The following is a 144,179-nucleotide window of genomic DNA, read 5'->3' as shown; positions in this document are numbered from 1 at the left end:
GAAAAAAAAAAAAAATACAGCCTTCTCCCTCTCTGATTTTATGATGTTTTCCTTAACTGTGCCATACCTTTGGCTCCTGAACCCCACAGTACGAAATCCTTCCCTGATTATTGCAACATCATACCCAGGTGGTTGGGTATTGTGCCCTTCAGAACTAATGTTGGGTCAAACAAGAGCCAAGTCAATGTATTACTTCTTGCAGTCCCTTCAGGTCTCCATTTTCAATCTTTTTATGTTCATAACTAACTTTTCAACAAGAGGCAGCTGCTGAAATGTTGTATTCTCTGACAGAAAGATGACTGCCTGGCTTGGAGGAACTTCTACAAAGACTACACACGTGTGTGTGTTGGCTGTTGTTTGTGTGTTTCGTTAGGACAAGTCTTCTCTATTTTTTTTTTTTTTTTGCACAGCTGAGGTGGAAGACGTGTGCTGCTTACAGTTGAGCCACTTGCATGAAAAAAGAACTAGGAGCTAAAAAGCAAGTTTTGCCCAAGAAGATCTTGCCCATAATGATTCACCTTGGAAGAAAATAATGTCTTGCTCTACATAATGATTTGAATTCTTCTTGTCCCAGACGAGATGTTTGTTTTGTTCCTGTTCTGCACAGAAAAGGGGGTACTAGGCAATAATTTGCAAAGCTAGCACACCTCTGTAACAGTACAGAGAGTATTTATGCTCTTAAAGTTGCACAATTAATATATTATTCATATGCTTCCATTTAAAGGGACAGTACACAAATATTCCACTGGGCATCCTCAGAGAGGAGTCGTTCCATTTGGGTAGGGAGCATTTTCTCCCCTAGAGGTGTGGGTTTGCCATGCTGATGAGTGCAAGTTCAGTGTAAATTCAGTCTTGGCTAACTTATCTTGGTATTTCTTTGTTCGAGGGATTTATTCCCCTCCTCAGGGTTATCTTACAGAGTTTAGGTAATCCCTTCTGGTTTATCTCTCTCATTTTTCCAGCCAGAGTTTGAGTAATCCTTTCTGGTTTATCTCCCTTATTTCTCCAACATTCTGAGGCACTCAAGGACCCTTTGAAAAGAGTTTTCAGTGAGGTTCCTCCCTCACTGCAAAAATCCTGCCGTATTTGGATAAAACATGTTACATTCTTCCATAATTAAAAAAAATCATGTGCATAAATGAGCAAATTATTTGGGCTTGTTCTTGAGATTCTGGGGCCACAACAGAACTTCTCGGATAGCAGCAGAAGGGAAAGAGACAGGTGATTCAAGCCAATCATGATATGCATCAGCTGCTGCCTAACTTCTCTCCACTGACTCATGACATGGTGAGTTATGGTCAGCAGACATGTCCTCCTTGTAAACAGCAAAAAGTTTTCTCCGTGGGTGATATCTGTTGCTCTAGGGCTAAGCTTTCCATCAGAATTCATAGGAGTTTAGCTTTTCTGAAAATTAGATCAGCTAGATACGAAGACAATCGTTGTTGAAAATGCTCAGTCAGAACAGAAAATTATTGAAGCTGTATTTGTAACACAGGAAAGTTCTGGTATCCGTGTCCTACATACTTGCTGGACTGATGCTTTCCCTTGCAACAGAGTTCTGCTTCAGAAGCAATAACAGTACAACATGAACTGGTTTTTGTTTTCTCAACCTGAGATTGTTGCATCCTAGTGAATGTAAATCTTTGCTGATTTATTAGATGCTTTCTTTAACAATTGTGTGACACTTTATTCTGAATACATTGACAACAGCTAGAAAAAAATCTAGTAATTATGGAATTAGAACTCCTGTCTGAGACCCCCATGAGAGAGAAGAGGTCAACCAACCCAAACCATTCTATGATCACAGAAGTATTCAAATCAATGCCAGGACTTTGAAACCCACTGTGTTTTGCCCTTCGGTGGGGATGCAAACCAAACAATCTTCAAAGTGCATCATGGCTCTCAATACAGGCTACATGGTCCCAAGACTTCCACAATTCCCCACTGCTCTGTGTGTATTGCAATTCCAAGCAGCTGAACTATTTAACTGACAGCAAATACAACTGTTTTCCTCTCTGAGTAACTGAAAATGGTATCCTACTAGAAGAGTTGAAACTGATGTCACTGCTGTGCCTTCTGGCTTATTTACCTGAGCTGGCTTTAAATGCATCCAAGGCAGCACAGGCATCACTACAGGTGCAAAAACCTGTTCAAAAAGCTGAATAAATCCTAGGGAGTTTCTTCAATTTTTTGTGTTCTATTGTTTTCCTTATTGTTGATCTACTACACATCAAGGCTGATGAAACATTTAGTTCTTTGTTTACAAAAAAAAAAAAAAACCAAAACCACCAAACAGCTAACTATGCCAAAAGCCAGCACAATTTGAAATATAGGAAGGAAAAGATGGAATTTTACCTATTTACAGATGAGAAAACATTTTGGAGGATTTTGAAATACTGAGAAAAAGAAGCTGATGGAGAATTCTACAGCAACATGATCCAATTAAAATTTGGGCTGTCTTGAGTCCATCTTTCTCCCTTATACCTGTGTTGGTGTTCATACATTTTCATACATCTCTGTCATACACAGGAGTTATGTAGAAACCTAGAAAACTAAATTCTGTATTTTCCAATGTAAACACCTTTAACACCTGAGGTAAAGGAGCATGTAGGAGTTATGGGACAGCAGATACTGATTGTCTTAGCCCCAGCCACTGAAACTCAAGATGATACTATAATCCACTAGCTAATATGCAGAAATAGGCAGAGCAAAGGCCTATGGTGATGTGCATTTCAACCAGATGTGTACTGTGCAATCTGTTCTTGCACAATATGCTCTCTGAGTAGAGATAAGAAATAATTTATTTTATTTATTCTCTTTTCAATATGAAAGGTTATCACTTTTTGGTGCCATCTTGTAGGGAGTAACTTCATATGTGATTATCAAGCTGGCTAGGTACATATAATTCATTCAAAGAATCAAAGTATAAGCAAAACACTTCATATGACTGACAATCTGTGGTCATGCCAGATAAGAAATTAAACTCTGGTGTCATCTGAACTAGTGTTAGATGTTGTCGTGGTTTAGCCCAGCTGATAGCTAAGCAACTATGCCACCACTGGCTCCCTCCTCCCCTTCAGTGGAATGGGAGGAGAAAATTGGAAGAAAAAGAGTAAAACTTGTGGGTTGGGATAAAGACAATTTAATAGAACAGTGGAAAAAAAATAAAATTTAAAAAAAAAAACCCACAAGAAAAGTGTATATGGTATCAAATCGCCCTCTAATTCGGGTCAGCTGCCCTTGTGGTGCCCCCTCCCAGTTTTCCTGTGAAAGGTTAACTGTATCCCAGCCAAACGCAGGACAGTTATCTTCTATAGAATTGTAAAGTAGGTGTAGAATAGGTGTAGATAAGCTAGATTCCTAGATTGTCATTAGCCTTTGTCACTTCAGCACCTGGAGGTCAAGGGGTAATTCTTCTGTCCACATGCTGGTGTCTAATTTAGGGTGAAATGAACTGTGCTCCCTTTTACAAAACCAGAGGGTACACTGCAGCAAAACGGAGTCAGCTGCAACACACAAAGAGTAGTTTAATGAGGCACAGGCTTTTTTCTTATTGATTTAAAAGCTCTCCAGCTGACTAGCATAACATTGACAGCCTGCTCAGAATACAGGATGCTCTCTATCTCTGATTTGAGCCAGGGGAGAACAAGGGTTAAACAGGCTTATTTTAACACCGTTTTTGTAGAAGGTGATGCTCTTACGTGGTAAGTTGTGATCTTGGTTAAGTGCAGCTGTTCCTGCCTTCCTTTTTTTTCTCCCTACTTTTCACCCCTGTCCTCAGCTAGACCACTACCAGTTTGAAATAAAGGGGATTATTGGAATTTAAGGCTAGAAACAGCCCTAAAATCATCTAGTCTGACCTTCTATATATGTTAGACACTTAGGGTTCTCCACGTATCAGGGATTTGGGTAAATATATCTAGATAGAGCTTATCTTCCAGAAAGTATTGGAGATGAAAAATTCACCGTTTCTTGAGGAAGATTGTTCCCTAGTTAGTCAATGTCACTGTTACAGAAAATATCACTTCTTGTGTTTAAAATGAACACAAATGAAGCTCCCTGTCACTGCTTCTTGTTATGTTATTCTCAGCTACTTTACAGAGCTGTTGTAAACCCAGCATTTTCTCTTTGTGAAGGTACTTACAAGATGGCACTTCTTTTTTTTTTTTTTTTTTTTATATGTACATGTACAACATGTACTTATTAAGCTTCTCGGTGTCAGGCATGTTTCTCCAACCATTGGTTCATTTTTAGGATTCCCTTTAACACGTTGTTTTTAAGCTTTTCAGATGCTTCGCCAGTTTACTCATTCATTAACAATTTGCATTCTTTCTCCTGCACAATGCTTTCACTATGCATACCAAGAGATTTCAGTGTAGTGTTTCTTACTGCTTCACATTGACCTCATGTTGATTTCTTTGTCCTCTACTACCCTGAAATGTTTTTAAGTGGCGATGATTTCCCCCCATACCCAGTCTGTTGCTATAGATTTCTTCCTTAACAGCTATAAAAATTTGGTTTCTTTGGCTGTTGAGGGATTTAAAGAATAATAAGTGCTTCTACAGATATGTCAGCCAGAAAAGGAAGGTCAAAGAAAGTGTATCCCCCCGATGAGCAAGAGTGGCAAACAGTTGAACAATGAACAAGGAGAAGGCTGAGGTACTCAATGTTTTTTGCCTCAGTCTTCACTGGCAACCTCGTTTCCCACACCTCTTGAGCGGATGGACCACAAGACAGGGACTGGGGGAGCAAAGTCCCTCTCACTGTAAGAGAAGATCAGGTTCATGACCACCTAAAGAACCTCAATATATATGTCTGTGGGACCTGATGAGAAGCAGCCCAGAGTCCTGAGGGAACTGGCTGATGTAGTTGCCAAGCTGCTCTCCATCACATTTGAGAAGTCATGGTAGTCAGGTGAAGTGCCCAGTGACTGGAAAAAGGGAAACATCACCCCTAGTTTTAAAAAGGGTAGGAAGGAGGACTCTGGGAACTACTGACCTGTCAGCTTCCCCTCTGTGCCTGGGAAGATGGTGGAACAGATCCTCCTAGAAGCTGTGCTAAGGCACAGGGAGGACAGGGAGGTGATTAGAGACAGACAGCTGGAGATACATATTACACAAGGTGTCAACACTAACAACAGGTAACTTCAGCACATTTTGTTTCTGATCAAAACACATGATCTCTTGATGTAACAGGCTAACTCCCTGTTAACCTTTCTGTTCCTCACCCTGAATATGCTATAGGGACACTAAAGTTGGCATGAAATTAATGCCAGCCACTAAAGTGGGCATGAAATTAAGCAAATCAAACTACAATCTTGCCCCTCTTTTCCTTTCCTTGTCTTGCTCCTCCAAACATAACTACATTTAATTTAGAAATTATCCATACAAAGCACTTGATTAGAATTACTGTCTTAGTAAACTCTTATGTAACAGCTGTTCTGCAAGAATGAAGATAAACATTCCGTTCCAGAACAACACAGATCTTTTTCCAGAAGAAATAAATATGGTACTTTGGAAGTGTACACTGTTTTGTAAGAAAAGGTAACATTAAATCACCAGGAGTCTTTCAAGAGTAAGTGCCAAGCAGATTATCCAGTAGTGGCTATTTTAGCCAACTTGGCTGCATGGACAAGCTGGTACTTCATCCTTTCAGCGCCTAAGGAATAAAGTAACAAGACAGATAGTATCTATTTTATTTTTTTTTTTACTATCTCGGTCATCTCTACCTCAGCAAAAATCAGAATTGCCAGCACACTATACTCAGTGTATTATTTGAAATCATGAATCTGGGGCAATGCTTTAGGGACATTCTGCTAAACCTTGACAACGTAGCCTTTGTTTCAAAATAAAAGCCAAAAGTGAACAGATTCTTTTCCAAGGTATTAACTGTGAGTGCTCTTTTATCTTCTTCAGAACTATATAGCATAGGGTATCACCAGAAATGGGACACTGGAGTAGAAAAGCCTCTAGTCAGAACTTGTATTCCCCTTTCTTCAGTTTTCTCAAAAGGTACCTGTACCATTGGGTATTGTTTGGCTCGGATACAGACTGACATGCAGTGAGCAGGAAACTTGGTGTTACAGCTCTGCATACATGTCTCATATTTGCTATGAAGACCTACTGCCTCTTTCTTGTTCAAGGGATACATGTAACATTAGAAAAGAATCAAAAAATATGAAAGCAGGTAGAGTATATATATAGAGAGGGAAAGGTTCTACCCTTCCGTAATCACATGGGTAAAATGTTCTTACAGTGTCTAAAGGGAAAAAAAAAATACATTGATAACAGCGATGAAGGAGAAAAAAAAGAAGTTAAATTGATGAGCCTTGATTTTCAAACAATTACAGAAATAAAAACAATGCTGAAACTGCTCGCTATAGTTTCACATAGACTGAAATGTCATTTGCTTTCCTGATGCACCATCAGTGTGGGTATACTTAAAAAAGTCCAGTTTCTCCATTTTCTCCTCACTTGTTTCCATTCTTCAATATTCCAGGTAGAGCTGTCTTCATACAGAAATTGAGAAAAACACGGAATCAACGCTGAAAACAAGTTAGATTCATGAGATGGCTCTCAGTGTACCTGGTACTACCAGTTAGACTGCAGTGCAAACTATTTTCATGGAATTTCTAGCCCAAACTGAGGTATGAATTTATGTATTTCGTGTTTATGTTGCTGTTTACCTCCGAGTGTCTCAAATCTTTTCATAACAAGGCTGCAGTTTTTCTATTTGTTATGCAAATTGGAGAATGCCCTGTCATACAGTGCCTTGGTGTAACCACTAGACTCTACTGTCAGATTCCAGAGAGAAAATTTGCCTCTGATTCCGAACACCACAGACACAGTCCAAGTTTAAAACCACTAAAATAATAGTTTATTATTTCAGATTTATTAGATGAAAACAGTTTTAAGGAACAATACCAAATACCCCTCAGCGACCTCATTGCTCTCTGCAGCTTCCCAAGGAGGGAAAAGAGAGAGAGAGAGAGAGAGAGGTGCTGATCACTTCTCCCTGGAATCTGGTGATGGGAAGCATGGGAATGGTTCAGAGCTGCCTCAGAGGAGGCTCAGACTCCATGTCAGGAAACATTTCTTTACCAAGTGGCTGGTCAAACACTCAAACAGGCTTTCTAGAGAGGTGGTCGATGCCCCATGCCTGTCAGTGTTGAAGAGGCATTTGGACAATGCCCTTACTGACATGTGTGAGGCACTGGAACAGGTTGCCCAGCGAAGTTGTAGATGCCCCATCCCTGGAAGTGTTCAAGGCCAGGTTGGATGAGGCTTTGAGCAACCTGGTGTAGTGGAGGGTGTCCCTGCCCATGGCAGGGGGGTTGGAACTGGATGATCTTTGAGATCCCTTCCAACTCTAACCATTCTATGATTCTATGTTTTAACTTCTGGCCAGCCCTGAAGTGATCAGGCAGTTGAACTAGATGATTGTTGTAGGTCCCTTCCAACTAGAACTATTCTATTCTAATTTACAAAGAAAATCAAACTGGATTTCAAACATGAAAAAAAACCTTCAACTATTCGCATAACCCCGTGAGACAACAGAGGAGGGAGGTGAAACTGGTCAGAAGGTCACCTGTTCTTGAACCTACTTGGACAGGCTAACTGGGGTCAATGGGGTTGGACAGTGTCACTGAGAGTAGGATTTAGCTCATAAAAATGTAACGGCTGTGGGCGGTTTGTGTTACATAATAAACCTTTAGATAAACCTGTTAGAAAAAGTCACTCTTGAAAATACGGTCGCTTATGGTAATGACTACTTTCCTAATACTCTATTAGCGGTGCCACATTCCTCAGCATGTTATCTATGTAACCATCTACAAGAATGTCCCAGACAGTTCTACATGAAATTCCAGTTTCTGCTAGGCAGTGGGGTGCTTTTTAGGTATCTGAATAAACAACATTGGTGTAACGTGAAACGTGGACACACCACTGCCAGCACTTGGCCTCACCTACATCAGGAATAGACGTATTGTTGGAAAATGTTATGAATTTTTTGATGCTATATGCATAATCTAATGATATATAATGATTTAAAATGCATAATCAAAGGATATCTAATAATTTAAAGACATAAAGATCTTTGGAAGATCAACTCGGTCCTTTTTTTAATGCAACCAAGAATTACAATATGTTACCCCTTATGATATGCCTTGAGGCACTGGCACAGGTTGCCCAGAGAACTTGTAGATACCCCATCCCTGGAAGTGTTCAAGGCCAGGTTGGATGAGGCTTTGGGCAACCTGGTGTAGTGGAGGGTTTCCCTGCCCGTGGCAGGGGGGTTGGAACTGGAGGATCTTTGAGGTCCCTTCCAACCCAAACCATTCTATGATTCTATATAGTCAAAGTTTTTCATCAACATTGACTTGCTGGGAGATACGAGTTAACCAAAAGGGAAACTCTATCCCGGAGATTGTGAGGTTCATAATGAAAAGAGGTAATACAAGTTATCCACGGCCATGCACCACAATTAAAATTCACAGTTGTAACCATTGCATTTATCAATTCTCCTTTTTATTGTGTGAAACTAGGGTGCCATAGCCTTGGCCATGCTGGGTCACACTGGCAGCTCATTAACTCACTGGCCACTCACACATATGATGCAGAAAGATGCCAGAGGTTTTTTTAAATGCCAATATCAGGATCAGATCCACTCATGAAGTATATAAGGCTGATGAGTGTACCTGTTGAGGGGCGGAGGGCATGTATCGTGTAAACTAGCTGGGAGAATCTGCAGTGCATTTAATTGTCCCTTTCCTGGCAGAGCTTCACCTTGACAATGCCATTAAACAAGTCTCTTTCATCTCTGACTGCATGCAGTAGATTTAGGCTACTAGCCATGCTATGAATATAATCTACAAACAAACAAAAAAACCCAAAAACTCTAAATTCTCTATTTTTTTAGTTGTGCTGTGCCTTTTACCTCACTATATCCTGTTCCAGAAGTAAATTACACTTTCTGTAAAAAGCACTTTTGTTTTTTCAGTTGGCAACCTCTCTTATTTCTTCCATTATATGAAAGATAACAGTCATCCTCCTCTTTCTCATTCATTATTTTAAGGAATCTTCCTGCTATGTGCACACCTTCCCACGTACTAATCTTTCTAAACCAAACCATTTCAACCCTGTCTCACATCATAGTTTCTTCAGGCTTTACATAAGTTTTTGTGCCCATTCCACATTCCCCTCATTTTTTTTTTTTTTTTGAGCTAGGATAACCAAGGCTGCATGCATGATTCCAGCAGCAAGTTGTCTCACTCCTTTACAGAATGGGACAGGAGCAGGTTGTCTGAGGGATGTTAGCTCTGTGATGGTTCACTTCTCTCATTCAGCTTGTTGCTGCTTCTAGCCCTAAGCATTAGAATGTTCTTATTGTTATTCTCTTCCCACTTTGAAATAGGCTAAAATTTGAAAAAGGAAGTCAGTAACAATGAAAATATTCTAGCATATCACACGTTTTCTGTTTTCAGACACATTCCCTTAATTCCATTGTTTGCTTTGAACAGTTCATTAATTCAGTGATAGTGAACGTTGGTAATAGAGCAGGAGGGCTTATAGGAAAGGTTTCCAGTTGCCAACCTTCTAGTTACTGTACAATTACTGGCCCTCTGGACTGCTTGGGCCAAGTTTTACTGCCTTTGTATTAATGAATTCCTCAGCTGCAAGCCATCATGAATAAGCCAAATAAACTTCAGTGTGCAAACTCTACAACTTAATAGAATACAGAACTGATCAAGCCAGTCCTGTGATTCACTCATTTGCCCGCCCACAGGGAATAATAATCCACACTGCAGTACTCATTTTCCCCAAATACCTTGCAACAGCAGAGTCCACAGCAGCTACTGTGTTAGCATTGTGAAAATTTTGTACCTTGACCAAAGTTTTTCTCTCCTGCTGCATTCTGACTGCCCAGCTATAGAGCAGCAGTTCACCTTCATCCCCTCCCTCTCCGAAATATCATTTAAGTAGCACTGATGTTATGGCCCCTACACCCCTGAAAATCAGAAACAACGATGACTGTTATATGTACCCTCCCTGCAAGTAAGGGTGAGATGCTTCCCAGAAAGCTAAAACTCAGAGGAACGAGTTTGCTACCCATTCACCAAGCACATCAGTGTTGAAGCAGGAGTCCCTTTGCCAGTCTATTTTCAGACTGTTCCCCATCACTGGACATCACTGTCAGAAGAGGAGGATGTCAAAATCATGGCAGCAGAGCAAAGTAGATCAACAGTTGGCATGTTGTGTCTTGGGTTGCAACTGCACAACCATTTTGGGAGGAGGGGGTTCAGCCCCTCTCTTGTCTCCCTCCCAGATGTGGATTCTTCTGTGCCTCCTTGTGCCAGGGTTAATTCTTGCTCAGTTCATAACACTTCAAGAACCCACCTAGCTGAAAATAAACATTTTTCTCATGTTTCTAGTCTGCAATGAGCTCACTTCTATGCTCCAGGTCACAGCACAGCCACGTTAGCAGTAGTGCTTGCACAAGGAAGGTGATAGAGCAGACGTAGGTGGTTTTGGACACAGGGAGAAGACTTTTGCTTTTAGTGGTGGCCAAAGCACATAACATCAGCTTACTGTGACCACGTTAATTCCATCTCGCTGACAAGGCTATAAAATTTCTCATTGACTGACTTTCTTCCCCTAGGACTTTGCATGTGGATGGCGGAAGATTCCTGTAACGTCTCTTTTACTCTCCTCCACAGTGACATAATTTTAAAATGCTTTAAAAATTTGTCCTTCTCCACACGGATTTCAGCAGAGAAGAGTCATATCAGAGAGGATATGTAATAAACAAGGGTGTGACACATCAAATTTGGCCAAAGATCAGAGTGTGGCTCCCTCAAGACCACAAACTATTAATGATGGCAACAGATTCCTGTGATCTCTGATGTGCTTTCCGTGACAATTTGGAGCTCCTGAAAAAACTTGAAAACTCAGTCTCCTTTGAAGACTGAGTCATCTCTTCTCTTGTAGCTTTATGATCCATATTATGAAATGGGAAACTATTCTATACTAAACAACTCTACGTGGTTAGGTTTCTTTTCTTTTCACTTTTCAGTGCCAAGACAATGGATGAAACACCACCCAGAGAAAGGTTAAATAGTGGTTAATCACTTCTGGATTTGTTTCACGCCTTTGCTTTCCTTCTAATCACTTTTTAAAAACTCTCCTGGCTTTAATGGATTTTGTTTTATTTAGCTGACATGTAGAACTAGTCCAACAGGACTCTCACCATTGCTGACTGCCTTTTTTTTTTAATGTGTGGCAGGGCTTTCCTGGTCTCAAAGGTGCAATATGCAAATAGGTGGCAAATGCAAACAGGAAAGAGGTACTTATATTCATACTGACATTTTTAAATGAAGAGAATGCTCCATGGTAACAAATAAGCAATTCCCACTTGTGTGTGTGTGAGTTTGTGTTTGATGTGATCAAGATGAATAGAAATCGACTAACTGTGTGCCACCAAAGATTCAGAAATCTTATTTTAAAAGGAAAGAAAGAGATAGAAATTAGAAATTGAAGATCAGTTGCAGATGATAGAAGAGGACTGAAACAGTAAGACTAAGGAGCTCTCTGAAAACATGGACCCTAACTAATGCAAATCATGAAGGTAAATGGGAATAAGCAGCCCATAATAATGAGCTACCTGAAATACTCAGGAGGGAAAAAAAACCAAAACAAAACAAGAACAAAGAGTGCAGTAATTCAGATACTATTATTCAAGAGAACAAAAACTACTGAGCTGTAATATTGCACTTCTCTTTACTAGATCTCATAGTGTTTTGTAAATAACGATGAATTTAATTAAAACCAGATCAGAGTGCAAGTAAAACACTCTAGTTTGGGTTTTTAAGGCAGTTATTTGGTGTTCAAGAAGGTCAAATCCACATCTTTTTTTTCAATGATTAATTGCAAAAAAGTTGAGTAGCTTCATGAGGCTGGGCTGGAAGAGCCACAGCCTGTGTGTAATGGCTGTGTATTCCAATTTTGTATATGGAAAAATAAGTTGAACCATTTTTAGACACTTAAATCCAAGAAAGTTTCGAGAGCTGCTGAGACCCCTTTGATTTGACAGTATCTGCCAAGAATATGCAGGACTGTCTGGTCATCTCTCCTCCCTTAACCATTTTTTCCCGACTCAGATGGTTTCTCAACCAAGTTTCTGTGTAGTATGAATGTGGTGGGTGGGTTTTTTTGGGTGTTTCACTGTTATGGGTTAATCTTGGCAGGCAGTTAAGCCCCTGGCAGACACAGCTGCTCGCTCACTCCCCCCTGGTGGGATGGAGGAGAGAACTGGAAAGGTAAAAGTCAGAAAACTTGTGGGCCGAGATAAAGACAACTTAATAGGAAAAGAAAAAGCAGAATGTGCAAGCAAAGCAAAATAAAGAATTCATTCACTGCTTCCCATCAGCAGGCAGGTTTGGTCATTTCCAGGAAAGCAGGGCTTCACCACGTGTGACAGTTTCATGGGAAGACAAATGTTGCTCCTTTACTCCTGCTTCCCCCAGCTTTTATTTTTGAGCACACCATCATATGGTATGGACTGTTTGGTCATTTGGGGTCAACTGTCCCAGCTGTGTCCCCTCCCAGCTTCCTGTGCACCCCCAGTCTACTTGCTGGTGGGGCAGTGTGAGAAACAGCAAAGGCCTTGATGCTGTGCAAACACTGCTCAGCAATAAGCAGGGGGGTTGGAACTAGGTGATCTTTGAGGTCCCTTCCAACCCAAACCATTCTGTGATTCTATAACTAAAACATCCCTGTGTTATCAACACTGTTTTAATCACAAATCTAAACCACAGCACCATACAAGCTATTATGAAGAAAATTAACTCTATCCCAAGCCAAACCAGTACATTCAATTAATTTTCTCTGTATATTCCTGCGCAGGGAGCCTAGAGGGCTAAATGACAGCAGAAGATACTAGTGTGGGAGAAACCCCAAAATTAGTCAGTACAATAATGATATAAGACAAAAGCCCAGACCCCAAACCTCCAAACCCAGCCCAGATGTCTAATGAAGTAATATGCAGCCCCAGGAGAATGATTTAAAGCAACTTGCATTAAGTACCCAGTTATCTAATGTGCTTCCATATCCTATTTGCATATTCTTCAAGCATGCCTACAGAAAAGAAAATCCTGTGGAAATTGCCTGAACTTCTCTGTAAATCCTATGTTACTCTGTAGTTCTCAAAATGCTTTTGAAGCTGCTATAAGCAATTACCATTAAAAATAAAGAGTCTAATAACAATGTAGAATCATTGTTATTAGATACTGTCTAATATTGGGTAATATTCTGTGATCATAGAATCACAGAATGGTTTGGGTTGGAAGGGACCTTAAAGATCATCCAGTTCCAACCCCCTGCCATGGGCAGGGACACCCTCCACTACACCAGGTTGCCCAAAGCCTCATCCAACCTGGCCTGGAACACTTCCAGGGATGGGGCAGCCACAGCTTCTCTGGGCAACCTGTGCCAGTGCCTCACCACCCTCAGAGGGAAAAATTTCTGCAGTTCCTGAGGATAAAACAGATATACTTTGTTTAAAAGGGGGAGGACTTAGGTATAATTGCCTCGCAAAAGTGATGGTATGCACAGACAGACTGTTTAATGGATTTCAGCAGTTAGGAGTCTGCAAAGATGATGATGAAAAACTGGTCAGTAAGTTGGTAAGCTGTCTCATTTCTGACCTTTGGCAAGACAAGTCCATTCTGAGGAAGGACACAGTAGCTTTTTTCACTTACTGTGGAAAATAAATGGTTATACCTTCGTTCTCATGGGCCTCATCTTTTTAGTACACTCTTATGCACGGCCAGCGCTACAACAGATGCAGTTTTGTTTCCCTTTATTTCTGTTTTTCGAATTAGATTCCTTTGCTTTTTATTGTGAGCCTGTACTGAGTGCACGAGTTTGCATACCTCTTGCAAGGGGCTCGATGCACGAGTCGAGGTACCCCACAGAAATACAATTCTAGGCTTCCTGGAATTGTGTGTTGCTCCAGAAGAAGCTTATGTCTGAAAATGAAATTGATGCCATTAAGAGGTAGACAGATTAGGAGAAGACCCGGAGGAAATGTGAGGAATGCCTCAAAAGGTTGAGATTTTTTTCTGTATTTTGGCCCCAGGATAAGATCTTCCTATAAAATCTCATTTTCTAACAGGTTATACAATTAGTTTTAGTATCAGGTTGCATGTGATATTAGAAAGATATATGTGACTTTTATTTGCCACAGAGCTGCAAAACCCTCCAAAGCAGCTTGTAAGTCTATCATGGAGTAAAACTAGGGAAAGTCTTGAACATAAATTTTCCCGTCAGAGTGGCCCCAGTGCTACTGATCATCAAAAGGCGTTTGGGATGAAAATAGAGAGTTTTAAAAGACAAGCTGGCAGACTATTCCATACTCAAAGAATTATATAGGGGAGGAGCTGCTGGAGTAGTGAACAAAGAGAAGGACAGAGGGACAGAAGCAGAAAAACACTTCTTCCTACTAAAGGAAATCCAGACATACAGGACGTTAAAATATGAAGAGAAACGCACATCTAGAGAAAGTATTTCTTAGCATAGATAATCAAAAGGGTTATCAGAACCACTCATCACCAACAACACAGACACAAGTGGTGTGAATTAAAGGATTTATTAAATTTGCTATTGGCAATATTCTCTGACCAGTCAATACTAGAGCCAGTCTCACATAGGCGGACACATTTAACTATAAAGATTTTATTACTTTAGCATTCAATCATATGCCTGAGTTGTTGGGCTTAGGTCTTTGGAAAGCATTGGTGATGTAAGGTTTTAGCCAAGATCTTCCCAAGAAAATACAGAGTTTCTGGCTATATCACTTTATCCTTTTGCTTTTAATAGTGCTGTAGTTCGAAAATGCCCACACTTTTCAGCATTCGTACATATTCAAGTTTAAATAGGTCACCTATTTTGTGTTGTGAGGAGGTAGTTCTGACACTAGATCGTTGGGTCTTTACTCATTGTTCTGCCAGTAAGAGAAGCACCATTGTGGCTGCATTTGTGCTTTCCTAAGGGAGTGCTCCCTCAGGCTCTCCTAGCACACAGTTCAACAACTACCCATACTTGAAAGTCCTCTTAAAACCACTCCAAAATCACTTCCAAAGCATTTCAAAACATCCTCTCTTTGCCCCTCACAGAGTATAGGAGGAGAACAGCCAGGCTTGTTGTGAAAAGGTGGTGGCTAAAGATCTTAGCACAACCAAATGACCTGGACTGACCACATGCCTTCTTTCAGCATGGATTCCACCAGACCATGAGTCTGATGAAACTGTTGTGCTCCAAGTCCAGCTATAACCACCGTTTGCAAGCTGGTGAGCCAGTCCTTCCATCAGCCCCTCCCTGGTGGGATTAGTATTTGTTAAAGGTCAGTTGCTTTAGAATTACGATTGACACACCAGCTACATGTCTGCAGGCTGTCCAGAGCCAGTGCCAGCTGTTTAAATGATGCCATGAAGGTGACCTTTTGCACATTGACATTTATGATCCATTCCTGCCTATTTCAAATGTGCAATATCATGTGGTCTTACCAATAGGAGTTGGTGAGGCCCATCCCAAGCGTTGAGACATAGGAGGAATAAGCACACCAGTGTTCTCAAGCATCTCAGCTACATCCCCAGTGTATCACGTAAGAGTAGGCCAGTCTCTATTGCCTCAGCAGTCCAGGGCACTCTCCCCAGGAGACTAAGCAAGCTAATAGTATCATAAGCAAAGCCTGAGTAAGGAACTAACTCTTATCCAAATCCATTAGATTCTGTTTCGTGTCTGTCATAAAGGATAAGACACTATGTACATTTATGTGCAGAAGCAGCATAGATGGAGTTCTGGGAAAATTATGAGTAATTGTGGTCTCATTGCTTTATAAAACAAAAAAAAAAGGGAAAACTTAGAATCACAGTCCAAGAATCATAGTTTAAATTCTTCTGCTTGCATCTGCCTTGTACCTCCTTAAAATCTATTCTTGTCATTTTAATATCTTTCAATTTAAATGCAAGAAAATTAATTGGAGCCCACTTAATCTTCTCATCTAGCATTTGTTGTGTAAGTCATCATCATCATCTACAGCTGAAAGCTTACAGCAGGTTTCTTCAGAAACCTAGTCTGAACTCACAGTTTTTAACCAGTTTAAACAAATAGTTGAAGAGAAAACTTTCAGCCCATAATGCACATTTCTGATTGACTTAGGGTAAAAACTGCTTTGGGAATTGGATTTCTGTGATTCTTTTCTCCTTTTCTGACAATAGCAATGCTATGAAACTCTTTTTCTAATGAGAGAGAAAAAAAAAGATTTTAAAGAGATGTGGACATTTTTTTGCAGAGGCTCTACTGTCATTTATTAAGAATGGATTTTGCCTTGGTCAGGTAACGGCACGTCAACTCAGCTTCAGCACTTCAGATGAAAAAAATAAGTTGTACAGATCTCCATCCCTTTTCATCTTCCCTGCCTCCCTCCTTCCTCTCCCCTTACCTCCTCCCCTACTTCTTTCCTCTTCCCCTCTCTCCTTCCTTCCTCCATATCACAAACACCCTGATATCTACACACTCATCTCTGTTCCTTGTTAATCCTCAAATTTTATTTGAATCTTCATTTTCTGGGAGGATGAGGATTCAAATAAAGAAGGATATTAATGTCTGAATAATAAGGGTCAATGATCAATTGTGAGTTAAGAGGTTCAAGTTGGACAGTTGCCCTTTCCCTAGTCACCTAAAGCCTGGCTCCAAATTCTTAAATATGCAGCCATTCCTCCCACACCAAAGGTGCCAGGAGGGCAAGCCTTGGCTGGTTCTCACTAGCCCTTTGCCATCTAGTGAATGCACCAGGAAAACTGGGGCTCTGGGCTCTTCTGGGAGGAAATTTGACTCATTCACCCTTCACCCTTTCTCTTAGTGGCAGCAGAGAGGAAAAAATAGCAGCAAATCTTACATTCTTTTGCATTATCAACCCAGTATAAAACAATAGCAAGACCAGAGGCTTATCATATGGCCCATCTCAGAGATGCTTGCTTACATCTTCACTAGTTTTTCGTCTTGGATTGTAGATTTCTCAAGGCAGGCCCAAAACTCTTGCCAAAGAGTTCTCTATGCACAGTTGAGAGCTTGATTAAAATACTATCATTTCAGAAACAAAAATAACCTCATTCTTAAAATCAACAGTGAATGGCTCTAAATATTACTCTAATCTTCTATGAAACAAGTATTTGTTGGATTGGTTTATTCCAATTCAGAGAGCTTTCAAAAAAATAGGCTTAAAGTGTTGTTTTAAGTTATTTCCCTCCATACAAGACAAAGATAAGAATGGTTTTGTTATTGTGTTTATTTTAAAAATAAAAGAGAAAGAGGACATTTGAAGAATGACGCATAAATGTAAAGATCATGACACTCATTACAGCACTGGCAAGAGAGGAGATGTAGGAGATGTTCGCTGTGATATTTTAATACAATCAGAAATCCACTGGATTCAGCTTTTTCATTATCAGCTTTGATTATCACAGAGTGATTTGGCTCAAAGTCTAGTGCTAGATGATAATCCTTGGTTTCCTAAAAAACAAAGTTTCTGTTACTAGTCCTGTTGGAAAGAAATGTTAAGACCATGGCTTGCTTTCGCCTTACTTCTGCTATCGGAATGAAACTCCACACCCCTGAGAATACAAAAAAACCCTGAAACAACAGTCCATTTCTCTGAACATTCATCAATTTTTCTTAAAGTGGCCCTAGGCAGGTAACAAGCTGACAGACTGGCACAGTATCATGCCTGGAAGTGAACTGTGTGGATGACTCAGGTGTTCATTTGATGGTTTTATACTTTCAGAGAGAGAGAAAGTGCACCAGTTTCTGCCTCTGCAACAGCTCTTATTCATCTATCCAACATTTCCTCTCTGTTTCTTTCGGTGCTGTATTGTAGCTCACTACCCAACCTTGATGGCTCAGAAATCAATGGTTCAGGATCCTGTTCTTCCACAGAAAAAAAACCAAAAACAAACATCTTCAGCTCACTTGGGAGATTAACAGCTCTGCTGAAATTTCACACTGCTGAAAGCCACCTAACCAAGTCATACATACTCTCCTTAGGAAAAGAAGTTCCCACTTCAGATCCTTCAGAATCTCCCAGGAATAACAATCACTCCTTTTCAAAAGCTTAAAGTGCATTCATTTGACAACAAAATAAAACAAAACCAAAAAAAAAAAAAAGAAAAAAAACAACCCACTACCAAAAAAACCCAAACAAGCAAACAGAACTACAACCAAACCAAAACCAAAACAGTCCTGCTAGGACAGTAATGCTGGAAGTGCAGCTAATAAGAGACTGCCTTTCTTCAGAGGGCAAAATCTGTCAGGTTCTGAATGCCAGCTGAGGAGTTACAGTCCTTAATCATCACAGTGTCAGCAACCACCTTCATTCCTTCATTTCTGTAGGGCATTACGAAGCATAAAAAACACCATCCCGGACCTCAGCTCAACAAGCTCATCAGCGTGGTGCAAATATCAGTGCAACAGCAGGGACACTTAAAAGTAGGAGAGAAAAGACTGCATCCATGTTTCATAGCATAGACGTCAAGAACTGTTCACCAGCAGAGTTCTTCAAGGCTGACAAATGTGCGTAGGATGCTGGAGTGTGTGTGAACAGTTGAAGACAACTGCTGTGACAAAAGAGACCCACGTTGAGGAGTGAAGAAAGAAGCTTCTTAGACATCGTAGACCTCCTCTTCCATGGAATGACCGACCTCTCCACGAAGCTGGTGGAAGGTGTTGCGCCTCAGGATCTCCCAGCCACGGTGAGAACTAGTCCTGGATGTGCTCCGTGACAGTGACAGAGCAGACAGTTCCTTCTTGTACAGGATGTTCTTATTGATTTCCAGCTTTTCCAAACATTTGTCACAATTATCTCTGTCCTGGGCCTTAAATGCTTCTGTGTACCGCATCATCTTGTGTTTGTTGGGATCAACCCTGTCTTCAACTCTGTAAGAGGATTAAAAAACTTAAACTAAACGAAGCAGAAACGTGCGAATTTATCAACAAAACCAAGCAGTCACAAGAAGCAAGGCCCTCCCAAAAATATGCCTACTGACCCAGGCATTCCAGAAAAATCTACATAGAAACAGGAAACTGATTATAGGTATGGTGCTAGCAGCTGCTAGCACACAATTATCTCCTAGACCTTCATCCCCGTCATTGATTTCAGTAGCCTTATCTGCCTGTGGGTTCCTGTCTTTTAACTCATTTCTCAGTCATCATTTGCCCTTTCTGTTTTGCCAGCTGTAAGCTCTTGGCAGACCTACCCCACCTGGCTCCAGCTCCATTGTTTATATGCATATATCCATCCATTTCCTTTGTCCTTGTCTTTCCTTCACTGATACTCCATGGTCACTAGCCTCAAGATGTCACTTAAATTAAAGTTCAGCAAGAGATAACTGCTCCACTTTCACCAATCCTTCTCTACATTACTTAAGACTTGTCTTCTGAAGCAGTGTCCCACACTACATACGATGAACGTACACGTAATTTGACACAGCTGGGTCACACCACCGCTCTTTTCTCATAGCATCCAATGAAGAATTGTTGCTGGGATATTGCTCTTGCAAAATTATGTTCTACACCTTGGATTGAAGGTGTTGCAAGTACCACTTTAGGTCTGCTTGTTCTGCCCAGCAAACCTGAAAGTCCACAAGGTTCGTTTCTCTGCTAAAACCTGCAGAAGGTCCTGTTTCATACAGCCACCACTCCCCCTTCTGGCTTTAGCAGCAAAAGATGATGCAGTTAGAAAAGACACATGCTTCAACAAAGTTTAAGCTTTTCTCACCCTGGTATAAATATTGATTAAAATCAGAAATAACGAGAAATCTAGCGTTATGTAAACTACAGATTGTTTGTTATCTCAGTGTCTAAACTGAAGTCTCGAACCTGACTTTGCCACCTGATGCACTCTTTACAAAGTATGATATAATCACTAGGTTCATACCAGAAAGAAATCTTGCCTTTAATTATTCCTGTTGTATTTTTGAATAATCTGTGGTGCAGTTCATTGCTGCTGAAAACCAGATTGATTGATTCTGCCTCTGCCATTTCCTGCATCTAATGGATAGGGATGACTAACCAAGCACAGCAGTGAAAATTTGTGATACTCGTTATAAGAAGTTTGAAAAAAAAAAAAAAAATTCAGGCTTATAACCCGTGCAATTTCTGGGGTCTGCCTCCTGTCTACCAGATAAGAAAACATCAGCTGATTTCACGTGGAATTGTAGGGAACAGTACTTGTCACAGACAGAAAACAGATTGAGGTCTTTATTCTGGAAGGAAATAATTCCAAACAATCCTCCTCAGGCCACTGGAAAAAGCTCTCTGTTAACATCCACACATTGGATTCTTCTTCTGGCATCCTTACATGCACACACTAGAAGAGAACTCACCTGAGATACCATCGGTCCCCTAGCCCGTACTCCCGCCCACAGACTCCGGAGCGAGGCCAGAGACACCGTGGCAGTTTCCGCTCCAGCATCACAGTAGTAGCAACAACCTTTGGAATTAAAAAAAAAAACAAACAAAGAATGAACTCAAATGAATTAGGAAAAAAAAAAAGACTCTTTCTCAAAATTATCAGTTTCATGAGTACTGACCCATTACTGTACTTCATTACAGCTCCATAGGAAGAAAAATCATAGAGTCAATATTTCATTTATTATAGAGCAATTCACTATTTCAGTCCTAACTGTGCTGTTTTGAGGAAGCAATGGTACTCATAAAACACTGACACATTTCTTTTATGCCTGATGGCTATGAGTAGCATCATTAATTTGCAAGCTAGAGAAGAAGGCACTATTTATATCTGCATTAACCATCATGAGAACTTAGCAATGTGGCCACACAACTACATTTAACCATTTGACTTACTGCTTGCTCACAGAAAAATACTAGGAAATGGATTTCCTGTTGAGCAGCTATATAACTGATCCGGTTGAATTTTTTGGCTTTTGAGCAAGAGTCAGGCCAACTTCTCTTCAAGGATCTAAAGATGTTACTGACCTACTTGTAATCATTACCTTGCCTTCTATCTCCCCTCTGTCGATCCCTATAATTATAATTTAACTCTTAGTTGCACAGAAATGTGATTTGTAAAATCAAATGCAGCTTTAATTCTATTTAACAAGAGATTTCCTGCATAAGGAACAAACAGCTAGGGGGACACAGGATGGACTAGAAAGGCTGGATAGGCTTCTTGCTGCTATTTGGAATAAGGTAGGAATAGCAAAGATCTACTGGAAGACAGTTTCACATGGGAAGATGCACAGAAGAGTAGTCTTGCACTTAGGCACTTCAGACTCATAGAAAGGATGAAAGAAATTTGGTGGCTGATGTACAGAAGCTGGAAAACAGAATTAAAAGGACATGGCTTATTGTGTCAGCCCCTGAGAAAAGTGAAGGCCAGGAAAAGGTTTTAAAGCACCTCCTTCAGAGCACGGATGGCAGAGGAAGTAGTTGCACTGTCTAGCATGTTTTCCCTGGACAACTTTTCCCCTTGTTTATTCAAAGCAAACCTCCTACCACCTCAACTAGATTACCTGGGCTCTCCAGAGCTCGTCCCGCTCATGGGCCACTCTCCAGTGGGTGTCACCCATCATGGCAATTAACAAGTTGAGCATGAGGAGGGTGGCAATGATGGCGAAGGCAAAGTATACCACGCTGTACATAAAGGGCAGGTCCACATCATAGTTTGCAGGGCCATCGATGATGGTGAGGAACAGTTCAAAGGTGGTGAACAAGGACATGGGATAGTTGTAGAACTGCCCGAGGTTTTCAGGGTTCTCTGTCTGGAAGATGATGTAAAAAGCTGGAGAGCAATGGGGAAAAAAAGAGATAGTTTAACAATAGGAATCATGTTCCAAGAGCAATAGCAGGGTCCTATTAGAGATGCTCATAACAGAAAGTGGTCTGAGAAGAAGCTGCCTGAGTTTCTATGCTAGTGCAGTACCCAGCATAACGAGGAAAAATCCCTGGCTAGAATCATTGGTCTCCATTATAAAATGACTCAGAATTACTGTGATTATTTATTTGTTCACAAAATAGTGATCTTTTCTTCTTCAAGGATATGATAAAGCTATGTGTGTTAATCTCATTTTCCAAAGACAAATACCATAAATGCAATATGTTTTTAAACCTTGGCTTACATATATGTGGCATTGTCTGGATTGTCCTAATTTCTATTACCCTGGAAAGAGCAAGAACTGAAAACCAGACCCATAAGAACAGAAATCAGTCCTGGAAAGTGACTATGCTCAAAGAAATAGAAGCTATACATCATCACTTGCTTTGCCAGCTAACTCAGAGGGCAACCTGAGAATAAATCAAAACCCACACACTTAATTCTGAAGAATTAAATACTAAATATACTAAATAAAATACTAAAAATACTAAAGAAACCAGCAGAGGTAACACAATGCTGTTTTCCTTTTGTAGACTCACCTGATGCAAAGCCTAGTATCACCACAGCCATGAGCCAGCAAAAGCGCATAAGATCCCCAAATATCATCTGTAGAGCAAAGACAGAGCCACCATAAGGCCCAACTGTCCCACCAAGCCACAATGCAACCTCATGTAAATCACCTTCCAGATTCTAAGACCATGAGTGGACTGAAGGAAACTTCTGCACTAAAGAGAGAACGTGAAAGTCCCAAACCCTCTGTGCAGACAAGAACTTGTCCATTTGCCATTAATGCTAGACCTGAGGGAGAAAAAGTGTTCTTTCAGTTCTCCCTATCTGCAAAGGGGTGTCAAGGATGTACGTAGCAAGCCCATATTTGTTTGTGTCTTGTACCTTCTGGATCATGATGGTAAAGGGTCCGAGCATCTGGAAGCCTCGTGCAAAGTACATGACATTGCACCATCCTAGCACCAGGGCAAAGGACATGGGCACCACCTCACCAGTTGTGCTGGTGAGACGCATCACCATGGTTACTAGAATCATGCAAGCATACGTGATGCTGAAAGAAAGAAAAGAAAGTGAAAAAAAGCTCAGTAAAGGAATTTCACCCTCCTTTTTGTTTTCTTTTCAAAAACTCCAAGACAGGCACATACAGCCACCAACCCATAGGCAGAGATCTCTCAGCACTGTCCACTCTACTCACCTGACTTCCTACACACCAGTTGAGCAACTAAGAGAAATAAATCAAGAGAAGGAGTACTCTAGAAGAATGGAGAAAGTAACTCATCTGGCAAAAGACAGCAGTGGGCAAAACGAGAGACAATGTATTTATTAGACTTAAAAAGTGGTGTACTTACACAATTATGTGGAAAGGCCCTCCTAGGATGGTTTGTCCAAAGTATTTTGCTGCTCCAACTCTAAGGATATCTGGGATCTAAGAGAGACATCCTATTTACTTTAGGACTCAGATGGATTCCATTATACTATTAAATGTTGTGGTAACCAGCAATATTCACAGGACCTTGAGGCCAGCTGCATCTGCTTTATTTGCTGGTTCACGGTTTGATTTCTATATTACTTTAAAAACAAAATGATTGAGTCAGATGGGCCCTTCTTGAGATGTGACAGAGATTGCTGGAAAATCTGAGAATGTTTGGGCAAATTGAGAGACTTTGATATGTGGCAGAGAGGTGCTGCAGCACAGAGCTGTGAGCCTGAAGTTCATATAGATTACTGAGAAGAGACCAGAAAAACAGTGGAGCCTCAGAAATGAAGACAAAAAAGACCTTCTTGAAGAATCAAAGGAGTTTGTTATGATTCTCATTGTGTTAGTTGTAGTCTGGCCCTAGAGTCCTGACCAAACACAGGAAGAAGGACCTGTCCATCTGCAACAGATATGGGCAGAGAGAAAGCTGTTTACAAGCATCATTTTATTTCAGTTCTCCCTGGCATCATCATTTGAGTTTTATCATATAAAATTTTCAGTCTTTTATTTCATATTGTAATAAAACCAAGTGGAGAATGTGTTTCTTTCAATTTAAAGAACTTTTCCTTTTTTTGAGAGAGAGTTCATAGTAAGGGAAACACCTAAGCATGACCACCTCAGAAATCTGGCTTAGCAAGGCTCCTGTTATAGGTCCATACAGTCACTGATCTCCAATTAAACATAAACTTCTCTGTGTATGCACACAAATCACTTCACCCAGCACCCCTAAACACATAAGTATTATGGATGCTGAGTGAAGAACCTCTAAGAATCTCATGCAACAGCTGGGATTCAGCTGGACCCACAAACAGTGGTAACAGGAACCGTGGCATCACCCTGCAAATAGTATCTGAGTGTGTGGCCAGTCCTTCTAACCACTTCTTCTGCACCTGGAGTCTTACTAGTGCATTGTCACATTCTCTGTGTCATAGAATCATAGAATCATAGAATCATAGAATGGTTAGGGCTGGAAGGGACCTTCAAAGGTCATCTAGTCCAACCCCCCTGCAAGGAACAGGGATATCTCCAACTAGATCAGGTTGCTCAGGGCCTTGTCCAACCTGGCCTTGAACGTCTCCAGGGATGGAGCATCCACCACCTCTCTGGGCAACCTGTTCCAGTGTTCTACCACTCTCATAGTAAAAAATTTTTTCCTAATATCCAACCTGAACCTACCTCCCTCTATTTTAAAACCATTACCCCTTGTCCTATCATAACTGGCCCTCCTGAACAGCCTCTCCCCATCTTTCCTGTAGGCCCCCTTGAGGTACTGGAAGACCGCTATAAGGTCACCCCGGAGCCTCCTCTTCTCCAGGCTGAACAGCCCCAACTCTTTCAGCCTGTCCTCATAGGAAAGGTGCTCCAGCCCTCTTATCATCTTCGTGGCCCTCCTCTGGACCCTCTCCAACTGGTCCATGTCCTTCTTATGTTGGGGACTCCAGAACTGGACGCAGTACTCCAAGTGAGGTCTCACGAGGGCAGAGTAGAGGGGGAGAATCACCTCCCTCGACCTGCTGGCCACGCTCCTCTTGATGCAGCCCAGGACGCGGTTGGCCTTCTGGGCCGCAAGAGCACATTGCCGGCTCATATCGAGCTTCTCGTCCACCAGTATCGAGCTTCTCGTCCACCATCCAGCAGATAGTGCTGACAGTGTCTGTTGCCATAGGGGGTATATTAAAGCACTTAGACTAAGCCAAATAACCCCTGCCAAGTGGTGAGAACAAACTGATGTTTGTCTAGTAAGTAAAATGTCTTGATGAAACTTGAGACTAGCTCACTGTTTCTCTTACCTCAAGGATCAAAATTACTACAGCTCCAATGACTGTGATCAGCTCCCCCACCAGCCTCAGCTCATCCTCATATGTCACATATGATTCCTGAAAAAAAAAAACCAAAACTTTTGAGTACCAGTGGGAAGTGCAAGAGAAGCATGTTAGATACTGGAATAAATTCGTTATCTGTGTAGGTCTGGGTGCCTATAAACACTTGAGATAGACCTATGATCTAGATCTAGAGTGAATAGAAATTAAAATTAAATTTTCAAGGGAGTGAAAGGAAAATAAAAAAGAGGATAGGGTAGAAGAAGGCCTACTGAGTGTAGTAAACATGACTAGGCACGACAGGAACCAGCCCAGCCTCAATGGAGAACGGGGCATATCTAATGTTCCTCACCGACAAAGGTCAGCTGGTAGAAAGAGAGAAGGAGGACAGCTGCAATAGCTGGGAACTGGGAGAGACTTGGACTTTCCAGTTAAGTAGGTTAGATTAGAATTGCCCAATGCTGCCTAGGGGGCCCTGACTCCTGTAGACACAGTACCTGCAGCATTTTCTGGACGTAGATTGTGTTGTCTCTGTTGCTTGTTTTGTTGCCTGTTCGGGGTTTCAGTGGTCGGTAGACGCAGCACATAGTGAAGCAGACCATGTAGAGTATGTAAAATAAAGCCAGGAAACAGAAATAGGGGCGACCATACATATTCCACTTCAGGTTCACCAGCTCCTTCACAGGTGTTAGGTCCAAGATCTGGCGTGCCTGACAAAGACAGAAAGAAGGAACTAATTTCCACGATGACGTTCGTTTATAAGCATCATTCCCACCGTTTCCTGGAAGAATGTTAACAAGCTATTCTCACCTACTCTATTCAGCATGAGGAAGCAGAATATATTTTGCAAAAACAGAATTCTCAAGTGGTTTGGATTCGCTCAATTTGCCAGTGAAAAGCTTTGGAAAAAAAGTATAAAATATATCCTGCAGAGAACAGCTTTTGAGTACCAGTGGGAAGTGCAAGAGAAGCATGTTAGATACCGGAATAAATTTGTTATCTGTGTAGGTCTGGGTGCCTATAAACTGTTGAGATAGACCTGTGATCTAGGTCCATGAATGAAAATATATGAGGATATGTTATAGAAAATAAAAGATGATGTTAGTATTTTATTATTATATTCATATATAGACTTATTAGGGGTGGGCTAACTTGACAGTATCAGAAAGTTTCTAAATCCCGTGAACTCTAGGAATTCGAATACACAAAAAACTACTTCAATCCATGAATTGTACTTTGCTGTAACTGGAATCAATTTTGAAGCACAGTGCTGTTAAGCAAGACAGCAGACAGGTACTCTGTGCAAAATATACATCATTATTAGAACACAGAATTGAAAATAAGATAATTTGGCTTCTATCTTCAGCTACAGAAAAAAGTTTCTATGCAACCTGGTGAAATTGACTTAGATTTTTTTTTCTCCAAATTGGAGTTCTGCATTTATACATGTAAGTTAACATTTATTTCAGTAGCTACTTTGATCAACTTCAGTAGAATTTATGGAAACCCTTAATCTCTAGAAAACATATCAAAAGGTCCTTTAGAACATTAGCTCTCTTTGAAAAACTGGCACTGACATTACCTTGATTTAGCAGGCAACTAAGAGGACTTTGGAAAGACTTCCAAAGTTCCTTTATTTTTGTCTAAATGCAGCCTGTTGATGGACTGGATTTTCAAAAGTTTTCACCAGTCAGCTATGATGATAAAAACTGCAGTACACCCACAGTGAGATATACTGTGAAAAAACCCCAGGCTCTTTCAAACTACTTCCTTTAGATTATTTATATTATATACAAAGTTTGGGTCCTTCTTTTTAGAATCTCAGTGGTGCAGCTCAGATATTTCTAGAAGACCACATATATTTCCAGGAAAAACCAGAAGCTTCAGTGACCATCTTGCATGATATGAAAAACAGTGCTGCTGCGTAAGTTGAGGTTGTGTTTCTGTCAAAGTTCTGCATATATCCATACGTACTGTGTAGTTGAGGAATTCTACACAAAAAGAAAGATTCATCAAAAAAAGTCGAGAACATAGTTTTAGAAGTGACAAAGAGCAGTGGAGTTACGAGCACTGGAGGGAAGAATCCTCTCCTATCTTACAATTCCATTGCAAAAGCTAAAAGGGAGAATCCAGAAATTTTCTCGAGTGCCCTCATGGTTGAGCTGGTTGACTTGCACACATGTTGTATATAAAGGACAAAGAAAATGCAGTGAGATGAAATGGAAAAAAAAAAAAATCAACTCATTTCCTCTATTGAACATTGCTAATCTATGTCTCTGAGTGAATCTATTGATTTGCTGCTGGGATGACAACCATAAAACTTGGAAAGATCAATGTCACTCGACTCTTTTTAACTGTTTTCCTAGGACAAGAAAATATTATGGCTTCCTACAAACTTTGCCTCATCTGTGTCCTTAGAGTATCACTACTACAAGTAATCCCATCACATAACTTTAGGCACCTAAAGGAGGCATCTTCATTAGTAATGTGGTTATCCTAAGATTTCTCCTTGTAGGCAGTAGGGTCCCACAGACTGCCATTCAGCTCACCTAAAAACTAAATTATTCTCTGGAGATATTTAGTTATTTGCGTGTCTCAATCAACTACATGTAAAATTTAGGGAATCTGTATTCCTTAATTAAACACCTTGGCGGGTGACAAGAATTTGAACAGGTTGCCCAGAGAGGTGGTGGATGCTCCATCCCTGGAGACGTTCAAGGCCAGGTTGGACGAGGCCCTGAGCAACCTGATCTCGTTGGAGATATCCCTGTTCCTTGCAGGGGGGTTGGACTAGATGACCTTTGAAGGTTCCTTCCAGCCCTAACCATTCTATGATTCTAATTAGATAGGATGAATCTAGGCCAAGTGGACTTCTTTAGCTTAATTTGTCCAATATGAACACACGATATTGTGTGCAAAGAGTAATCACTCTCAAGCCCACCTAAAACTAGACACTCTGCTTAGTAATCTAGTCTGTAAAGAAAGATTAAACCACATGGGAAAGATGTTAATTTTAGCATGTAATGCACTATTGGGATGTATTCAACACCGTAGCGACAAGAGCACTATGCTGATATGAATAAAATGGAAGAGAGAATGTTAGGCTCTTTTCATACCGAGTGTTTTTTAAAAATTTGGCCTGGGAATCCATAGTGGTCATAAACTACATAGAGTCCACTGCAAGGAATCATGTTCCACAGAAGTGACAAACGTTATTTTCAAAGTAGATGGATGATACTGACTTAGGTTATGATGGCCTCCAAGATCTGCAGTAGTTGAAGAGCTAGATGTCTACTTTGCAAGCAAATGGATCCCCTTGAAGCATTTTCAAAACAAAATTTTCTTTTTTATTCTGTTATCAGCCATATTCTGTTAAAGTGAAAGTAAAACAAAGCTATTTTTTTTATTGGCACCCGCAAGCCGAGAAAATCACCATGGAGTCTTTTTGTGGTTTTCTGTCATCTCATTATAATTGCTCAGGGTCCATTCCCAATCTCAAAAAAAAATCGATCTAGCTGAACTGAAGCTCTAGTTGCACACTCCTCCTACAGTTGAAGAGTGACCCTGTGCTCCTTCAACTGCCTTCACTACGTGGAAATGTCATTTCTATTGATGCAAGTAGTAAATACTCGAAGTCTAGAAACAGGAGTATGGCTGGTGTGTTTATGAAGGATCAAAGTTTGCTTTGTAGGACAAGGGGCTCAGTCTACTCCAGAGATAGTCAAAAGCAGTTGACTTTTGACACAGTGTTATTTCATTTGCACTTTCTCTACCTAGAAAAAAGAGAAGAATTTATTTGGCTCTTCTCACAGAACGGGTTCCTGGGCAGGGTTCATGTGAGCAATAAGCTACTTTTCCAAGAAACCTTTCTGAGATATCCAAACAAGCATTAAAATGTCAACAAGGCCTTTTCTGTAAAAGGGAAACAAAGGCATATATATAAATGATTGGAAATTACCTTCGGTTTCTGATGGCATCTTGAGGTTAAAACAGAAGACTGACAACTAAAATTTATCTGATAATTCTTTGAAATGTTTTTGGTGTGTGTGGGACCATAGAACTGAGGATTACAGAACATGCCTGTTAGTACACGTTTTGTATCAGATGATCTAGGATAAGAAAATTGGAACATGCTTCCAAATGAGAGTAGTACTTGTCTAAAGTTCCATTGGCTTATGTAAAAATATTACATTTTCAGTTTCTGCATTATTATCTGGGTGATACTTGAATCATCTATATCAAGCCTTCGGCTTCTGCTAGAAGACTGACACTTAGAACATAAGTGAGATAAACAGGATGTGCTTTACACCTTGCTTACACCTTGCTTTACACCTTTTACAGGCTGAAAGAGTTGGGGCTGTTCAGCCTGGAGAAGAGGAGGCTCCGGGGTGACCTTATAGCGGTCTTCCAGTACCTCAAGGGGGCCTACAAGAAAGATGGGGAGAGGCTGTTCAGGAGGGCCAGTTGTGATAGGACAAGGGGTAATGGTTTTAAAATAGAGGGAGGTAGATTCAGATTGGATATTAGGAAAAAATTTTTTACCATGAGAGTTGTAGAACACTGGAACAGGTTGCCCAGAGAGGTGGTGGATGCTCCATCCCTGGAGACGTTCAAGGCCAGGTTGGACGAGGCCCTGAGCAACCTGATCTAGTTGGAGATATCCCTGTTCCTTGCAGGGGGGTTGGACTAGATGACCTTTGAAGGTCCCTTCCAGCCCTAACCATTCTATGATTCTATGATTTGAACAAAACACTTTATTACATGCTTCTAGACCTACTTCCTATTGTAATCTTTAGAGGACCACCACAATAAGCAAGAAGGAGATGTAATTCAAAGTGGCACGAGTGGGTTATTTTAAAGGAAAGCTTCTTACTGAATTCTAGATGTTTTCCTTCTTTTGCTACATTGCCCAGTTTCCTCTAAGTCAGCCAAAACCAGATTGAGCAAAGTGCAAGGAATAGGTGTGTTTCAGTAAATGGACACGACTTCAACAGAACTCTTGAATGGCCTACGAAATAACCTAAAGGATCAAAAGGAAGTGGAAGAGACTGAACCTAGCTAGATAGCCTTAGGTGTTCTGTTTTGTGTAGCAGTCAGTGTTCTAGACTCTTTGCGTAGAATAGTAAATTTCATTTTCAAAAGGATGATGTAAGTCTCAAAGCTTACTATAACCTTCCTGTAGCTTAGTTTCCTTCTATTTTTGCCACTTTTAGTCCACTGAAGGGTCAGAAAATGTATTTTAGTACCAATTTGTGTATGCATCCCCCTTGATACAAGAAGAATCTGCTTCTGATTGAGGTCTAAAGATGCTGCTTTAGTCCAGTGCTAGACCGAGAGGGTGTGATATGATGGAGTGTTACATTGCGTTCTTCTGGAGGAGACAGCAAACATTTTGGACCAAACATATATCAAATAAAAAAAAAATTAATTACTATTTATGCATGCAAAAATTGCCATTACTCATATTCAAGAGCATTCTGGAAAAATAAAGAAAACGTAATATCTCATGGTATTTGGAGTCATCCTCTGAAATCAGGAATCTTGGATCTGCGTGCACTGTATGTTTTGGGAGAAGACAGAGGCACAATATTTTTTTTTTTTAGGAGTATGGTTTAGTCTTCTGGACAACTTCTAAGGCTGTTCTATTTTTTTTGACATAGACTACTTTTCCACGAATTTTCATATGTATTGCCACGCGTAGAAATTAGAGGATTTTAACTAAAAGCAAACGAGTTTCACAGACTTCCTCCACATTGTGTAAAGCTCTCCAGTAGCTGAAACTTTTGTTAGGGAATTTTAACTAAAATTTGGATAGATGGTAATAATATAGGATGAGTAGAATTGTGGTAATTAAAGTGTCTTCAGATTAATTTCCTGTCCTATTAGGATTATTTAAGGTGATTATAACTGACAGGGTAGTGTACCTTGGAAGTCTTAAGCAGATCTAAGCTTGCCATTACGTTCTGCTATTTTCATCTCAGTGATCCCTTTACAAATTTTCGAGCTTTATTCGGGGATAATTTGCTTACTTTGTTTTGAGTCGTAACCTGGACAAGCAATGTCATTAAACGAAGGGAGGAATAATAACGAGTGGTTTTCAAATGCATTCCAGTTTAGGATTTCTGAACATAGTCATGTCTCACAGGGACGTTGTGAGAGTTCATCAGTATAATTAGTATTATAGAAAGCTACTTGCTAGAGCTACTTGTTACTGACACCTTTGAGCATGGTGAGAACCCTTTACTGAATCACACAATGACATTTTTTCTAGCTTGCTTATACTAAATTCTTTCAATCACCTGCAAGTTTCACACCGCAGAAGAAAGTGTGTAAAGCATCAGATATAACCAGGTCATTAAAAACCTTCTAAATTTCATGTATTCCCTGCGGCATGTGGTACAAAGTCTATGGATAATATAAAAGAGCTTGAACCTTGAAACTCATCATTTTTCTCCTTTTATTATCACCATAGTCTGCACGTAGAAAGCAGGTGGTGCTCACAGTACCTCTCTCTTCTTGGTTGAGACGATGAGCTCAAGGAAGGACTGATCTTCAGCCCAGGAGTCAATCTCTGTGAGATCATAGAGCACAGTGATCAAGGGGCCAAAGGACCAGAGGTTGTGCTTTCGCTTCTGCATAAGGTATTGAAACATCTGAGGAGAAAAAGGGGTGGAGGATATCAGAAGCTTTCCAGTATGTAGTGTATTCATGATGAAAACACATAAAGTTGTTAAAAACTCGGAATTGCAATGTATTTTCCTTGAAGTTGGTTATTGTAGTGGTTCTCATATCTCTCAGGAACAATTATAGCAGGTTAAGAAGTGGAAGAACTTTTTCTGACTCCCATTTGATTATTAGCTCATGTTTGAGGTAAAGGTTGAGTGATTTTTTTCCTCTAAATTCTAATCAAACTGCTAAAGTTATTTGACACAGTTATACATCTTGACAATAGATTTCATATGGAATTATACATTGGTTAGAATAAAGAATTTTTTATACTCTTCTACAAGTTATCAGGAAAGAGGTAGGGGAAGGGAAATCATCCTATCCTTTGTGGATCTACACAAGAAACACTAGCCATCTTTGTCTTTTTGTTAAGGGAAGGATGAGATTTTACATTAAATATTGAGTTCTTGACTATGAATAAATGTCTGTGGATACCTGAAGAAGTTTCCTGACTGTCATATTTAGGGTAATGAAATCTAGACAACAAAGACAACAATTTCAATCAGACTTTTAAAAAAATTACTTGGAGTGGATCTTTCTGTTAATACATGTTTAACTCAAATGCTTCAAAAATTGGGTCAAAAGATCTATCCCTAAGCACTTGTTTCTTTTGTTAAAGAAATTTCTTATTCGGGTTTTCTGGTCCTACATGAGACTTCTAGCACAAAAAGAGAAGGGTTTATTATGTATCTTCTACCCACTAAGGACATGCACGGACTTGCTTGCTCTGGGTGATGAACCTAATGAAGTTCAACAAGGCCAAGTGCAAGGTCCTGCACGTGGGTCGGGGCAATCCCAAGCACAAGTACAGGCTGGGCAGGGAATGGATTGACAGCAGCCCTGAGGAGAAGGGCTTGGGGGTGCTGGGTGATGAGAAGCTCAACATGAGCTGGCACCGTGTGCTGGCAGCCCAGAAAGCCAACTGTGTCCTGGGCTGTATCAAAAGAATTGTGGCCAGCAGGTCGAGGGAAGTGATTCTGCCCCTCTGCTCTGCTCTCGTGAGACCCCACCTGGAATACTGTGTTCAGCTGTGGGGTCCCCAACACAAGAAGGACATGGAGCTACTGGAGTGAGTCCAGAGGAGGGCCACGAAGATGATCAGAGGACTGGAGCACCTCTGCTGTGAAGACAGGCTGAGAGAGTTGGGGCTGTTCAGCCCGGAGAAGAGAAGGCTCCGGGGTGATCTTATTGCAGCTTTCCAGTATCTAAAGGGGGCCTACAGGAAAGCTGGAGAGGGACTTTCTACAAGGGCGTGTAGTGATAGGACACGGGGCAATGGATTTAAACTGAAAGAGGGGAGATTTAGGTTAGATATAAGAAAGAAATTCTTTACATTGAGGGTGGTGAGGTACTGGAACAGGTTGCCCAGAGAAGTTGTAGATGCCCCATCCCTGGAGGTGTTCAAGGCCAGGTTGGATGAGGCTTTGGGCAACCTGGTGTAGTGGAGGATTTCCCTGCCCATGGCAGGGGGGTTGGAACTAGATGATCTTTGAGGTCCCTTCCAAGCCTAATCGTTCTATGATTCTATGTCATTTCAAGTTCTCCGCTTCCGAATAACCTCTTTTGTATGGAGGCAACTGTGTCGCTTAAACTCACCACAGTGTTGCCCTCAACTCCAGCCAGTTTGAATGGAGTAAGCCCCTCATTGTTAGGAATCAATTCAAGTGATCCTGGTCCCTCTTTGTTCCTGTCATAGGAAAGTATCAGGCTGTACATGTGGCAGGCAAATGTCTTATTAGGTTGGAGAACCAGGATGTGAAGAACAGTGTTACCTATGAAGGAAGCAGACCAGGTAAAATACATGGAATAGCCTAGCCCTGTGCAAAGACTGGCAGTTGACTGATGCCAGTAACAGTGGCTTTCATTCTCCTCACATCCCTCATTCCACAGCTGTTTGTAATGAAAGAAAAATATGTGCATGCACAGATGACAGAGTCTGATCTAAAGTGTCCAGATCCGCTGGATGCAATTCACTAGGTCCCACAGCACATACCCAGGTAATCTTGAGCTCTAATGTCAGCTCCATTTTCAATGAGCAACTGTACAATTTCCTCATTTCCCACACAGGCAGCAAAGGACAAAACATGCTCTCCTGCAAAGAAAGAAACAGGGAGAAATGACGTGAAGACCTCAGGAGGCAGGAGAGGTTGAAGCATGCTGAGGGAAAGCTATCCATGCTATGAAGGTTATGAAAGGAAGAGTTACTTTAGGTAATCTTTACATTTCCTGCCCTACTCCTCATCCTACTCAGAAAGGAAAAGAAGACCTGCCCCACACAACATGAAAGGAAGAAGTATCAGATTATCTTTGTAAGAAGGTTGACAAATAAATTGCAGTATATGCTGCTAGAAAGAAATTAAATTGTAATTCTTATGCAATATATATTTTTTGTATACATGCAAATATATAAAACGTGTATGATTTATATATTTATATTTATGTAGTATTTACATACTTGGATAGAGTCTTATGTTCTGCTAAAAGGCGTGTGATTGATGACACTTGGAGACAGGAGCCTCTGCTTATCCGATTTAGCTGGGGACTAAAGCAAGCCTCCCTTTTGTTCCCTCATCACTCCGCTACTGCCCTCCCATAGCAGCAAGGGAAGAAGACAAGACTGTACCAAAATAGAGAAGATTCTGGGAGCTGCGCTTGAAGAAGTGCCCAGTGGCCTGTGCTGTGCAGGCGTCAGCCCCTCTCTTGAGTAAAGCCTTCACCAACGTGATGTTCTGGTTCACTGCTGCAATGTGGAGAGCTGTCTGCCCTGTAAGACACAGAAATAAAACTTTGCCTTCCAAGAAAGCAACTTCAGGCTGAACAGCAGCCTGAAGTTCACATTTCACTCATCGTAAATCGAAGTTTTTTGGAACTGCATCCGTAGTGGCTATACGATTTAGCTTTGAAGTTATTCCTGTTGTGTGCAGGAGGTTGGACTACAGGTTTTGCAGAGGTCTCATTCTATTTAAACCTTTCATGAATTCATGAAAACTGACTTTACAACCTGCCAAAAAGGCCAACAGGATGCACTTTCTAGATTTTTTCTGGGGGAAAACACGACATGCCACACTCTTCCAGGAAGCGCACTGAAAGCTCATGTCTCTCAGAAAGGACTACGCTTTCCTTCATGGCCCACTAAGGCCAGGTCAAGACAAAGCTCCCAAAGAAGACTTGCTCTAGTCTATCAAACTAGGTAATAGAATTTTTAAAACCCCATCATTATTATTTTAGTGGTTTCAAGATTCTGCCTGGCATTTCTGCATAGTCAATCAGAACCATTCTTTGAAAATCAGGCTCAGAGTACTCAAAAGTAGTGGCCACATTTGTTTTCAGTCTCTGCTCTTTGTCAACCAAAGAGCCATGTTTTGCTCCTTTCAGAGGAGATCAGGTAGGTATTCCCTTTGTTACACATAACTATGGCAGAAAGCAAACTGTACATATCCTTGCAATCCCGTTAGAGCCAACAGGCCCACCTTTGGGACAGTGTTCATCAGTTATGCATTTGCATGCTTGCACAAGCGTGTGTACTTGGGTTTAATGTAATTCCACCTTCCACAAGTGGTCAGGAGCCATTTGCATGTTGGTTTTGCTATGTAACAGTTTAGCAATATATTGGATCAGGAACAGTAAAAGCCACTTTCCTAAATGTAGAGGTAGCACCTTCCCCACAAAGAATCCTGCCCATCCTCATTCCCTGAGATGTTACCTTCATAGAGCTCTGATGTCATCTTCTCATTGACAAGCTCGGGAGCTGCTTCCATCAGAGTCACTGCAGCCTCCACATTATCATACAAGGCAGCTACATGAAGGGCGGTCTCCCCCACCGCACCTAAAAACAGCAGGAGAAGCATGTGAGTCATCTGGACGTTCAACTGTATGGGACAAAAGCAGAAATGGATTTATTGGGGTGGAGAATTATGGGAGTGTTAGGTCCTCCCGTGAGTATTGCCAGGTGCTGCCTCATCGTATGGCGTGGGAACAGCCACATAACTACATGGTCTCTGTCTTTCATCCCGTCAAAACCTGAAAGCTGAACAGAGACTTCAGGCATTTGTAGGCGACAGCAGACTTGGCGTGAAGTGAATGAGCACACAGCCCTTTCACTGACCACCTTCCACAGCAAACCACCTCCTGCAGTCCCTCTAGAAAAAAAAGGCCCATTCAAGCTGTAAACCTCTGATCTTCACCATTCCTTCAGGGTTCGATGAGCTCTCCAAGTCAGAAAACTCTGTTGCACAGCTGCTGACGTCCAGTTGAGTAGTTTGAGTCTGCTAATGCAAATGTTTTAGCAAACTAACAAACATACTACTCTACTCGTTGTAGCAGGCTCTTGCCTTCCACGGAAAACCATTTGTCACAAATAATGGAGCTACCTCTCTGATAGATATCACATGTTCTGTCAGTGAGAAGTTTCCTGATGGCTGGGAGGTTGTTCTCTTTGGCAGCCTGGAGGAGTGGGGATTCCCAGATCCTGTAGGCAAGAAAAAGCGGCTGGTAAGAAACACAGTCAAACACATGGTGCCTCTCTCCAGAGCTAGCATGGTCTTTCCTTGAGACAGTATGTATCTTCAACATTTTCACTGACAGATCAGCAATGCTCACCTACACTCCAAGATGTTTTTTGAATGAAAAAAAACCCAGCCAAATTCAGTGCTAAAAACGCGGGTAGTTCATCATCTCTTGACTTACTGATGCTCAACCATATGGTGGCAGCACAGGGAAAGACAGGAGAAACGAGGAACCAAAATGTTTCTGGTTTACGAAGCCCACATTTTGAGGTACAGAAGATAACAAGTGATGGGTCGTTTGATACCCTTCCTGCCAGTAGACTAGTTATCCCAGGAGCAAGAAAAAGCCCGTAGTTTTTTTACATAGCTCAATAAATTAAAAAAGGGTACACATCTGATTTACTCCTGTAACGAATGGAAAAGAAAAAGTTCAAACAAGAATCCCCCCTATGTCATAGCAATGCTTCCTATGGTGTAACTAAAAGAATGAGCTCTGAAATGTAGTTCCTCATCATACAAAGTCAAAAGGAAAACTTTGGAAGCTTAGCTATACTTTTTTTTTTTTTTTTTTCCTCTGATGCTGGGAAAATTGAGGAATTGTTGAGAACTGGAATATATGCCTGTCTTGGGAAAGAGCATGCCATCAAACAAGTTCCAGGCTGAATGGTGCATTTATAGTTGAAGAATGCCCTTGGGTCTTCCATGAGGCTCTGGGTTATTTCAGTAGATCCTTGGGGGCTGATGAAGAATTTACAATTACAGTCACCAAATTTCACTACAGCAAGGTCCTTTAACACAAACAACAGGTCAAGGGAGGTGATGCTCCCCCTCTACTCAGCTCTGGTAAAGCCATACCTAGAGTCCTGTGTCCAGTTCTAGGGTTCTCAGTACAAAAGACCTATGGAGCTACTGGAGTGAGTTCAGCAAAGGGGCAAAAAGATGGGACTAGAGCATCTCTCATATGAGGAAAGGCTGAGACAGTTGTGACTGTTTAGCCTGGAGAAGAGAAGGCTCAGGTGGTGGAGATCTTATCAATGTGTTTAAGTACCTGAAAGGAGGGTGCAAAGAGTTACCTGCAATGCCTGCTTGCTCAGCATCCAAATGAGCTTTGCTAATGTTCAAAATAATGAGCTGGCCACCCAAAAATACCAGAAAATGGAACAAAATCTACTAATTTGCGGTAAATATTTCTGCTGTCCTCTAATATTTTTCAGATTTATCTTTTCATTAATAAAAAGTGGTTTGGGATGGGGTTTTTTGATTTTTGTTTTTATACAAATAAAATCTTCTAAGTTGCCCAAGTTGAGGACTTAAAGATTGAAGAGGAAGACAGACACTCAAACCCAAAGAAACAGCCTACATCTCATGAATTTTCAATATGAAATAGAAACAGATCCCTCTCGCCGAATAGGATGCTTGGGTTTAGATCTCTGTTCAGATGCAAATTTTGTGCTTTTATCTCACCTCTGCTTTCTTGTAGTACAGATGTTTAATTTGTTCTTGATTATCTAGCATGGCTTGGGTCTAGCTGTAACGTTTGATGGGGATTAAACCTAAGGAACCCAGTGGAACAATGAAAAATTCAAGCTGATATGAAGAAGAAGAACGTCAGCCTTCATCTTCCTACCAGCCCCAGTCTGTTCTTTTACTACAGTCTAACAACTGCCAGTAGACTGGGTGTTAGTCTCACACACACACGAGAAAAGCATGTGGGACAAATACAGTAGTCAAACCATAGACCTGGAGATATATTCGATGCTTTCACCTTGTGATGTCCCAGATTTATTCCTTATATTCTAGTATTATTTAGTGACAAGATTTTGGGGATACAGTTTATAAGGGAAATAGTATATAAAGCAATAGGTGTTTTGCATTAAGGGACAATGCTGATGTCAAAATACATTATCTATGAATATAACTCCATTGTAAGCCACAAGAAAAACCACGCCACAGAAAGAGAGAGAGAAAATATAAATGACCCATGGCACAAAATGTTTTCTCAGAACTTGTGCTTATTAGGCATAGGATAATTGAACAATAAAACCATAGGAAAACAGGAAACATAAGTTCTGTGTCTTACAGAAATATATATTTCTTGCTTTAAATTTTTCTTTTATGAATTTATGAAATTTTTCTCTTTATGAGTTGGGGCTGTTCAGCCTGGAGAAGAGGAGGCTCCGGGGTGACCTTATAGCGGTCTTCCAGTACCTCAAGGGAGCCTACAAGAAAGATGGGGAGAGGCTGTTCAGGAGGGCCTGTTGTGATAGGACAAGGGGTAATGGTTTTAAAATAGAGGGAGGTAGATTCAGATTGGATATTAGGAAAAAATTTTTACCATGAGAGTTGTAGAACACTGGAACAGGTTGCCCAGAGAGGTGGTGGATGCTCCATCCCTGGAGACGTTCAAGGCCTGGTTGGATGAGGCCCTGAGCAACCTGATCTAGTTGGAGATATCCCTGTTCCTTGCAGGGGGGTTGGACTAGATGACCTTTGAAGGTCCCTTCCAGCCCTAACGATTCTATGATTCTATGATTCTTACCATAGAATCTTGAAGCAAAAAAAAAAAAAAGTATTTGTTATGCCATTATCTCTAGATTTAATCCACCTGAAATCTGTGAGTTCTGCACACCTTTATAGCAGAAAGATAGTGACCCACTTGAGAGAACCTGAGGGATGAATCAAAAACAAAGAGGAGTTTCGGAACTAGATAAATAGGAATCATTTGAATAAGTGTAAATTAATGGGCATGGGTTACAAGTAATAAAAGCACAACTAAACATTATATTTATCATTCCATAAAGGGACCATTTCCTGTCACCAACAGCACCCCATTGCCTAAATCACTAGAGACTAGACTAGAAAAATGCAGAATAACAGAGGAGAAATAAAAACATTCAGGAGACAAACAGCTTTCCTGAAGAAAGCAGGGAGCCATTCCGAGGTATTTTATGTGTCCTTCAAACTCTCAGCCTTGCTGCTGGGAGAAGTGTTCCTTCTTTAGCTTACTCATGCATCAGTTATGTTAGTTGCTAATTACAAGATTATTTGATGAGAACATTGCATCTAGGATCAGACAAATAGGAACAAAATAGAGAGGCTCTCTGAGCAAAAGTCGTGAGATTAAACATCAGAGAAGCAACCTTGTCACCTGTGCCATTATTTTGGCTGAGAAAGACTCTCCCTTCCTGGAGAATGTGAGATTCAGAGGCAGGAAGTGGGGAGGAGGTGGGGTTTCAATAGTATCAACAATGCTACAATTAATATGTTGATGCTTTGCTGGCTAGGCTTTTATCCCTCAAATGACCTCAGAGAGCAGGAAGGATTGGGCAAGAGACAATGTGGGAGGACACAAACACAATACCTTTCTCACAAAATTCTCCAAAGCCCTTGCAAACAACTGATTAAATTACAAGCCTGCTAAGAGGGAGACACCTAAAAACTACTATACTCAGCTTTCAGAAATTTAGGGCAAAATTGTAAAACCTTTCTACTTGCTGTAGGAACCTCCAACTGGGGCTAAAGAACCAGAGATCCCAGGTCAAACAGCAAGCTGGTGAAGAAATCAGAAGTGTTGGTAAATGTCATGGCATACTGCCCCTGATGCCTCAAAGGTCCATGACTTACATGTTTATACCATATGCTCTTACTCTCATTTAATTTTCTGTCCCTTAATTGGGGAAATGCTTTACTCTCATTTAAAACATGTCATTATAATTATCAACTAATTTTTAATACATCACTGCAATGTGCTGAGCGTATAAATGTCAAGTACTAGATGAACCAAATTCACTAATATAAAGAGTAAACCAAAGTTCTGCATATTTAACCAATTTTTTTCCCGACCTTCCTCAAAACACAGCGTGAATTTTACATTTTACAGCTCTAGCTTCTGCATGTCAAAACAGCAGCAGGCAAAATCCGTAACTTAGTCTCTTAATAGAGCTGCCTACAATAGATGCTTAATTTCCATAAAATATCATTGTGTCACTGGATGGAGAGGGTGGCTTTCGGAGAATCATAGAATGGTTAGGGTTGGAAGGGACCTTAAAGATCATCCAGTTCCAACCCCCAATGATTGGATTCCGCAGACACCTATTTAGACACTCTCAGAAGATAAATCAGCACATCTAAGTGAAGTTCCTGCTCTAAATCATTCATCAGCTGTGGAGTTGAGGCTCACCAAGCTCCTGATTTATCCAGATGAGTTGGGTCTGCAACACTAGGCAGGACTCGTGTTGCTTTATAGGATCAGTTCAGCACAACCACATAGCTACTCAGCGGTTGGGATGGGCAGTGAAAACCACAACAGTGTCCACCTGGAAGTGCTCCTGGGTTCTTACTGAGCTGAGGAATGGAGCTGTGTTGAGCCTCGATCACACGTTACTATCGGTTTTCTTAACCCATGATTCGATGACATGCTCAGGAAGCTGTGAGTTGTTTTTCCGTCCAGGTGAGGACAAAATCAGGAACACCCGCAAATCCATTGTGAAACAAAGATAAGGCAGAATGTAGGTCGGATTCTGACTGAGGGAGTCATGTAAAATGATTTTCAACAAGGTTAAGGATTTCACAAGCACTTTTTTGCCGGTGATGCGTACCCTTTTGGATTCACAGCTTCGTAAGCACTTCTTTTGGAGTACATCCTGCTCATTACACTTAGGAAGGGATAAAGAATGAAAGGGAAAGTTCATAAGTCTTAACTCTGTTATAAAAAGAGGAATTTGGATTTATAGGGTTATTCTTTTAAAACAAGGAAATATGTCAAATATCTGAACTGCCTGGACAACCACCAATCCACAGCTTTTTCAAGACTGAGCTCATCTAAGGTGCAACAGAGCATCTCTTTCTCCTCTTTCCTTCCCTCCTCAGATTCTACTACTTGAGTCATTCATTGTACGGAATTTTCCTGTTGTTTGCTCTAGTTTAATTTGGGCTTCTGCTAGCTTCATGCTTTTTCTGAGGGTCTAAAGCAGTTCTTTCTAACTGAGCTATAAATTCATCAGCAGGATATTACTTGAGCTTTCTTTCCCTGTTGTGGTGCTCTGAATATCCACGCTCAACACTCTGTCATGAAATGGCCAAAGGAGATTAATCTTCTCACTTCCTTCTGCTAGTATATTTATGCAAATTTTTGCAAGACAAAGGAAAGACAAATTTTTGCAAGAGAGCAGAGGAGCGCTCAGAGGAAGCTAACCAGCCAGAAAGAGGATCAACGCAATCATCTAACAAGATGCTGAAGAATGAGTTAGGAAGTAATAGCACAAAGTGAGAAGGAGACAGGTAACAGGAGCTTGGACAGTCAATGCAGGGACAGCAAACTTCTTCAGCACGGACAGCAAGACTCAGCAAATTAACTGTGAGCTTTGTGCATCTGTGTCGAAGTCCCTTCAGCTGACAGTCAACAGGGTTTCTCTGGAAATAAACAGGTTACTAATTGCCAGTGCTACTAGACAAGAAACTGGATTAACAGTTCAGCAGAAGTTAGTTATTATTTATTATCATTGAGTTATGAAACAAATTTGTTATCTGAAGCATAACTTCAACCCACATGAAAACTTTCAACCCTCTTCAATAGGACTTTTCTTGCAGTTTTATTCTAGGTTGGGTTCCTCAACCTGTGTCTAATTAGTTTTCTCTAACAACTTTTTAATTTGGAGTGTCTTTTTTTTTTTTTTTCCAGAGCACAAATTTCATGTTTACTTCTTGACAAGGAAACCTATAGCCAAGTTTAAGGAGGCAAATAGCTTCCTGAATCTATGAGCCTGAGCTACCTCTTAGGCACTGAGGTCAGATGTCTGTGCGTTGTTGGGGAAATGTGAGCTCTGGAGGACCTTTACACTTGTGAAATTAAGGAGGCTTGTTTTCCATTATTAGACTCAAAACTTCCATGAAGATGAAGGTGTAACAACGTAAGAAAAGACCAGAAATGCTGCCAGTGGTGCCTTTGACTTTATTTTACACGCAAAAGCAGAGTTTCCAACAAGATGTTCTTTGCATCTTGACTTCTTGGAAGCGCTGTTATTGAAACATATGATAAATAAAGTGGTGGAACTGGGACCTGGCGTCCCTGTTTCACTGGAACCTATTAATACTGGCGGCCATTGTGGATTTCAAGTCATGCATTCATTTGTGCACTGAAAGCTCATTAATGTTGCTTAGACAAATGAATAGCAAAACTACGGTGACATCTCTCATTCACTACCAGCTGGAGAAAGATTTCTCTAGAAGCTGAAGGCTCTCTCTGTCCCCATACAACTCTTAAGCAATTAAGTTTAACAGCATTAGGCTAAGCTCCTTTTCAGTTGTGCCGTGTTTGTTTTCAGGGTAAGCAAAGCACTTAGCTAATATCTCTGTAAGGCTAAAGAGCCATAAAAAAATTTGGAAACTAAAAGGCATATAAAGTTTTTATTGGGATATGTTTGGAATGACCATAGCTCTTTGCAAGTTATGCAAATGGTTGCAAGCACCTCTAAAGCGTTACAGATTTCCGTGGTTAACTAATTTGTAAAAATGCTTTGGTTTGTTTTTTAGGTTTTTTTAAAAATGTACCGCACGAGTAAATGTTTTGTTTCTTTACAACAGTTTTTCCACAAAAGCAAAGGTTTTATAAGAGTAGTCCCCATACACAAGTCACCACAGAAGGTCTTCCCATTCCGTTTTTCTATCTGTACATAATTAAGAATATGAAAGCAAGAAAACTTATTCCAGTCATCTGCAAAATGTTCATTTTCTTTCTCCTCAAACTCCGAACATCTCTGGGGACAGGAAAGGAAAGGAAAGAGTAGAATAATAAGAGAGAAAAATGGTCCTGTCCCTCTTTAGGAAAAGAGTATCCACATATTGGCACCACGCAATATCTGACCAAATAGAAGAAGGCCAAGTTATGTTAGTTGAAAGCCATGGGAAACATATCGACCTAAAATAGAAGGAAACTTTGTCCCAATGCAACTCGTGTTTCACAGACAATCATACCCCGTGCACTACATGCGGTGTTACGCAGAGTTTTATAAAGAAACACAGAAATGTCAGTTTTGAGGGCCACTGGGGTTGCACTGTTGTGATCCAAGAGTTTGTGAAGGAGGGTTTATATGCCCAACAGTTTCTCTGTTTTCCTCTATCAGTAGCAACACACAGGATGTTCACGGGCCTGCAGCACATCACTGAGCAGGATTGCCAAGCAAAGAGAAGGTTGAATGGCAAGCTAATAGCAGCCTACGTGAAAGGGAGCCAAACCCTCCTTGGTAACAGCAGATGGTAAGACAAAGGGCTACAGTATCAAATGATAATTTTGGAGGTTCAGGTTGAACATTAGGAAAAAAATAATTCACTAGGAGGTTCCTACCACACTGTAACAGGTACCTAAAGATATGGTGGAATCTCTGTCCTAGGAGGATTTCAAGATTGAGCTGGATAAAGCCAATGCAATGTGATCTATTACTAGCAGTAGTCCAGCTTCAAGTGGGAGATTAGATAGAGACCTCTAGAGGTCCCTTCTATATCTGTATGACTTAAAAATGTGACGATAATGTTATAATTATAAAAATATTAACATATTTAGATTCTCTTTTGCACACATTCATTTGGAAATTTTTCACTCAGAGGGTGATGAGGCACTTTAACAGGTTGCCCAGTGAAGTTGTGGGTACCCCATCCCTGGAAGTGTTCCAGGCCAGGTTGGATGAGGCTTTGGGCAACCTGGTGTAGTGGAGGGTGTCCCTGCCCATGGCAGGGGGGTTGGAACTGGATGATCTTTGAGGTCCCTTCCAACCCAAACCATTCTATGATTCTATGATATTACAGAATCTGCCAACAAATTATTTTTCAGTTACCTGTGATGCTTTTCATGAACATATCAAAATATAAACACTTCAGCATTCTGTGGAGACACTATTGTTCCCACTGTCCCTTCAATTTTAAGTGAAAAAAAAGTCCCACCGCTCTGAAGTAAGTTTTGTTATTTGATCAGAAGTTAGATGATGATACACGTGCGTTCTTTCCCTAAAGGCACATATGTACATTTGTCCTTTTTAAGGTACTATCCTACTTATTTCTATGTATATATGTGTGTTTACATACATACATATGTTCAGACAGATAGAGAGGTTTTGTCCCACACAGCCACTTTTTATTCCCAGAGACGTTCAGAGTTGGGAGGAAAGAGAAAACAAAAAGTTTAAAAGGGATTGGAAGCAATTTGTTATTTGAGTACTGCAGCGTTTGCGCACGCAGAAGCAACAAGGAACCACGAAAAACAGATCCAGCTGGATTTCCACGAATACTCCTGCATTCCTGTGTGTGGAGGGAGCAATCCTGCACAGCAGTAACAAACAGCCTTGACTCAGTATTTACACGTGAAGACACAGGCAATCTTCTTGATAATATAAGGTCTAAGAGGAGTCACTGTCTATGTTGACACCCGGGCCATGGGGGTGAGAAGCAGCAGGAAGTGACTGAACACCAGAATGTGGAACACCACTAAGTCCAGTCTATCCCACAGCAAGGGCAGCTTTCAGAGAGACAGAAAACAGAATCTTTGCCAAAAAAAAATAAAAAATCCATCATTTCAGCTGACTGCAGCATATCCATCACACACGCTCTTAATAATAATTAAAAAACCCAAACAAACTCTGGTGCATTTTCTTGGGAGCTTTACCAATGAATCAGGAAAGACAAGAGTATATGTTACTGGTTGGTGACTGAAGTCCTGCACTCAGGGTAATTCAATTGCGACCCAGTAAACCCACCTGTGAAAGCAGATAAGATTGGAACTCCTGAAGCATTCCACTTTGAAAGAAGAAATCTGATAGAGAAAAGTGCCCCAGGGTTGTTTAAAGTTTATCTACTAGCAGAAAAGCCTAAGGGAAAAGAATGAGAGTCAGCTACAGGGAGAGAGCAGCCGAAGAAAGGGAAGACAAGAAGGCTGAAATGCACTGTACCTTTTCTGCTGCAGTAAGTAGATTTCATCCAGATGTTTATCCCAGGCTTTTTTGCCTTGCAACTTCTGACTTAGTCCATTCCAGATCCGGAAATAGAAGGGTTTGCTATCCCCAAATAAAGGTACCCCCATAGCTCGTCCACTTTTTTCTCTCTCTTGCCCAGCTGACTCAAAGCCAGCGATCCCCACTTTGAAAAAAGCCAGGGGAGGCTGACCACAGGTCCCTGCTCCTCCACCCCAGGTCTGTTACTTACTGAGGAGACTATCCGTCAGCTGCATCAGCTGATCAAAGTACATGTGAAAACACAAAATAAAGTCACTTATCCCTAGCAGACCATACCTTGAGCCTCATCAAGTACTTAGTTTCCAAAATAGCCCAACCCAAAGGCGTGACTGATTTAGAAGTAGCTCGCCAGCAGCCTTACCCTCCCAAAGCCCTTAAACAGCACAGAAGAACTCGTACAACATCAATGTCCCAGGCTGCTAGTGTTTAATTCCTGAAGTTTAGAATTTAGAAGTAATCGTCCTCCTTATGTCTCTTTGAATTCCTCTGGAAAGCAATATCTAAGCAATTTTGATGGCTGAACAATCAGGCAAAACACCTCTCAGGTGAGTGAACATGTGGGAACGTGCCCTAAGAGGCATTGTGCTCTGGGAATGAAGTATAGAGGAGGACACACCTCCACCCCAACTGTCTGCAAATCCCATTAAAGAAATTATCATTACAGACTCCACCTTCTCTGTGTCGAACAAAATCTCTTTACTGCACAAGTTGGAAGAACAGTTTGTGCAGATTAATGTGTAAACTTTGCATATTTTATTTTCCTTTAATGTTCTACAATCTCTCATGGTTTCTTCACATTTCTTCACGCTTCTTCCAGGAAAGCTTATTTAGTAAAGGGATGGAAATTTCTATTTAACAAAAACAAGGTTTTGGTATAGAAAAACATCATTGAGGTCATGGAGGCTGTCTGGAAAGCAGTAGACAAAATATCAAAATTAAGAGAGGAGATATACTTCTTCTTGTGAAGAAGCTGGAAGCTACATGGGAGGATAAAATAAAATAAAATAAAATAAAGTAAAAATCCTAGCTTCCAATCTTATTTCTCTAAAGACTTGTCCTAATATTCTTGCATCTTGAATCAAGAGGAATGTTCCTTCATTTTTACTCCTGCTGTAGTGGAGAAGGATTCCGTTCAGGGTGCCTGGACCTAGGAGGAATCAGTAGGTAAGGGAGAAAAGTGTGTACACCAATAGGGCTGAGTCATCTCTTTGAAAGTCCTGATTTATTTAGAGGTTATTTAGACTTACTAAACCAGGATTCCCATCCAAACTTCTGTAAACCCATGATGTATCCCATTCCATAAAAGTCTAAATTGCCACACAGAAAAAAAAATGGTTTAAGGTGAGCTTGAGGAATCATATCCTAAAATGTAAGATTCAATGAACTGCCCAGTTCTAGGAGGAAGCGTCGAGTTAGACTGTCATAATGGGAAAAATGTATTACTTGCTACATTGAGAAGGTCGAATGCAACACCAGCTAGATGTTATGAGCAAAATCTGATGGTTTTTTAACAATATCCATGAGGTATCCCTCCTAACATTCTTGAGGAGGGGCAGCAACTCCACTAAAAATTAAGAAAGATATTTAGACACTAAAGTGTTAATTGCCTATGATAGATGAACACATCCTCTATTATCCCGGGCTGTTCTCCCAAGCAGAGAATACTTTCTCCTGCCTCTCCAAGGAGTAAAAGCCCTAGAAGACTGGTATCAGCAGGAGGAGCAAGCAGTGACCCATTCCTCCCTCCTCTGGGCAGCGGTGCGACTGCCCCTCGGACAGCAGCTCCAAGGTGCAAGAAGTGAGTAACATGTCAGGCAGCAGGTCGAGGAAAGAGTCCTCAGCCTGCCATGAAGGCAAGAGCTGCAGCAGCCAGGGCCGCTGAAACAGCTGCAAACCAGTATGTCAGGTGGGCTCCCCCACACTGTTGTGGTGAGCTCATTACAGCTCTCGTTATAGCTGCAGATTGCAGTAAATCCGTCTCAATAGACACACTTTTATGGATATAAAGGCTTCGTGTTACAATAAAGTGTTTTCTTGTAGTTCATGGTAGAGGTCATTTTCAAAGGGAATAGAACACAGAGATGGAAGATGGATTAAGTATGTAAGAATATTACATGGGGCAAAGTAACACGTAGCAGATCATGGCCATACCGCTCAAGCACTGCTGGACCATCAGGTGGAGGAGGAGGAGGCTGTAAACAGTTTTCCAAAGACTGAAGACTTGATGAGACCTAGTAATCAGGGGATGGATTGTAAGTCTGTACAGTCTTGGGGTGTGTGGTTTCCCATGTACCTGATATCTGCTTTTAGCTCTTTGTATCCCTTTCCATGGCTCCCGAGTCATGCTGTCACTCTGGCTCCTAGCCCTCATTCCCAAGGCCCACCTTTAGCTCCTGACATTATTCTGGCTCTACCTGTTCCTTGTTCCAGGCTCCTGCTGCAAACAGGGTCTTTATCCTGGCTGCCTGGCTGCTATTTCCTGTTGTGTGTCTTGACTTCTCTTGTTTCTGACTGACCTGATTCCTAAAATCTCTTGACTCCAGCTTGGCCCTACCTAACAAGTATGACAGCTGACATCAAAATCTCCTTACACACAATTTTCCTCCTATGTCCATAGGCCATGAGTAGCAATGGAAGCATGAAGAAGTATAAAGCACAACCTGGCCAACTGTATTCCTCACACCACGGTGTCTAACAACACAAAATCAGGAGCAGGCTAGCGATGATAAGATGATATTGGATCTATCAATATTGCATCTGGCACAGTTGGCATGTGTTGCCCTTTGTGGAGCTATAGGAACTGTGTAAGTAAGCCAGTATGTGGAAATACTTCGGCAAGAACTAAGGAATTCCTATTTTCACGTATCTGCTGCGAATACAAGTGAACCAGAAAGCCACTTTTGCCACTGGGGATAGTGGTCTTGCCAGGGACACTATTCTAAATATTTTTATAGTGCATCACATTTCTTTCAGGTCAGCCTAAATTTAAAAATAATAAAAAAAAAAAAGCATAAATTTGAATAGCTGAGTATGAATGTATGAATGAACTGACTTTTGGTGACCCTGAAACTGAAGTTAGCCTTTTCCAGCAGCATGCCTAAAAAGGAAAAAGCTATTACAGAAAAATTATAGAAAAAGACTACAGGAAAATTTTCAACATAGTCTCCAGTTCTCTTTTCATCCCAGCCACTTCTTCAGTTCCTTCTTTCTTTCAAACACAAATCAAAATGGCCATTACCTGGCCTAGTATAAAAGTAATCTCGGTGCTAATGTAGAGACAGACATAATTTGCACAGTACATGGCATGGATTCCTTTCCTTCTGAATGGCCCTGACCCTTACATTCCATGTTCTCACAAAACTCCTGTTAACCTTCCTGGAAATTTTGAGTGCTGAAGGTATGTAGGATTGAATCCAATGCGCTTATCTGGTGACAAATCAAGATGGGAGTGCCTGTTCTTTTTTCTTTTTCTCTGTTTTAGTCTTAACAGCTTCTTTAGAGGGGGGGAAATTGCAAGAGCTGGGTGGTATTTTAAAGTTACTACAAAGATATAAGTGTAATTCTAGTCTTTCACCAAATCCATGAGAATCTGAACTGTGATTAGCAGGAAACAGAGAAGATATTGTAAAAGTAGGCATTGTAAAAGTAAGGAAGCCTGTTGAACCTAAAGGAGAAACAATAATAGCTACACATCTTCAGAGCCTCTCATTTTTATCTTCTGAAAAGATTTCGAAAGTTTCTGATCAGCACAGCAAAGTACGTAATGAATGGTATCAGGAAAACTTAAACAAAGTGGCTTTTGAAGACAAAGGAAAAAAAGGGAAGTCAACTTATTTGTCATGATGAATTGAAGTTATCTTCTACGTTTGCTTTTCAAATCTGTGTTAAGCATCTGTTGGATAAGTAAAGTAGCATAATTAGATGCTTAACACATCTTCAGAGCATTGGACAGCCATTGAGTAGCCAAGTTGTCTTGGCTAGTCTATAGCCAACCCAAGTTGTCCATGTCAGAGACAAGTACTGCCCCAACCCATCTGCTGGGACAAATTTCAGCACAAAAATTTGCCTGTTTTGCTGTCTTGGGGATAGCATGAGAGCCACATGCTGCCAGGTAATTTCAGAAGCTCTTATTCTTCCTCTGCATATTTCTCCCTGTCTTGTTTCATATATGCTTTCTGAATCATGTATCTGCTTAAGCCTTAAAAATAAAATTACATTTTCTATTTTTTGCTCCAATTCACAAAAATCTTTCACCTTACCTGTTACAAAAATTTGCCCTTAAAAAATTCCGTCTCGGAAATCACAAGAGAAATTCTGAAATGCAATGGCAAAAAAACTAAGTACATGGATTCCATTCCTAAGTTTATGTCATCATCTTCAGAGCAAGAGTGGAAGTACAGCCTACAACCAGACTTCAGTCTTTCAACATCGCCCCTCTACACATCTGGTTGTACTGCAATTCTTCTTCTGAAATCACAGCATCTAATAAAAGCTCTAAAGAGGTGAATTGTGAAAGAAAGAAAGTGAGAGAAGTAGAAGTACCTGAAAAAAAAATAATGAAAAATAACAGTTTCTGAGCACAGACGGAACGCAGAACAGAAAGTCAAGAACTCGCCAAGTCAGCAGAAAGCAGTGATGCAGTTTCTCCATGTGTCTAATGGATAATCTTCCATCTGAGAAGACTGTAATAATGACTAGCCAACAACTGCTTGATGTATTACAGATATGTTAGGGAATCCTGTTGGACTGTGATATTTCCAGTCGTTCAAGTTGTAGTATCTTACTTGTGTAGCACAGGAAAACAAAGTTGCAGGTGATCATATGTAAATGCACAGTGTTATGTACAGGTTCACATCACACACCTTGTACAGGTTCACATCACACACCTGAGTGGGGACATGGATCAAAAAACCCAAAACTAAGTAACAGAGGGAAATAACTAGATATTCCAGAAGCAGCATGCTAGTAGTGATATCTCCATCAGTCTTGAGAAACTCTTATCTTCACAAGATCTCATCTACTGTGTAAATAGGAATTACCTAACCACCAGCAAATCACAGACAGCTCAGAAATAGAAGTAACTTCACAATGAATTATAAACTATATCGGGGCTTAGATGTCCTTTGAGGATCTACTACATATTACGCAATTAATCCTGATGTGTAATTCTGTGAATCTGTCTCCTGGCTTAAAGGAGTGCAAAGGGCTGGTGGCAAACTTGTTTTAAATAAAAAATTATGCTGAATTATGTTAATTAATAGTGTGTGTTCGTTGTGTGTGAATGTGTATGTGGAATAATCCTGGTTACGAAGAGACTTAAAGAAGGTCTCTACTTCTTGACTTGGAGTAGTAGAAGCAAGGCCAACTACTCGTGGTGGAGAACGGCAGCAGAGACACAGACTCCTTTGAAAGATGCGTTCCCAAGGTCCTGGTGAGTTGGATGAGGGATCAGCAATGGTTTCCTTGGCTATTACAGAAAATCCTGGTGCAGCAGCACAAAGATCACTAGGCTTCATAAAACCGACCCCACCAACACTTGCAGCAGATTTTGTAGTGTTTCCAGGAAAAAACAGAAGAGACAGCAGCAAAAACTGAAGACCTCTGGTGAGTGCAGCTATACTGGCAACTTAAAGGAGAACTCTTAGTGAAATAGGGTCATCAAGACGCTTCCTAATTCATAAGTAACCTTGAATGAGTGGGTCAATAGGATTCAACCTCACTGGGGAAGCCTGGGCAAGTGTCCTGGATGCTTTCCCACTGTTGTGATTTGAGCTATTTGCTTCAGTCAGAAAGCTTTCTGGTGGTGAGCTGGGAAGCTTACCGTTGGTTTAGGTAAAAGACCAATCCCCCAGCCTCCTGTCGAGGGAGAGTGTCTCAATAAAAGCACTCAATAAAAGAAGGAGCGTATTTCTTTGGAAAAGATGGAATGAGTGAACGTGAAACAAATATTCTAGTCCTGCACACAGGGAACTGGCAGTGGGTTCTATTATAAAAATAGGTAATGTAGAAAAAGTAGAAAAGGGCTTGGAACTTCACCTGGACTGTAGAATAACATAAATATAACATAAATACTGCCCTCGTGAGACCTCACCTGGAGTACTGCGTCCAGTTCTGGAGTCCCCAACATAAGAAGGACATGGACCAGTTGGAGAGGGTCCAGAGGAGGGCCACGAAGATGATAAGAGGGCTGGAGCACCTTTCCTATGAAGACAGGCTGAAAGAGTTGGGGCTGTTCAGCCTGGAGAAGAGGAGGCTCCGCGATGACCTTATAGCGGTCTTCCAGTACCTCAAGGGGGCCTACAAGAAAGATGGGGAGAGGCTGTTCAGGAGGGCCTGTTGTGATAGGACAAGGGGTAATGGTTTTAAAATAGAGGGAGGTAGATTCAGATTGGATATTAGGAAAAAATTTTTTACCATGAGAGTTGTAGAACACTGGAACAGGTTGCCCAGAGAGGTGGTGGATGCTCCATCCCTGGAGACGTTCAAGGCCAGGTTGGACGAGGCCCTGAGCAACCTGATCTAGTTGGAGATATCCCTGTTCCTTGCAGGGGGGTTGGACTAGATGACCTTTGAAGGTCCCTTCCAGCCCTAACCATTCTATGATTCTATGATTCTACTGTGACGGTAGGATTTGAAGCTGTAAGATATTGAAATCAAGCCATGGATTCCATTGGGTTTCCTCCAAGGAGGTCTGGGATTTCAGGATAATCAAAGGGTGTTACTAGGAATCTCTAAACCAGCCTATAACACAGTGGGAGAAAGCATTAGCAAAAAAGAGCACCTCACTAATTAGTCTCACCTTGGTGTCAGGAGAATGGGAATACTTAAGTCTTTAACTGTAAAGTTCTGTGTGTTAGTCTTGGAATTGGTAGACCTTGCTTTTTTAGCAGAAGTTCTCCTTGCTCCTAAAGATCCACAAAAGGTGAAAGTATATATCTAGGGTGCATCCACGGGAATGTTAAACCCCAAATTTCCAGTTTCCAGCTAGCAACATTTTTGCAGTTTGGAAAAAAGAAGAAGTTAGTGTGACAGATGCTTGGTGTCCCTGCCCATGGCAGGGGGGTTGTAACTAGATGATGATTCTGTCTTTGAAGAATTGGTCTTCCAACCCAAACCATTCCATGATTCTATGCCTTACAGTGTTGAATTAAGACTGGGCATGATTTTGTTGATTTCCAATATCATAGCTGGCATCAGGCTTTAAAGATTCTCAGAAATCTTCAAAAAATGAATCCGTTCTGATTTGACTTTGAGTTTTTTGAGTCTTAGCCTGCAGTAACTGTGATAGTATGTCAGGATAGACAGGAAACCAAACTTAGATTGTGACTGGTTTATTTGTGTGACAACAGGTGATGCCACTTATTAATTGGAATACACAGCTCTGAGTTATGCTGTTGTCCAAAGCATCATTAGGGAGCTCCTGAATATATGTTTTGGTGGAAGAGGGAGAGTTTTGAATGTAACTGCTGATGGCAAGGGTTCAGCTTTGGTCCTGACTAGCATGGGAAATCTGGACCGTGTTAAATGTTTGTCTTGAAGAACATTGCTTACTGATGCCTTGTTAGAGACATTCAACTATACATCACGGAGCACAATCAAAATATTTAACTTCTTCTTATTCCCCTCTCCCACCTTGTTCAGTTCCCTGAGTGTATTAAAAGGCTTTCATGGCCCTGACCAGCCTCACCTGGAGTCTCCACCCACACACTCATCACCTCAAAGCCTGTCCAGCCTCCTGGGTTTCCTAGGGGTAGTTTGGACCCTTCCTCCTGCTCTGCCCCACCTCAAAGCTTGTCAGGGATAGAGTGAATTTCTGCTCCCCTTGCCTCTCAAGCCCACCCAGCCTTTAGGGACCTCATAGGCAGCCTAAGCTCTGCCACCCAGACCCAAGTCTCCCATGCCTTCTCTCTTTCTCAGTACCCCATCTTTGCCTCTGTGTCCCCTGAAATATTCCTGTGAAAACCCACAACAATTGAACCACTCTACAAACAGTCCTTTCTGACCTCAGATCCCTGTAAGGTGTGAGGACACGTTGCTGGGAGGGGACATTATTATCAGGTTCCCAAGTGCACTAATGGGCTATGATGGCCTCAGCCATTCTAATCCAGGGTCTTCACACACACACACATACACACGAGCCCTGCCCATGAGCATAGGAACCCCATTTAAGTCTGTATTTGGCCTTCAGTTCCTGCCTGAACTGATTTGTAGGAGCATAAATTTTCAGCTCAGCTACAGCTATGCTTGTGTTTGGCCACGGGCTCCAAAGATCTGGACCCTGACCTCTAGCTTGACTTCAAACTTTTCTTGTCAATGTGGACCTACTTAGTGATAAGTGAACCTTGGTTACTGTCACTGGACCTCATTCTGACCAATGGATTAGCTTCCTAGCTTGATCTGAGACCTGCCTCATCACCACAAAGTTGCCTGACCATCTAGGCTCTTGCCTGAACCTGGCAATCATCTCCTGGTCTGCCTACTCATCATGCTCAAGTCGTGTGAGGCTGAAGGCTATACCCTGGCTGATGAGGCCCCTGTACTGTCTGGTGTGAAGTCATGCTCAGCTTCCTATCCCTTTGGATACAGCCAGCCCTTGCTGCTTCCTAACATTTCCCTCACAATTTAAGAGGACCTATCAAAACCTCTGTGCTTACTATTCTTCCAATTGCAGTATCAAAGATTGTCCCAGTGAAGTCTTAACCTGTTCTGAAAGTTTTGGCAGTAGCAAGAGGTCATCGGAAGAGGCCAGATCTGACTCATCGTTCTGCAGAATTAACTTTGTCAAGTTCTGCAGAATTAACTTTGTCAATTAACTGTTCCTAGAAGTAGCATTAAAGTAGAAACAAATATCTCTGCTTACGTTAACTTGTTGCTTTCCACAACAGAAAATAAATAATCACTGAAAAATGGTAGAGTCCACTTACAGTATCTGAAGAGCTGCTTATAGAATTTTCCTGGTAGAGAGGTGACAAAAGAGCCAGTGGTTTCTTGCATTAACTATTGGAAGTCCTTTGATTAGGTGAGTATATCAGAGCTCGATTCCAAGCAGACAGAGGTTTAAAAGGTCTCCTCTGAAAAAAGGAGAAGCTAGAAATGTTTCTCTCAAGCAGATTACTCTGAAGGAGAATATTAATCAAAGGACCTGCCCATAGACAGAGGAAGTATTTGTCTATTAATCATCTTTGATTAGGTAATTCTGGGAAGGTTCAGGTGACTGTGTTGCTGTGTGAGTAACCCTTGTCTTTCTGTGAAGGTATGGTCCTACAATAGTTAAGAAAGATACTCAAAGGCTGTAGCATCTATTGTCCTGACCTTCTGTGAAAAGCACTGTTACTCACCTCATGGAAAATTTTAGGGTAGAAACTGAAGAGTCCTGGATGCAAAGTGGGACTGATTCAGGGAGAAGGCAGTGGACTAAACTTTAAATGAAATTTTAACAGCACTGAGAAAGGAAATGACGAATCTCTAAATTGGAACTGGTAGTTTTCTGTTTAATGCATTTATTAAAGTAACTACTAAACCCAAAATAATTTGTATATTTAGTCACTTATTAGCATTTAGTTATTTCCCCCTTTATTTCTGCAGGAAAACTTGGTGGTTGAGATTTTTTTGTTGTGTGGATTTTCGGTTTTCCTCAGATTCTGTTGTTTTCACCCCACTTAATAATGCAGAATTGTTCTTTTTTGTGCCTGCCATAACACTGTTCTGGATCAGAGAGTTTCATTTCATTATCATTCTTTTGCACTTTTTGTAATATGTTGAGGTTTTCTTCACATTCATGTTATCTGATTAGACTTCCCCAGTTAACGAATTTTGATCCTGCTATACCATGACATCCAAAGAGCTACAAGAGCTCTATTTGCATTGGTTATTTGTTCCCCCATCCCCATCAAGAAGTTCAGAAGTTGGGAGAAGTTTTACTCCATAACAGAAACAGGTTTGTCATTACAACCACATAATTAAGAACACGAGGAATGATCAATATTAACTATTATGCTCTCTTCTACCCTGAAAACCTTGAACATACCGGAAAGCTGTTCCCTAAAACAGGCCTGCAGTGATTAAAAACTGAGTACAGAACAAAAGTTATTCTGAGAAGTCAGGTCTTTGGGCATTTTTACATACTCCAGGCACTGCCTAAGCTGAGACGAAGTGATGAATCCGTCGTCTCTGGGTCACTCTTTTTTTTTTTTTTTTGCCAGGAACACTTGAATTTTTCTATTATGAAGAATCTCCTGAAGCTTATGAAGCATATTTTTACAGTGACTACTAACTAGGTTCTTGAGGGGAAAGAAGTTCCATTGACCTAAATAACTCTGAATAGGACAGACATTTAGAAAACAAGCCATTAGAGCAAGCGTTCTGTCTTTCTGAGGATTTCTGAGATTAGAACTTGAAATAAAAGGTTACCTTTTACCTTTCCCTTTGCAAATATGATTCATGGAATCTTCCAGGTTCATTTATAGCCTCCCTGAAGTCTGTTCCTGTCAATGGCCACAGACCTAACAATGAAATATGTTTAAATCTTCCTTAAACTACATCTTAACCAAGGATTTTATTCTTTCGTTGCTCAGATGATCTGAAACGACACTTCTTCCCTGAGTGAGCAACAAAAATATTACTCCTGCTGCTGAAGGGAGTGTAGGTAAAGGGACACAAAGATGACAACTTAAAAAAGCACCACAAATTTGATATCATAAAATGATATCATGACATTAGGAAATGACCCGCTAGTAATCTCACTTCTCCCTGATCAGTCCTTATGTCCCGACATGACGGTGTGGTCACTCTACATCCACTGCCTCTACTACAAACTGCGATTTTTATTTTAGTTATTCCAAACGGCCTCCATAGTGGGTGTCCTAGTTTTTAACCTACTTACCTACGAAACACAAGAGCTGGTGCAGGGGTGGTACGTGTGCTTGGCGTTCCTCTGTGCCCTGTGCGTTAATTAGCAGAGACTGAGTGCCCTCTACCGGATTGATGAAGGTTCGTTCGCCTTGTTAATGGCATCACAAATTCATTCCAAGCACAAAGGGCACCTTCGGTAAGTTTGCAGATGATACCAAAGCGTGGGGAGGGGTTGCTGTGTTGCATGGCAGGGCTGTCATTCAGAAAGTACTGGATGAAATGAAGCCGCAGGCCAATAGGAAGCTCATGGAGTTCAACAAAGACAAGTACCCAATTCTGGCATAGAAAAATGTCTACATGTCAGTACATAGAATCATAGAATCATTGAATGGTTAGAGTTGGAATAGACCTCAAAGATCATCCAGTTCCAATCCCCCTGCCATGGGCAGGGACACCCTCCACTACACCAGGTTGCCCAAAGCCTCATCCAACCTGGCCTGGAACACTTCCAGGGATGGGGCAGCCACAACTTCTCTGGGCAACCTGTGCCAGTGCCTCACCACCCTCAGAGTGAAAAATTTCTTCCTTAGATCTAATCGAAATCTGCCCTCTTTCAGTTTAAAGCCATTGCCCCTTGTCCTGTCACTACACGCCCCTGTAAAAAGCCCCTCTCCAGCTTTCCTGTAGCCCCTTTAAGTACTGGAAGGCTGCAATAAGATCACCCTGGAGCCTTCTCTTCTCCAGGCTGAACAGCCCCAACTCTCTCAGCCCGTCTCCATAGCAGAGGTGCTCCAGCCCTCGGATCATCTTTGTGGCCTCCTCTGGACCCGCTCCAGTAGCTCCATGTCCTTCTTGTGCTGAGGACTCCAGAGCAAGACTGGCTGGGGAGCATCTCTGCAGAAAAGGGCCTGCAAGTTAAACAGAAGTCAAAAGTGTGCCCTTGCAGCAATGAAGGCCAACCCCACGCCAGACTGCGTTAGCAATAGTAGGCAGTATGTCAAAAGAAAGTATGATTCCCTTCCATTTCCGAGGGGTTATCCCGCAGGAAAGATACTGGCAAACTGGAGCATGTCAAACAGAGGGCCGCTGAGATGGACAGCGCTGTCGGAGAGACTGAGGGAGCTGGGTTTGTTTATCGTGGAGCTAGCTAAGCAGGAGAGGAGGGAGGGGAAGGCACAGGTCTAATTGCAGTCTCTAATTACCTTAAACAAGGTCATCGAGAAGACAGAGCCAGAATCTTCTCAGAGGTACCAAGGACAAAACCCAACAATTTTCAAACGCTGCAGTGAGGATGGTTCAGCAGTGGAACAGGGTGTCAGAGACACTGTGAAATCTTCATTCTTTGAGTGTTTCAAAACTCAGTTGAACAAGACTGAGCAAGTTGATCTAGCTTCGATGGTGGCACTGCTTTGAGCAAGGAGAGAGTACAGCCCTTTTAAAGGCTGTGAATCTATACAAGTGCTTTTAAGGACAAAAAAATTGACACCTCTTTAAAATTTATATTTTGTTAATTAACATATGACCTTTCTGTATCTGATTATTACATGTTCATTGATGTTAGTACATGCTAGAGCTGTACTGCCATCAATATTACATCACTGTCATCTTCTTCAAGCATCAGCCAAAGCAGATACTGGAGGTGAACAACTATCCAATAAATGTGTCTCTGCTATCCTTCAGGTTTTGTGTGAACCAGCTCTATTTGTATTTTCAACGCTTGCTGAGACCGGAACGCTGCTTACAAACACACTTCAATTTGTGGTGTAGTCGTGAATTGTTACTACTAAATCAACAAATTGTACTTACAAGTAGGAAAAAACCAACATTGCATCTCTTATTTCTGCTGAAAAATAATTTTAAAGGCTGACCTTAGGAAATGAGAAAATTCAGTTTGTAGTGTTATTTTAAAAATTATTTTCTGAACTGAAATATAATAAGGTTTTGAGGATTTGAATTTTGCTGATCTCAATTTGCAAGGAAAAAAAGAAGAATTTGCCTTTCACAATGCCTGGAAAACAACTGTCTTCTCAAGATGTACCCTCTCCCATTTAATATTAACCTTGACCTATTTGGAATAGGTACACACCATGGGTACAACCACACTGGAGTTACCACAATATCTCTGTGTATTAGCTAGAGAATTTTGGGTGAGAATCTGCCACCAAGCAGCCACAGGAGTTCAGAATTTGGTGTAAATTGATACTGCTGCCCCCAAAGAAGTCAGCTTGTTTAAAGCCAGCTCGAGTATCTCACCACTATGGACTGGATGGTAAACCTGCTTCAACAAAGACCCTTTTAGCTTTCTCTGTGCACAAGAGTCCCCTATGAACCATTTTGCTTCTTAGCCTGGTGTTTCTTCATACCTGTGTGATCTTTGCATTTGTAATTACGAAGAAGCAACTTCTCATCTGCTCCTTGTGATTTCAGAGTCAAGTTGCTGGAGGTTCAAGGCCATCATTCTCAAAAAAAAAAAAAAAATGGTAGCACCACATTTTTCGGGAAGAGACCTCTTGAGATACCAGTGTAACCTCCCACTTAGAGTGGGACCTTCACAAACCCAAAATCAGATCAGCTGAAGCTCCCAAGTAGATTATTTCCTGCTAATACGGCAGAGTAACCAGCGTTAGGGCACACACAAGTCTTTGCCCATCTTCTGATTTTAACCCTGAAAGATCAGAGGTCACATCTCTAGAACTCCTGTAAGAACGCTGTATCCGGGTCACCTTCACCCAAACCCTGGGGAAAAGACCACAAAGTATTTTTCCACCCGAACATCCCCTGTGCACCCACGGCATTTTTCCATAATTTGCCCTTCAGAGTCACTAAGTTTACTGAAAAAGAAATGCTAACCAGATACACTTATTCCATTTGGCTCCTCCTGTATGTGGGATTGCCAAGGAAAATTGTTATGTATTAAAGCCTTCTCTGACTCTTAAGTTCCTTCTGAAGTCAACTATAAATAATTCCCAATCTACTCCCACGTGATGCCTTATACAAACTTTATTTGCAAACCAATTATTTCTGTTACAGACCAGATGATCAGTTTAGGGTTTCGGTTCCAGTCTTTTCAAAGTGTAATGTCACCTCTTGCTCTTTTCTTCTTGAGGCTACATAGTGTTTTTCATGTCTCCTCATTTGGAAATTTCCTTTTCCCAACAGTCTGAGACACTTTCATTTCCACCATCCAGTAGCAAAATTCTGAAACCTGCTCCTGTAATTTGAACTTGGATTTCAAAGATACTTTGAACTCAAAATACTTTGAATTTTGAAATACTTTGAAAGATACTTTGAATTCAAAAATACTGAAGCTTACACTGATAATCAATAAACTTATAAAACCTGTAGGACTTATTTTGCCAGCTCATTTCCCCAGTTCACAAAACACTGCTAATTTGCAAACTCATGAGTTCTCTGCAGCTCTTCACCTATTTCATGGACACTTTTAGCTTCATAACATTTTCAGTTAAAAGTGTGTTTGAAAAGGGTATATTATTGCCAAGGAGAAGCTGAGGACTGATTGTTATTGATTATTTTAAATGAAACCCAACAATTTGGAGCAACTGACGCTATAAATTTAAACTCTATTGCTAATCTTATCTGAACTGGTATTCCTTCAGCTACTGCAGCTTTGTCTGAAATTACCTATACTGGTTTCTTTGCCATGGTATGGTGAACACAGACTGTTAGCTGCATTTTCAGTGCACATGCTGCCATACAGTATTTCCTAAAGATATCTTGGGGATGACTCCACGGATTAGGGCAATCATTCAGCTACTGTTGCTTTTTTACCATTACCAGTGGGAGATATATATTTTTAATAATAAATAGAGAAATGATAAACTGATAATAAATTATAAGATAATTTGACACTAGAGAATTTAAATGGTCAGAGTTTTTCTACAGCTGTCTACCCTAGGGGAGTGATAGGCGTTGAAACCTTACTCAAATGAACAAATTACTTGAAAAAACAGGAGTAACTTACTATAGGGCTAATAAAAGATCATTTTGCAATTTTAAGAATACTTCTCACTGCCTGGAAGTAAATATAATTTCTACCATTTTATCTTTTGTGTCAGCCCTTTAATATTGCCTACGCTCTGTGTACTATTATTCTTTCCTATGAAATGATGTAAAATATTTTTTATATTAAAAGCATGTTGACTATGTTATGTGGAAACAGCAAACATTCCAAGTCATAACTAGGAAGTCATAGGGACAAAATCCTAAGAATATACCTTTTAACTATGTCGTTTCACATGAAAAGAAAGTCAGAAGACAGTCACAAAATTTACTAAGCATAAGGCATTTGAACTTCCCCACCTTTGGGGATCATCTTCACGAAAACACTTGTGAATTTGCTATCTTTGAAAAGAAGGAGCAACAACAACAACAAAAAAATCTTCAAAACCACTTCTGCTATTTGTTTCCCAGGGCTAGATGACCAGACACACACCGAGGACCTCAGTATGTGGCCGAGCTCGGGTGCTGCGGCGGCGGGCACGGGTCACGTTGCAAAACATACAGGTCAGATTACAGCTTGGGCATCCCATTATCGAGACTATTATGGGAAGAATGTACATTCTGGCAGCTTCTGCCCTGTGTTGCAATCCTGAGAAAGCATGACAGCCTTATGGTACTAGGGAGTACTTCTGCTCTGCCACAACTACACTTTGAGAACACATTGACTTGCCTTATTAACAGGGAAGGTCATTTGTTGGCAGTATCAATGTATTCCCATTTTGGAAGGAATATTTGTAACAGAGAGGGCCCCAGCTTCAAAAGAGCTTTATCCAAGAGATAAAGAGAAGGTCAAACACATTACAGGTGTAATGCAAAGCATCTAAGATCATATCTTTGAAGCTGCAGCCATTGAGTGTCTGGTCGGTCCTGCAACACAGCCTTCTCCATCTTTAAATGCTTCACAGCAGGACACAAATAGTTCTCTCTCCAGACAACTCTGTTTACACCATTCAAATAACTTACCAAGAAATAATATCAAAACGTTCAATTTTGGGTTGCCTGGTTTTGTTTCAGCAAAGAAAAAAAGCAAAAAGCACTCTAAAACTTCTAGAGTACAACGTTGTGTAACTACGTACGTCAACCCCCTTGAAGACTATTTGTGAAACTCCCACTTAGCTAGTACACGTGTAGATACTGCTTCAGCAAAATCTTGACTCCAAAATTGCTATTTTGCAATTGATTCTGATCAAAATCAGAATACAGTTATATTTAAAGGGGCAGTGCCTATACATCTGCCTGTTCTGTTACAGCAAGCCGGTGTTGCAAACCCAGGCTTAAGGAAGGAACAGTGAGTAAAAGAGTAAAACTTCTTTGAACAGAGAGAAACTGGAATGATACCTATCCCATGGGAAATTTTTGGAAGTTAAAGTCACTGAGGTCAACGTACAGTGTTCTATGGCTGTTCAGAAAACACGATTAGAATAATAAGAATGGAATAAGAAGTGTTTTCTTAATAAACATATTGAATTGTTTAAACACAGAATTATTTATTTAGTTCTTTTAATACTAAATATTCTTCCTTGCTAGGAAGAGTGACCGAAATACATTGCTTGACACGGACTGTGCAGCTTCAGGGGCAGTTCACGGTAACACCTCTGACAGCAGTGAACTATCACAGTCCTTCCTACAAACTACTTAATTACCTTGGATCTCCACCTTATCATTGTACTGCCCTCATTTACCCCAAACCAAATTACAGCCTAGAAGGAGACTGCAGCAGTGATTTATGTACCTTATCTAATGAACAGTAACATCATGTGGTCAACTCCGGAACGGGTTCAAGAGAAATTAAGACAGAACCTTTTATAATTGCCCATTCATAAAGAAAGCACGCAGAACGACGTCACTGATGTTTTTTTGCCTGGGGAGAAAGGAATTCAAGGCCTTGACAATGCACCTGGTGACTTTTGCATTCACATGGTGGCTACACCAATCCTTTTCTCCGTGCTTTCAATAAGCACATGGGAGAGTTGCCTCACGTTGTCATTTGCAAGAACCCTGGATATATGTAACCTGCACCCATTTGGAGGCCTCCTTCTATTTCCATAATGATATATATTCATTTATTAAACAATGATGACTAATTACATGTATTAATTTAATTAAATAATCGTGAAACTGTATCGTTTTCTGCATAGGCCTTAAATCACTTCACAAATGCAGAAGAACATTCATACCTACATCACAAAAGCTGAATAAAACCCAGAAGGATTGATATATGCAGATTCCATGGGAAATGAACATAACTTGCATTGTACAAGCACTACAATGCCTTCTGCAGAAAGACTTTTGAAATCTACGGTGTATATTGGACTGAGTCCCTGAATTTTGCCAGCTTTTTATAAAGTGACTCATTAGATTTCATTACTAAAAAAAAAGAACCCTGAAAATACTAAGCAAGCATATTCAGAGTGCAGAAAGCAAATAAAATTTCCCATACTGTGCTTCTTATAATCTTAAAGACACGTTACTAATTTTCTTAAGAACTTGCTTAACAACTGTGACTTTCTGAAATACTAAGTTGAGGTTGAAACTCTTTTGAAATCATTGATGTTTTATCTTATGTGTAAATTTGGCCGGGGAAGTCTGAAGTAAATTAGAGAAAAAAAGTAAGAATGCTTTTTTTCTCTAATTTAACTTAAACTTAAACTTAAAAAAACTTAACGAGACTGTTGGAAAGGAGATTTCAACACATATTGAATGCACAGGTTGATCATTGATGATTGCCATGAAGATATTTGTATAAATTCTATGAGGCTTGACAGGCCAGACAGAAAGATGCTTCAACAGGTAAAGCTTCTCCCTAGGCTGTGATGACTCTGCTGCTGCTGCTGAAGGCATCAGGTCCTCCATGCACTAAAAAGAAGGGGCTGGAGTAGTCTGATGTAGAAGCTCCCAGCTGTGACCTTTCTCTTTTATCTGAACTCACTTCCCTCAAAATTACAAGCAGGGGTGCTTATCTCACTTAAATATAGATATTTAAAAATTAGTTAAGCCTTAGTTAGTGTAAAAAAGGAATTTATCCTTTCCTAGAAGAGCTTTTTGAGCTGGTTGGGAAGGATTGCCTCCTGGAGATGACTCTCTTGCTATTAAAGAAGACTAGGTTTAACACAGATTTGATTCACACCATGCATCTTGTGTACGCTTCCACTGTCATTATTTTAAACAATTAATAGCAATCAAGGCAAGAACAGATAAACCAGAAATGACACAAGGAGAGAATGAGAAGAGAAAGTGGCAATACAGCTCATGCTTCAGTGGAATTCCAATTCCAACTGTTTTTTTAAATAAACATCAGCCGTTGTCACCATCACTTCCAGCTCAAGAGCTTTTCATTTCTTATTATGTGTCATGGTGAGACAGATGAAACCTCTGGGGTAAGGACACTATCTCCATCTCTTGCGTGCAATAATACTGCCTGACTGATGGTATCTGCTGTTAGAAGCAGCAATATTAGTGGTGAAAAATGGCCACATTTGAAACCACAGGCAGGTTTTTGCCCTTTTTCACCCCTCTTTCTAAGTTTTCTATGTACTCATGACCTTAGAAGCTGTGAATTCTGCATGAGAAAACGAAGAGGGAGAGTGTGTGTCTTCCTGTGCAATGTAGCCATGAAAAAGAGATTCCAGCAGACCGTTCTGATAATAAGCATGACAAAAATAAAAATCACTGTCTGCCAGAGGGGAACTAGTTTCTTAGAGTTTCTCAGTGCACTTTTTGACTCTCTGTAACGCCAGATCAGTAGCCATAGTATAGAACTGTCTGCAGTCACTTCCACTCACGACTGTCTGACCTGAGCTGCAGCAGTTCACTCATCTCAAACCCAGAACTTCCATCATCCATCATTCCTGTCTTGCAGCTGCCCGGTCATTCCCACCCCATGGTCCCAAAAAACCTCTGCCCATTCCCCCTCTGGTGCCCTGCATCTCTCCACTTATTTCTCTTTTGGCATTTTCACACAGTTCTGCTTGTGCTATTCTGCCCTACCCTATTCCCTGGCTTTTGTAGTTCTGGGCACTCCCAAGGGGAAGGGGATCTGTTCTCAGTCATGTTCTGGAGTCCCCCGTTAGGCACTGGAGCATCCCCAAGTTCTCCATCTCTATCAGCTTTCTGATCATGGCATCAAAATCAGCCAGTGGGTGTGTGCCTTTAGTTGCCTGGCACTATCCTGTTCTCTGAGGAATACAGCCTTGGGGTAGGATGCAGAAATTCACTGATTATGATCTTTCGGTCCATTTCCTTTCTTCCCTCCATTGGCTCCTTTTTGCCCCAAGGCCCTCACTGCTCCATCTTGGGAATGACTTTACAGCCTCCTCCACCTCCTCATTACAAATCCAATGGGGTTTTGACCTCACGAAGGGGAGTCATCTGATGCAGACAGTGATAACCTTCCCAGTGCTGCCAATTGTCCTGTGCTTCACTGGACCGGAGAGCAGCTTTACTGGATTTCATGCACCAGCTCCTTCAACCTGAGGAGGTAGAAAGCATACATTAACCAGTTTGTCTTATCCCCCTCCCCCAGCCCAACTGGAGACCAGTGGCTGATGTGCTGTACTGGCTGTTTCGGTTGTCTTGGCACCTCACACTGGGTCATGTTGCAGAACCAGCTAAGGGAGGAAAATATGAAATGTTGGGTCAAAATCCCTAGGAAGAGAAATTATTGGTATGACTCTGGTTTATCCAATTGGTTCAAGGTCTTCATCTCTCTTGTAGGCTGCTCGTTCCCCACCACTCTGGGTCCACTGTATGGACAGAGGAATCCATATGCATGGTTCTTTTCTACCTTGGAGCCTCTACTTCAGAGGATTCCGAGGGCAGCCCTTTGGACTACACTAAGAATCCTCTCCACTGGCTACAGAAATGTACCTGTATCTCTTGGTCTGGTTTGAAAAGCACAGCCTTAGGCAGGAATGTGCTGTTGTCCGGTGTAGGCAGTGTGACAATGAGCAGAAACCACCATGAGAATTCCAGAAAAGGACAAGGCCAAGTGGAGTGAGATTTTTGAACTGAAGTCAATCCTCTTCAGAAGCAGGAAGCAGAAGGCCAGGGGAGCCCAAATACAGTTCAAAATACATCCAATATCCAACAACATTTAGGACAAATCAGTTTAATTAATCTTGAAGATAGAATGTAGAGTAATGTTTGTCCCCATATAGGGTGGAAATGCTGACAATGTATGATTTAATTCTGGGAAGAGAGATAAAGTGGGAAAAAAAAAGTCAATATTACTTTAATTCTTTCAAACATTTTTTGCTCTTCCTTGTGCTTCATGTATACAAATTGGAAGTTTCACACATAGCCATGCCCACATATGCAAAACCCAGTAACAGGGAACATCCAGAGAAATATGCATACAAGGTCCAAGATGGACAGCTGAATTTCCTAGTACTGTCAGCCACACTGAGTAAAAATCCGTTTGCCAGACAGCCTGGTACTGTTCTCCATCTTTTTTTTCTTTTTTTTAAGAAAGAATTTTGTATTCTGATTGTATGAACTCTTCAGCTATGGAGCTGTGTTGGAGGAGCACTGCTATTAGCTTAAATCTTTCTTGTTTCACATTTCATCTTAGTACATCTTGCTTTCATTCCACATATTCTTTGCTGGTGAACATATATAACCACAAACGAAGGAAAAGAAGAGTCAGAACTCTCTGAACTCAGGCAAGGGTTGTGTAGTCACTTTCTCTCTTTTTAAGGTCATGGCTTCTGTTGAATTAGAAGTAAGAGAATATAAAGAATATAATTTGAATTCTACTGAATTCAAGTAGCATCCAGCACTCAGTAAAGGGCAGTCTAGCCTTCCTCTGTCCTGCCCCAATCATTTGTTTCTGCTGCCTAGCCTCAGACTAGCATCTGTGTGACTGCACAGTCAACTGGATTCAAACTTCACCCATTAGAAAAGTGACCCAATAAAATCTGTATTTAACATGGTTTTGTCACCTAATATGCCTCATTAACAAAGCCACACCAACACTGGTGTCTGCACAGGAAAAGGTGTCAGAGCAAGCATCCCGTGGCAGGATTCCTTGCTGAGGCAGGAGCCTGGACTTATGCCAGAATGACTATGTCACCATGACCTCAGGAGTAGTATGACTTACCACATCTGGCATCTATTTACTTACCTACTTCAGTTAAATAAAGAATTTCAGAGGTGAGGGTCAGCACTTGAAAGTATTCCACACTTCCTGTGAGGAATGCAGAATACCTTTAACAACACAATCTTGCACTAAATTGAGTGCAGATTCCTTTAGATCCAGAGATCTCTGTAGGGAACATGCCCCTTGAAGTTGCTTTACTAATCGTGCTGCAGGACTGAAAATTCCAAGTTTCCCTCTTACTCTGTCCGATGTGCTCTGTCTTCAGATCTGTTGAAACTTCTATTCTTCTCCTGTGATAGAATATACAGCTACTGATACCTGGTCAGTTCATCTCCCTCCTTATTACATACCATTCAGTAGGAGACAGTATATAAGAAACTTCTACAGCCATGTAATCTTCAATCATTCAACTTAATGAATATTTCTGAAAAATTGATCTTCTAAGTTCCTGAAGTCCTAATCAGGACTTTCTGGGCTGAGTGTGAAATCTTTTGAAGGCTGGCTGGAAAAGAATCCTTTCATGTTTTGGAGAGCAAGCTGAAAATGACTCAAGACCACCACCTGGTGTATAAATCTCAGTGTCTATAAATCAGAATGTATAAACCCTTGCATGTGCTTACTTCTGTAGTGACTTTCATAGGCCTGGGATAATTACTATCTTGATTTGACAAGCTAAAGTCCTGACCTGCCTAAATTCCAGACAAGTTTTTGGGCATCTTGGAAAAAAACTGAAGATCTTGAATAAAAAGACCATCATTAATAGTAGAAAAGGAAAAAAATAACCCACAATGAAACAAACACAAACAAAAACCCAACAACAACAAAAGAAAAGAGAAAGCCAATGGTAACATACAGCTGTTATGGGATTATTATTTAATTCAGGAAACGTGGAAGATATTCGGTACAGCAAATGATAGTTGGGGTCAAATGTGAGTTTGAAAATAATTAGAAAATTGTCTCCCAGACTACAGAATGGAAAGTCATCATCAGAGTCCTAACATGTGGTGTGGACAGAGACTCAACTACGGTGGACAATTTGGTCTGGCAAAGTGACTGGCAAGGGATTTTTTTTTTTTTCCCCTGTGGAATAGGTGAGCTGTCTCTGCACTGCTGTTGTAAGAACACCCTCTAGAGGACATTTAAAAACACATATTTGTCATTCTAATGTTCGGGTTTTTTTTAAATTTATTTCTATTCACAGCGGCTGTGTGAGCCAAACAACACAAAATACTAATAATTGGTTAAGCACTGAAGTGGGAAAGTCTTTACATTTTCCTTTCCCCTCCACTTGCACTAGTCTTATGAAATATTTTTTTGTCTAGTTTCAGTCAGTTATTTGTGAGCACTACTCCTAAGTGGGAGCTACAGAGGATTTCAGGATTAAGTGTGATTTTTCACATCAGGGGTGTCCTACCCACCCTTTTCATTCTATTTTTTTGAAGTCCACAGTGTTTCTGCCTAATAGTGTATGACATCTTTGCATGTCAGACAAGCCCACTGATGTCACAATGTGCCCTGAGTAAGACTGTGGTGCTAGGGAGGTTCTGACTCCATTAGCTGAAAAGGAGTGAGGAGCAGAAGTGTCTTGAACAGGAGAATTGGATAGGGGATAATCCAAGCCTGATGGTTTCCCTGAGATTTGCTGTCTATCTGGTGGCTGTGTTCCTGGCCACTTACTGCCCAGTGTCCTCTAATGCCTTCGTACCACTGAAAAGCCAGACTGTGATTCACACAGCAAAGAATGGACAGGAAGAAGGAAACAGTCCATCAGCAGGTGAGGGGATGGGTTGAAGTGAGAGGATGAGAAAGAGGAGGCTTGGAGAGCAAATAAAGGCAGAAAATGAGATGGAATATGGGCACAGAAGCTTGGTTTTGCAAAGACAAAAGCAGAAGAGGAATGAATTGCCCAATTGGCTTTGGGCAACCTGGTGTAGTGGAGGGTGTCCCTGCCCATGGCAGGGGGGTTGGAACTGGATGGTCTTTGAGGTCCCTTCCAACCCAAACCATTCTGTGATTCTATGATTCTATGAAAAGATACATGTCAAGGGGCAGTGGAGGTCAGATGGTCCCTGAGGAATAGAAAGCCAGCAACTGGTGTGATAACGAGACCAGCAGGGAAGGGGCCTCACCTGCCCCTGGCTGCAGCCTCCCCTCTCAGCAGGTCCCACTCACACCTTACGGAGATCTGGGTTCAGAATGGTCATGCTGTAGAGGGATTTAATTGCTATGGGATGTCACAGGGTAATTTCCAAAGGAAAAGAGACAGGAAAGGGATAAGAAACTGCAAAACAGGCATGACATATGGGGGGCTTAAAGCTGGGGGAAGGGGGGCAGAGTGTGGATCAGGTTGCCGGTGAGGAGCTTTGAAGGCTCAAGTGGCCTTGAACAGAAAGGTCCAGGTCACCCCCGGGGAGCACCCAGGCTGGTCCCTTGGAAGGGATCACAGTCCCCGCTCAGTGGTGGGCCCAGCTCCATGGTGTTCACCTCACTGCTCAAGGAAGCCCCCCTTAACTTTCAGGGAGCAGTGAGTTCCAGCTGCTTCCTAAGGGACATGGAGCCAACAGCCAAGCGTATGCTCAGCAAGGCTGCCAGGGCAGGGACCTCACCATCCAGGGCTCAGTCCCCACAGCCCCTAAGCAAGGCAGGCAAGGCAGACCTGGAGATGGTAGTTAGGTAGTTATAGGTAGGTACAGGTAGTTATTCTGTCAAGAATACAGATCATCAGGTAAGTCCATAATCATGAGGCAGGATCAAAGCCAAGCTGGGAATAAAAGTCAGCAAGCTAGGGTCAGGATCAGATCCAAAGAAAGAAACCAGGGTCAGACACAGTTCCATGACTGCCAGGCAAGTCCATAGTGATAAGCCATCCTCAACATCAAACCAGGAAGTCAATTTGTAGGTTAAGATCCAGAATAACCGGTCCATGGCCAGTCACAGCTGTGATGGAGCTGGAGCTAGAGCTAATTATACTTGCAACAGATCACAAATGGAGACTGGAGACCCAGGCCTGGGCTTAAATGAAGCTCCTGGATCCATGAGCAGAGGATGGGTGTGAAAGCACCAGCTGAGGCTGATAAGGGCCATTAAGGCCTATTATTGCAGTCATGGCCCTGAAAAGATAAAAGAATTAATCTGGGATGACTCTTACAATGGAAAAGTACAGGAAAGGTGAAAAGGAAGAAGATGCTAAAGAAGGAGAGTGAGGAGAAAGTGCTGTTCAGCCTAGAGAAGAGAAGGCTCCAGGGAGATCTTATTGCAGCCTTCCAGTACTTAAAAGGGGGCCTACAGGAAAGCTGGAGAGGGACTTTTTACAAGGGCATGTGGTGATAGGACAAGGGGCAATGGCTTTAAACTGAAAGAGGGGAGATTTCGATTAGATCTAAGGAAGAAATTTTTTCTTCTGAGGGTGGTGAGGCACTGGAACAGGTCGCCCAGAGAAGTTGTGGCTGCCCCATCCCTGGAAGTGTTCCAGGCCAGGCTGGATGAGGCTTTGGGCAACCTGGTATAGTGGAGGGTGTCCCTGCCCATGGCAGGGGGGTTGGAACTAGATGATCTTTGAGGTCCCTTCCAACCCTAACCATTCTATGATTTCTGAAATAAAAGATTTCAAAGGCCTTTTTCAGGCAAGAACTCTTATTCATATAAGTAATGTGCTCATATGAATATTTCATTGCGCTCTGCACTTGTCTTGTCCAGCGTTCTGATACTCGTTTTGGGAGACAGTCACATTTGCCATTGTAGTTACAGTCTTTCTCCTGCCACCTCTCCTACTGGTACTCGATGGGATGTAGTCCCATAGTAAAGTTCTTTGCCCAGAGACTGGTGGTTTCTCAAAACAAAGTCATAAGGAAGCAGACACTTTGTTCCAAACCAAGCTTCCTCAGAGTGTGGTGGAACCAGGAAGCCAGAAGTCCTGTGAGAATCTTAGAGGCAAGAGTTAAAACTTTCTAAGGGGACGATAAATTCTTAGAAGATCCTACCTGCAATAAGAAGCAATGTTCCTAACACCCAGGTCCCTCTAAAAAATCAGGCTACTGCTTGAGAGAGCAATATCTAAACCAACTTAAATTGCCTTGTGGCAAGTCAGTAAACGCTGCCCCTAATTCCTGAAAAAAAACCTGACCGAGTGTGCACTGGAAAAGGCAATGGCTTCTGACCCTGGTTTGCTCTCTTTGGAGATCTGGCACCTTCTCTGAGGTTATCAGTTCCTCTCAACATGACAATAGGTCTCTTTTAAAACAAAAATTAGAGGTTGTGACATGCTGGCCATTCAAGTACTGTTTCCTGGGTAGTGTCTGAGCCATGCTTCTCTTTCCTCTTCCCTCCTTCTGTGTCTTTACTCTACTGGACCCTTTTCTCCTGTCTGTCATGCAGCAATGAAATTGAGGAAGAAAAAGGAGGCATTGTCACTGCACATAGCATACCCAGGAAACGATCAAAGTGCAGCATTTCAGGGAGAACAACTCTTAGAAGCAGAGCCAGCATGGGAAGACAGAAAGCAAGACAGGCAATAGTCAATACAGTGGAGAAATATGTGGGGAAATTTGCCAAATGTATGAGTACTAAAATTAGGGAAGAGAATATCAATGGAAAAAAGACACACTTGTAACAAAAAGATGAGCAAGATGGTGTTAAGGAAAGAAGGGGAAAGAAAAAATCCTGCAAGCGTCAAACCACAGGAGTCCAGATTCCAGTCCCCAGTTCTTCCAGTGCCTTGCTTCTCTGTACTGCATTTCTTCCTGTAAAATAGAGTTAATGATGGTCTCCCCTTCCAGGACGACCACTTACCACCTCGCTGCAATTGCGTGCACTTAGCAAGGCAAAGGGAGAGAAGTTCAGGCCAGGTTTGAGCGTTCACATTCACATACATCAAGGAATCACACCCGGTAATGATGAAGATGCTATGGGGAGGGTGAGCATAGAGGAATATATGCTGAGTGAGGAAGAATGGAAACAAGAAAAGGACAAGGGAAGCAGAGAGTGAGAAGGAGTATGAATAGAAAACTGCTTAGTATGAAGGAGAAAATGGACACACAGCATGGCTGAAATGGAGTTGAAAGCTTTGAAGCAGGGAGAGAAAAAAATGGAGGGAAGCAGAGGTGAAAAGGATCCAAGTATGGCAGAAGACAACAAGAAGCAAGCTCATGTTGTTCCCACACACCCCGTTACAGGCTGGGAGCAGATGGAGGAAACGTTCGTGGCCTCGTCGACAGGGGAAGGAACGGAAGTGATCAGCATGGTGCAGCACGAGGACTCACAGAGGCTGAGGAATTCAGCGGTGAAGGATCTGCTGTTGGATCTGGCTCTTTTCCTGAGCACTGGCAGCGTTGTGTTCTTTATTTTATGCGTGACATAAAGCATCAGATAATTTCTGTGGTCATGGATGATAACAATTTGAACATCTCCCTGTGTTTCATGATCACCTACTAGGCAGCATGGCTTCTCTTCACCAACCATATCCCAGGGAACTTGCAACACTGAGGACCAGGGCAGGAATTTTGAGCACGTATTGAACGTGTTTCCTTGAGAAACACCATAACTTCTCAGTCCCAGACTCATGCACTTTTCTTCTAAGCCAGACCTCCCTTCTTGCACTTTCCATATGTTCTTTGTGTGAAAACATCATAGTAACAAACGAGAATTGATTCAACTCACCAACTTCAAGGGTGACCCTGTCTTTTAAAAAACCAGAATATTCATAAATTCATCATACATTGTTAAGAATAAGAAAAAATTGCATATTCCAGGGAACCGTCCCCCCCATAGACTTAACAAGATAGATACAAGAAAAGATAAAGATTCCTCAAAATGTAGACTGTCAATAGCTTTTGCCTTTTCTGTACATTATAAACAAAGAAGCCAAGTAGTCTCAGTACACTGAAATAATTTCTATATTACACACAAGGTCTGGTTCAATGTCAATCCCTATTAGCATCTGAAAGAAAGACAGTCTGGAAAAGGCTGCTGGGACAAAATTGATTAAACAACTGGAGGAAGAGTGTACAGTAAATGGTAAAGATAAGCACAAGCCCAGTTTTGTTATTTTTTTACGATGAATAAAGAAATCAATTTTTTTTCCATTATTATTTATTACTCATGAAGTTCAGCTAAGAACTCCAGTCGTGCTGGGCACAGTGCAAATACAGGACAAAGAAAGAGGCCTGATCACAAAAAGTCTGCAAAGTAATTTTTTTTTCTCTGAAGCAAACACTTTATTAATATTTTAGTTAATCAATGAAAACAAAATCTCTGAACAGTCTGTTCTCGGGAAATATTTTGCTGCGTTGGTTAGTTCTTGGAAAGGATTAACAGAGTCATTAGGATTTTCACAATTTTTACAATGCTTACGTTGATAAGAGATGTTTCCACTTGTCATCGTCTATTTCACAACCAATCCCCAGGCAGCCAATATAATAAGTAAAATAAAAATACTCCCATAATCAAGAACAGTTTGAAGATTATGCAAAAGGTAGGAGTATTTTGCATACTTATTAACTTTGGTAAATTTTAGAACATTGGTATAAATTTTCTAGTTATCAGAACCTGAAACTGATGTAATTATTAGATTGCTTTTGAGAATGTGCTTTAAGCTCTTCTGCTGCTACCCTAAAATATATTATTTCTTACTCTTTTTTTCCTCTAAAGTAAATTAATATCTAAAATTCGATTTCAAGTAGAAAGTAAAATCCTACAGCAGCTCTACTCCTCTCTATGGATGGTAAATATTTACAAATGTAGGGATGAAACAACCAAGTTCAGGATCCAGAGAAGTTCTTGACATTCTAATTGTTCAGTCTTCAGAGACTTCTGGAAACCCTTGTGACTGTCCCATATTCCACCCTCAACCATAACCTCAACCCTAAATGGAGACTAAAAAAAAAAAGAGAATCTTGTTGAAAACGAAAGAAAGAAGATAATGTGTTCTCAGCTCCCAAACCCCCTCCCACCCATGGGGATGCTTTCCTCTTTCGTCTTTTGTCTCTTAGGAGTTTTGTTGACGAAACAAAAACAGAACAGGGAAGGCCTCCAGTAACCTTCATTACTAAGTGACTTCTCTTTCAGCCTAGACGCTGGGGCTACTGAGTCCTTCCTACTATCCATCTCCATTTGTTGGCAGAAGAAGAGGATTCTTGCCTCTCTGGTAACTTATGTGTGTGGTTTGAACAGTAACCCATAGTCTTAGAGCTCCAGCTTATTGCCCTGTCCATTCAACACGACCACAAGGCTGCTGGAGCACGCAGGGAAATGCACTGAACAGGACTAAGAATGTAAGTCCTGTTTGCAAGTCCTCAGAAGTTGTTGCCTACTAGAGACTGGCTACTCATCTTGCTACCTTGAGACTTGCTAAACTCTAGAGTTATTGCATCTGGGATAGTGTGCTGAGAGCAGTAGGAGACTCTCTTCCCCTAAGAGCTCCATTTAAGAATTTTGCTACCATCAACTGCTGAGGAAAAGATAAGAAGAAAAGGAAGTTAGAGAGTGGATAAGAGCACCACGTCACCCTAGGGGCCCTGAGAAGATGGCCATACTTTCATAGGTCTTCCTCTCCCTGGGGTCATCTCTCTCTTCCTCCTTTTCCATGCAGATTACCAGATGTGGCACTTGTTGTCGGGGTTCATTGGGGATCCTCTGGAACAGTGGAAGTGCTTCGCAAAGTCCTGGCTGTTGCTGACAGGCCCACAGACACGAAGTGGCAAAGGACTGTGCGGATCTGTGTTCATGGAAGACTGTAGTTTCTCAGGATCCTGGTGTCCACACATTGCCTGAAAGGAAGCAAAATAGGAAAGTCCATTTGGCTGGAAGTCCTAATGTGAACAAGACTTGAGGTTCCTCATACCTCTGCTGCTGGAATAAACAAGGAAACACACTTACATAGGTGCCAACAATGTTCAGATCTTTCCCTTTTTTACCACAATTTCTGACTCTTTTCCCTTTCCCTAAACTTCTTTGTCCCAGTTTCACCATCTGCTCTTTTTCTATGCTGTGTAGTCCAGAACACAGGGAATTTAGACCACCTTGGAGTTTAGGCTCATCAACCTTGGACTCCATCTAAAATAACAGTATAGATGTGGTCTCAGTGTCTAGATTCAGCTTCTTGAGCAAAAGCAGTGAATGCTCATCAAGAAAGGAGAGGACTTACACAACATCCAGTTACTGCTCAAGACATTGGAGGGAAGATTACATGACTTTAATGGTGTTAAACGGGAAATCCAAGTCTTCACTCTCGTGATTTCAGTCTCTATTCATTGACAAATGATGCAGTAGCTGCTACATAGCCTCTGAAAGGCAAATCTTGCCACCAAGACCCAACAATCTGTGATTTCAGAAAGGCTTTTCTACACGCTGCTCTGACCTAATCCAATACATGCACAAAACTTTTCCCTTTGCACGATTACAGCGACTTATAAGCATGAGACTTCTCCAAGCACAAAAATCTAACGATCTGTCACGAGGAACTCAACAGCACAACTTTGCACAAATCCTTAGGCCAGGTTCCCACAGCAATCTTGAACCATATGTGCATGTTCTTCTAGTTCTTCATCTCTAAATAACATTCTAAACTTTTTTTTCACTATCGATCACTCAGAATGACATGACATCCAGTTATTCACTGTGATAGGAAGGAGGGGATGGAGAGATAAGTGACTTTTCCAGTACAATTCCACTTTCCAAAAAAAAAAGTACTCAGAAGCTGGCAATGAAGCGTGCTTTCCCTGACACAACTTGTCTGCTACAACTTCATTTTGGCAGATTTCAGAGCTTTTTAAAAGATGCATTTACAGGCAGGCCTTTTGTTAGCTTTGAGATCTATAACAGGTTGAAGGCCCTATATGTGAATTTTAGCTTTCTAAATAAGATTCCGGATCTCCCAGAAACATCGGTCACTCCCAGTTGTGTGAAAAGAGGAAGAAGTGATTGAAAATTGAGGAAGACAAACTCTAATAATGTGGAAGACAACGGAAAGTGAGAGAGACACGTGACTAGCCTAGAATTCATTACATGAGCAAAACTGAGGTAGAAAAGCTGGTCCTGCGAAAGTCCAATCTTAGGTAAGTCCTTCTCTTCTTTGTGCTTTTTCAGCCAATTCTTGTAGGCCTGTAGGAAAGAGAAAATTTATAATAAAAAAACGTCCTTCAGGTAGTGTCCCAAAACCATGTCTTCTATCAATGAAATGCATTGATCTAATATATATATAATAAATTCTCAAGTTTTTCACTCTCTCTCCTCACTATGAGGATCCCTGCTGCTGGCCATGCACTTTGTAACTCTAAGATGAGAGAAGAACAACGCAACTCCTTTGCTCCCCATTTCAGACACAACCACACACACTTGTCGTAAGAGATGTGGTGACTGCACTATGAAAGAATGAAAATTGCTTTCAAAGAAAGTCACAAATATTCGAACAAAAATTCAAAGACTTTCTACCTCCCAGCATTCTTCGTGCAAGAATGTGACAAGTGCCATCTGAGACCTAGAGACCTCAGAGCACTCTGAACTCAGTAGTTAATTAAACTGCTGAAATACTGCATGAGTTAAAAAAAAATCATATAACACGCTTTTGTATGCGTGACATAAATGGGGAAGTAAAGAAATGCCCACCCCAGATCTGGTGAAGGGAAGAAGTGGTCTTACATGGACTTAGTGAGATTTGTGAGGAACCTATGTCTGGAATAGCAGAGGACATGCAGGACACATGCTGCACTGGCACAGGGGTGCAAGAAATCTGCATCCGGAGTGGCACGTAGGAGAGGGATGGAGCAGAGAAATCTTGTGACGTGGCAGTTGAGTTGTGTGATGAGAGTATGAGATCAGAGAAGAAAGTAGACTATGATACCTGGTAAGCGATGGCAAGCCCTCCAGTGTCAGCTGTATTCTCCAGCAGTGTGGAAGTACCATTGACATTAAAGCCATAGCTTTCATACTGTTCAACCAAGCAGTCTATAGATTTCTGTAGTGCGTTCTTGTTGCATGTAGGACATCCCCCAGGCAGCACTGTGAGGAAAAAAATCCTAGAAAGTAAAGGCATTTCTGGCATTCACCTGTATTCCTCACATCAATTACTGAGTCTTCTTAGTAGTCAGCATGGCATGGAACAGGTTTTCCTTAGCTTCATCTACCTTAATAATATATTTATACATTGATATAGGGACCAGGATTTAAGATCTCCTGAAAGAAAGTTCAACTGGGGACCTAGAAGAGTAACCAAAGACGCCACAGCTGGTACCCACCATAACCATAGAATGCATGAAGAAGTTCATGCGCCATGAAGACCCCGATGGCTCCAAAGTTCACAGCACTGGAAAATAAACATGAAAAGAAAGCTTTTGAAAAGAAAAAGAGGCCAGGTGAACATTCTGAGCACAACTGCGGGCTGCCCAGGAACATTCTACTCTGAGAGAAGAACACAGAAGCTTTTTATGGATTGTCTCTCAGATCTGGTACTTTGTAAAAATGCAAATACAAGTGTAAATTACTCAACCAATGCTTAAAATTGTCCTATGGGCTTGCATTAAAGTATTTGTAGCTAATAAGCCATCATAATAATGAAGTCTGTGAATGAGATCCTGCCTTCATTAACTCTAATGACATGTATTGTTGTTGAGATATGGCTTTAGAAAAAGCTGGTTTTCCCTACTTCACTGTGTCTTTCTGGGATGCAATAAGAAAAAGAGGACAAAGACAGACCCATTAAGATTCTTCCTGGAAACATGGTGCAGCCAAGGGACTACATTAAGCTTCCAAATATGCAGCCACATCATACCTGGGAAACTCCATGTGGAAAAAAGGGCTGCGGAACATGCCAGCAGGAAAGACCACCATGTGGTGCCTTATGGAGTAGTATGAATGCACAGCCCAGGGGGATACGTGCCAGCTAGAAGCAGAAAAAGAGAAATGAGAGAATGTATTAACTTCCTATCTCATACCTTGCTTCTCTCCTCCACTGAGCTTGCAAAAACAGTCTGCTCAGTAGAACTGTTCATACGACAGCAGCAAATGATGATTTCTTTCACCTTATCTCGAGTTAGAGGTGTTTGAAATAAAGCTGCACTGGTTTACCAGTCAGAGCTAGTAGCTTAGCTTTCATACACATTAAGGGATTCATCCTCACAACTCCCCTGTCAGACAAGTCATGATTAGCGACCTCCCATGAAGTCCTGCATGGAATATTCTTCAGGTGGTGCAAGGTCTCAAGCATGCCTGTCAATGCTGCCTGCCACCCTGTGTCCTGCTTTTGAGGTGACCCTGCCAGCATCCGTGTCATCACAGCGCTTTGCTGTTTGCTTTGCTGCTAAGTCCAGGAGAACCACCTATCCCTCTTACTCAGGGGTGCGTGGGCAAAAAAGGTTCTTTTTTCAGGGGTCTGGGGCTCCTTCCACAACGGTGGGGTTTTTTGGCAGCATGAGCTCAGCTTGAATACAAGACAGGCTGCCAGATTCAAGGCTTTTTTAAGCAGGATGCAGCAATGTAGCCTTGCAATTGAAGAAGGACAACAGCATCTTGTCTTGCTTTAGAAGTATTGCTGGCAGGTCAAGAGAGGTGATTATGACCCTCTGTTGAGGACTACTGAGACCACATCTGGAAGGAATGTGTCCAGCTCTGTTTTCCCCCATCCCCACCTGCCCTCTCCATCCTTCCCCAGTAAAAGAGAGGTGTAGGCATAAAATTGTACACAGTCCTGAGTGACCTGCTCCAGCTGATCCTGCTTTGAGCAGGAGAGTTGGACTAGGTGATCTCCACAGGTCCCTTCCAACCTCAGCCAGTCCATGAGTGTGTGATTCTGTTGCATTTTTCAGATCAATATCTGACACTTACTTATCCTGTGGGTGATGCTGAAGGAGTTTCAAGTAGGAATTTTCCCTCAGTACTTTCAAGCAAGCCACCACGTTGAGGAAAAAAGTGTCTTCATTTATCTCCAACTGAGGGAAGAGACAGGTAATATGACTGTCATAAGGCATAAGCAAGGAACGAATTGGACACTATGAGAAAAAGAAAAGTCCCATGATTCAAAAACGGGTTCATCAAAAGACAAACCAATGGAATACTTGTGGATTTTTCTCTCCCAGTTCTAAAGACCTTCGGTTTAAGATATGATGGGAATGTCACCTGCAAGCTGAACAGAACATACAAGCAGGTCACAACCAATCTCTATCAGGCCTGCCACTCTAAAAAGGAGACAGCATAGGCAACAATCTAGAAGCCATAGAGAAAGGTTCTCTGGGCCTGTACATTCTCAGAAAATGAACAGTAGGAAATGTTCATTGCTCAAGAGGTCATTGCCTCTTTTAGAAGCAGACAAGACAGCGGTTGATACAGGAAAACTGCCAATAATGAGGCAGGCATGTTTACATTATATAGCTCACATTCTGGTATTCCAGGTTCACTTTGGCAGTCTGGAGTATGTGAGCTGGATAGCCAATCTCCACTTGTAGTTTGGAAACCTAAAATCATAATAAACAAACAAACGAACAAAAAGAAACACGACCAGTAAGAGGCTTTACCTTCTAGAAGCCCTTTTAAAACTCTGTTTCTAAACAACCTAAACATGATCTGTGAATCAGCCCTTCAAAATGACAGCTACTCTGCTTGAACAAGACATCTTCTCCTGCTACTCTGCTTTCTTAACTCAAAAACCTGAGGCCTGATGTTGTTCCACTCTTCTTTTTCTTTATAGCATTGGTTTCTGGTATTCAGCTTTCGAGTTTTTAATCTCTCTAGGTGTATAAAATTGAACTGTGCCTCAAACCAACTAATTCAGAGTATTCATGCACAAACTGAGCCTCTCTATGCCTACACATCAAGGTACCATCATACATGCATGGTGGCACTCGTAAAACCACCTGCAATTTTCAGTGTCTATAAGGCATCTATTTAAGATCGTGTGCCTGTAGAAGCAGGTAAGAATACGTGAAGGTGCAGGCCCCTTCTGTTCCTTCTCCAAAGCCTTCAGGGAAAGGAAGGCCTCTGTAACTTTTAGCACGCACCAAGACTTTAGCCTCTTGGCGAGTCTGTTCATCCATCCACTCTAACTGATCCAGTTGGCCATAGAGGGCATCTTGGATCTCAGAGAACATCTGCTCAACCTGCAATAGAGAAGAGGCAGCACAGTCAGAAGTGCAGAAAAACCTTGTTCAGGTTAAGCTACCATCTTCCCATTTTCCAACATTTCAACCACAGAAAAATTGGGGAAAAATTCCTCTTCTTGTAATAAAAGAGGAATCAGTTTCTACAATGATTTGGGCTTAAGTTGTTTGGCATCCAGTGGTTCCTCACAGAGCTCACCATTCTCTCTCACACTTCTTTTCATCTTGCCTCTCAAGGTAACTAGGAGGGAAACATAATCCTTTTTCATTCAGTCGGAATGGACCAAATGATTGCCTCACTTCTTGAGTGAAATGAAAATTCCGTATCGACAAATATTTTGTGCTGGAACTCTCTTTCCGAAGTTATGACAATCTGAGTCTCTCCTTCACAAAATTGTGAACACATGATTTTGCTGCCTTGATGTGGTCTTAAGTTGATATGTCAAAAAGGAAAGAGATGAAGCTGAGCTCTACTTGGGGGTTAAGAAGATGAATACCTACAAGTTTCTTGGTCTGCTGAGGAAAAATTTCTTGCACAATCATCTGCCCCAGAACTGGCTCAAAGAAAGAGCTGGTATCAGTCAAGCACTTCCTCCAGCGCTCAGCTGGGATCTGTAAGAAGAGAAAAGAAATAGAGACACGTGAGAGTGAGGACAAGGAGATAAGAAGACAGATATGCTAGCTAAGAAAGGTGATCATCTATTGTTCCCTATCCCATGATACACTGCACTTAGCTCTCAAAAGTTTTGTGTGCCATGTCTACTCCTACATTTATCTGAGAAAAAGGAAGCATTTAATGGTCTATAGAGAGTAGTTTTCCTCCCCAAATCTAAGAAACTCCATCCAGACAAGGTATCAAGGGAACATCCAGAAGATGTGTCCTAGGCTATTCAGCTGCTGGGGAGGCTGAAGAAGATGGTTAAAGGCTAACTCACCATTTCAGATCCTGTTTTTCCATAAAGAATCTTAGATAGCTCCAGGCGTGCATCTTGGAATTGACTGTCAAGGGCTGGGGACAGATTCCCAACCAGACAAACAATCATATAAATGTGAAGGACCCTGTAGGAAAACGACACTTAAAAATACTGAAGATTGAAGGCTGGTCACTATAAACACCAACAGGTGGCAAGTGTCAGAGGAATAATTTGAGGCAGGGGAACTCCAGTGACCTGAGCAATGACAACAAAGTACTCGGAATGGACTACACCTGGGGCTATCAAAGGAGGATGACTTGACATGAGTCAACCAAAGAAACTCTCTCCCCAGAACACCGTGAAGGCTCAAGGGGTAGTTGCCTGCTGGGGCACAGAACTTCCTTTACAGGAAGAAGGAGAAAGAGCATTTTCAGGACTGGGTGAAATTTATTATAGAATATTCTGAGGGATCTGTGGGATTCTGCAAGACTTATTGTGGGATGTTTATGGGAAGGACCAAAGGCAGGGAAAGGGAAGGGTTGTGGAGAATTGAGGGGAAACACGCGTGGGAAAATGGAGAAGAAAAGAGGTAAGAGGGAATGGTTGAGTGTAAACTTGTGGCTTGCCAGGATGTCTGTCTGATTGAGCCCTGCACATGGTCTCTAGAATCTGTCCTATCTTGTTAAATGCTCTTCTTAAATAACAATCTGCTGTCTGTGTGTGGGGATGGGACTGGGCAGTGGAAAGGCAAGGAGTCTGAGAGCTGGCTATTGGAGAGACTGGCAGTTTGGGCCAGCTACTGGAGACATCTGCTTGTATACACATATTGGTAACAGGAAGAGACCAGAGTTCCAACAACCAAAGTAGGGCTGCAAGACTCAGAGGCTCATATATCCAGGTGCCAGCAGCTGGGGACACCAGGGGATCTGAGGCCAGCTTCTGGACAGACTAGATATCTAAGACCAGCTACTGGAATGATCCATTATTGTGTGTGTACATAGATATATTTCACTAGTATAGACCAACTCCAATCAGCTGGAGAAGAGGAACAGGATTAGGCTGTCCGAGCTGTTCGTGTTTGAGTGCTGTGGGTGGGTGGGTGCCAGTAAAGGCACTGTGTTCCATCTCTGTTGATCTGTGTGACATATATATAGACATATATATATAGATATAATTATATGTACGTACATACATGGTGAGTTCATGTGCAAGCCTACTGGGAATATACGCTGAGCCTTAGTACTGGCTAAACCTGTGGATATAGAGCCACAGCAGCCTGGCAATTGTTGGGCTACTGGGTTCAGCAGCCTCTAACACTGACCTCTTGAATTCATGGTATCTGAAGTTAATATTTCTTGAGGCATGAACAGCCACAACCATAGATACTGACTCCTACCTTTGCTTGTGCCATTGTTCGATGAGTTGTGACATGTTTTTCAAGTAATCCATGTCATGCACTGCAATTGGCTGAGAGAGGTTCATTGGCATAGGATGGAAGACAGCCTGGAGACATGACAGCCAGTCAATAGCAGGTGCCTTTTCCTACAAGGAAAACAATGCTGAACTCTAAATCTAAATTGGCTGATGAGAAATAATAGGGAAACTGGGATACTGTCTCTAATACTGTTAAAGGATACTTTCAACAAGTTAGACTCTTTTTATGATGTGAGTATTGATTATAGTAGAAAAGAAGAATTGACTTTTTAAAAATTGCATTAGCACTGGGGAGGGGAGAGTTGTGGGCCTGACTGCTGTCAATAAAAGACCATAAATTAACAGGTTATTTAAATCTCAACAGACTCCAAGTGTAAGCTGCAAGGGAATGGCATGAGTGTCTCATGCCTCTTTGGATCCGGATCTTCAGAAAGTGAATGTCACCTGTAGTTGTGTTGCTAAGGCACAGATACCTGCAGCTCCCCAATGGTAGTGCGAAAGAACAGCATCCCCCTCTGCCGTCTTTCCTGCAGCGGGGTGACAGCTCGCTGGAGGTTAGAGATGAAGGACAAGGTAAGGGAAAAGGAATCAGGTGGACCATCCTGTGGCCCTCCAAGTAGGCTCCCCAGTTTCTTCAAATATGAGAGATACACGCGGAGAACCTGCAATACCGAGCATATGATGAGTGGGAGAAACACGAGTGAAAATTAGTTGCCCCATCCATTCATCTATCCATCCAGCCAGCCAGCCATCCATCTTGAACATATAAGCTTCAATCTTTTGAAACCATTCATTCATTCATAGATTTCTAGGTTGGAAAAGACCTTAGAGATCATCGAGTCCAACCATCCCTAATCCCCATTAAACCATATCCTCAAGTAGATCATCCACCACTGCAGCCCTGTCCCTAAAACTCTCTTCTTCACTGCAACATCCTTTTGCAATTCTTCATGTGGAATACAGTTTGCCAACTACAGCTCCCCACTCAGTGAAGAACACTGAATTCCCAAAATGTTATTTTTGTCCCAGCTTACAATTATATTAAATATCAGGATCATTTTAGAGATGTAGGCCTGCTATCTCTAGAGCCAAAGCAGAGAGATGTAGTGATATAATGAGCCACTGTTCTTGCTGGAGAGAAAATGCCAGCTTCTTGCTTCTGTGTTCATGAGGCATCGAACTAATGCTTGTGATGGGTAGACAGGCTTATTTTTTGGAGGACTTTTCTGAAAGAGTCGGATTGAGAAACTGAAATCAACTCAGTTTTTGTAAAGCTCAGAGAAATGACAGAGCTGTGATGAAATTAACTTTGTTGCAATAACTCCCAAGGTTAAAGAGCTTGTTTCTCCAGCTTAGGTTAAAACTACCCCAATATACACATTTTAAGTCATAAAGCCTTACTTTGGACAAGAACACTTCTTTCAAACACTCACTCAAGCTGAAACCTAGAGGGAAGTCGAGTTCATATAACTCAGCAAACAGAAATTGAAACCGTAACATTCTGTTTCTACACTAGAAGCTTTAAATCTGGCATCTAAAAATGGGTTATATTTTACAGACTATCTTTTCGGAAAAGTAGAGATTTTTGTAAATAATTCCTTCTGGAGACATTTTCAGAGGTCACTGACCGTAACCCATGGAAACAGACCACTCTGAACCAGGAGGCAATTCAATGAGATCCCTACACCAAATCGCTATTTTCTACCTTCCTTCAGCCTCTGATATGTTACCTCAGGATATTTTTTCTCTTTGAATGTACTCTCAGGTGGCATCTCAAACTCAGGATGGTCAATCTGCAAAAAGGAGTAAAGGAAAAACATCTCGCTATTTCCAGAAACACTGGAAATGTGAGGATATGCTCAACAGCTTTGTTAATTTCTATGTCACAGAATTTGAAATGTTAATTTACTTTTGGAAATGCTTGCCAAGTAGTTTTTGTCATCTATCATATTCTGCAGCTCAATTACAAGCTCATTGCAAATCTGTGGTGACTGATATACAAATATAAACCATATTGTTAAATATTTCTGCACGGTGTGCTGGTTTTGACTGGGATAGAGTCAAATCTCTTCATAGTAGCTGACATGGGACTATGTTTTGGATTTGTCAGGAAAACAGTGTTGACAACAAAAGGATGTTTTAGCTATTGCTGAGCAGTGTTTACACAGCTTCAAGACCTCTTCTGCTCCTCATACCACCCACCAGCGAGTAGGCTGCAGGTGCACAAGAAGTTGGGAGGGGACACAGCTTGGACAGTTGACCCCAACGACCAAAGGGATATTTCATACCATATGACATCATACTCAACAATAAAAGTGGGAGTGAAGGAGGCTGGTAAGGGCTGTCATTGCTTGGGATCTGGCTGGGCAGTAGTCAACTGATGGTAAGCAATTGGGGTCTTTTTGCATCACTTATTTTTTTCTTTAAAAAAAAAAATTAAACTGTCCATTGTTGTACTAGCCATATCCTGTGAACATAAGAACCAGACTCTTCCACGATGAAGTACAGTCTACACTGTCAAGCAGAAATGACCAAGTAAGCAATTTATTCTTCCTCGTCTGCTCAATTTCCAGAAATAAGTGCTTTTTATGTAATAAATCAGTAAGCTTACTGAAATTTAGGAAAACTTTCTTCAGAGAAGAACAGAGGTTTAAGTTGAGCAAGCCTGGGTCTCACAGACCATGTATCTGACTCTTTATTCCCAGTGCTTCCTGAGAATGTTCTTTCTTTAGTCCACTCACCTGAATAATATTGGTCTTGACGTCAGAAGGAGTAGGTCCCACATAGACTCTGAAAAAGGGAAAGGTGCTGTATCTGCCCATGAGAGTCTGAAGAGTTTCATTAAAATCTTTTGCTTTCCCCACACCTGTGATATTCCATCCACCGACCTAGACAGGGAGAGAGACAGCATGACAGCAGGTGAGGAAAACACTTGTTTGATCCATGTTTACAAAATCTTTGTTTCACTCCTATCAGCTCAGTCATTAGGACAACTGAGAAGCGCCAAAGCAAATAGCAACAGGGAAACCCATGAAGATTTCTACGTATCCTGTTGGCTTTAAAATGACCTCTCCCTTTCTCTTAAGCAAAGCCATGAACTGGAAAATGACACAGAGAAAAGGAATGATAATTATCAACAGCACAAGGTGTATGGAAAAAAGCAGGAGAAGGAAAGAGGTCTCATTTTTCTAAAGCCATCCAGAAGAACAACCAGGGATCAGGGATTACAAGTCCCACCTCCCTGACAAGCAGATTCATGGGTGGGTCTGAAGCCACTGTTCCTTTTGCTGGAAGATTCTGCATTGTCCTTGGAGACAGGGCATAAATGCCCCTTGCTGGCAGAAAGATGTACAACCCTCCCTGGCACTCAGAGGAGTCTCCCAAAATGGGAAGAGAAGCATTTTCCCCTTTAAACAGGCTCTGCTGAAGCCTGGAGCAGTGGATGGCCATCAGATGTTAGACACAAAAATTTCACCCATTCTGCCAAGATGCTCCCTGATCTTTAAGTTGGATCCTATTGAACTGAGCTTCTGAGATTAAAAGTGATCTCTTTTTCAGTCTTGGTTGTAGTAATATGTAAGGTCATGAGGCAAGATTCAGGTACCTGATGTTAGAAAATCAAATCTTGAAACGACATTTAAAGCTAGATTTATCACTTAGAAGTTGTGCTGTGAACTAGGAGCTTATTTCAGGGCCACATGTTAGCAAAATTCCATCATGTAGCACTATATGACCCTAAATTCACACTTTCCTTTTCCCTGCAGGAATTATCTTCTGGAGGGAGAGGAAATTGCACAAACATTCACCTGATTTAGGAGGTCCTCCAATGGTTGACTTCCTTGGGATTCTATCTGTTGGGTATTCATGCAGGAGCGATAGAACTGGATTGCTTTCTCCTTAGCTGAGCCTCTTATCCCAAACTGTGAGCCCTCTGAGGAAAAAAAAAAAAAAAAGATGAAAAACTATAAAAGTGGGGGAAAAAAAATGTTGGGGCAGTATTACAGCAGAGAAAGGTTGTAATAAAATATTACACTGCACTTTGGTTCAGCACTGTTTAGTAAATACATCCACACTTCCCACAGTCACTCAAAGCAAGAGACCTTCTAGTGCCACGACTCTTCCTGAGGCCAAATATGTGAGTTTCTTGGCATGGAAACAGGAGCACAACAGGAAGGTGGTGCATATCTAGGCTTCAGTCCCACATGGGGTCAGGATACATGACCAGAGTGCACATTCAGACAAGCACAACTAAAATGGTCTCCTTTCACCAGGCAACAGGAAAATGGTTTGGGTTGCTGTCAGAATTTTCAAGTGTGACTTTCACCTGTTACACTTGTCAAGGGGAACTAAAATGTTTTAAATGCTGCTATTGTAATATGACATCCTCAAGAATAAATCTGTACCTGTAATGACAGAAGAACAAAGAGACTGGACCCAGTTCCTGTTAGGAATGATTGTGCTCTCAGTTATCAGTATTCTCAGCTCTGACTAAGGAAGATGTTGAAAGTAACACACCAATCATCTGTCCCTACCTAAAAGCCTTTTCAGGATCAACTGGTTTTCTTCCAACAACACATCAAATACATTTAGTGATTCTTCTGTGGTTCTGCTTGAGTGTTTGCCTTCCCATCTGCCACAGGCATATTTGTAGAAATCCTCACAGGGGTCTACAGTGTCATTCCTAGAATTCAGGAGTCTGGCCAACAGTGTAAGACCCAGCTCGGCATCACAGGATCCTGGGCAGGAAGTAAATAGGAGAGAACTGAGCAGTGACAGTGGAGAGCGAGAAAAACTCCAGACAAAAAAAAAAAAAAAAAAAAAAAAAAAAAAAAGTATGGGTTATCTGTGGGACATTTCCCCTGAAATATTTATTTCTGGTACAACCTCCTTTGCATGCAGAGTGTTGAATTCCTTCTAAGTTTTTTGCTCAATATGGAACAAAGTGTGTTTTGTCTTTCACTTCCCAGGAAGATTGCCTTTGCACTTTAAAAGGGAGATTCTTTAAATAAAGAACAGGTAATCAGTCCAGAGGTAGTGTCCTGGACATACTAGTTCATACTATCTAGGCAGTCACAGGTTAGATTATTCTGCCTTCTCAGTGTATTTTCTCTAAATCAGCCAAACTCAGCCAAATGATAAACAAGAAGCAACTGATGGTGTCAACATATGAAGTGAAAGAAAGATACTGCACAGAAAAATGAAGGAGATAAGTTTAAAATGTGGAGGGAGATGTTCAAGGATGAGAAAATTTCTCAGCAATGACATTTGTTAAAACAGGACAAAGACTTTCTAGTACATCTTGCTTTGATCTAAAACTCGCTTTATCTAGCTGCTGCGAATCACTGGGCAAGTATTCTCGTTTTGGTTCAGTGTCTTGTATTGACACCAGATCAGACCAATTAGTTACTGAAATAAGCCACTTGTAAAACAAAGCAAGACTTTCCATACTATGGTTTCAACAGTTGGCATGGGAGGAGGTAGGCAGAGTGGAAACAAACAAGATCTAAACTCACAGTTTTCCCTTGGTCTCTATAGTGAATGGTCTCCCAACACGTAACAGGAGTGAAAGAGAAATGCTAGATGAAGAGTTAATAATGTTTATTTTGGAGCAGGGAACATCTGCATCCACCAATATAAACACACCTTCAGTACTAAGCATTCTATACGCATAAACATTTACATGGACCATTCTGGAGATAATTTAGCAAATTTGAAAGGCAAATTAGCATTTCTGGTCTACGCTCACAGCTTCCCCATTAGCAAGAGACTATGACTTTTCTTTCTACACTTTGACTGCACTGGTCTGTGCTAGAAAACTAGGACTAGACATATTAAGTCAGAAATGGAAAGACGGAGAAGGAGCTCCAAATCTCAGATTCAGTCCCGTTTCCTGGAGGCGACTACAGTCAGAGCACGACACGATAATGAGATGCAATCTCACATAATAATGCTCTCCCTCAAAACTGGGCCCAGAGATATTAAATGGCAGGCAGAGGAGGAGGACAGGTGCAGGGATCTCTCTACCTTTTTTACAACTGGTGTTAACGGTTCTTTGAGATTCTGAAAGTCTGAGTCTTAACACAGATGCTAAGCCTAATATACAATGGAGGCAGACAGGAGAGAAAGGGGTCTTACAAATGGGGTGGATGAGGAAGCAGGGAAAAGGATATCCCATGTTATACCTAGACCACAAGTCATGATGAAGTAGGCGATAAGCAGCGTAAAGCCAAGGAGAGTACTGAGAAGTGTACACAGGAGTAGGCTCTTCCGCTGAAGGCATCGTTCGTTCTTTGCACCTGTTCTCAGCTCCTGGTCACAGGTCTGAAGAGAGAAAAAGGAGACAAACAGAAAAAATGAAGAAAGAAAAATTCACATTGAAGTTACCACTGGTCATAAACTCTGTCTTCCACCTGATCTACTAGAAAATCACTCACAGGACTAGTGCCAGAACACCAACAATCATCCAAGTCATCTAGGTGATTGTACTCCCAGGGGCTGTCTCACCTCCTTTGTTTCCCTGCCTTTTCCAACTACAGCTGTTGCACAGTGTTATGAATTATGCATCAAAAAGCCAGCTTGCTATGAGGAGGCCTGTCCCTGCATAGTTCCTTCTGTTTTGTGGAATCACCTTGCATATACCTCCTGAAGAAAGCTAGTGAGAGAATGGCTAGGACTGGGGGGCCTGATTCTGCTACAGTCTGGCAACCTGACCACTAATTTCAGATCTCTCCTCAACAAACAGTTTCTGCATCACAGAATCACAGACTCACAGAATCACAGAATGGTTTGGGTTGGAAGGGACCTCAAAGACCATCCAGTTCCAACCCCCCTGCCATGGGCAGGGACACCCTCCACTACACCAGGTTGCTCAAAGCCTCATCCAACCTGGCCTGGAACACTTCCAGGGATGGGGCAGACACAGCTTCTCTGGGCAGCCTGTTCCACTGCCTCACCACCCTCAACGTAAAAAATTTCTTCCTTAGATCTAATCGAAATCTCCCCTCTTTCATCCTAATCCCTCTAGTCCAGTTCAAGCGGGAGAAAGATTTGCCCTATTCTAAAAACTGCAGTAAGCTGTAAGTCACAGAGAAGATCTTACATACAGAGAGGTTTTCTCTCACTTAAATCTAGTTGTGTTCATGAGCTAAGTGTTTCTTTTTAGCCAGTGGAGAAGGCTAGGCACCTTACAAGTAAAGCTTCTATTTCAGACATCTGTCTTAGGATGAGCTGAAGCATCATCCAGAGTTATTTTTTTCTCCATTGACTCCAAAGGAAGCTGGATGACTATGTTAGGATACTGGATGACTATGTTAGGTTAGACTCCTAGTGTCCACCTGGATAAAGTTAGTTAAAATTACATTTACTCTGTGCGTCCACTGCTTCTATCTACTTTGATGTACATAAGACTGGTGAACAGCAGATAACAAGAGCACAGACATGGGAATGAATGCTGATAATATAAGAAAAAGGAAAGAACTGAAAAAATGAACAGTAGAATAACTGAATAATACAGAGTGAGAAAAAGGAGGCAAAAGCAAAAAAAAACCAACCCAACCCAACCCAACCCAACCCAACCCAACCCAAACCAAACCAGAAGATAATGGAAAACCTGGGAGGAAGAGGGATAGAGAAGAAATAGTTGAGTGAGCAAGGAGTAAACTTCATAGGTGTGAAAGCTGATGGAAATGCTACTTGGAGTTTTACATGCCAATGTCAGGGCCTGACCTGCACTGTCCCCACAGCCTCAAGTTAAGCTCCCTGTGCTCAAGCCTGGTTGTCTGATAAAAATAAAATATTTGAGAAAACTTGACAGGCCCTGGGGCCTTGAGAAAAAGTTAGAAGCAGCCTCAGTGGAGGTGCCTGCTTCTTCACTTGGGAGCTGCTTTTTGCAGCTCTCGTGCCTGGTCTCCATCTAAGCTACGCTGCAGCAGCAGCCATGCCTATGGCTGGCCATGTGCCCTGTTGAGCTGGATCCTGACCTTCACCTACAGACTTGATTCTGCAGGTTTGACCTGGGACCTGCCTTGTTGCCATGGACTTGCCTGGCAATCTACACTCTGGGTTGACCCTGGCTACTCTCATCAGACCTGCCTTACTCCCCTCATTCCCACACCATGGGGGTGCACCCCTTGTTGGTAAAGTCATTACTTCTTGCTTGCCTTGTCATGACCCTCAGGTCATCGATTGTCTGCCCTTGCTGCTCCCTTCCGTGCAGCAGCTAAACTGTATTTGTCACCAAGCTCAGTACCTGCCTTCTTCACCACTAAACCAGAAAACATAGATCTTTATAAAAATCACAAGAAGAAATGAAGCAAAATCCTACAAGAATGAAGCCCTTCACAGCATAAACTCCTTCACCTGAGGGAAGGCTAAGGAAATGAATGAGCCTCCTGTTAATCATCTTGCCTGATATACTACGTACAATTCCTGTATGAAAACATCAACAGAACAGGAAACACAGAAAGCTACAGAAAAACAGACCTCATAATTTGATATCTTTCAAATGCGCATTTTGTTCAGTCATTAACAGAAGCCTCTCCAAAGCAAGTGTCAGCTTACTTGACTCATGGAAACTGCTTACAAGGGTTAAATACCTAACTGCTTTCTCACCTTAAAATCCTATTCTCCTGGCTTATTTAGGCAGGATACAGAATAACTAAGCAGAGAGCAAGTACATACAAGTGAATCCTGGCATTAGAAGGTGCTGGATACAGAACATGACCGTACTGGCAAAGTACAGTGTAGGAAATATAAAGGAGGAAATCCAAATTCCTTTCATATGCCTCTGTAGTAAACCACTTTTAACTTTTACTCCTCGAGTAGAGAGTAAGTGCCACAACCTAGCAGTATGAGGTGAGCAAAAAGAACATTTGCTTGGCTGAAAAGGATGAAGAAAAAGTAGTCTTCAACGTGCAAGTCCTCATCTCTCACCACTTAAGAGAGAGTGAATGATTTACATTTACAATGCTCCTGATTTCTCTGTTGCAATAGACCTCTCGTTTTTCACATTGAAAATCTGATCTATTCCTACTCTGAGATATCCATAATTTTGCAATTCTTTGGTCTCGTGTTATCAGAGGACATCTGTTTCTCTCTTTTGAGTATTAAATGGCATGGCTGTGGAGACACTAACAAGAAATTGGTATTTCAAGACTCATTGCAATTTCTACCAAACTTCTGGTTAACAATAGGTCTATATTGAGCCTATACATGATATTCCTTTTGAAATGGAAAATGCACTAAATAATAGATTTTTATTAATCTGTAAAGAACTAGACTATCCCCCTCAAGACTCAAATGTGAAACAACTAGAGAAGTACCTGACTGAGAACAGCATACCCCAAAAAACCAGCACACCCAAAAAGAAGAGACAGGAGAGTGGAAATCGGTTGTGTACCTCTACTTAGAAACTGGATTAAGGTCTGTGTTATGTGAGCCATAAGGATAAAAAGTGTTCTTCAAACACTTCACCTTCCATAAGGAATGTCTTTCTAATCTTGCCTCTGTTACTGGGGCTGGATTTGAGAGGACTTGTGGACCTACATAAACAGAGAAAAAAGAGGAGGGCAATCACACTTAGTTGTCCCTTATATCTTTTTTATGACAACAGCTTAGAGAAATCTAGACAGCCAAATACCTGCTCTGCCAGTACTCTCATAAAGATACTGAACGGAGCAATATCCCTGTGAGATTATCTAGCACGAACTTCACTTTTATGCCACAAACAGACCAAGTGGTTCACAGAACCCAGGCACTGAAATACAGAGCCCTTCCCAATTCAGTGATCCTTGGTCAAGGAAGCGTGGATTTAACTAGATGGAACTGGAGGTGGAATATAAAAACTTCCAGGCCACAGGATGCAGGAATGACGTGGCTTGCAGGAAGCAGAAGCACTTTACTGTGGTAGGTTTTGGGGCTTGGTTGCCTCCTCCAGCATGCTTCATATAAAGAGACATGTGAGTAGGTCGGACAAGCCGGTGGAAAAGGATGAAGAGCCTTTAATCTCTGATGGAGCTTTTCCATATGGGCCTCACTTATCAGTGAGACACAGAATCATAGAATCATAGAATCATAGAATGATTAGGGCTGGAAGGGACCTTCAAAGGTCATCTAGTCCAACCTCCCTGCAAGGAACAGGGATATCTCCAACTAGATCAGGTTGCTCAGGGCCTCGGCCAACCTGGCCTTGAATGTCTCCAGGGATGGAGCATCCACCACCTCTCTGGGCAACCTGTTCCACTGTTCTACAACTCTCATGGTAAAAAATTTTTTCCTAATATCCAATCTGAATCTACCTCCCTCTATTTTAAAACCATTACCCCTTGTCCTATCACAACAGGCCCTCCTGAACAGCCTCTCCCCATCTTTCTTGTGACAAATGAGTATTTGCATGAAGCTGTAGATGAATGTAATTTCCAGTACAGTTTCAGTTCTTTCATGCTCTGCTTTTAAGAACGTTCAAGTCCTCAAATTTAAATGGCTTCACTGTAGCTAAGTGAGATCAAACGCATGCAAAATCCCTAAAAGCTGGCTTCTGATTGTCCTCGATTATAAACTGAATAATTTTGAATTTATGTACCACATGAATCATCCAATTCAAATGCAAGTACGACTTAAGTTGACAGAATCTTGACAGGTACTGTTATCACTAAAAGCAAGAACTGTTTGATGCAACTGAATCAGTCAAAAAAATTAGTTTTCCTTCAGCATTTCCCTCTTTCTGTTTGTGAGCCATCCCTGAATTCTGCAGGGAGATTGAAGCTCCTCTGCCTAATTTTTCCTCATCTTGCATTTTCCCAGTGCTCAGTGCTGTTGCAGAAAAAGAAGTTTCTAACTTTTATGAAAATAAGGTAAATTAAGATAAAGAGATCAAAGGCATGGAGAATTGGAATTATTTTTCATAACTATTTACTAGACAGTTTAGAGGTACTATTTTTCAGCCAGTAGATTATTCAGGAATTACTGACTTGAGCTATTACCCAAATTGTGTTTATCACGTTAGTCATGTGGATGACACGTTTTCAGACTGATGTCCCAAAACTCACAAACTTCAACGTTTTCTTAAATTTATCTTTTGTCAGCAAATCACATAAGCGCATAAATTGAGTGCATTAAACACTATTTGAGAAATAGTATTTTAACCCGTGTTCGAAATAAAGTACCTGCTAACAAGAGGAACTAAACAGAAAGTTTGCTGAATAATATTCTGCACTACTAAAAGTTTGAAGCATAACCATGGCAAATAACTGTATAAAATTACGATTGTTGGCTGATCTTTATCACAAAGTAACATGAGAATGGACAAACAAACCAAACATTTCTGCAAATTCTTCAGCCAGAGAAATGCAGACAAAATGAAGTGACCGTTTGCATCACAGCCACAGCTCTGGCAACACTGAACAGCTCTCGACGTACACGTTTCTTTTTTAATAGTATTTAGTTACATAGAAAACTTTACTTATCTCTATTTTCCTTGAATGTTTTGTACATTTTAGCAACCCTGAGAGAACAGTTCAGTGCAATTTGTCTGTAAATATGCAATTAGCACTCTACTAGTTATTTATGTAAGGCACCAAATCAGGATAAGGACAACACACTACATGACTATCATGTTATTCTCACATTCAGAAAACTATGCCACATTTACCCACAAGTATTTGTGGGGAAAAAAAATTTGCATGTTTCTGCATAAGCACCTTCTTGAAATAATTTGTTGAAAAAATGGAGATATAATAAAAAATGCAAATAACCTTATTATTACTGCTACTTATTGGTCAGTGCATCAAAGGTATCTGAATTATATAGACTCAGAATGGCCATTAGGATGACTAACAGGAAAGGCAAGAACCCCTAAATCCTCACAGCACATCCCACATCATTAATTCTAAGACCTAGATGAACCCCTTCTGGGTACAAACTGTCAAAAACTCAACTGCTCTGGTTTCCTAGGGCAATAAGCAATGTAGCTGTGACGGGAAGAAAAAGAGGGAGGTGCAAGGAAGGTACCTCAGCAGACTGCAAGACAGACCCATTTCCTTACCTCTGGAAGAGTCCTCATCTTCGTCACTCAGCAGGTTTTGCTCCTGTGGTTTCCACAGTTGTCAACTCTGTTTACTTGTTTACTACCAATCTGCTACTAAATTCAGAGAAATTTCTTCTTCCCAGTTTGGTTGATTGCTGTGGAGAGGAGAAAAGAGAGGAACAGCTCTGAAAAAAAAAAAAAAAATCTTAAAGTGGGAGGGAGGGAAATGGATATATTTCTGTAACTCTCCACCCACCTAACACCCCTACTTCTCATAAAACTGTACTTTTTGTTCCCTTCTGCCTCCCTCTGCGACCCATGCGTCTTTCTGTCTCTCGAAGCGCACTGAAATCTTTTCCAACAGAAGTATGTGATTCCCTATCTCTCCCAGCCTCTTCTCAACTATTTGCTGCTTCTTTTCTCTCCAACAGCCTTCCTATCCTGCCCACCCAACGAGCCTGTTTTGGTCTGATATTCTCACTGCTAGTAGCGTGTTTCGACCTGCTGCTCTGGGGCTGGAGTCCTTTGCCTACTGCAAGATAGTGTGGGTTATGGATCCTGGTGCTCCTCCTCCTGCAAAACAAAGGCCAATATGCTGACTTTTTTTGCTCTCTCTCATCTGTAACCAAAAGCCCATTCAAGGGGTGAACACAAATCCACTTCTGATTCTTTTTCTTTTGCATTAAGAGGCGTAAAATAAATAATTCATTACTGATTCTGTTTACAATTGGTTGTTGCATCTCAGGTGATGGCCAGCCTGTGTGTCTTTGCTTCCTAAAGGATGCATATTGGAGAGATTTGGGAGGGAAGGTTCTCTGAGGACTGAAAACCAGGATCACTTCATTGAGACATTAAAAACTGAGTAGTGGACGTTGGGAGTTGAGACCTTCTCAAGTGAAAGCTGGGAGGTGAGAGAGATGGTGAGGACCAGTCTGGTGTCAGCTTCTAAAACAACCAAAACAACCAGAATACCAGGACAGAACTGTTCACCTCCCCACCTTGCTAGCCTCTCAGGAGAGTATGATGTCTTGGTTCACTAATCTGAAGATAATTAGGTATCTGGTCGGTGGTTCAGAGCTTCCAAAATCTTCGATCTCTCTTCTAAAGTCCAAATCTACCTCCCACACAATATAATTTAAATTAAAGCAAGTAGTAAAACCTTGGCTTAAGTATTCAATTCTAAAATGAAACTTGAGAAGACAAAAAAAGCCTTCTGGTCCATATGCCTATGGATTGGAGTTAACACAGTTTCATGAGCCACTATCTTTTAAGCAGATCCTCTGCCTCCTTTTGGTTAAATGTAATTTTACCACATAATTTGACAAAATGTTACATTGACATTGCCACACCATATGGATCATCCCACACACAGACCTTGTGAACTAATCAGGACACAAGTTGGGAAGTATCACAACCTCATTACTAAGTGTTCATAAGATGTTTCTGGAGATGAAAGGCTCATCACTTTCTCAGTGAAGATCATAGGTCTTTGAATCGGTACGTGTTTCAGTGGTGCTGTGATGCTGAGAAAGCTGTCTTGCAAGATCTGGCATGGAAGTAATGTTCCCTCCTCTAAGTCATTGCAGACCATAATAACATCATATACTGGATCTGACAGACACTGCTGCTGGTTTCCATTGGAAGAGTATGCTCCTGAGGAGCATTCTGCTGCAACAGAGTTTGTTAAATAATTCAGTAGGAAAGTTGAACTGTTATGGAGAGAATCAAGTTATTAAAACTTTTATTTATGCCAAAATTCATGTCTCCCTTTAGAGAATTTATTTCACATAGGTGTTTACTCTGTGCTTGTGCTCTGAGATATCCAGGTATGAGACATATTTCATCCAAAATTATACGACCCATGCTTCAAAAAAATCTGTTTGACTGTGGCCATTAGCTGAAGCTGAGTAATTCAGACACTGTAGTTACGTAACTTTTAAAGCAGAGTTTCTTGCATCTGTCACAGTAAGGACAGAGCACGTTTGCACCTGGCAGCAGCAAACTGGGGAAGCACATCTTACATTTTCCACACTTCCAATTGGATATGGAAGTCTTCTTCGGTCTGCCACAGGACAGTGCAACGTCTGTATACGCATTTAAGTCTTGAAAAAGGTCTGCCTTGGAGGGGATTGCATGATGGCAGTGTGCAGTTGGACGTTTTTGTTGAACAGACAGCCTGTAGAGCTTTGGAGATCTTAGCTGGATACGTGAAGTACGTACACAAGACCGTGGTGCTGTGTACGTGCAGCTGTTTTTTCCTGTTAGCACCTAAGTTTCTTTGAAGACGCCTTTATCAACTACCGAAAGCAAAGACAAAAAGTTTCCCTGTAAATTTTTCTAACTTAGAGATGCAAGAAGAGGAGCTGGAGGAGGGTGGGGGTGGGGAGGTGGGGCCAGACGTCATAAGTAATCCTTATCAGCTGATTCTCTTATCTTTAAGGCACAGATGACAGCTCTGCTCTCTTGAGTCCACGAATTAGTGAGAGGACTGCTGGCTTTTTTCTTGGTGGCACACTCCTTTTCTCTATACAGCTTTTCCAAATGTAACACTGATCATCAGCACATGGAAAAGAATGCGTTGGATATGTCTTCCAGCTGTCACACACAAAAATGTTTAATGGCAATTATCTTTTACGTATGTCTTAGATTTAAATGGATATATGATTCAAAGAAATGTGGAATTATTAAGTGCCTTGATCGGTGTTTGACAGATGTTGTTGCAAGCATTTCTTACACATTCAAGATGGTTAGGAGTCTAGGCAGATTCCAGAAAATTATTTTCTTAATATCTGTCCTGAATTGGGACTTTGATCTTCTGTATTGTGTGAATAGTAAATTCCCTGCAACTGTTTGGTAAGGTGAAGTTTTCCTTTGTCAATTGATATTCCAGCTACGACCTTCCAAAAACATGTATGTATCATAGATGGCACAAAAAATTGCCAGCTTTATGTTATTAAATGAAAAGAAAGAGCATTAGAAAAACATGATGCAGCAATGTTAATGTCACTGCTCATCTTGAAAATTCCTATGGAAAGGTTATCACTTACAAAGAGACTATACTTAGTTTTAAAAATAAACTTGTCTAACTCAAGTTTTTCTACCTCAAATGGTCACTGATGGTACCACCAGCGACCAGTGTGATTTGTGGATTAAAGTAACAAGAAGTAAATCTCACTTCTATAATCTGCCTGCCAAAGACTGGTAAGAGTTTTGGTAACCAGCAAAACGTGAATTTGTTTTGAAAAGATCAGAACACTGTAGCACTGTGAGAGCTTGTGGCTTCACTAGAAAAGGTCAGAAAACTGGAGGCAGAGCGACTTGAGACCATGATGTTTTCCATTGTGGATGGGAGGACCAACAGCAAGATACATTCATTTGATACAACCCAACATTGGAGCTGCTAGTCAGGGATCTAGCAGAGTGTTCTAACTGCCCCGTGGGTGATATAGAGAGATCCCCTCTGGGCCAAAAATGCTCTCAGAGACTCTTAGTCACATACACAGATGGGAACTTTCACTGCTTTTTTTTCCACCAAATACTTGCTCTCTCATCTACTGTCAGTCCATCAGGTACATAGAATCATAGAGTCACAGAATGGTTGAGGCTGGAAGGGACCTTTTAAAGCTCATCTAGTCTAACCTGCCTGCCATGGTCAGGAATGTCTTTCAGTAGATCAGATTGCTTAAAGCCTCATCCAACCTGACCTTAAACACTTGCAGTGGTGGGGCATCCACAACTTCTCTGGGCAACCTGTTCTTCCAACTTCTCTGGGCCACTCATTCAACATCTTTATTCAGGAAAAAGGACAGAAAAGTCACTGATACTTCTTAACCACTAACATCAGTCAAAAGCCTTTAGGTTCAGAGGAGGCAGCAAGAAGGGGAAAGACCAAAGGTTGTAATCACGGACTAGCTCAATGTGTGGTAGTTCAGTTACGTGCTTGAATCTGTTAAAGATGATGAGAAAAAAAAGTGGGATAGCACAACCTGTGTGGGTCCTTCAAACTGAAGATTCATTAGTCCATTCAAAAGGAAGAGTATATTCAGACCTGGAAACCAAGCAGGTAGGATGTATGCAAGGTACGTGAATCGGGAAGTGGACAGGAAGGGTAGCCCTGATCATAGAAAAGGGGTTGGTTTCAGGTATAGAGAAGGGAAGTGAGAATGAAGACAGGAGGGTAGAGAATATTAAGCAAGAAAGCCAGAAGAATGGGAAAAAATTGAAAGTAAGAATGGCAGAAAAACACATTGAAGCTGAAACTACAAAACACCCATCCTTCTTGAGTTTCCCTGGGTATGATCCTGCCCACAGGAATGTCTTATATTATCTTCTGTGTTACTTTAATATCTTATTTTATTGCTTCACTAGGCAAAACCTCTAAAAATAAAAAGGATTAATCGTAACAGGTTGCCCAGAGAAGCTGTGGCTGCTCCATCCCTGGCAGTGTTCCAGGCCAGGTTGGATGAGGCTTTGGGCAACCTGGTGTAGTGGAGGGTGTCCCTGCCCATGGCAGGGGGGTTGGAACTAGATGATTTTTGAGGTCCCTTCCAACTCTAACCATTCTATGATTCTATAATATCACTTCAGGCTATTGTTAATGATTTTGTAGTTTGTTGCAGTTACTGTACTAGTGAGAACAAATTTTTTTCTATGCAACAGGGCAAAAATTTATATTAAAAAACAAGATTTTTTGTAGTTGTGTATCTTTTTACACATTCAGACGTCAACTGTGAAACCATCCCCTGAGGCCTTGTTTTCCATTCAGAAAAGGAAACCGTAGCCTCTGAAACTTTTATTTAAAATGAAGGAGAGCAAGAAATAATAAACACATAATCCCTGAATAAGCAGATACACTTAGCATGCCTCCTCAATAGCAGGCTGCTCTAAGGACAAAATAGATACTTGCCCCTATAAAGTTGCTGGAAAGTTAAAAATGCAGTAGATAAAAATAAAAAATATTGTGGTTCGAGCTACAGACAGAGAAACTAAATGAAGAAATAGACAAATGAAAGGTCTGAGCCCAGCAGGCTGCCAGAGAATCTTTATTAGAAGTGAGTGTGTACCAACTCTCTTCTTTCTTCTTCACAGTGTGCCACCTTCCAAAATACATCCTAGAAAACCATTTTCCATAGTTCTCTAAAGTACTGGCGAACTACTTTGGCTTTTACAATTGCTTGCAGGCTGATTTACAAGGATATTTGCTCTAAAATTCTGACGAATCAGTAGAACAAAAAATCCCCTTTCACATTCAACATGATCAAAAGTGGTGAATTTGATGCAACAAAAGCTCCATGTCCTGTGTCTTCCATTAGCCCTGCAGACCCAACCGAGATGAGAAGACAGCCTTGCACGAGATGTGGAGTTGCTCCTGGTATCTACTTATGGCAAACTGGGAGTAAGTTCTGTGCTTGGCAACAGTAAAATAGAACCAAGCCCGATAACCTCAACCATGGGTGGTAATGGGTGAGGTGAAAAGGGCTTTGAATTTCAGAGATCGGGGGGCTGACAAACAGGATCAATCATATTTCACACGCAGTGTGATAGCTCGATGTGGGGGGGTGTTCTGGTGGCAGGGGAGGGGATTTGCTCCCTGTGCCACCAGATCTGAGTCCCATCCCCCCGGGGGGTTGCGCCAAATCGGCGCCTCTGCGAATTGCCCTATTTAAGTTGGGACAAAGGGGCGGGAAAAGGGCTTTTGCCCAGGAGCGAGAAGAGGGGCGGGGGGCGCTGCTCGGGCCCGGGCCGGCGCCATGTGCTCAAGATGGCGCCGGGGAACTGCATGGGGGGCTTGGGAAGTGCCTCGCTCCCGGGGTGCCCGCCGGGCCGAGCTTCCCCTGAGAGGATTAATATCTAAGAGAAAACAGCCACAGCGACCAGGTCAGTCAGGATGGAGCAGGAGGAGGTGTGCTGGAGCTGAGGTTTCCCTTGCAATCGGTGTGAAGATGGCGGGCGGCCCCCCTGCAGCCAGGGTGTGCTCAGCGGAGCAGAGACCCACTCGTGGCCCGTGGAGAAACCCACGTCGGGAAGGAGATGCCTGAGCCCAGGAGAGGCCGTGGAGCAGGGGATGCACGACAAGGTACTGTTAATAATGGGGCATGGAATGCACGACGAGGTTGTGGAGGCATCTGGAGACCGTGGGACGACCCACGCCGACGCGAGTGGCAGCAGCTCCCTAAGAGGCCGAGACTGGTAAAGCCCGAACTGGTACAATCCATGGGGAAGGATTGCAATCCTGCGGGCAGGGCTTACGTTGGAAAAGTTTGGGGATTTTTTCCTCGTGAGTAGGGGATCCACTGAATCAAGGGAAAAATGGTGTAAGGACTCCTCCTCCGTTAAGAAAGGAGCGGCAGTGAACAACATGGATGAACTGACCTGCACTCCCCATTCCCTGTCCCCCTGCGCCGCCGGGGGGGAGGTAGAGCCGGGAACGAAAGGAAACAGGGTGGGGAGGTGTTGTTTTAAGATCTGGCCTTGTTTTTCTTTCTCCTCTCAAGCAACCGTTTTCGCTCCCTTGTGTCTCCTGTTAAGTAACTGTTAATAAATTCTTTTGTTTTAAGAAGAAAGCCGGAGTCATGTTTTGCCCGGGACCATGGTTGGTGAGTGCTCCCTCTCGGTTCTTGTCTCGACCCTCAGTCCAAAAACCACGACACGCAGCTTGTGTTCTTCTGATGCAGAATCACTTGAGTCGTGACTGTTAAAATGAATAGTCACCAATAGTGAACAGTCAACAATGCTTATGAAATGCAAAAGGGATTGACATATTTTTTTTTAAAAAAGTGATCTCTCCTGAGCAGAACCCTCAATTTCTTTGATCTCCATTTCTATTAAATTTTCATTTTATATCTTCTCAGCCTTTTCATCCTGCTCAACATCTCCAGCCGTTGCACTGTTTCAGTAGTTAAGGCCGAAACTCAGAATTCTGGAGATTTCAGGTTCCACTCCTGTCTTTGATGTAATTTATGGGTTTGAGTCATCTGCTGATTTACCAGTGCATCTGTAACATGGAGTTGTTGTGTCTGCCCAGCAATGGGGTATATTTTGAAATTAATTAAATAATTTTCTGTGTGACTATGAGGTATTATGAAGTGCCAAAGACATAAAGTCAAAAAACAAACTCCATAAAGTACATGGAGAAAAGTTTATTCCTGTATCTTCAACGTTATATTTTGCATGTGCCAGCCCTTTTGCAGATTTCTTCTCTCTAAACCAAACAAGGCTGGTGCTTCCAATTTTTGCAATTTTTTAGAATTTTCACAGTTCTGCAACACAACCTTAGTAGAGCTACACAGAACAGTACAACAAACAAAAATTGCTGTTTGTATATCCCAGCATGCTATTTGTCTGTTTTACAGTTGTCTTCACAACAAAATACGGGGGTTATATTGATCACGTGTGACATCTGTGTGTACCTAGGATCCTACAAGCAGTTTGCCTCTATGTTCTTCTTACCTAAACCTACTTACAGACTTGTCAGCACTACCACTCCTGATGTGATGACCGTGGTTGCAACCCTTAGATATCGTTGCGCTTTGGGGTGGAGGCTGACAGGCACTTCACTTAGCAGGCATCCCTGCGGAGATGATGATGATGGAGTGTGTCTCAACCCATATAGAATCATAGAATCACAGAATGGTTTGGGTTGGAAGGGACCTCAAAGACCATCCAGTTCCAACCCCCCTGCCATGGGCAGGGACACCCTCCATTACACCAGGTTGCCCAAAACCTCATCCAGCCTGGCCTTGAACACTTCCAGGGATGGGGCAGCCACAACTTCTCTGGGCAACCTGTGCCAGTGCCTCACCACCTTTAGAGTGAAAAGTTTCTTCTTTATATCCAATCTAAATCTGCCCTTTTTCAGTTTAAAGCCATTGCCCCTTGTCCTATCACTACACACACTTGTAAAAATTCCCTCTCCAGCTTTCCTGTAGCCCCTTTAAGTACTGGAAAGCTGCAATAAGGTCACCCTATGCAGGCATCTACCTTTCCTCCTTCCACGCAGGGCCTGTATGTGGCAGGAAGAGTGACACTCATCCTTGGTCTCTACCTGAGCTATGCTGCAGCCGTGCCTGTGCCTTTACACATGCTTAGCTGATCTGGATACTGATCCTGACCTGCAGACTTGAATTCCTGGCTTGATTTTGGACGTGCTTTATCACTATGGACTTGTCTGCCGATCACCGGGCTGCTGGCTGACCCTAGTTACCATCACAGAGCTTATCTGCTATCCCTGCTCATATGCTGTGGGGCTGCGTGCCTAACAGCGCTCTTACTGTTCCTGCCTGCCTTGTGGTGATGCTACCTCCTCACTCACTTTCCCTTATAGAACAGCTCCTCCTGCTGCTCCTTGACACGCATGGCCATTGTAATCTATACTTCATATATCCCTCTGGGTTTGCAGCATGTTGAGTAGCTTTTGAAATCGATGTACTGATAGCAGCTTCTCTATAAACAGCATATGGGGATATGTACTTTGTTAATTGTCTCTGTGAAGATGTGGAGTTCAGGCTCAGCTAACACCCATCTGACCTCTGTGATGTTGTTTTTGGCTGCTGGGTAAACAGTCTGGAAGATAACTTGGGAGATCTCCATCTTCATCTTCACTAAAGACTCCAAAATGACTGTCTTGAAATCAACGTCAATATGGTAAGGCTGCACAACGCAATGGAGGACGTTCTTCATAGGTGTTGGCACTCAAAATGTGATACAGTGACAGGCACTAGGTCACAGGAGCTCACTTTGCCCCTTCCTGGAGAAAACGATTGGTCCAGTACCTTCTAGATAATTCCTGAGCATGAAAATACATGAGAATTAATTGAGAATACAGCAGCAGTAGGATCAAAACCAGTGGTCAGAATGGCAGCAATATCAGTCAGGTTGTCAGTTAGTTGCCAGACAGTGTAGACTTGGCCTGACTTTTGAGATGTGCAACAAGTATCTCCATGTGAGTCGCTCCAGGTCTCTTAGCAATGGGAACAAAGATCATTCCCTGGAATGGGTTGCCAGAACAATACAAAGTTGCATGAAACAACTGCAAATCTGCAGTTTAATTGTTACACATGGGATGAATATTAACATACTAATAGTCTACCAAAACTAAATTAAGAGTAATTTTTGTAAGCAATTTGCTGACCTGATCTGTGTCCAATTGTATAATTGTAAAACCAGCTTGTGCCATTAGGACAGTACTGCGTTACGTCAGTAGCTACTAACAGATGTTAGTACATTGCTGCATAATTTCATTGTTACAGAATTGTAAGATCACCCCGGAGCCTTCTCTTCTCCAGGCTGAACAGCCCCAACTCTCCCAGCCTGTCTCCAGAGCAGAGGTGCTCCAGCCCTCGGATCATCTTCATGGCCTCCTCTGGCCCCGCTCCAACAGCTCCATGTCCTTCTTGTGTTGGGGACCCCAGAGCTGAACGCAGCACTGCAGGGGGGTCTCAGGAGAGCAGAGCAGAGGGGCAGAATCCCCTCCCTCGCCCTGCTGCCTACGCTGCTCTTCGTGCAGCCCAGGACACGGTTGGCTTTCTGGGCTGCCAGCGCATGGTGCTGGCTCATGTTGAGCTTCTCATCAACCAACATGCTCAAGACCTTCTTCTCAGGGCTGTCCATGTGCAGGACCTTGCGCTTGGCCTTATCGAACTTCATGGCTCACACAGGCCCACCTCTCCAGCCTGTCAAGGTCCCTCTGGATGGCATCCCTTCCCTCAGGCATGTTGACCACACCACACAGCTTGGTGTTGTCAGCAAAACCAACTGAGGGTGCACTCAACCCTACTGTCCATGTTTGTCACCAATGAAGATGTTAAACAGCACCAGTGCCAATAACAGTCCCTGAGGAACACCACTCGTCACTGTTCTCCACTTGGACATCGAGCCGTTGACCACAACTCTTTGAGTGTGACCATCCAACCAATTCCTTATCCACTGAGTTGTCCATCCATCAAATCCATGTCTCTCCAATTTAGAGACAAGGATGTCATGTGGGACAGTGTCAAATGGTTTGGACAAGTCCGGATAGACGATGGTCAGCAAGAGCAAAAGGAAGGAGCTGCCAATCAGTGTAAACCACACCTTTCTCTTCAGTTGGCTTTGGTGGGATTGATTCTTAAAGGTTTAGTTAAGCTACTGGTTACAGAACTTTAATGCTTAGGGGCTAGGGCTTCTCACTGGTCAATACATAAAAAATCCACCATAGATTCAGGAAAAGAAAAAAAAAAAAGACTGTAAAAAAAGTGTACTAAAGCATCCAGTTCCCTGATGGTTGGGATGCTCTCCGCAGACAACACTAGCTATTCCATTATAAGTCCACAAGTGGAGTTAAACCAAGGTCTGAATCCTTTGTTTCGCTAGGAAAAATCAAGCGTATGGCAGCCAAGCTGTGAATGTCTTTTCTGGAAACCCAGGAGCCACAGTGGGAACGCTTGCCAAACAGTTGCAGGAATGAGGGAAGAGGAAGAATGTTAACTGCATCATGGCCAGGGGTGGAAATCAGATCAGGCTCCTTTAGGCATTTGTGTACAGAATTTAGTTCATTGTGTATTTTCTGAAAATGTCATGTATTTCTCGCGCTTTCTGATATTGAGATTATCTTTCCCCGCACATAAGGGTATGGGGCCCAATCCTAGCATGAGAGAGGACACACACATTTGGAACTCTTCTCCATCTTTGCATACATAAACTCAAGACTGGACTACAAAACATTTTTTAAAAATGCATCTGAGCCCTTTAAATGCAAATCCTTTCTTTGAATGGAAAAGATTGTAATTGAATCTTTCCCCAATTTGCATGCTTAGAGAAAGCAGCTGAGCTATTAATCATCAAAAAATGTAAAATATCCTAAATATTAAATGACTTATTTTGATACTTCTTTCCTCTGAGGTAAGCAGGTGAGCATGTGCTGCTAAGAGCTAGTTGGGATTGGCACTGCCCTGCAAATCTAAGGCTTTCAGGAGCCCATGGAAAGCTGAGTAGACATTGTGAGTTCTTGAGTTGCTATGTTCACGTTATTTTCTCTCTTTTTTGTAACAATTGCTATAATCGAATCCATGGCAGGACTTCTAGGAAATGGAACTATCCTGGCTGTCAGTTCAACGAGCTGCATCAGGAGGAAAATATTTTCTTCGTATGATATGATTATGATCTTTCTGAGTTTATCCAGATTCTTTTTGCAGTCCTGGATGATGCTGGATTTGTTTGTAAATCTACTTTGTGAAACTTCCTACTATGAAGAAAATTTGTTCGCAATTTTCAAGGCAGTTTTTATGTTTTTGAACAACTCCAGCCTCTGGTTTGCTGCCTGGCTTAGTGTCTTCTATTGTACCAAGGTTGCTAGTTTTTCTCAGTCTTTCTTCATCTGGCTGAAGCAAAGAATTTCCAGTCTCGTGCCCTGGATGCTGCTAACGTCATCCTTTTTCTCCTTTGCAACCTCTCTTCCTTTCGCCTGGGATGTCTACAACGTGCACAAGAACTTCACTGCTCCTTCAAGCGTGACAAACTCTTCAGAAAAAAGAGTCACAATGAAAGCTAGCTGGTTTTTATTTATTCTTCTCTGTAATGCTGGTGTGACTTTGCCTTTAATAGTGTTTGTTGTTTCAAGTATCTTGCTGATTAGGTCTCTGTGGATACACACCAGGCAGATGCAAAACAATGCAACTGGCTTTAAGGATCCCAGCCTAGTGGCCCATACTGATGCCATCAAGTCACTCTTCTCCTTCTTTATCCTCTATGTTACCTATTTTATTTGTTTGATTCTCAATTTATGCGACATTTTTTCACCTTTAAGCGTTGAGGAAGCCATATGTGTAACTGTAATGGCTGCTTGTCCTGCAGGACACTCTATCATCTTAATCTGGAGCAACCCCAAATTTCGGGAGCTGCCAGCTAGGATTTTGCACCAACTGTCATGTCAGAACTAGATCCATGTAATAGATGCTCAGCTAGCCTGGGCTTTGTAGTTTAGATCCGAATTAATTAAATTGAAGTCACCAGAGGTATAAAATAATAGAATGGGTAGATTAGATGATAATAATAGAATGAATGAGTAGATTATGGCCCTGATCTGGAATCATGATCATGGAATCCTAGTGATAGGACAAGGGGCAATGGCTTTAAACTGAAAGAGAGGAGATTTAGATTGGATCTAAGGAAGAAATTTTTCACTCTGAGGCTGGTGAGGCACTGGCACAGGTTGCCCAGAGAAGTTGTGTCTGCCCCATCCCTGGAAGTGTTCCAGGCCAGGTTGGATGAGGCTTTGGGCAACCTGGTGTAGTGGAGGGTGTCCCTGCCCATGGCAGGGGGGTTGGAACTGGATGATCTTTGAGGTCCCTTCCGACCCAAACCATTCTGTGATTCTATGATTATGGCCCTGATCTGGAATCATGAAGAAGCTGGGAATTTGCTTTACTTGAATGTGATTCTTGTAATGAAGAATTCTGTAAGTTCTCTCCTATTTCAAAATATGATTGCCTGCAGATTATAAGTACTGTACTTGCTGTACTTTCTTTGGAAATCACCACTGTTTCCCTAAGACTGCAGAAAAGCAAGGCCAAGACCCAGACAATAATGTAACCACTTGAAATTATTTAAGTTACAAATCAGACTCTCATGATACTGACAGAACAGACCTGCTTAAGCATAGGCATGCTCAAATTTTGTATGTGAATATGAAGCTTGACAGCTGTTCCGGGTTAGTACAAGCACAGTGAGGATGCTAAGGAATTCCCAAGAATTTGAGAATTTCTTACTGATTATTTTTGACTGCTTGTTGATTCTGTAAGTAAAAGAATATTTGTTGACTCTAAAAGCATCTGTAAGATTTCAATATGATTCAATAAAGAATGACAAAGCCTTTTGAGCTTCCTGCTGTTGCTGAACTAGTAATCAATGTCTGTATTCCTAACAAAAAGATGCAATGGAAGACTCTCCAAAATCCTATGATTAGAGCTAATAGGAAAAAGAATTTTCTTAATATCGGATTTTTCTGAAGAATAAATTGAAAGATTAGAATTTCAAGTTTTGTTATGGACAATAGATTCCTCAAATCAGGTATTGTCAAATGTAATTAAATTACTAAAATATTAAAATTAATTAAGTAGTATTATTGAGAAAATTGTTCACCAATATTTAAATATATGGCTTGAAATTCTCTTCAAAAGTTTCTAGAAATTGCACATCTCTGTGAAGTGTCTCAATTTTGACAAGTTGTGTCCTGTGATTTTTTTTCTACACAGGAATTCCTTCAACTTTAGAAATAATTTACAATGTCCTGGACAAATCACACATTTTGGCAGAGCCCAAAGCTCAGCACATTACTCTTACATCAGGACTGGAACTTTATGACCCTTTTCAGTTGCAGTAGGAGTTCACTTTCTTTTAAAATGATCACCACTGAAATATAAATGGCTTGAGCCTTGTGTCGAGTAAGAACATTCTGATTTAAAATATCTGATTTTGATGGTGTCACAGTCAATCTATTTGAAGCAATGTGTCTGTATTTAAACTAAGTTTGTGCCAACATTGCGTTTTTAACAAGATTTAAAAATCTTTAAAATCCCAACTATTTGCTCTTAGAGGTACTGGCAGCTGTATTTAAAATCCAGTATGGTAAATTAAATCAGGGCACAGCAAAATTCAAAGCTCATCCTGTTCTAACACTAGCAGAATGAGATGATACCAATCATGTTGTCTTGTAGCTCTTCTCATTAAGGATCTAGAAAGAAAATTACAAGATTTTCTAGGAAACTGCTCAAATGCAGCATAAAACAAAGATGCCAACATTTGAAACAAAGCTCTTTTCCACTAAAGAGACTTTTCTGGTTTAATCAGAAGCCTTTCTTTTTGCCTGAGGAGGAAATTCCTTGTAAACTATTATGTTTAATTTCTATTCTCTGAAGGAGAAGCGTTATAAACCTGCAACATTGTGACTGTATTTTAACAAGGCATATGGCCTTTAGATTCCTTGTGATGGACAAACAGAAAATTAATTCTGTTATGGGACTGCCTGGGACCGTGGACTGATGAAGCCATACACAGAAAAGGCCCTGAACAAAATGGTTAAGGAAAGGGGTCACAGTCAGAACTTCAGGTTTGTGATAAATCAATATATTGTATTAAAGTAGCCCGTAGATGACTGATAAATCATGAAATCCTTCATCACGATAAAAAATCATCGATCGGGTACTTCAGAGAAAAAAGGACAGGAGCCCTCATTTGTTTTCTACATCACAACCTGGCCTCTTTTCCAAGTAACGAGTCAGTAATTCGACTCTAGTCGTTAGCTCAAGGCAAGAAATGCAAAGATGCACCATGTAATTGCCAGGTGACTACAGGACCCTTCTCCGATTTGCATACTCGCAAGCACAGCTGCAATTTTTACAACTGAAATTTTGAAAAACCTGCGACGGACTCTTTATTTTCAATGCCTGTCGATTGAAAACACGATTTTAAGAAACGGGAAAATCTATCAATAGTCCATAGATACAGCTCATTCCTCACGCACCTTCCCGAAATGAGCACTGTGTGGGCACACCAAGGCACACAGTTGGCAACCAGGAATCTCGGATGCTCGTTCTTTGTACCTCTGCATGTGCTTATAAAAATGAAAGGCAGGATTTTTTCAACATTAAACTGGATGGCTACTTTAACCAAAATATACATCTTTCGAAAGGGCACGTTTTCTTCATTACATTTCATTTTCTTTCGTCTTCGTGTGGGTTAATTTGTGGAGATATGGAAATGCAACTGTTACTTGTGTCTGAAACAGCATATCTGATATGGCAGATTGCAAGAATCATAGAATCATAGAATCATAGAATGGTTAGGGCTGGAAGGGACCTTCAAAGGCCATCTAGTCCAACCCCCCTGCAAGGAACAGGGATATCTCCAACTAGATCAGGTTGCTCAGGGCCTTGTCCAACCTGGCCTTGAACGTCTCCAGGGATGGAGCATCCACCACCTCTCTGGGCAACCTGTTCCAGTGTTCTACAACTCTCATGGTAAAAAATTTTTTCCTAATATCCAATCTGAATCTACCTCCCTCTATTTTAAAACCGTTACCCCTTGTCCTATCACAACAGGCCCTCCTGAACAGCCTCTCCCCATCTTTCTTGTAGGCCCATTGAGGTACTGGAAGACCGCTAGAAGGTCACCCCGGAGCCTCCTCTTCTCACGGCTGAACAGCCCCAACACTTTCAGCCTGTCCTCATAGGAAAGGTGCTCCAGCCCTTTTATCATCTTCATGGCCCTCCTCTGGACCCTTTCCAACTGGTCCATGTCCTTCTCATGTTGGGGGCTCCCACAAGCCCAATTTTGCTGTTTATTTAGGCCAATTCACCGAGCTCTCTTTGCATCCACGTTCTTACTTTTTACTTAAGTAGTGAAACCCCTTAGAACAGTATCTTTGTTGCATGATTGGGCTTTTACAATCCAAGATTTCTCTCCTGAGCTAAGAGAAATGGAAAATCCTGTTGCATCTTTGAGGTTTTCCTTAGAGATCCACAACTTTATCTCTATCTGGGAAGGTATTTTAAGAGCAGTGCTAGCATCCTGATTTTAGTTTGATTAATGCCTGTACACAGATGGTACCTGTGAAAGGTGATAAATAATTTAAAGATAGCATCTTGAAAATACGACTAATATGTGCTGTGTATAATATAAAAATACATAAACCACAAAAGATTAGTCAAAAGAGATGGATCACACTTGAAGCCCAAATTTTCAATGCTGAAATTATATCCTTTAAAAGACATAAGCATTCTTCTGTTCTCCAAACTTCAAAATTTAAGGATTCAATCAGACATACACAATAGGTGCATTTAAAACTCTCAAATAGAATTTCTCCTTCTGTATAGTGATACATGTGACATTAGGGTTATTGCAAATTCCACGTTCCTTGACAGAAGATTATGCCATGGAGAAACCCAGAACACAAACAGTATTTACTTTAATGTCTTTTATTAATTGTTTTTCTATTTTATTAGAATATATTTTTCTTTAATAGATAGCTAGTCATACAATGCTTACATTTACCTCCTTATACAGTTCCCTCTCTCCCTCTCACACAGAACAATTTTATGGTGTAGTAATGTTATTTTTTTGCAAGGTCTTGTGCTAGAACAGTAAGCATGAAGGGATGCTCAGATCTTTTTTGTAATCTTCCTTCCCAGTCCTTTGACTTCCTTTAAATGCATTTTCTTTCCTACAGTACCAGATATAATTGTGGGTTTTTTCCCTATTTCTCCTGCACGAGTAAGATGCACTCACACACTCTTGATGTAATAACAAAAGGAATACAGAATTAAAGTGTTAGCAATAATCAATCACTAGCACTGGAGGAAGAACATATGCAAACACTGTGAGCAGCAGTAGAAACCTGATTATTGACTGATTTGCATCCCTGGGATCACCGTCTGAAATAATTTTATTCAGCTAGAACTGAGTTATTTTCATTCTCACTCTTTCTGAATTTTTCATTGATACCTAGGGGAAAAAAAAAATCCTGAAGAATAGATGTATATTCATGCTCTAGTAAAATTCCAGCTGGAACCCCAGCCTTTGGAGTTTATCTGTGAAAGGGCTTCCTCCAGTTTCTGAAATTCCCTTCAAAATTGCTTCTGCAGAGTAACTTCCTGTTTTCCCTAACACATCCTGAATGTTTACTTCAAATTAGTAAGTACAAATCTGTTAAGGATATCTGGCTAAGGGCTATACAAATACCCAGAAAACAATGAATCAGAAGAGCAGCACAAACCAAGAACTCGACCAGCAGACCCCTCTGAATCAACTACTCCTAAACCCATTGACGATGACTGGTTTAGTCATTGCCCCTGTTGTAAAACACTCTGGTGATTCGATTCTCTCCAGAAGGCAGGAGAAATGAAGGCAGACTACTGCATAAAAAAACGTACAGAAGTTAAAACGGGGAGCTGGGGGGAAGAGGAGAATTTTGAGAATGTAGAGGATGAATTACGGGATGTTTACAGGGAACGGGAAGGATCATGTTATGGAGGAAAATGGAGAAATTGGGGAAGGGGAATATAAGAGATGCCATTACACACGAGCAGTAAACTTGTCTGGCCAGTCCCTGCACCTTATCACTACAGGCTGTCCTTCTTATGAAATTCTAAGTCTTCTTATGAAATTCTAAGTCTTCTTATGAAATTCTAACTGCTTCCATGTGAGGATGCTCTCTTGTTTCTTCTGTGCGTGTGGTCTGCCAGCAAACTTCAAGCTGGACTCACTGGTGAGTAGAGTAAGAAGTTTAGGAGCCAGGTACTGGAGAACCTGAGGGTCCGGAGGCCAGCTGCCAGAGAGACCTGATCCACTGTTTTTAATCTGCACCTTCAAATTCAGGGATGAAAAGTTAAAAAATTTAGAGAAAAAGCTTACAAACCTTATCTCACGGCGAGGGACAAACACAGGTATGTTCACATCAGCTCCGTCCTGTTGAAACTCGAAAGAATCATTTTGATCTTCAGAATTGAGATCCTGGCATTTAATTACAAACTACAGGTGACCTCACAATTCTCTGAAACTTTTCAGAAGTCATTGAATCAGTTGTTCTGTCCTTAATTGATTGCATGCTCACCATGAAATCCTGGACAGTTACCTCAAGTTAATTTTGCCATACATGGCTTCAATAAATAGTGATTTCATTGCCACTTGGAATTAATAAAAACTGGAGGGGGGAAAATTAACAAAAAATCATAATAAAGGTTTTTATACATTTTTTTTTATTTTAAGGAAAAATGGTACAGAAAGAAATAACAGTGGCAAAAAGAAACCACCAAAGTTTCCATGTATAAATTAAAATGCCTCAGAGAAAGTGCACTGAAAAGAGCTGCCTTAGACCACAGTTCAAAGAAGTCACTAAAAATTACTTTCAATTTGTTAACTCTTGGAGACAGAGACACTCAATGAATTGTAAGATCAAAATACAGTTTATTCTGGAACTGAATGACATTGTAACTTTTCTTACAATATAAATCATATTGGCTTGCACTTGAGCCCTTCCTGAAAACAAATTTTGACAAAAATATATATATATATGTCTTTAAAATATGCTTTCCTCAAGCCATACTTTTATTGGAAAATAAAAATCTTTTTGAAGGTTTTGAAAAATATCTTCAGAAATATTCAGAAAAGTAAATACCACTCCAGCTGACTTCATTTCAGATGTTTGTTTAAACCATTGTCAGTTTGAGATACAGAGATTAGTCCTTCACAAAGATCAGGTTTAACTTAACCACAGGATACATCTCATTTCTCTGAAACTCAAAATCCCAGTTAGCCCAGTAAGGAAGTGGTTTCCTTCCTAACTGCTTGTTTTCCTTCAGACACCCTGATCTTTACCTTAGCACTGAGCGTGTTAGCTCCATCTCTTAGCTCCATCTCTCTTTTCTTTCAAGATAACAGCAGTTCAAAGACACATATACTTATAAAGCCCCAAGACAAGCTTTGAAGCCTGTGTTAACTTTGAAGGACAAGATGTCTTTGTGTGTGTTTATCTTCCTGACCCACTTTCGTAGACGTATGGGACTGAAGGTCTTAAGACCTGGAGGAGGCTTTTAGAAACGTGTACAACCTTCTGTACAAAAGACTTCTTATCCTGATTTAAATTCATTTAATGGCACTGTAGGAAAACATCTAAGAATTTGGTTTTACCTGTAAGCCTGGTAGTTTGAAAGGTTACTAGAAGCCCTTACTGATGTCAGTCTCTGTAGTTCCAACTCTAGTACATCCTTTTGGTTACATGTGACCAGTTTGGTCACAGTTTACTGGAGAAAATACTCTGTGGAGTGATCTTAATACCTCTGTCTGTACTGTAAATTCTCGACTGATACAGCCCAGAATTGCATTGCCCTTTTTTAACAGCGACATGGTTCCTGTTCATTGATTACAGAATGACAAGATCTAGGCATTTTTCTTCCTTTTCTGTAGTAATGTATTTCATCCAGTCACCTTACCCTCATCCTTAAGTTACCTCCTTCCTCCTTGGTACTGTTGATGCATCCTAACTTTGCATCATCAGCCCTGATCACTCTTTCCACTGTCTTAAAAGAACACCATGCATGTTTCAGTAGACTATCTTGACCATTGTATTGTCAAAAAAGTACTTTTCTTCTGTATGGAATGGTAACAGCTCTGCTTTTAAAAATATTTCTCCAGAAGGACAATCTGAGAGATTATACAAAGAGCTGTTGGTATCGCAAGGATGTCTTCCTCATGCGAAGAAGAAACAAAAAACCCAACCTCATAACTGAAAAGATTTTGAGTTAAACTCAAAAAACCAAGTCCTAAAATCTATAGTGGAACAGAATTTTGATAGCATTAATGTTGCAGCAGAACTGGGGCATGACATGATCCAGAAAACAGAGGTAAAACCTGAAATTAGGAATGGATAAAAAAAAATAATGCAGATAATTGCGGGAGGGGGGGTGGGGAAGGAAAGGAGATTTAAGAGAAAAGGAAAAATACAGCTCATTGTAGAAGAGGAACTACTAAAGCTTCAAAGAGTTCTCTCTAACACAGAGAACAGAGAGCTTCTTGAATATTTAAAGTATGCCTTCCATCTCTGCTACACATACAAGCAGAAATAAATCATCATACTAAATCCAGCGTAGCTTTCTGTGTCCCCGATTCACATGAACCAAATTTTTTGAGCAGCCAAAACCAGGACAGTTTGCTTGCTTACTGTGAAGTGCAGGGTCCCTCCTCTCTCTCCAGCAGCTGAAGAGCTCCCTCATCTTCTTGACACCTACCAGGACTCATCCCCATGGCAGCATGGGCAATCCCTCCCCATACACACGAATATGAGATATCTAGAGTAGGAAGTCAGCAAGAAAAGTCCTTCCTTGCAGTCTGCCAAAAATTTTCTTTCTAAAAGAGTTTTCAAGACCTGGCAGTACAGAGCTGTCTAGTGGGACATCTCTTAGGAAGCAGTTGTAGGGGAGATGGCTAAGACGACCCATGAGCAAGCTCTGTGCTGGGTCACCTGGACTACACGGGTGCCTTTGCAGGATTCCAGGCATGCATATTGATGCAGAGTAAGCAATAAAGGAGGCAGTACAGCGCTTTTTAGAGGATGTGAAAGGAAACATGGAAAACGTGTTAGAGACCATCTTCTGAGAAACAGAGGCGAAGCAGAGAAAGTCATAGTTAGAGGGTTGGGAGAGAACAGGAATGGGTATCACAGCTGTATTGGCACAGACTGTGGTACTACTGCCCAGCAGGTGGACACAAGGAATCTATGGGGACAGGAGACCCAGGACATCAGCAAATCTGCAGGCCACAAAAACCTTGGTGTCTCCATCTTCACTGCTGGCAGGTTTGACCTCTTCATACCAAGAAGCCCTCCTGTCACAAACTGCTTTAAGCTCTACCTCAGGGATTTTCAGGAAAGCTAAAACAGGGATGTTGATGTACGTCATTTCTGAAGCTCCTGCTGCCACAATCTTTGGTAGTTAGTGAACAACAGAGATGCCATTCTTCCAGTACCTCAAGGGGGCCTACAAGAAAGATGGGGAGAGGCTGTTCAGGAGGGCCAGTTGTGATAGGACAAGGGGTAATGGTTTTAAAATAGAGGGAGGTAGATTCAGGTTGGATATTAGGAAAAAATTTTTTACTATGAGAGTTGTAGAACACTGGAACAGGTTACCCAGAGAGGTGGTGGATGCTCCATCCCTGGAGACGTTCAAGGCCTGGTTGGATGAGGCCCTGAGCAACCTGATCTAGTTGGAGATATCCCTGTTCCTTGCAGGGGGGTTGGACTAGATGACCTTTGAAGGTCCCTTCCAGCCCTAACGATTCTATGATTCTATGATTCTATGATCTTCTGCAGCCCTAGGCACATCAGTACTAGACCCTGCCGAACATTTCACACAGAAGATCCAGTGGCAGCCTCAGCAGAAGTTCAGAAGAGGTTGCTTCTCTCAAAAGCACAGGTGAGCTGTTAGACCTGCCATTTTCAGTTTCCTAACTGTTGCTGCAGAGGAGCACGTAGGTCTTGCCAGCCTTGCCATAGCCAGAGGGACAGCCGGAGGGTGGCTCAGGGCACGGGGATGGCAGCATGTGGTGACAAGGGGGCACAGACAGGTGTCATCTCCCTGGGAATTGCCTGGTCTCTCGTGCAGCACCTGGAATCATGTTGGCTGCCTTACTGTGATCGACACATTTGATGGATTGCAATGGCATGAGAGGAAAGCTGCTCCTCCAGGCAGTGGCTTAGGCCAACAGTATCTAGAAAAAAAATATATATATGTATTATATATATATATATAAGCGGGGAGATGATGAATAAAAGGCAGAGTTGCCATCTTTTTTTGCCTGCACCAACCTGCAGCCTCATCAGAACCAATCTGATGTCCACTGAAGAAAATGATAAGTGAAACCAGCTCAGGGATCAAAGGATTGATGGAAAGGTCCGATGCAATCACCAAGGCTGACAGGAGGAGTGGCATGGCAGCACTGCAGAGATAGGACAGTATGAAAGACAGATGCACACTGATTTCCTTGGAGGTCTTACCCACTGCTGCAACGCAGCAAAAGAAGCCTCTTCTCATATATCTGTGAAGGTTGCCAAAGCAGGTTAGGACACTACCTGTATGAATGCATGCACATCTTCTTGCATGTAAAATGATGTTGTGTTTTGTGGAACAGACCATCTTGAGTGCCATCATGTGGCATGTACAGGACAACTAGATGATCAGGCCTGGTCAGCTTGGATATATGAAAGGCAGGTCCTGCTTGATTAACCTGATCTCCTTCTATGACAAGATGACCCGCTTAGTGGAAGAGGGAAAGGCTGTGGATGTTGTTCTTCTGGACTTTAGTAAAGCCTTTGACACCGTTTTCCACAGCATTCTCATGGAGAATTGGCTGCCCATGACTTGGACACGTTTACTCTTTGCCGGGTAAAAAACTGGCTGGATGGCTGGGCCCGAAGAGTTGTGGTGAATGGAGGTAAATCCAGTTGGTGGCCAGCCACAAGTGGTGCTCCTCAGGGCTCAGTATTGGAGCCAGTGCTGTTTAATATCTTTATCAATGATCTTGATGAGGGGATCAAGTGCACCCTCAGTAAGTTTGCAGATGGCACCAAGTTAGGTGGGAGTGTTGATCTGCTTCAGGGTAGAAAGGGTCTTCGAAGGGATCTGGACAGGTTGGATCGATGGGCCATGGCAAACTGTCTGAGATTCAACAAGGCCAAGTGCTGGGTTCTGCACTTGAGTCATAACAGCCCCATGCAATGCTATAAGCTTGGGGAAGAGTGGCTGGAAAGCTTCCTAGCAGAAAAGGACCTGGGGGTGTTGGTCAACAGCCAGCTGAATACGAGCCAGCACTGTGCCCAGGTGGCCAAGAAGGACAGACAAGAAAGACATGGAGGTGCTGGAGCGTGTCCAAAGAAGAGCAACAAAGCGAAAAATGAGCAGCCTCTGGCCAGACTTCTCTCTGCCCTTGGTCTTGCAGCTCTTTCCACAGCAGTCTGGCCCAAGGTTACACTGCTGCAAGGTTCTACAGACCTTGGACAGGCAGACAAAGCCCAGTGAGAAGGGGAAGAGGTTGCAGAGCTTGCTGGTGTCATAAGGACCTCACAGCTTGGATGGCACTGAACTTTGGATTCTGGCTAAACACCAGATAGATGCCATCAGACAAAAAGAGCGTGTGTGTCAGTGTCATAAAGAGGATTATGTGTTTAGACTGGTATAAACAGAGCTCTGCAACTTCTTCCAGTTGCCAAGAATGAGCCAAGGAGCCACAGTTTGATTGACAGCAGCTTTTATTTCCCTAAATTCGTCATTCTAGAGTGAGTGAGAGAGTGGGTAGAACTCCCAGCAATGGTCATACATAACCTGAAAGAAAAAGAAACTCAGCAGAGGAAACAGGAAGTCCTGTCATTCACATCCTAAGGAAGATGGTCTTTCAAGACCTTCTGCCCATACAGTTTTCAAGTTTTGACCGAATAAGGAAACCCTGAGCAGCACCACTTCTATCGATTTTATAGTGAGAGTCCAATTTCTCCCAAGGAGATGGACGAGCTACAGATCTAGGGATTTTCTTTGCCTTTTCTCTTCCAAAGTGATAAAATGACTTACGTTCTGCACTTTCCCGTTGCTTTGTCAGGTGAGAAACAACCATTTTGCGCACTGCTCTGCCTGGACCGCTGATGTTGGTCCTGTAGAAAACAACGCTGATGATGACATCAGAAGCGCAATCATCCTTCATATAAGGTCACGGGCACAATTTTTCATTTTTATTGGAGGTTTTGGTTCTTTCAGATTCGAGATGAAACTGTTGATAATGTCTAAAAAGGTGAACCATGTTTCTATTGGTTCCTTCACGTGGTTCATGCTAGCATGTGAATCTATATATTTCCTCCTTTGTTCTCACTTGTGAGACACAGAGAAAGCCATGCAGAGCTTGGTCTAGGCAGAGCTTAACAGAATGAACAGTCTGTGAGCAGGATGGCAACAGAAGAACATCTTTCTGCTCCAGTGCTGTGGCTGCTTCTCCTCTCTATCCAGGTCTCCCTGGGTAAGTACATACTTTATTTCGCACATTCCATCAACCTGTAAGGCAAAGTGTCCAGAAGGTGTTTAAATACGTTTCTATCTTTGATTCAATTTGCGTTGTGATCCTGAGAGAAGGAAGAGTAAGCCATTTGCAACAGCTTTGGATTTTACTCAGCCATCAGTGACTGGCCATTCTCATAGGAATTTGAGTCCAAGTTTAGTAAAAAATCCAGCTCTAATGGAAACCAGCTGCGTGTTCTTACCACTGTCTTGTCTCTGCTGTTGAGCTCTGTGTAGACAGAATGAATAACTCCAGGTCTTTATGCAACACCAGTTAACATGATGCTGCTGTTCTCTGTGTGTCCAGTGGAGTTTGGCCAGGTACCATACTGTCCCCTCAGTTGCTCCTGTGTATCCGAAGCTTATCGCCATTTGTCTCTCTGCTCTTCTAGAGCTGTGTGTGCATCTATGAAACCGATGACGAGAGGCAGATTTTTGAATCCTTGTTTTTTCCCCCATACACATGGAGGTGGCACTATGGCGTTGTGGTTGTCACATCCCCATCTGATGAAAACAAGACTTCAAGGTTCGTGCTTTGATGTAGCACAACCCTAGTCTTCAAGGTTCTCACCAGTTGTGTGAACATAGTCGCAGTTCAAGTGGATGGGAAGAGGAGGCACAGGCCCTTCTGTGCAAAGGAGCATGAAGAACAATATTAAACTAAATACAAATTAAAATATTTGTATTTAGACATTTTTGTAGCAATGTTCGAGTGTCAGCTGAGCAGGACCGTAGAAATGAGAGTGAGTATTCTGCCAACTTCTTTTTAATAACAGGGAATAGTAACAGAGTGACTGACTTGTCCTATGAGGAGCGGCTGAGGGAGCTGGGACTGGTCAATCTGGAGAAGAGGAGGCTCAGGGGGGACCTTATCACTCTCTACAATTACCTGAAAGGAAGTTGTAGGGAGATGGGGGTTGGTCTCTTCTCCCACGTTAGGAATGACAGGACGAGAGGGAATGGCCTCAAGTTACACCAGGGGAAATTTAGGTTGGATATCAGGAAAAATTTCTTTCCAGAGAGGGTTGTGAAGTATTGGAACAGGCTGCCCAGGGAGGCGGTGGAGTCCCCATCCCTGGAGGTGTTTAAAACCCTGTGGATTTGGTGCTGAGGAACATGGTTTAGGGACCCTGACAGTGCAGGGTGAATGGTTGGACTCGATGATCTTGAAGGTCTCTTCCAACCAGACGATTCTATGGTGATTCTATGATTCTGTGACTAGGAGTAGCTTTACCTTGATACCATCACCAGCACCTACAACCCACATCTCTTCTCTGGCACTTCTCACACGCTCCGGGCTGCCGCTGCCACAGTATCCCACTGTTCCCCAGGGAGGGTGCAGTGCAGGAGGTACGGCCCCAAGGAAGTGAGGGGGTCAACATGCCACTGAGGCAGCACGCACATGCTGAAAACCTCCACTTGGGATCAGGGATGCACAGCTCATTCTCATCCCTGGCCTATGAGGGGAACCAGGTCTTCAGCCGGAGCAAGCTAAAACCTGATGCCTCCTTATCCAGGCAGAACCCCACTCTTGTGACTAGTACTACTGAATTGAATGAAGGCACTTGTGGGACATGCTATGGAGAGTGGAGAAATACAAAAGAGTCAGTTTGTAGGTAGATAAAAATTCATCTAAGATTGATTACAGCAAATGATAGTTTTGATTAGGGAATATTTAAATCTGTTGATTGGATTATGCCTACCTCTGCGTACAGCCTTGCATGCTGTCACGTGTTGAAAACATCAGATGTTGGATTATTTAAAAATTTAAGTGCAGAGAGGGCAATCAGCCAGGTACAGAGCTGTTTGGTTTACTCCTGGATATGACTAATGGAAATAGGTTATCTGGTTCCTTTAATAATGTATTATGATTTGCTCCATCCCTGGAGACGTTCAAGGCCAGGTTGGCCGAGGCCCTGAGCAACCTGATCTAGTTGGAGATATCCCTGTTCCTTGCAGGGGGGTTGGACTAGATGACCTTTGAAGGTCCCTTCCAGCCCTAACCATTCTATGATTCTATAATTCTATGTGCACAGCTGCACTGTTTCCTGTTCACATCACTGCCCAGTGCTGGGTCATAATGAGCACTGCAAGTTTCTCTTGGTACCTGGTCAGGTTCTGACACCTTTCTTGCTTCCAGTGCAGTCTTACTCACTAAGAACTGTGGCTGTCTTAGCTGACTGTGTCACCTTTGGAGTGGTGGCTCCTATGAGCCATGACCTATAGAGTTGGTATAAGGGTACAGCAAGGGCCAGCTGCTCCAGCTGCTGGGTGGGTGCCTCACCAGCCAGGATCTGGCCTCGCAGAGCCCAAGAGAAGCAAGCAGGGCAGACTTAGGAGTTGCTAAAGGAGAGGCTGCAGCCAGAGCATTCACACACCAGTCAGGGAGTCGCACTCACACCACCTGAGAGACTGTAGGACCAAAGCCCCTTCACAGCAGGTGACTCCAGAAGGCTGACAAGTGCCCCTTTGACTCCTCGCTCGTACACACTCACTTTCAGTCACTTCCTCTTCCTTCAGGCTTGATCCTAGGTTTCCTGTAGCAGAGTCTCAGGTTTCAAATCTTAAAAAAAAATTGATTTATTCAGTTGGTACAGCCAGAAAAACAGCTTGAGCTGGGTGCCTCCAGAGAGGGACCCCGGACAAAGAAATCCCTGGACAATTGTACTCTTACAACCTATTCACTTGCCCTTCATGCATTCTTCACACACCCTTTTGGTCCAAGGGAGATTTCTGGTCTGGGATCTTCTAATATGTTACTGGATTCTTTGTCTGCAGGCACGCAGGCCGTTAGCTGTTCTTATCTTGCCAAGTCGCAGCTAGAGCTGACGGTTGTAGCCTCCTTATCTTCTGGTTTGCGCTTCTTGCGCACCTGCTCACCAGTAGAACATGGGAAACTGAAAAAGTCCTAGACTTAGGATAAATGCCACTTAGCAACAGCCAAAACACCAGTATGTTATCAACATTATTCCCATACTAAATCCAAAACACAGCACCGTACCAGCTACTAAGAAGAAAATGAACTCTATCCCAGCCAAAAGCAGATCTAGGAGAAAGTTCCCAGCTTGCAGCCTAAGGCTTCAGCAAGTCTTGCTACTGATGCTAAGCAATGGATTGCACATGAGCTAGAAAATGACTACTATGACAGGTGGTAGTTGAGTTCAACTCTTGTTGCCAACTTGCAACATTGGGCAAGTTCATGGCGATGAGGCAGGTCCGAGGTCAAGCTGAGAAGTCAGTCTCTGGCTCAGGGTGCAGATCAAGAGGTCCCATGGCCAGGCACAGCTGTGCCCAAGTTGAACACAGATGCACCTACAGTGTAGCTCAGACAGGGACAGAAGGTCCAGGCATGTGGTTAAATGGCGGCCTGGGCCCATGGGCAGAGTGTATGGGTGGCGACCACAGGTGGGGAAGATCAAGGCTATCAGTGCACTCAGGGCAATGACAATTGGGTTAAACCTGACCTATAGATGTTTGCTTTAGTTTCCAATTGTGTGTCAGGTTTTGAAATAGTATTAATTTGGGACCAAAGTTACTAGGCTTCTCACATGACTGTCCTGTAAACCTTCTCCAGCTATGTGGTCAGTCTGAATGATCCTCCAAGCCCCAAAGGAGGTTGTCAGTCGTCTTCAGGGATTTATCTGTTCCGCAACATGCTGAAATTCAAATCTGATCAAATTGAAGACAAGTCTCAGATGTGGTGACGAAGCTCTTCCTGATGCTTGTATGCACTGAGCTTGTAGTAAATGCCTGATTACTGCTTGATAAATTCCTCCTTAGAAACCTTCTCGTGCTGGGTTTGCTAAAACTGGTAGCATGATTGGAGACAAGGTAGTCACAGCTTGATTTCCTGAAGTCCAACCCGTAGCAAGGCTAACTCGTAGTCCCAACAGGCACACACATATGTAGCACACATCTACTGATACACAGATTTGCACATGCATGTACACCTGTACACGGCTGGCCACACGGGCAGAAGCACGCAACAGTGGCACAAACACAAACACCACCAACGGGCCACCGATGTCATCTGTCTTAACCTCCGTAAGGCCTTTGACAAGGCAAAATCTTGTCATTAAGTTGGAGATACATGGGTTTGATGGATGGACTATTCAATGGATAAGGAATCGGGGAAGGGAATTGCTCTGGAGCTGGCCCGACCCGCTACGGAGCAGCAAATCCTGGCGCATAAGGGCTTTTCCTGAAGCAAGGAAACAACAGGGGAGCGAAGAGAGCCCCCTGGAGCTGGCAGCTCTCAGAGGAGACGCTGTGGTGGCCCAGGCATTGCCAGAGCAATGGCAGCCACCTCCACCCCTACGAAAAGCAGCCCGGGGAGTGCTTGGTGTGCCAGCCAGCGTGTGGCACAGCAGTTTACGTGGCACTCCATGAGAAAGGGTGCACGGGAAGGGTGCTTTCACCTTGTCAGCTCGAGAGGTGAGTGTAGTTGATGACCATCACCCTCTAAGAAAGTGCTCAGCTATGGTATCCGCCCAGTAGAAGGCTGAGTCCTCTGCACTGGGCAGGGGGATGTGGCAGTGCTGACAGAGCTCCCACAAAACCACGTGGCTGTCCGAGTCTTGGGCTGCGGGGAGTGCCAGGGCTTTTCCCTGGTGAGGGACAGCAGTGGTGAGAACAGCTGTGTGAGGTGCGACCAGGTGGATGATCTGCTCAGCATGGTGGCAGAGCTGTGAGATGAAGTAGAAAGGTTGAGGAGCATCAGGGAGTCTGAGAGAGAGACTGGGGGTATCGTGCTCTGCCCAATCTGAGACAGAAACAGGAACAGCCACAAAAAAAAACGAACAACAAAACCAAGATGAAAAGGATTCTGTATCCTCACCCCACCCAGCAGAAGGCAGCAGCTTAAAGGAAAGGAGTGAACGGAAGCAAGTCCGTGCTCGGGGCGGCAGGCGAACCCCCTCCTTGCCCCATTTCGGGGCACCTGTCCCACCTACCTGATGCTCTCTCTTTGACCTAATGGCACTGCTCCTAGCACACATCAGGCTTTAGAAAGAACAGTGTTGGCCAAAATCTGAGAATTTGAGTGAACAGTCACAGGTGGGGGAGAAAATCGGAAGGGTAAAACTGAGAGAAACTCGTGAGTTGAGATGAACACAGTTTAACAGATAAAGTAAAATCTGCGCGTGCAAGGAAAGTAAAATATGGAATTTATTCACTACTTCCCATCAGCAGGCAGATGTTCAGCCATCTCCAGGACAGCAAGGCTCTGCATAACATAACGGTTACTTGCGAAGACAAATGTCCTAACTCTAAACGTCCTCCCTTCGTCCTTCTTCCCCCAGCTTTTGTTGCTGAGCATGACATCATATGGTATGGAATGTCCCTTTGGTCAGCTGGGGTCAGCTGTCCCGGCTGTGTCCCCTCCCAACTTCTTGTGCACTCCCAGCCTACTTGCTGGCATGGTAGTGTGAGGAGCAGAAAAGGCCTTGACTCTGTGCAAGCACTGCTCTACATCAACTGAAACATCTCTGTATTATCAACACTGTTTTCAGCACGAATCCAAAACACAGCCTGAGAAGAAATTATGAAGAAATTTATTCTTTCTATTATGAAGAAATTTAATTCTGTCCCAGCCAAAACCAGTACAGCACCCAAGACACGTGCTTCTATGACCTGCGGTCCAGCTCCGGTTGCTGGCACTTAGACCTCCGCACACACACATGCGCACCGCATAGAGTGACTTCACCCAGGAAAACAGTAAACCAGGAAAACAGAAATTGCAATAAGAAGACACAACGGGCAGAGTTGATTAGGTGCAGGGCATATACTGGCCAGCAGCCTGCTTACCCACCTCTAGCCACTTTGCACAGAATCACGGAATGGTTGAGGTTGGAAAGGACCTCTGGAGGCCATCTGGTCCAACCTCCCTGCTCAAGCAGGGCCACCTAGAGCCAGCTGTCAGGGCCATGTCTGGATGGCTTTTGAATGTCTCCAAGGAAGCCAACTCCACAATCTCCCTGGATAATCTGTTCCAGGGTTCAGTCATCCTCATGGTCAAAAGTGTTTCCTGGTGTTCGGATGAAAACTCCTATGTTTCCGTTTGTGCCCATTGACTCTGGTCTTTTTGTACACTCACCCTTCGATTTTCCAAGGTTTACCGTGTTTCTATAAGATGCAGACTCAGACCTGTTCCCCTGCGTTTCTTGGGTCTTTGTGCAGCTTGGCTTCCTAAGAACTGCTTCTGTGTCCCACCATAATTCCTACATTTGTATGTAACAAAATTCTCCCTGTTCTTTCTCCTAACTTTTAAGACCCTGTGCTAAGCTACTGTATAATATTTGAAGCATCTATAGCAGCAGTCCAACACTGCAAAGCAAGAAAACAACACGTGCATCTTCCCTCTTCTGTAAGGCTCTTTATCAAGTTCTCTGTGATGACTGCAATGCCATTTGTGAGTCCACAGGTAAAAGGATGGAAACGTGTATCCATATCAGAGGAAAGAGGCAGACCTGGGAGCAGAGCAGGAAAAAAGGATTCTTTGGTCATGAGCCCGAGATAGCTTGCCACCCGTCAGGAGTAATTCTCTTCTCTCATAGGGTACCCCTGACTAGGGGACCCCATGGCTAAAACAAGAGAGGAGGAAAAGAAGAAAGAGCATTGGGACACTGAGTTGCAAGTAACAGTTTGTCTGAGAGGAAGAATTTGAGGTAGACAAGGGAAATATTTGCTTCTTCGCACTATACTGAACGTGGGAATGAAGAAACTGGTGCCCAGTGAACATTTTCAGCTGGATATCATCACGGCAGAACGACAAAGAGAAAGGAGGAGTTTCTGTTAAAACCTTTATCAATCACACAGCAGGGACATTACTCTGCATTTCCCAGCGCTGATAGGTCAGAAGAAGACCTAGGTCAGGTGAAGCTCACCTGTCATTAGAAATAACTTATATTTTAGCAGTTCAGTCAGCTCAAAGTTGTAAAAACAGACACAACTCCCTGCAAAAAGCCCTTTATGTTGGACTATTTGGAAAGGTGAACCCAGTAAGTATGATTTAAGTGTAAATTAAGAGTAATAATAATCTCATTAACCATCTGTAAGAGATAATGATGAGTAGGCACTGTCCTTTCCATAACCTTGCTCTGTCTCTGTGTATGAAGGTGCTGATGAATTGAGGCTGTCAAACGGAACTGGCCCCTGCTCTGGGAGAGTGGAAGTAAAACACGAGGAGCAGTGGGGAACTGTGTGCGATGGTGACTGGACCATCAAAGATGCTGAGGTTGTTTGTAAGCAAGTACGATGTGGCTCTGCTGTTCGGGCCCTTAATCGAGCGCCTTTTGGAGAAGGATCTGGACCAACGTGGTTGTATCGAGTTGGTTGCCATGGTAACGAATCCACCCTCTGGAACTGCTCACATACAGGATGGGGTGCTTTCACCTGCCCTCATTACTTTGATACTGGAGTGATCTGCTCAGGTAAGAAGTCATCCAACCTTGTATAATAAAAACATTGTAAAACAGAAAAACGCTACAAGGCTGAGACCAAACTTTGTCCTAGATGGATAAAGTCAAGTACTGCAGAGAGGTAACACTTTCTCCAGGGCCTCTGCTTAGTCAAAGCAAGTTGCACCACCATTAAGTCTTCTGCTGATTACAAGCTTATGTCTCCCTTGCCTGGGCACAGCAATGATGTAGAATGGAAGTAGACATGGTAAGTGACATAGATCAGAAAAAGAATCACTCTTTGTTTCTACCACAGCTCTCCCAGGCAACAAGAGAGCAGTACTAAACTTGTCTTTGACTAGAAATGGGGGGTTAAAAAAGCAGGTGTAGATGGAGAAGCAAGAAAATGCTGTGTTATGCCATATAACTGCCCTTCTTCTCCAGATCTTTGTGTAAGCTAAGGCAGGACAGTCTTCAACAGCAAAAAAATCCAATATCTGACTGCTTGTTGCAAGATGTGCTTGGTTTTGCTCTTTGGATAAAGTACCATGGCAAGAGGTTTTTCCTTCCCAGCTTTAAGTCTTTACATTTATCCTTTTTTATTTTGATAAGGTTCCTGTCAGCCCATCGATCCAGCCTGTCTAGGAACCTCTGAATGGCAGCTCTGCCCTTGGGGTTATCTCCCCCCACTCCCCAAAATTTGAGTGCATTCCACCATCTGCTCCAGGTTGTTGGTAAAGATGCTGAAGAGAAGAGGGCACAGGAAAGAGTCGACAAGGGATATCCCACTTGTTCCCAGCCTCCTGGTAGAACGCAACCCCTCACGATTCTCTGAGCCCGAACATCCAACCAGCTTTTTAACCATGTAGTTGTGTACCCATCCAGACTGTGACATCCTAGTTTGGACACAAGAATATTGTGCAAGACAGTGTGAAAGGCCTTGCTAAATGTGAGGTAAATGACACGTGCTGGTCTCCCCTCATCCACAAATCCAGTTGCTTTTATCAGAGAAAGTAATAAGGTCCCATAGGCATGATTAACCCTTGGTAAATCTACACTGGCTGTTCCCATTCACCTTCTGGGCCCAGAAATACGTTCCAGGAGAACTCACTCCGTGTTTTTCCCAGGTACCAAAGTGAGGCTGACCAGCTTGTAGATCTCCAGACAGTCTTTTTAGCCTTTTCTGAAGATGAGTGCAACATTTCCTATTTCCTCTTTCTGGGACACTTCAGCATCCTCTTCATTTGAATAACGATGTCTCGAGGATGTGCACTAGTAAACGGCCATTTATTTACTTGAGGATTGGTACTTCTCAGGTATTTGGCAAATGTTCAAAACTTCCCTCCTTCCGTAGCTTCCCAAGGATTTAGTATTCTCACATACTAAGAAATAAGCATTTCCACACACCATTTTCTCTCTTGTCAGTGGCATATGGGAATTGCCACAATGGTTATTTAAAAGCGTCCGTGGTCCTCAGAGAAGTGACACGTGTCTTGTCCGTGAAGGTCTGAGAGTTACTAAATTAGGTCAGTACAACCTGCCCTTGATGCTGAATTTCTTGGGGCTTTTTTCCAGGTTTCTCTGGGCTGCGTCTGACTGGAGGGGACACTGCCTGCTCAGGACACCTGAAAGTAAAGCAAGAAGAAACTTGGGCTACTGTCTGTTTTTCACACATTGATTTCAAAACTGCCTCTGTTCTATGTAACGAGTTAAAGTGTGGCCAGGCTGTGGATATCTTGAGAGGAACTCACTCTGGAGACAGACAAGAACTGATCTGGCAAGAAGAGTTTCACTGTGTAGGGAATGAGACTCACCTTTCACATTGTCCCAGGATGCTGCACCGTAGTAAGAAGTGCTCTCATGACGCCACTGTTGTATGTTCAGGTGAGACTTTGGACTGATGGACGTAATTTGCATGTGTCCTATATGTCTTTTTCCTGTCAACCCACAGTTCAGAGCCTCTGCATATTTCTGTGGTCCACAGGGTTCCTGGGTGCTTCCCTTATCACGCCTTGGGCCATCCAGGAAAGTTCAGGAGGTAACAGAGAGCAGCCCCACAATCTCTCGTTCACTCTACTGAGAGTCTGCATTTAACATGGGCTGTTCTAACCACTTAACTTCTGCCCCAGGGATGCAGATCTCAAAAGGGATATAAATTCTTTTATGCTCCTAGAGGTATGCACCCGATAGTGCTGAGAATTCCTTCCATGTCTTTCTCGTACACATAAAAGGAGGGATGGCCTGAGCAGACAAGCAGAAACATGGAGAAATGCTTTTATTTTCTGCGCTGCCAGTGTGTATGATAATCCCTGGCACTTCAGTTAATTATAAAACTGGGAGAGGCACCATACCTCCAAACAGTCAAAGGAGACACAAGTTATGAATTTTAAAAAAGTTATTTTTTTTAAAAACAATTAAAAAGTTGTCAGAGGCCTGGATGACTTTAGCTGTGACTGCTAGGGAACATTATTTCAGAACTCTCTGCAGCCATAGCTGCTGGGGGCTCTAAATACAGCTAACTTATTGCCACCCACTACGAAAGAGATGATTAGACCTAGCAAACACAACGGTTTTCCTGAGGCCACAAACCTAAAGGGGTAAACAGAACATGGCACAGAGCTGCTGTCAACACCCTGTCATAGAATCACAGAATGGTTTGGGTTGGAAGGGACCTCAAAGATCATCCAGTTCCAACCCCCCTGCCATGGGCAGGGACACCCTCCACTACACCAGGTTGCCCAAAGCCTCATCCAACCTGGCCTGGAACACTTCCAGGGATGGGACAGCCACAGCTCCTCTGGGTAACCTGTTCCAGTGCTGTCTCTGGGCAACTTGTTCCAGTCCTGTCACCAAACGAGCCTGGAAAGGACTGCAGTTCACGTCCATTTCCCAGTCAAAGCACTGCAGTCCATTTCAAGACTGCCTTGGACACTGTCCCACTGGCCATGGGGACCTGGAGCACTGGCTGGGGGAGCTGTGGCAGCCAAATAACCCAGTTTAAACACCAGGAAGTGCCAGGTCTTTGCTCCTCCCTCCGTCTTGCAAGGTTCACAGCTCAGAGCAGAAATCCAGGTCTCATAAGGGGCAGTACGACGCAAGGACCAGGCAAGGGTAAGAAGTAGCAGTGTCAGAAGACAGAGGGACTGCATGGGGACAGTCCAGACACCGTAGTCCTACCCATGCCACGCTTAAATTGTTGTGATGTGGCACAGATGAAAGTTGAGAATTGCACGCTGCAGTTGCTGCTTACTGGGTAATGCGAGACGACCAACTACTGGCAGGGAGAGGGCTACTGGTAGCTCCTACTCCGAGTTTCTCACATGCTCCAAGTGCAAGGGAATTCTGGAACCGTCTCTGCAAGAAAAGATGATGTAAGGTAGCAGCAGTATTGGGGGGGGAGGATAGAACAGAGCAGAGGAACAGAGACTGAACTAGAAGAGTCAAAAGACTGTAAGTCGTCTAGTGCAGACTACAACATGGACAATAAAGATTTTTTTTCAGAGCTGGTTTGTGAGCATCCCAATCTAACAGTAGCCTGAGACACAGCAAGTGCTAGTTCCTTGCAGCTAGATCTCTCTTACAATTTTCAGTGCAATAGCACAAAAAAAACCAAAAAAAAACCAACAAAAAGTAACTGCTAAGTTCTTTTATTCTTCCTGCAGGCTATGGTGGGTACAGGCTCACAAATGGCAGCACCACGTGTTCAGGGAGAGTAGAGCTTCTTCACGGAGGCACGTGGGGAACCCTGTGTGACTACCTGTGGGATTTACCAGCTGCCAACACCCTCTGCCAGCAACTGGACTGTGGAGTTGCCCTACTGATACCGGGTGGACAGGCCTTCGGAAAAGGAAATGGATCTGTCTGGAACGGCACCTTCAGCTGCGAGAAGAATGGCTCACGCCTGAGAGACTGTCCCATGAGTGTGCTGAGCCACGATGAATGCCCTGCTGGAAAAGATGCTCGTGTGATATGTTCAGGTGAGCAGCGGAAAGGTCTAAGAACTGAAAAACTCCTTCCTTGAGGAAAAATATGGACCCAAAAATCTTGATTTCTAGTCATCCTTCTCAGTAAAATAAGGTGGACCGAGGTCTAGTTCTGAGTGTGGAAGTTCAAGTGGCTCAGTGGAGTCATTTTTACTACTGAATGCTAAGGAAAACTCATTCCTGTTTCCCAGTCGCTTTCAGGTCATGCCCATGAGCAGTTACCAACATGACATCTCAGCACTCACTTTCTCTTATACTCAGGGTGCCCAGGGGGCAGGTTGGTGAATGGCACCACGTGCTCTGGCAGAGTGGAGATCCGCCACGGAGACACGTGGGGAAGACTCTGCCGCTCCCGCTGGAATTTGCAAGCTGCCAGTGTCCTCTGCCACCAGCTGAACTGTGGCTACGCGAAGTCCATAGAGACAGGAGAGCGTTTTGTGGACAGCCATGGGCCTGTGTGGAGGGATGCTTTCCACTGCGAAGGGACGGAGTCCTGCCTGTGGGACTGTGCTCAAGTGACTTTGGGCAATCCAAGCTGTTCAGCTGGAGAAGCAGCCACTGTTATCTGCTCAGGTAAGTCAGGAGTGACCTTTTGCAGGTAGTACAACTTCAGAGCAAAGCAGCGTTGGTGATCTCCCTTTGCCAAGCAACTCCAGTATGTCAGCCTGTCTTTAATGCCCTCCCACCCCTCCAACCTTTGTTTCTGTATAGAAACTTCATTTAGTAGAGGGATTCATGTTGTTTAGATGTGCCTGACTCCTCACAGCATCTAGTCTTTGAGCTGGAGAAGCCTTTCTTGCTTCCCAATGCAGACCCTCATGTGCATGGAAGCAAACGAAGCCTTAACAGAGCCTGTCTTCTGAACCAGCGGCGAGAATTAACTTTTTACCCACGTAGAAATTTATCTTCCATCTCTCTCCTGCATGTTATTTGTACTGCAGCAAGAGCAGCAGATGTTACTCAATACATTTTCCAACTCTCTTGAGCCCAGGTCTTGCTGAATCACTCAGACTCTCAGGTGGCGAGAGCCGCTGTGATGGGCGAGTTGAGATCTCACTCCATGGCACGTGGAGCAGAGTCCTGGATGATGACTGGGACATTAAGGATGCTCATGTGGTGTGCAGACAGCTCCAGTGTGGAACTGCCAAGAAGGCCTATTACCTTCCAAGGTCTGAGCGAGGTGTGGGTCTTGTTGGCTTAAGAAGCGTCCAGTGTGCTGGAAGTGAGACTCAGCTGATGCTCTGCAAGACCTCTCATGCTCAGACAGGGTCCATGGGAGTTGCTGAAGACGTCGGTGTGGTTTGCTCAGGTGAGTTACTGTGCAAAAGGCACAGAATGCTCCCGGGGGCTGCCTCTAGCCCACTTTGTTCTGTGGTCTCACCAGGTCTTGAATAGACATGGATCTGAGCTTGTGATACACACCTGCTTGCATGCTCTAAGGGACAAATGATAGTTAAGGAAGCACGTGTAATTTATGTAACGCTTTCTTCATCTGAATTTCTTAAATAATTCATCTTGCAGAAAAAAAAAAAGTAATAGAATACAGAAGCCCTAAGAACACTAATTAGGCCCTGATTGCCACATGTGCTGTCACTTGGGAATTAAGCAGGGTTTATTTTTTGACATTTTGATATTTATAGACACTTGCAGCCTTTCTAAAGTAAATTAGAACTGTTTCTACTCTCCTCTTATTTTGTAACCCATCTCTAACAGAAACTGTGGCTGTCTCTGTCTAACTAACTCAGTTTAGATAGAAAACTGGTTCTCCAGCTTTCCAAGCTACGGGGATCTTAGCTAGGTTTTCCCTTTCCCTTTCCTTTCCCTTCCTTTCCTTTCCTTTCCCTTCCTTTCCTTTCCTTTCCCTTCCTTTCCCTTCCCTTCCCTTCCCTTCCCTTCCCTTCCCTTCCCTTCCCTTCCCTTCCCTTCCCTTCCCTTCCCTTCCCTTCCCTTCCCTTCCCTTCCCTTCCCTTCCCTTCCCTTCCCTTCCCTTCCCTTCCCTTCCCTTCCCTTCCCTTCCCTTCCCTTCCCTTCCCTTCCCTTCCCTTCCCTTCCCTTCCCTTCCCTTCCCTTCCCTTCCCTTCCCTTCCCTTCCCTTCCCTTCCCTTCCCTTCCCTTCCCTTCCCTTCCCTTCCCTTCCCTTCCTGCAGGTAGCAGACAGATCAGGCTGGTGAACGGAACAAACCGCTGTGCTGGGAGAGTAGAGCTCTATCACGATGGCATCTGGGGCACCATCTGTGACGATAACTGGGATCTGTCGGATGCTAACGTTGTTTGCCAACAGCTGGGATGTGGACATGCCATCGAGGCGTTTGTCTCAGCTCATTATGGAGAAGGCTCCGGACAGATCTGGCTGGATGATGTGAACTGCACTGGGGCTGAATCTGATCTCTGGGCATGTCCCTCTAGGGCATGGGGCCAGCATAACTGCCAACACAAAGAGGATGCTGGAGTCCTGTGCTCAGGTGCGTTTGGAAAATTCTTTTCTGAGTCTGTGGGTTAGAGGGGGGAGGTTACATGAATGGGAAGCAGAGAATAGTGGAGACTTGCTTGGACAACCTCTTGCTCTCTTGACTACAGGGATAGTTGGTCAGCACATCCCCTGAGTCCCACCAAGACTCAAAGAGTCTACAGAAGTCTTTATTTTGTGTTAACATACATAAAAAAAGCATGTGGTGGGGTGGGATATTTGGGGTGTAAGTTGGAGGGTTTCCATAAAGATTTCCACAGCAAGGGCCTGTGAGTGTTCCTTATAGAGCAGGAGGTCATCAACTGGTTACAGCTGGCTCTGAAACCGATGGAAACAACCCACTGTGCACCGAAGTATCATATGGTGGCTCTGCTCATGCATATTTAAGACAGAGTGGCAGCTGCAAGACAGAGGAGATACGAAGGAGAAGTGGAAAAAGGCACTGCTGGGGACATTGCTGGAGACATGGTTTCCATGCCAGAGGAAGTGTGCCTCTGAGAGGGCTGTGGTCTACGGACAAGCCATACTGGAACAGATACACTCCTGAAGGGACTGCAGCCTAGAAGACCCACACTGGAGCAGGTACAACCCCTGAAGGAACTGCAGCCTGTGGACAGCAGTTGGTCAGCCATGCTGGACCAAGTATAGACCCTGCAGGGACTGCAGCCTTTGGAAAGCTCACAATGGAGCAAATACAGCCCCTAGATGGACTGCAAGCTGTGGAGCATCCATGCTGGAACAGGGGAAAATGAATAAGAAGCAAGGAGCAGCAGAAAAACCCACAACCTTCCTCACTGCCACCCTCACTGAAAGAATTGGCAAGGAAAACAAAAGTTAGGACTAACGGAATGGATCAAAACTGTTTCCCTAAGTGTTTGTTTAATTGCTAATGTTTTCTTTTTTGCCTCGTTACCCAAAACAATAATTACGTTAAATGCAAACAAATAAAATTAAGTTAAATTTTCCAAGTGGAAACTGTTTTGCCCCTATAAGCAGACAGTAAATGTAGGAGACACTGTGGCAACACCAGTACCTGGCATGCCCTGGGGCTGGAATAATGGTAGTGACTTTGAAGGTCCAGAGAGGTCTTGATTTTGATATTGGTAATTTGTCTTTGGTGTGGTGTGGTGTAAATGGTACTCTCATCGTCAGGGGGGGAGCGCGTGGCAGCGGGCAGCACAGGGAAAGGTACAAACACTATGTCAACAGGTGGGAAATGGAGAGTATGGAGAGCGTGACAGACCTCATCGGAGAGGAAGGTGATTGGGAAGAACTCCAGCGGCCTGGAGCCTGGATATGTTTGTGTCCAAGAATATCAGCCCAGGAAAGGGGTTATGCTGCCTATGAAACACCGAGAGAATGGTGTGTTGCTTTGCTGTGGGATACACCAGAGCCTACTGTGTGCTCACAGCAGGGTTTCAAGAGGCACTGGGACAGCTTAGCAGAGCTGGGGAGTCTGGTTGATGGTCTCTGTCAAAGTAATGGACCAGTAAAGTGGTGTTAACCAGCGCTCAGCACAAAAGAGAGGATGCTGGTCAGCAGTTAGCAGCTAGTAGCACCGAAGTGGTCAAATTGCAAGTTTCAGGCTGCTTGTGGGAGCACCTACGGCTCAGATTGACTCACCTGCAGAGGGACCCTGACACCTTGGAAGGGGAAACTAGAGACTCATGACGAATTGAAAAATGAACGTCTCAGGCAGCCCCAGTTACCGTAATTAAGGAGCACTATGGAATAGGGTATGCTGCTCCCCAGACTGTGACCACTCAATAGGTCTTTGCTCTGAGTGTAAATGAATGGAGAAATGTGGAGACACTTACAGTTGCTGCTCCAGGGAGAGCCTTCTGCAGTGGCTATGGCATTGCTAGGACACCAGAGCACAAGAGGTAGAGATGAAAGGTTGAAACAGCAGGACTTTGGGGAGTTTGGGGCATAAGCTACTTGTAAAGACAGTACTGCACAATGCAGGAGGGCTTCGGGATCGGTTTATGGAGAGAGATGTTGAGCAGTGCCTAATCGTGCTGATCCTACAAACAAAATATCCCTTTGAAAGGGCTGGGAAGAAGGGGATAACCAACTGCAGTTTCCTGGACTGCTGGAGTGTGGCAGTGCCTGTAAGCAAAGTGAGAGAGACTCTGAAAAGCATATGATCATTAATGTTAGGACTGGAAATCTCCAACGGCGAGGCACAGTTACTAACGTCCCTCTGGTACCCATCTGATGGGATACCCTGTTGATCAGAGAGTGACCTAGATATACCATTCTGGAGTGAGGATGCCAGAAGAAGGAAAACTATTTTCAGATAGACATCTAGGAAACTGCTGAGCATGCTGCAAGGGATCGAGGACAGGGAAGGCTGCTTAGGCTTGTCTTGGGAAGACACAATGCAAGCAATTAGGTGGTGTGATGCCTGTGGAATAACACAATACACGGCATGAATGATGGAACAGTATGCACAGTGAGGGAAATGAATGTTTGGAGACATCTGGCAAGTGGATTATATAGACCAACCCCTTCCACCCCAGCAACGCTGGCAGATGCTGTGTTCTCATATGAGGTGTTCTCATAGTGGTAGAGCATCACAGGGGTGGCAAGAAGCTTGCCCTACTCAGACAGCAAATGCAAGTAGCACCCTAGAAGGAATAAACATATCTGTTGGCACCATGGAATGCCACTTAGGCAGAAAAGCTGGAGAGGGAGTTTTTACAAGGACATGTAGCGATAGGACAAGGAGCAATGGCTTTAAACTGAAAGAGGGGAGATTTAGATTGGATATAAGGAAGAAATTTTCCCCTCTGAGGGTGGTGAGGCACTGGCACAGGTTGCCCAGAGAAGTTGTGGCTGCCCCATCCCTGGAAGTGTTCCAGGCCAGGTTGGATGAGGCTTTGAGCAACCTGGTGTAGTGGAGGGTGTCCCTGCCCATGGCAGGGGGGTTGGAACTAGATCGTCTTTGAGGTCCCTTCCAACCAAACCATTCTATGATTCTATGATTCTATGAAATCAGACAACGTAAGTCATTACAAAATTACAACCAATCAGGAATGAGTAGAGTGGGTACATTGCCAGGCAGCTGGAAAAGTAGAGCTATGTGATGGTTTACTTAAGCCCATGAAGCCCAAAAGAAAACCTGAGCTCATTTGGGTGATAAAGTACCAGCCAGCCCTGAGGATGCTTGGATTGGGAAGTGTGGTCTCTAGTGTTCGAAGAGCAGGGTTTACTTACTGGTTAGTCTTTGGAAAAAGAACAATGAAATGTGTGCCTTTACGTAAAGTAAAGAGAAGAGAGTAATCTTTGCCTCACAAACTACATTCTTGTTCATGTGTTTTGCAGGGACAAATAATAAAATAAAAATCTGTCGAGGTTGGTATGATGTTAACTCTTTGATGTGGTTATCAGAATGAGAGGTAGTGTCTTATTGACCGTACGTGCACATCGTTAACGATGTCAACATCTGTTGTCTGAGACTAATGGTAGAGTTTATAGTGCATATATTTTATGATTGTGATGATGGTAAAGTAGAGTTTATAATGGATGTATGTTCAAAGGCCTCTTAGATTGGTGTTTCACAGAGGTGAGGGGTGAAATGTCTTGGCTACAACCAGCAGGGTTTCAGTCACCAGAGACTGCAGGGTGCCCCGTGCTTCTGCAGGAGAGCCATTCCAGCTGGCTTGGAAATTATTGTAAACAAGTCATTGCACACCAAAATCTCAACAGATCAGAGAAGCACGTGGCACCTATGCTTCAACATACCAAAGAAATATCCTTACAACTGTGGGCGGTGGCCATCACTCATGTGTGTTGATGTGGATGCTGGTGAATGCTGGCTAACCAGAGAGGATCGCTGCACGACTTTGGGTTTTAAGTGTTGGTCATTTTTAGAGTGGTTTCCTCTGGCACTTCCTCATTCAGAATGATGAACGGGATGGTTAGTAGACTCCAGATTTCACTCATCACAGCCAAGCTCCTAGCAGAACCATCTTTAATTCCATCTTTATGTCTTCATTTCTAGAGTTCCTGGCTCTGAGGCTGGTGAATGGCAATGACTGTGCTGGACGCCTAGAAGTTTTCTACAACGGGACATGGGGGAGTGTTTGCTCCAACCATATGTCTCAACTCACTGCCATAACTGTGTGCAAACACCTGAACTGCGGAGAAGGTGGGGAAATCGCAACAGACTTCAAGTACGGCAGAGGCTCTGGGCCCACGTGGCTGGACCACATCGAGTGCACTGAGCAACACAGCTTGCTCTGGCAGTGCCAGTCAGACCCCTGGGATCCTCAGTCATGTGATAACCGAGCAGAAGAGACCCATATTTCTTGCACTGGTAATGAGAAATGCATCTGCACAGGGATGCCCAGGCATAAACCTATGTATGCCCATAGAATCATAGAATCATAGAATGGTTAGGGCTGGAAGGGACCTTCAAAGGTCATCTAGTCCAACCCCCCTGCAAGGAACAGGGATATCTCCAACTAGATCAGGTTGCTCAGGGCCTCGTCCAACCTGGCCTTGAACGTCTCCAGGGATGGAGCATCCACCACCTCTCTGGGCAACCATATGGACATTGTAGTAACTACCTCGTGTTCGTTTGGTATCTGGCATACATCATTTCTAGTTTCCTGCAAATGGCACCAACATTTTTTCTTTGTTTATATCCCTGATGTAAATGAGCGACTTAAAATTACCTGTGTGTCACCAAATGTAGTTATCCAGTGGAAATTGCAGGGAAGCCCCTGACAGGATGGTCAAATGGCATATTTTCAAAGCAAAAATCTATGCTACACAGTCAGCCTGTGAGATCTGAACTAGGACCAGACTTCTCAACAAGTCTAGAGACATGTATGTGAAGAGGACATGTATGTCCATGGACAAGAGCATGACTTCTTCAGTTCTGAAAGCCCATTTCTAATGCCTGCTCTCGTAACAGTATTTCATGCTTGTGGGTTCCCACTGTAATAGAAATGAATTCTAGATGGCATTCAGATCTCATGGAAGGCATGGTAGCTGCTTCATGCAAGAAAGCAAGCACAGTCATCAGGAAGATCATTTAATTCACAGCAATAGCCAAACAATGATCCACCAAGTACTAAAGGGGTAATGGTTTTAAAATAGAGGGAGGTAGATTCAGATTGGATATTAGGAAAAAGTTTTTTACCATGAGAGTGGTAGAACACTGGAACAGGTTGCCCAGAGAGGTGGTGGATGCTCCATCCCTGGAGACATTCAAGGCCAGGTTGGACGAGGCCCTGAGCAACCTGATCTAGTTGGAGATATCCCTGTTTGTTGCAGGGGGGTTGGACTAGATGACCTTTGAAGGTCTCTTCCAGCCCTAACCATTCTATGGTTCTATGATTCTAAACAGGCCGTGTATGTATTATAGGAAAAAATTAACTTGATTAATTTTCAGGCATTTTATACTCCCTCACTCTTTTCAGAGAATAATGAGATTATTTACTTCAGTATTTAAATTCTGCAGGACGAAAAGAGGCAACATCTCCAGCCACATTTGCTGAGTGTCCAAACTCTACAAGTTGTACAGGTACCTTCACCTCTTGGTTTCTCCTTATTGGTCCCCATGGACCTTCCTGCTGTTTCAGCAATGCAGAAAGTTTCTGTGTTTTGCAGACAGGGAGAAGTTACGAGTCATAGGAGGAGAGGATGAGTGTTCTGGCAGAGTGGAGATTTGGCACCAAGGCTCTTGGGGAACAGTCTGTGACGATTCCTGGGACGTGGCAGATGCTGATGTTGTATGCAGGCAGCTGGGTTGTGGATCTGCTGTGTCTGCTCTGAGTGAAGCTGCCTTTGGGGAAGGGGCTGGGCCCATCTGGTTGGAGAAGGTGCACTGTAAAGGAACAGAGCTGTCTCTTTGGGACTGTCCTGCCAAGCCCTTGTTCGGCAAAAACTGTGATCATAAGGAAGATGCTGCTGTGAATTGCTCCGGTTAGTGACTGGTCCTTTGCTTCGTTACACAGATCTGGGAAGGAGGTGGATAGAGGAACATTATGTCACCTGTACATCCCAGTGACGAGCCCCTTCATAACTTGGACTGCAGGAACCTCACGAAAGATGTGAAGGTGTCCTCCCTATTTTTCACACTTGCCTTTTTCTTAATCTGGACTCGCCTTACTTTTGCAGGTGTGACAGAAGCAACAGCATCACCCACACGAGCAGGTAAAACATCCCTTCTTCCCCCTTCTTTCTCCCACCAAACGAAGACCTAATACCCCTGATACTGCAGAGCAGGTCAATCAGCAGTCTGTTTCAGCTCATAAGCAAGCATCTCCTGCAGCCTTTTGTAAAAGAGACCCAAGTGGCACTGTCTCCAGCTGCTGAATTCTAGCTGCTTGAGCAGGACCCACAGCCGGGCAGCGGGTGACCCGCCTCACTCCGCTAGCACGGGCACACCAGGTGGCTACAGAGAAGCAGCCCTTTGGGTCGCCCGATTCTCTACCTGCTGCTTCTTCATGTCCATGCAGATCCTCCCCGCCGCCCTGCGACGGACACTACGAGAATTTCAGTGCCTGTCATCCTCTGCATCATCCTGGGGGCCCTTCTCTGCCTGGTCCTTGCCATTCTTGCTGGACAGATCCGAAGTGCCAGGGCACAGCAGAGAGGTAGGTCCCTCAGGACGGGTAGGAAATGCCTCCTTGACATGGTTGGTGAGTATTTAGTTGGCTGGGGAGGCTGAGGGGATGAGTGACGGCGATGAACGGCATCTGCTGCCACACTGAGATTTTTCCCTTACCATCAGGCAGTGAAAGAGCCCAGCAGTGCCCATCACCAGCCAGCACCTCTCGGTGACTTTCTGAGCACCAAGCAGGCCATGTAGACCCCTTCAGGTCACTTCTTTTCGTGACCCTACTCTGAGTATGAGAAGAGACTGTGTGAGTGATTGTTGCCTTTTGCTTCCAGGCTCCAGACTGTCGTATGACCTCTTCTCTGAGGCCGTCTATGAAGAGATCGACTACAACCTGATACGGGAAAAGCAGGGCATGGCCGGCCTCCCAGGTCTGTGTGTTTGGCTCTTGTCAAGGGAAAATAACTGAGGCTAATTCCTCCTAGTGGCCCAGATCCCAATCTGTTACTTCGCAGCTCCCAAATCTACGGGGAAACGGAAAATTCCTAGATTTGAGGAGAGGGGTTTCCTGCCCGCTGGACTCTGCCAGTTCCTCTCCCAGGGACCATTCGTTTTATGCTGTCCTCCCTGCAGCCATTGAGCATAGATCAGTACAGGTCAAACAAACAAACAAAACAGGTTTTTTTCTGCAATTATTTAAAGCAGGAACAAATAAAGGAATACTTTATCTCCCTCCCTCAGCAGCTATGTGTCTCTGTAGGCTTCCTCCTGTTGACTGCTGTTCTCCTTTCATGGCTGGCGTGACTCATGAGCCATGAGAGGTGTTATGGGACCCCTGAGGGACTCCTGGCTATTCCACTACAAGCCCTTTACCTTGCAGAGGTGACACGAATCCTCTTGACTTGGGTGCCCAAGAATCCACTTGCCCAAGAATCCGCTTGACTTGGGTGGTACTACTGTAGCCTACATTTTTGCTCATGATGCAGTCTTGGCAGCTAAGGAGAGTTTAATCTGATACCACACTCTTTCTCATTTGCCTAGATTCTTATTCAGAGAGTTCAAAAACAAAGGCACAGTTTTATAGCAGGGACAGTGATGAAGAAAACGGTCCTGGAGCAACTCAAGGTAACGGAAGATGGGGATCCTACAAAGAAAGAGACTCAAAATCAGGGTAGCTTTTAATTTCCAAGGCATTATTGGTGATTAAAACTTTTTTCTTCCCGCACTTTGTGTCAACTAGTGATGTTAGACAGTGAACCAAACAATTTCTGTTTAAGTCTTGTGGTGGAAGAATGTCACACAATCTCACACACAAGTGCAAATGTGAAAGCTTGCAAGCTGTTGCTTCATTTCTGATATAAATGGGGAGAATTAAGACAGAGGAAAAACATGCTCCAAATAAGACCATTGGCATACGATTGGAGTTGATTAGAGAATTTCAATCTGAGTGATCTGAAGAAGATGGAGTTTGCCAGAGGTGAGGGGGTTTTAATTTGAAAAAGCTGAGGGAAAATAAGGGTTTGGAGAAGAACTGCATTTTCCTAGAGCTGATCAAAAACCTCTTGTAGCTATTGCCCGGTATCCAAGAGATCAACTGCCAAAGGCACAAGCAGTTTTGGATTTCAGCTGCCCATATGCCAGACCCTCTGCTGTGCTATGCATTTATTTTCTATTGTTTTTCTCATATTAAGGCTTTTTATTATTTAAAATTAAAATAAAAGCTTTTCTTTTCCTTACTTGCTTTGAAATGCATATCAAGAAGATAACTATTCCAAACAAGATCTCTCTCTCTTATTCAGACTGAATATTGAGTGCTAGGTAAAAAGTAAAATGGGAGTGTTTTGATTGACTTTTAATTTTACATATGTATTATTTGTTTGTCCATCTGTGTATGTATATACCATCGAAAAGTGGAAACTAATATTCTCTGAGGGATGGATTCCAGCTAAGAACAGACCATACAGCTAGCTGCCCCTGAAGAATCAGAAAGCTGGCTACTCACAGCACTGAGTTTGATGGATGGACTATTCAATGAATAAGAAATTCGCTGGATGGCTGCATCCAAAGAGTTGCAGTCACCAGCTCAATGTCCAAATGGAGATCAGTAACAAGTGGGGGTCCATACTGGGACCAGTACTGTTCAATATACTTATTAATGACATAGATGGTGGGATTGAGTGCACCCTCAGCAAGTCTGCAGATGACACCAAGCCCAGTGGCACAGTTGGTACGGTAAGGGAGTCTGTGCCATCCAGTGGGATCTCGAGATTTTTGAGAAATGGGCCAATATGAACCTCACATCATGAAGTTCAACATGGCCAAGTGCAAGGCCCTGCACCTGGCTCAAGGCAATGACCAGTATCAGTACAGACTGAGGGATGGATGGATTGAGAGCAGCCCTATGGAGGACTTGGGAATACTGGTGGGTGACAAATTAGACATGAGCCAGCAGTGTGCACTCGCAGCCCAGAAAGCCAGTTGTATCCTGGCATAAAAAGCAGCATGGTCAGCAAGTCAAGGGACGTGATTCTGCCCCTCTGCTCCACTCTCATGAGACCCCACCTGGAGCTGCGTCCACCTCTGGGGTCCCCAGTAGAAAAGTGACACTGGCCTTTTAGAGCGGGTCCAGAGGAGGGTCACAAAAATGATCAGAGGGTGGAACAGCTCTGCTATGAAGGAAGGCTGAGAGAGCTGGGGTTGTTTAGCTGGGAGAAGAGGAGCAGAACTGCAGATATTTTTCTCCAAAGGTTTGGCCTAAGTTTGTAGCCACAAGTCCATAAGCAAATGGCCAAGGGTGTCTACTTAGCTAGACCATTTCAGAGAAATTTAACAGAAGGTGGTTAAAGTAATGAAAAGACAAGGAAGTAAGTGCTACACAGAGATAAACAAGGAGTAATTTGTCATTGTGCAATTACGAAATGCAATGGGGAAGCTTACTCTGAAATAAACCCTGTCACTAACTGCCTCCTTATCCAGATCTTCTTCCCCCTCCTGTCCCTCCTCCATGCACATTTCTGCTTTCTACTTGCTACAGCAATAACAACTATTGGAGCTATATCATGGTTGTCTGGAATACCTTAGAGTCCTCAGGAGGATTCTTGGTTTCTTATTATTCATTATCATCATGATAATGTCAGTATTACAGGGCCTTCTCGCTGGATCGTCAGCTACTGCTCTCTCTAGCAGAAGGCCTCTCCCTATTATAGTTAATATCTGTACAGTTCCAGAGGTCTCTTCACTGCCTGGAAATACCCTGGAGGATGGTTATGATGATGTGACAGAAGCTCCTGGACCTAAAGATGCTTCATTTTCTGAGCAGAATGAACAGAAAATCATCACTGAAGAAAGTGACAGAAACCAGGATTCCCAGACAGGTGAGGTCAGAAGAGCAGTGCTGTTAGTTTTCAGAATCATAAAATCATAGAATCATAGAATGGTTTGGTTGGAAGGGACCTCAAAGATCATCCAGTTCCAACCCCCCTGCCATGGGCAGGGACACCCTCCACTACACCAGGTTGCCCAAAGCCTCATCCAACCTGGCCTGGAACACTTCCAGGGATGGGGCAGCCACAACTTCTCTGGGCAACCTGTTCCAGTGCCTCACCACCCTCAGAGGGAAGAATTTCTTCCTTATATCCAATCTAAATCTGCCCTCTTTCAGTTTAAAGCCATTGCCCCGTGTCCTGTCACTACACACCCTTGTCCAAAGCCCCTCTCCAGCTTTCCTGTAGCCCCTTTAGGTACTGGAAGGTGCTGGAAGGTCTCCCTGGAGCCTTCTCTTCTCCAGGCTGAACAGCCCCAACTCTCTCAGCCTGTCTCCAGAGCAGAGGTGTTCCAGCCCTCAGATCATCTTCGTGGCCTCCTCTGGACTCACTCCACCAGCTCCATGTCTCAGGTCTTTCCCAGCCACCCATATCTATGGTTCTAATTGCCGAAGAAGATGATGATGAACAGCCCCTGCTGACAGCTGCACAACCATGTAAAGGTAAAACATGCAGGATATGCATTTATCTCAGTGCTCTTTCCTTCATGTTTTCAGACTGGAGTCCTAATGCCTTGGGAACCAGAACCTCTGAGGCTGAGAGAGATTCGTCCCCTGCTCTTGAAGACACCGCCTATGATGACATTGAAGAGCTGTGACACTGATGGAGGCTGCTGAGCTGCACTGACCACTTTTGGAAACATATCTTTGTTCATAAAATGCTAATCGGGTACTAGCAGAGCCAGAACAACGTGTATTTAGGATTTGTTTTCCTAAGTTTGGCTTATTTGCAGAGAAGCAATTACATGCTTAGAAGAAATACATGACTGTCAAGAAAATCTTTCTAATTTCCCTTATAATTTCTTGTTGCTAAGACTGCCTGGACAGTTTTTGCTTTTTATTTCTTAATATTTTCATTGTAAATTTTTTTTTCTACTGAGTTAATTTTTCAACTTATGATATTTTCTTATTAGAAACTGTTTAAAGATCTCAAATTTATGCTTCTCCTCGCAGATACACGGGGGAGCTTTCTGGAAAATTATTAAGAATGGAGACTGAACTGCAAGAAAATCATCCGATTTCTGTTTCATCTTTTGGATATTCTTGCTTGTCACACGGAATCCCTTATACCTCTACTTTCGCATGCTTATTCCCCTCAAAATCACCTAAATTAATCCCTTTCCCTGTCTTTGGTTCCTCCCATAAACACCCCATAAAGCTATTGTACACTCAAAATGATCTTCCCCTGCATCCCAGGCCCCTTTGCAGTACCCTCCCTGCCCCGCTCCTGCTTCCCACAACAGTCCTGCTCCTGCTGACTTTATGGGTTTTATCCCTAGACCATAGGGCAGGTGTTTGTCCTGGGACAACCCCGGGAGGAGCCCAGGACAGTGTGTTCCACCTCTCCGAGAGATGGAATTTGGGTTCTCACATGTCACTGTGCCCCTGAGCACCTCTAGGCTGTAGAGATGGGTCTGTGACGTGCTCCTTCGATAGGCTTGGAAGCACCATGGCAGGGTATTACTTGGGCTCCCTCACCCACCATGATCTCTCTGTGCTTCTCTGTAGATGTGTTATTCAACAATGAAGGGGTTAAAATTTTTGTGTAGGAATTTCATGAAGGGTTCAGCAGGCGGTTTGCACACACCTAAGGAACACGAGATGAGCATCCTCAAAGCTGCCAGGAGTGATGAGAAGGGAGACTCTTTGTCCAGAACCATCTGCCCTTGGAGGGAACATCCCAGAGAACGGATAAACTTTGTTCCCGTGTTTCTCTGAGCCGTGAACATGCGCAGCAGTGACGTGGGGAAAAGGGAATTCTGGCAGGGGGAGATGGCGACCACCGACTCATGGACCACCTGCCCTGAACACACCCCAGACCCAAAAGAAAGGGGCGGAGGAGAGAACTGACCGTGCGATGAAATTTCCATGTAAAGCGAGAGAAAATTGAGCAATTGTTTAAGAGAAAAACAACGAATATGTAAACCTGTTATGAACATGCATGATGGCAGTGTGTAACTAAGGTTCTGCCCAGGGGCTGGGGGTGCAGCCAGGAGGAGACATCCCCCGTGCACCCGCACTGCAATAAAGAATTGCCATTTTCTAAAACTCCAAACTGGGTTAGAGAGTTTCTCTCCGGATTTTCGGTGACAGATGTGCAGATTAAGTTTTTTTATCAGACAACAACTTCAAGCTCTACCACCTGGTTTGTAGAAGGAAAAGCTGGACAGACACACGTCTGAGCTGGAGGTGGCTAAGGGAGCTTAGAACACGGTTCATGGCCAAGCTGAGAGTAGTTGCTGATAACCAAGAGATCCATGAGTGTAAGAGTACTTGTGAGACACGTGTGTAAGTGCCACTGAGTATTGAACTGGACTAACTGGCAAGCAAAAGACCCATATACTGGGCAAAAGGGCTCAGGATTAGGGCATCAACATGAGAGGGGCTGAGGGGCCATGCTGATTTTTAAGGGATACACAAATGTTCTCATGCTTGTGAACCTTCACACTAGGGTGAAGGGCTGTGTTTTCACGAGGGAACTCAACCCCGATCAGCCAGAGAGCAACAGGACTGGACTATCTATATTTACATTTTTTGGAATTCTGGTAGCATTACATATGAGTGTTGTTAAAAGCAGCACTCTGCCTGTTGCAGCCTGTGTAACTGGCCATGTTAGTGTCCTCTGCACGTGTGTGTGCACACGTATGCATCTCCCTGGGACACACACTCAGCCTCACAAAAAGTTATTTGATGCATTTATTTTTTTTTGTGGGGATAGTAGAGTCTTTCACTATGACTTTGTTTTCTCCGAGCA

The 144,179-nt window shown here is 42.7% G+C and overlaps 4 protein-coding genes across 8 annotated transcripts; 2 read left to right on the top strand and 2 right to left on the bottom strand.

Annotated features, from left to right (window-relative positions):
* Positions 1-18,712: 18,712 nt before the first annotated feature.
* On the bottom strand, positions 18,713-45,546 carry LOC104382820 (transient receptor potential cation channel subfamily V member 6). The gene is made up of 15 exons (XM_009990852.2): positions 45,416-45,546; positions 36,345-36,442; positions 35,678-35,800; positions 34,598-34,738; positions 33,968-34,066; positions 33,571-33,746; positions 31,755-31,901; positions 25,746-25,958; positions 25,219-25,305; positions 23,301-23,377; positions 22,837-23,002; positions 22,485-22,551; positions 21,584-21,852; positions 20,435-20,541; positions 18,713-18,986 (listed from the first exon to the last, which is right to left on the bottom strand). The coding sequence occupies exons 1-15, from the start codon at positions 45,544-45,546 to the stop codon at positions 18,713-18,715; spliced, it is 2,175 nt and encodes a 724-aa protein (XP_009989154.1).
* A 24,485-nt stretch (positions 45,547-70,031) lies between these two features.
* Positions 70,032-94,393, bottom strand: KEL (Kell metallo-endopeptidase (Kell blood group)). 5 transcript variants are annotated; one of them, XM_086616811.1, is made up of 19 exons: positions 94,155-94,393; positions 93,917-94,083; positions 88,059-88,197; positions 86,409-86,612; positions 85,683-85,807; positions 84,618-84,764; positions 83,607-83,669; positions 82,350-82,538; positions 81,839-81,984; positions 80,464-80,587; positions 80,030-80,140; positions 79,430-79,528; positions 78,809-78,886; positions 78,261-78,364; positions 77,209-77,319; positions 76,672-76,743; positions 76,282-76,456; positions 75,447-75,542; positions 70,032-74,209 (listed from the first exon to the last, which is right to left on the bottom strand). In XM_086616811.1, the coding sequence occupies exons 2-19, from the start codon at positions 93,932-93,934 to the stop codon at positions 74,033-74,035; spliced, it is 2,178 nt and encodes a 725-aa protein (XP_086472937.1). In that variant the 5' UTR covers positions 93,935-94,083; positions 94,155-94,393; the 3' UTR covers positions 70,032-74,032. The 5 variants fall into 5 exon arrangements, with proteins under 5 accessions (XP_086472937.1, XP_009989155.2, XP_086472950.1 ...); XM_009990853.2 differs by having other exon boundaries at positions 76,282-76,439; positions 76,676-76,743; XM_086616824.1 differs by lacking the exon at positions 78,809-78,886 and having other exon boundaries at positions 76,282-76,439; positions 76,676-76,743.
* A 10,499-nt stretch (positions 94,394-104,892) lies between these two features.
* LOC104374400 (taste receptor type 2 member 40) lies at positions 104,893-105,813 on the top strand. Its single transcript, XM_009980506.2, has one exon. It carries the CDS (start codon positions 104,893-104,895, stop codon positions 105,811-105,813), a length of 921 nt encoding a protein of 306 aa, XP_009978808.1.
* Positions 105,814-117,354: 11,541 nt separating this feature from the next.
* LOC104373998 (antigen WC1.1) lies at positions 117,355-142,023 on the top strand. Its single transcript, XM_086616739.1, has 16 exons — positions 117,355-117,424; positions 124,578-124,892; positions 126,435-126,743; positions 128,522-128,836; positions 129,104-129,415; positions 129,834-130,151; positions 130,990-131,304; positions 135,316-135,630; positions 136,783-136,845; positions 136,932-137,246; positions 137,442-137,477; positions 137,783-137,920; positions 138,219-138,314; positions 138,925-139,008; positions 141,111-141,257; positions 141,923-142,023. Exons 1-16 carry the CDS (start codon positions 117,355-117,357, stop codon positions 142,021-142,023), a joined length of 3,249 nt encoding a protein of 1,082 aa, XP_086472865.1.
* The last annotated feature ends 2,156 nt before the right edge of the window (positions 142,024-144,179 follow it).

The sequence above is a fragment of the Tauraco erythrolophus genome, chromosome 1 (assembly GCF_009769465.1).
Source record: "Tauraco erythrolophus isolate bTauEry1 chromosome 1, bTauEry1.pri, whole genome shotgun sequence".
In the NCBI taxonomy this organism is placed as follows: Eukaryota; Metazoa; Chordata; class Aves; order Musophagiformes; family Musophagidae; genus Tauraco; species Tauraco erythrolophus.
Note: the sequence above shows the minus strand (reverse complement) of the source record. Positions and strands in the feature narration are given on the sequence as shown.

Coding starts and splice junctions, on each gene's coding strand:
- LOC104382820 (XM_009990852.2), bottom strand. CDS start 45,546: ATGGGGGTACCTTTATTTGGGGATAGCAAACCCTTCTATTTCCGGATC. Junction 36,443..45,415: donor TACTTACTGCAGCAGAAAAG/GTACAGTGCATT, acceptor TCTTGCCTACAG/GATCTGGGAATCCCCACTCC. Junction 23,003..23,300: donor GGGCCTTTCCACATAATTGT/GTAAGTACACCA, acceptor TCTTTCTTTCAG/CATCACGTATGCTTGCATGA.
- KEL (XM_086616811.1), bottom strand. Junction 79,529..80,029: donor CTCAGCAGACCAAGAAACTT/GTAGGTATTCAT, acceptor TCTCTATTGCAG/GTTGAGCAGATGTTCTCTGA. Junction 78,887..79,429: donor GCCAAGAGGCTAAAGTCTTG/GTGCGTGCTAAA, acceptor TTATGATTTTAG/GTTTCCAAACTACAAGTGGA.
- LOC104374400 (XM_009980506.2), top strand. CDS start 104,893: ATGTTCACGTTATTTTCTCTCTTTTTTGTAACAATTGCTATAATCGAA.
- LOC104373998 (XM_086616739.1), top strand. CDS start 117,355: ATGGCAACAGAAGAACATCTTTCTGCTCCAGTGCTGTGGCTGCTTCTC. Junction 126,744..128,521: donor CGCCACTGTTGTATGTTCAG/GTGAGACTTTGG, acceptor TTCTTCCTGCAG/GCTATGGTGGGTACAGGCTC. Junction 137,247..137,441: donor TGCTGCTGTGAATTGCTCCG/GTTAGTGACTGG, acceptor TTACTTTTGCAG/GTGTGACAGAAGCAACAGCA.